The following is a 132530-nucleotide window of genomic DNA, read 5'->3' on the forward strand; positions in this document are numbered from 1 at the left end:
GTCACGACAGATTAAGCTATCTAACGCTTCATATTCAATGCACATTGATGCTCTCCATCTTTAATGATACAAATAACGTATCTCAAAAAAATGTCATGTAAGTTGTTACTATTACTATTAGGGCAGTGCTAACCGGTGCCCCCGGGCACCGGATAAAGAACAATAAATAGACAATAAATAAATGGATCTCACTTGGTTTACCTTAATTAAAGTGTAAAATATTTCAACTAATTAAAATTAATAAATGTTATATTCAATATCTCTCTCCCATCATCAATACCATATTCAATCTTTTTTTTCTTTTTATCTTTCAAAAAATAAAATATTCAATTTTTTTTTACGCTACATTCAATTTATTAGGTATTATTCAAAAAAAAATTGTTCTTTTTTTTACATCTTGTCTTTATGTTTTTTTTTTTTTTTTTATATTATCGTTTTTATTTGTAGATGATAAATAACATAATTGATGATGTTAGTGCTACAAAAACAAACAATAAATACAACTATATCTCATTTTAATTAGTTGATTTATATCTCACTTTAATTTAGGTAAACCAATTGAAATCCATTTATTTATTGCCTATTTATTATTTCTTATCTAGTGCCCCGAGGGCACTGATTAGCAGCACCCTTATTATTAATATAGATAGATTAGATGGACATAATAATAATTAATAAGAGTTTCAAGTAGGTCTGCAATTGTTATAATAAATGTGTGCATAAAACGAATAGTCGTTATTGTATTGAGATACACAAAGCACGTATATATCAGCAAGCAAGCATGCACTGCTTTTACATCTATAATTGTGTAGTACTTATGATATGAGCCGCAATTGTTATTGGGAGGACTCCACACGTGCGTGTGTGTGTGCACGCGCGCTTAACTGATGGACAACTAAACGACATTGCAAAAAATGAACCATTGACTTTGTTATCTAAAGCATAGAAGGAAAAAAACCAAACTGAGCACGAAATGGGCAACAAGTTTCACAAGAATCCCCTAAAGAGAATCATTGTATTCATATGAGACAAAAAAGCCGTAGTATAAGTTCGCGCACTCCTTTTTCCGATATCACTAATGGAAAGCAATAATAATATTATAAGTTATAATGAGCACAAAGAATTCTATTGCGACTATTGTCGAAATCACCTATCCAAGTATATTAGATAGCATGACTGATATAGCTTATTTTCAAGACAAGGCCATATTAACTACAAAGAATTCAATTGTCAAACAAATAAACGATTATATGTTTGGATTTGATTCCAGGCAAATAAATTGTGAAGGTATGACAACTATTCAAACCAGAATTCTTTGTGTAATAGCATTTATTTTCGTTTTACACAAATAAATATGTTTGCATGGGAGGAGGATCTTTTGTGGGAGTGTGTAACTAGAGTTCTCTATTAAGCTATTTATGACCTCTTTTTGATTTTAAATTCTTTAAGCTATAAAATATTACTTACATTGATTCGGTTATAACCAATTGACTTATTAATATAGGAAGAGACTAATAATCGTAACTTTAAACGCGTATGTGTAAACTGGTAGGACCCGGAGCACAGGTTGATGGTCTAGTTGAAAGAATGGTTATAAAGATTGACTAGGTAATGAAAAATACAACGAAGGATAAGTTCCAAAATTATATTTTATTGAATAAACACCAAATTTGCAAAACCATACAAAAATAAGCTTAGATCCATAATCAATTGAAAGAAAGAAGATTGTTGAATGGAGAGAGATATTGGTTTCCCCGAGTTGGCTAGAAAAACTTGTGAATAAGTGACTATATCTTTTTTTTAAAGGAAGTGATTATATCTCTAGAGGTGAATATATTAGTGTCATACATGAAATTCCAATTTTATCTTTGGGTAGTGATTGTCACGTCATCGAATTAGTGATGTGGCAGTGATTAAGTTGGTTAAATGACGAAATTTTAAATGATTAATGATTGCAAGACTAGTTTGCAAGGATTAACGAATACGGAGACCAATTTTTAAACGACCCCTAATTGCAAGAATAAAATACATATTTAAGCCACTGTTCTTTTGTGATACTTTTGAACTTACTTGGATGAGATTCATTTTTTTTCTTCCACAGGGATGGCTTCTTGTCCAAAGGATTTAAATTGAGATTGTAAGGGATGGAAGGACCTGTGATGTGTCAGCTGAAAGATGGATGCTAGAGTTGTTTCTTTGATGTAATTAGTCACCTTGGTTTGCAGGAAAGGTTGAATTGATAATGAATGGAACTGCACCCATTTCTATGGCTCATTTTGAATTGTTGAGATCACACTTATCACTGAAGAATTTGATGAATCCTCTCTCCCTCTGGCCTTTCTAAAAGGATCTTCTGCCTTTATCTTTTACTTCTAGACTCTAGTACTGTTGAGAAAATATGGAAGCACAATGAGGATGATTATTGTATAAAAAGTATCTTTTATTTCGATTATCTCTAAATTCCAAACACAGCATGCTTATGAAAGCACAATGAGGTTGGTTATAGTATGAAAAGTATTGCTCCTTTCGTGCACATTTGTTTGTGTGTGACGTTGTGTCTCCTCTTTAGTTTTTTATATTGCTGGTAATAGGGAAAAGTATTGCTGGTAATTATGATCTTGACCAATCTAAGAATGGGGAAAAGGTACCAGATTCAAAGAAAATTTATCCTTTGTTATCTTGACTGTCAGAAATTGCAATTATATTTTGAATTTGGCGGCAATTTCTTGAATCATGACTACATGGAAGATCTTGCCGCCTGCAGATCCATAGTTGGTGCACTGTTGCATGTGACCATAACTAGACTAGAAATTGTATATGCTGCCGGTTTGTAGCTCAACCCCTGCAGAATTATTATATTGCCGTATAGTGAATTTCAAGATGTCTTAAAAGGAAAGACTCTGGATCTTGGTTTAGTTCTGCAGGATGTTTACCCTATTTTCTCCCCCATGTTTGCAGGCCTATTGTGATGTTGATTTGACCTCTGATGTAGATAACATGAGGTCTGCTTTCAGGGCATTGTTATGCCTTGGTCCTAACTTATGATTCATAGCCTTAGCTACTTTTAAGGTGTTAACCTTATTTCATGAGCAGCGCGTTCCCATCTCCACACCAATACTTTATTGCAACAATCAAATCACTTTTGTTGTGAGTCATAATTTGATTTTGCATTCCAGAACCGAATCTTTAGTTATGACTTATGTCGTGCTCGTTCTTAGATTGCTAACATTCTCACAAAGTCATTGACCAATGTTCAGTTTTATAATCTCGGAGACAAACTCAGCGGTCTTGAAAAAAGACTGCTCAGTTCTACATTCAAACTTCTTCACTCTTTAATCCTATGCACCTCAGAATAGCAAAGACTGCACTGTTCCATAGAATCTTGATAAATATGGTTGTTATGCTATATTTTTTAATCTACTAACAAAGAATACTGTTGGGCTATTTTAACAGCATCACCTTGTGGCATTGGCTTTCAAATTGAAGAAGCGTGGTCGTAAAACATATCTAAGGTACCACAACCTTTACATGTGGTTAAATCCTATTTCAAATTATCTGGATCCGTTGACACCAGTTGTTGAACTTAGTATACTTACATTTTCAACAACTCTTTGTAGAAGGTGAATTAAGTAAATCCAATTAATTGTTGAATCATCTTAAATATGGCACATGGCGTCAACGAATCCTGACTCGTAATATACACATCTACATATATGTATTGATTATTTTTAATTGCATGAAGAATATATGAGGGTGTCCTTCGGAAGGGAGATCTTATTACTGATGTTGACACTGGCAAGAAGCTTGAAGTAAGTTTAAGGCTCCTCTTTGTTCACCTCAATTTGTGCACTCATAAGATCATTTTCATGTCTCTGCTTTCATTTATTGCATTTTGTGTCTAGTGATTTTGTGGCTGAAGTCTTTCTATCTGGAATTGCAGATTCGTCGTTTGCTTGGGTTGTATAATATTAATGATGAGGTATATGTTAGTTTTTAGATTTTCACCATGACTTGGTGGATCTTCCCATTAAATGTCCTTCGGACAACTTTTGTATAAGTTTTCTGCATATATCTTTTTAAATTCTAATCGGGATTCTCGACAGGTGATTCTAGAGGCTCATGCTGGAGAAATAGTTGGTGTAATCCATTCAGGACCAGTTTCTACTTTTCTCTTCCCTCAAGCATAAGCCACATTTCTTGAATTCTACATTTTTTTTTTTGTAAGATTGAATTTTTCTTGAATATGTTTTTGGTGGGTGGTTTAAGTTATTTTTTGTAAGATTGAATTCTACATTGCTTTATTTAATAGAACATTCTACATTGCTTTATTTAATATAACATTATGACATCATATGATCCATGTAGCCGAGCCCACTTAGTGGGATTAGATTTGGTTGTCGTTGATGAAGTTATTTGAAAATGTGGACATTATATTTTTATTGGAGAGTAAATTTCATTTGAGGGCTTGAATATGAAAACTGCATATGATTAACCTAAAATGCGAGCAAAAATGGCTAAAATATACTAAACATTGAAGTTTTTGTGTGTCACTTCAGTAATTAATATTCACATTGCCTTGTAACAACTTTTATTCGGATCCATTTTATTTTATTTTTTGAAAAAACTGAGACTATACTTCTTGATCCCATTAAACTATACAATCCAATCTCATACGAAATTGTGGGCATTCATCTCCAACAAAATATGATAGCTTAAATAAATGTTAATGTGAAAGTCTTATTTTGTGTTCTTGATTTAATCAGATAAATTTAATTATACTTATGGGTGGAGACGATATACAACAACTTCTATTAATGTTTCTGAGTCATTCTCAAAAGATTTTGGAGTGCAAGTAAATAGTTTCTTTTATAGTATATCAATTTTATTTTCCTACCTTGCTTTAATGATTCAAAGGCTTGGAAGGACTTCCAAAGAAGTGACATAGAGATCAAGCAGGTTGTATTTTAGTCCTTTTACCTTTCTCATTTATGTGATATTCGATTTTCTTATCATGAATTATGTACACTTTCATGTTGATTCTTAAATGATTGCAGGAAAAGGTAAATTCAGAGAAGAATGCAAGGGTTTAAGGAAATTTTCTACAGGGCAGATTGCAAGGGTTTAAGGAAATTTTCTAGCATCCCACGATGCTTGAATTTATGTATGGGAAAAAGGGACACGTTTTTTCTAAAGATCTTTAGGTCTCTAAGCAAAAAATATTTACTATACTTAAATAATATTTCTTCCGCATCAAATTATATGTCATTCTAGCAAATGTATATGGAAAGTGTCAATATTTTTTCATTCTAACAAATTTACATGATAATAAATAATATTGACCAGTATTACCCCTCAGGTTTTGAGATGAAGTTGGAGAACAAATTCAAATATGTTTTATTCTTGTTTTACATTTTAGGGTTTGATCCTTGAGGAAATCCATTTTTTGTCCATGCACCTATGAAGGCAGATGCATTTTCTGATATGAAAACTAGTTGTTACTTCTCCCTCACCCACCCCCTCTCCAAAACCTTATTTTGTAAATAGTTTTCTTTTTGTTATTATTTTGTGTGTGTAGGAAGCAGTTCGTAGGGCCACCATAGCGGAGAAGTTTATACCAGTATTCATGGGAAGTGCTTACAAATATAAGGTAATTGTTGAATTACCTTGAATTAATTCTTTGTTTTATGGACTTGATCTTCATTCCTCCCCCCCTCTCCAAACCTTGAATAAAGACTGAGGGAGTTGCATTATGTTTTCTTTTTCAAAAACTTATCTTGTAGCATTCTTAGTATGATGGTGGCTACAATGGTCCATGAATGTAAGGTCACTCTACAATTTTTTGGGTATGGTCAAACATTATGTCATATTATAAATATTAAAAGAGCATTCTCTGTCATATGTTCTTTTTGGGTCTGTCATTGGAATTACTAGAGTTGAAGCTGGTTATCTTTGGCGTTCTTTTAGCGCAAAAGGTTTTCCTTGTTGGGAATCAACCTCCCTAGTTCTAGTTGCCAGTTGTTTGCCTATCAATATCAATCTCAAATAGCTAAATGAATTACATGCACCAAAAGAAGTGTTGTTTTCGTTCTCTCGAATACATTATTTGAGTGATTGATATGAAAAAGAAGTGTTATATTTATCACTAATGACCAAGTATTTTTGCGATTTATGTTAGGTTGAGTGATAACAGTAGGGATGATAGATTCCACATTGATGCTTTGACATACCAATTTTGGTTTTAAAAGAAGACAAATGTTGGGGGGAAATGGGGAGAAAGGAGAGAGATGTAAAGGCACACAACTAAGAGACAAGAAAGGAAAATCTTGAGAAATCTCATGTTATCGGGTAAGATTTTTTACGACTAAAGATTTAAAAATCACTACAATGTCCACCAATGTTAAAATGTTTTTAAACACTACAAGACTTTTTATATTTCATAAAAAATCTTGATTGAATACCACTAGATTTAGACACGACCGAAGCCCGGAAGAAAGGAGAACTACAACAAAACAATATGGTAAGTCGAGACTCCCAAAATATCAGCTTATAGAAGCTGCATAATATTGACAGGAGAATGATATATGCACACTTATTTATTTGCTTCCATATTTGCAAGACTATATGCACACTTATTTGCTTTGCGATAGGTGTGGCACACTTTCACTTCCGAATCAAGCTCAAGAAGGAAAAAAAAAACCTCCATTTTTAGCTGCTATTTATGCCATAAAACACCGTGGCGCTGCTATCCTTCCCTGCAATTTGCCATGGCCACTTTTGATAAGATTGATTTTGGCTTGAATTATTTATACCTACAGGCCAACTCCTAATATTGTGTTTTAAGAATCTTATATTTTTCATTTTATGCTGTTTCTGGTACAGGGGTTACAGCTTCTTTTGGATGGTGTACTTAATTATTTGCCGTGTCCAATTGAAGCAAGTAATTATGCGCTCGACCAATATAAGAGGGAGGAAAAGGTATCAGATTCAAAGAAACTTTATCCTTTTTAATCTTGGCTGTCAGAAACCTCAATTTGAGTTTTTAAATTGGCCCCAATTTCTTTAATCATGAACATAAATCACTTCTTATAATAATATGTTTTAGGCTTCTCTTTGTTCTAGTTTGATTTCATTGGTCTTCTGGACATGGTGTTTTGTGTTTTAGATCTGTTTTTTTTTTTTCCTTTCTGTTACCTAATCTTGTCTTTATTACTCAATTTATTAAAAAAAATTATAAACGTATGGCTCAATTCAAGATTGCATTTATGATAATCTACAATTGTAGTTGTTGTAATTAAATTATGTCATTGGAAAAATAAATAACAAAGATTATCCATTTTTTACCAGTCCATGGATTCAAATTCTTACTTGCTACTACTTCTTACTAGCAATTCCTATTAGCAATATTGACTATTTTATAAAGAAACTTCTCCTACATTGAAGTATATAATTAACCCTACTTCTAATATTAGCCTCTTGCATATTCAAGTCTTGTCACCTTATTTTGTACTTTAAAAAAAAATATTGGTACAACAAAGACCAGTAGCTTTTACTTGTCACCTCATTTAGTGCACTCATAAGATCATTTTCATGTCTCTAAAATGCAGGTTCGTCGTTTGCTTGGAAGACATAATGAAAGGGTTAGTTTTTGGATTTTCACCATAACTGTTGATCTTCCCATGAAATCGATTGTCTTTGGCGAAATTGTGTTATTGTTCTGCATATCTCTTTTTATATTCTAATCATGCGTGAATATTTAGATTCGCTATTAAGATGGTGAAAATTGCATAAAATCTGTCCTATGCAGTTTTAGACTTATTAATATCAATATTAGATTTATGAATACATGTGCAATAACATTATAAAATTTCTAGCCAATATAAGTGAATCGTGATAATGATAATAGGCAAATTACTTTAAAAGTTGAAAACATAAATAACATCTTATAGTATGTCTAAATATAAATCACAATAATGTTGTCTTTGCTCTAAAATAGATTGGTCATCTTGAATACTTAGTATGCCAGAGGTTACTCCAAAAAGAAGATATGTTCTCTACGAAAGGCATCTATACCTCCTTCCTAGGAATCCTAAGTTGGAAATGCTGCCGGTTTGTGGCTCAACCCCTGTAGAGTTACTCTATTGCAGTAAAGTGAATTTTGTGATATCTCAAAGGAAAGGCTCTGGATCATGGTTTAGTTCTGCAGGATGCTTACCCTTTGTCTCCCCCAAGTTTGTAGGCCTATTGTGATGTTGATTGGACGTCTGATATAGACAGCACGAGGTCTCCTTTCGGGGCATTCTTATGTCTTGGTCCTAACATATCATTCAAAGCCTTAGCTACTTCTAAGGTGGTATCCTTACTTCATGAGCTGCAATTTCCCATCTCCACACCAATCATTTATTGCGATGCACACATCACTTTCGCTTTGAGTCTCGTTTTGACTCGTAATCTGACCTTGGTTTGTTCTTTCTTTGAGAATTTTTTTTTGCCAAATCTCTACCCATGACTTATATTTTGTTCAGTCTTAGATTGCTAACATTGTCACAAAGCCATTGACCAATGTTCAGTCATTGTTCTTTGAGAAAAAAAGACTGCTACTCTACACTCAAACTTCTTCACTCTCTAATCCTCGTAATAGCAAGACTGACTGTTCCACAGAATCTTGATAAACATGTTTGTTATGCTATTTTACCAGCACACACTTGTGGCATCGGCTTTCACATTGAAGAAGTATAGTGGTCATATGACATATCTAAGGTACCGCAACCTTTACATGCGGTTAAATCCTATTTCAAATTATTTTGATCCGTTGACACCAGATGTTTAACTTAGCATACTGACATCTTCAATAACTCTTTGTAGAAGGTGAATTAATGAAATCCAATTGTTGAATCATCTTATATCATGCATACGAAATTTCAAACAATTTAGACATTCGCTGGTATAGGTTTTAACAACGGATATTTGCATATGTTTTAAATAGCGTATTTACGTTAAAAGAAGGTGATGTGATGGAATATAATATAGTTTTAAAATTCTATGAACTTTTATAGGTTTGTTCAATTCAAAGGTTGGATTGATTTAATTCGCCTTCTACAAAGAGATATTAAAGGTGTAAGTATGTTAAGTATGACAAAAGAAGTCAACGGATCCTGACTTGTAATATATGAGGGTGTATACAAATATTGATTCTTTTTTTTAATTGCGTGAAGAATATATGAGGGTGTCCTTCGGAAGGGAGATTTTATTACTGACGTTGACACTAGCAGGAAGTTCGAGGTAAGTTTAAGGCTCCTCTTTGTTCTTATTTGATTGCATTCTGCTTTTCTTTTCTTTATGTTTTTGTGGCTAAAGTCTTTCTACTCTCGAAATGCAGGTTCGTGGTTTGTTTGGGTTGTATAATGATGAGGTATATGTTAGTTTTTAGATTTTCACCATGATTTGGTGGGTGTTCCCATTAAGTGTTCTGCATTTCTCTTTTTAAGTTCTAATCGGGATTCTCGGCAGGTGATTCTAGAGGCTCATGTTGGAGAAATGGTTGGTGTAATCCATTCTGAACCAGGTTCTACTTTTCTCTTCTCTCAAGCATAAGCTGCATTTCTTGAATTCTACATTGCTCTATTTTTTGTAGGATTGAAATCTATTAATTGTGTGTCACTTCAGTAATGAATATTCACATTGCCTCGTAACAACCATTATTTGGCTCCAGTTTTATTTTATTTTTTTATTGAAAAACTGAGAATATGTTAATTATGGGCATTCCTCGCCAACAGAATATACTAGGTGAAACAAATGTTAATTTGAAAGTCTTATTTTGTGTTCTTGATTTAATCAGATAACTTTAAATATACTAATGGGTTAAGAAGATATACAACAACTTCTATTAATGTTTCTGAGTCGTTCTCAAAAGATTCTGGAGTGCAAGTAAGTAGTTTCTTTTATATGTCAATTTAATTTTCCTACCTTGCTTTAAATGAATTTATATCACATAATTGTCTTGTTTCATGTATCACTTTTATGATTCAAAGGCTATGAAGGACTTTCAAAGAAGTGATAGAGATCAAGCATTTTGTGTTTTATTTATTTTACCTTTCACATTTATATGACAAATTCGATTTTCTTGTCATGAATTCAGTACACTTTCATGGTGGTTCTTAAATAGCTGCAGGAAAAGGTGAATTCTCAGCAGAATGCAAGGGTTTAAGGAAATATACCAGCATCCCACGATGTTTGAATGTAACTATTGGAAAAGGGAATCTTGCATACACAAAGCTACGAGTTATGAATATAAAATTCGCTGATTTCATAATTTAAAGGAACATCTCACAAAAATCAAGGACTTCTTGATCTCTCTTTGGCAACCACAATTTTGATAAGGGCTAGGGTTCTTGTGAGCCTTCAAACACCACTAATCATAGTTTCATCTCATCTATTGATTTGCTACTTCATATCGTTTATTGAGTATTAGAAACCTTAACACATCCTTTGGATCTTGAGTTGAGTCTCTTTTCTCACGCAAGTGTCCATTGACAATTGATTAAAGTTTAACACGTTATTATTCTAATACTTTTTATCTGGTTGCTGGTAGAGTTAGTTGTTTCTAGTGTTGTGATCTTGCGTCCATGCTCTAAAACCATCCTAGTTGTAAAACTTCAATTTAAGATTAAGAGTGTGAGATTAATTTCGATTGAGTAATAATATGATAAGGTGTAGAGACAAACCAAAAATGTCTATCCCATGATGCTTGGAGTCCAACCAATTTTGGGACTCTATTGAGTGGTTTAAATTTGCTAACTGTCATATTTAGAAGGAAGGGTTAAAATATGGAATTAGTAACAATATATACTGTACATATGTTATGAGATGGATTGGTTTAGGCTTACCCTAAAAAATTAAAACACCAAGATATTTAAAGGGTAATTCACCTGCTACAAATCCCAAAGTTTTAGCAGTATCAGTTTTCTTGGATAATGGCCAAGAGCATGAGTAAAATTTAGAGAACTAATGTGCCCCCCAAATGTTTCACCATACTACCTTAACAGAACCATTATAGAGTTCAGATACTTCTTGTTTCCTTGACAAAATATCATTATATCATCATCATTGAGAGAATGAGTAGGAATGGTGCACCCTAAGACTAAACATTGGCTTGATAAACCCCTGATTAGCTCTTACAAATAAAAAACTGATTAATTAGCTTTCATTGTCAAAGCTCTACCAAGCACTTCCTCAACCAAACAAAATCAGAGAAACAATTATATGGGAACAACCACAAATAAAATACATTTAGGTGCACAAACATAAAAGTACTTATCAATTTAATTATTTAAAATAACATAGTATTAAAGTGTTTCTTCTTTTACCTTTTCCCCATTTGCGTGTCTGTGCGCCCAAATGAAATTATTTGTAGTTGTGACCAAGCAAATGTCTGTCACAAAATAAAAGAGGTGAAAGAAAGTCTCTTTGTCTAACACCTCTTTTGCAACAAAACAAATCCTACAGTTCTTCCCATTTATAAAAAAAAAATACAACTTAACCTATTGAAGAATAACATGAATCCAAGTGCAAAACTTGTTAAAACCAAACTACTTCAAAATATCAAAAACTTTAGATATTTCAATTTGTAGAACAATAATACCTTCAAAAGACTTCCTATACACCATGTTGTTCATATCCTTAACAAATCTTGTTTGATTATCATATATGAGATTGGCTGCTAGCCTGCTACAACAAGAAGTTTGTCTTCCAAAAAATTAAAAATTATTTTGTATTGGAAGTTTGCCAAGGCAATGGTTCCAGAAAATTTAGGAATTAAAACTACTAAATTAGAATTAAGATTAGGAAGAATCCAACCTTTCCTTAGTTGCATTATACACATCATTTCCAATAATATCTTCAAAATTATGATGAAAAAGTGCCACCAAATCCATATATAAAGACCAATATCACTCTTCTGCTTTAAAGAAAAAACTGCATCTTTGATTTCTACAAATGAAGGCTTAGGTAAGTTTAGCATTTTTCATTTTAGTCACCATAGTTGGAATAGAATCTACCACTATTATTCATAGCCCTGACATTAGGGGTAGCAAAAATGTCAGATAAATGCTATGGACATGTCTCAATGTCTTCAGGATGCTGCAAGATGTTATCAGCATGTCTAAGCATATATAGTCATTTGTTTAGAAGTGTACCATTCTTTGGTGATAAGCTGTATTCTTACCCCCCTCTTGGAATCAACTCAATGTGGATTTTTCTTTGCAATATTATTGATCCTTAAAATGTAAAGCTTGTTGTAACAAATCATGAGCTATACTATGTGCATTAACCGCTCATTTTCGCCAAATTTATCAATGAGCTCCTAAACACAATCAACCTCTCTGATAGCCTTAATATCTTCAAAAAAAGTCCTTAATCCAAATTTTCAAAGCCACATTTCGGAGCTGTAACTTCTTATGAAGCACAAGCATAAGATTGCATTAGTCATATACAATAGAATAGGATGATGATCAGACTTAGACTTTGTTAACCTGCAATATGTAAAATTATTCCAACCTTCCATGGCTCAGCCGAAAAATAAATTTTGGTTTATAATAGACACACAGATTATGGAGGACAAACCTTGGGTCAAAGTTGACAATCCCCCCTAACATTTCATAATACAATATTCATCTCAGAGAACTGGATGATCCAACACCTTTAACAAGAGATTTCTAATTTCTATGTTCTTTCTTAATTATGACCTTTCTTAGCAGATTAAATCCTTCTTTATCCGGCAAGTGTTTTATAAGTGGTTGTTGTGAATGTGTGTTTAATGTTTTTTTACTATGGCTTTGCTCGGGAGTTTGGAGGGGAGGGGAAGAAAATATTTTGATGGGAGAGAAATATGGGGAAAATTTGATAAATCTGTCACATTTTTTCAAAGAGAGCATCTTTTTAAAGAGTGATAAATTAATGCTTATGATTAATATATTTTTAATTTTAATAATATTATGACAACATATATTAAATTTGAAGAATTCATATAAACTCTCCCAAACCCCCCAAAATCCTCCTCCGATACAATTTTTCAGTTCCCCAAATGAGGAGGGTTTTATATTTTGAAGAAAATTAAGTCCCCAAAGGCCATCCTTCCAGTGTCATCTCACATTTTTTCAAAAAGTATTTTTTTAAAGAGTGATAAATTAATGTTTATGATTAATATATTTTTAATTTTAATAATATTATGACAATATATATTAAATTTGAATAATTCATATAAACTCTCCCAAACCCCCCAAAACCATCCTCCGATACAATTTTTAGTTCCCTCAAATGAGGAGGGTTTTATATTTTGAAAAAAATTAAGTCTCCAAAGCCCATCCTTCCAATATCATCTATTTCTTTCACTTACTCCTTCCTTTTTTTTTCCAAGCTTTTCCTTTCCTTCCCTCCAAACTCTGAAGTGTTTAGGAAAAAAACATGTGTCGCCGTTTTTCTACTAATATTTAAACAAATAACCGTTGTCGTGGATTTGAGAGCTTTGGGATGTGATAATATAGAAGATACAAATTGTAGCATCCGTCGAAACGCGCGTTTACAACACATTTAACGCCAATACAAACAACCACTACTCCCACCGAAATTGACATCAGAGGAAATCGAATTTGAGATCTTGAGAGGAGCAAACTCATTTTAGGTGTTTCATTTGAATTTTATACATTTTTTAAAATAATGATTAATTATTTTAATTTCAATGATCTAAATAGTTTGCAAAAGAAATATTTCCTCCATCCAAAATGATTGACCTAATTTGACTATGTACATTATTCATATAACATACATTTGCATGTTTTTCTATTAATATTTAAACAAATAATAACATATAAGATGTTTGTTGGATTTATTTCGATAAATATTTTTTAGATGTTAAATTTTTTATGATTTTTATTGATAAATAATTAAATATATTAAAGATCAGAATTATACATTGATATATTTTTTTATAGTGTTACTTTTTTGTAGTGTTATGCATTGACATATGTGAATCAAATAACTAAAACGCTCATTTTATCAAATAATGAGGTGAATTGGAATACAATAAGTTAAGTATAACATGAGAAAACAATATTATAGATTTTGATTGGAAGAATGTGGAAACATGATTTGCCGTGCATATCCTTTAATTCCTATAATAATAATGAGGTGAATTGTTTTAGAGAATTGTTGTTGACACATTACATAAGGCTGCACCACATTAGTAATTTATCGAAATGTCCTTCAGCAGTTAACTGTCGAATTATGGAACCGGCTGCAGTTAACTACCGAGGAAAATTTCGGCAGTAAACTACCGAGAAAAACTGAAAACTTCGGCAGTTAATTGTTGAGGAAACTCAAACCTGATTTTTTTTTGACAAAAACTATAAATTGTTATTAATAATATTTATTGATTTTGAATGTTTCAATCATTATTTTGTACGTTTCAAACAATTGCAAGTATTATACTTATGCATATATATATATATATATATATAAAAGAGTATAATTTAAATCTTGACCAAAAAAATAAAGAGCATTTAAGTCCTCAAAAAACATTTCAATAAGTGTAAAAATTAAGCATTTGAATATTGTTTTGCAAATTACTTAAATAAAAAAAAAATCTTTGTGCACAATTATTTTAATGTAGAAAATATAACAACATATTATACCTTCAAAAAAATCGTTGTGCACAATTATTTAAACGATTTTTATTATTATTATTTGTATTTAAGTAATGTGCAAAACAATATTCAAATGCTTAATTTTTACACTGATTTAAATGCTATTCTTATTAAGCTATATACGCATAAGTATAATACTGCAATTGTTTGAAACGTACAAAATAATGATTAAAACATTCAAAATCAATAAATATTATTAATGACAATTTATAGTTTTTGTCAAAAAAAAAAATAAGGTTTGAGTTTCCTCAGCAATTAACTGCCGAAGTTTTCAGTTTTCCTCGATAGTTTACTGCCGAAGTTTTCCTCGATAATTAACTACAGCCGATTCCATAATTCAGCAGTTACCGAGAAACATTTTGATAAATTAATATGACACAATCAATGGATATGTGTCAATTCTCGTTGTTTTATCTTAGCGCGTCTTTTTCATTGTCTTAAATATCATTATCTATGATCTTATTTTTTCTGATTTCCTACCTAAAGTCACTACACTCCAAAAAGGCAGATCATCCTTGTCCGTCAAAATAAAGTATGTTGACCTGGTATATATCCACGTGTCGCAAATTAATTTGCTGATATGGAGGAAGTTCCTATCCTTCCGAAGATAGATGATTGAAATCTTTTTGACAATAGTAAAATATAAAATAGTATAAATCACAAGTGGTGGCAGAAGAAGCTTTATTCCAAAACCAATTTGGTTTCAATCGAAGAGAAGAAGAAGAAGAAGAAGAAGAAGAAGAAGAATTCATTTCATGGTGTCTTCAAAGCTCCAAGCCTTTTGGAATCATCCAATTGGCCCCAAAACCAGTGAGTTACTTCGCTTTTTCCTTTTATTCAAATGCCTGATGCATGCTTTATGAAACTTGGACGTACTTATTATTACCAAAGATCACAAAAAGAAATTGTTGGATTTTGATGTGTGAGTGAAAGTAGCATAATGTATTAAGCTAACACGTGAAAATTATATGAGTTAGACATGGCAATATAATTCATACCTATGGATTTGAGTTTGACGAGGAAACCCCGAACCTTAAAATTGACTGGAATTGAGTTTAGTTTTCCCTGGTTTCAAAAGACAGGAGCAGGACAGGTAACTGGGACATTGATACCCGTCTCCCTTGTATCAAAATTATATTTACCTCTAGTAAATTAGTAACACTTAAACAAACCCTTAAAAAAAAACATCGGGGTGAGGAAGGCAAAAATCAACCCTGTTTTGGTGTCCTGCCTATTTTAAATTATAATAAACCATACTTTATTTTTTGGATAACACTTGATGTAAATGTTCTGCACACACTAATACACATGTATGTGTGTATGTTATGTCGGAATTGGATTCCCTAATGTAACAGCGTCACACAACTCCCAGCCGTTTGATCTGGATCTTTGACTGATATCATTTTACCGCATGACACTAACTGTGTGATTATGTTGAATTAACGGCCGTGATTAACTATTGCTTTAAGTTCAAATACCAAATAGATTACATTCTTTTTACCTGATTCAAATTGTTGTTTCGTATTTGTTTCCAGTCACCAGTGTTGTTGTCAAGTGTTAGCATTGTTATTGTCAAACCTGTATCAATCCATTAATTGACCACTTTTGTTGTGCAGTTCACTTTTGGGCACCTGCATTTAAGTGGGGTATCACCGTTGCCAATGTTGCTGATTTTACAAAACCAACTGAGAAGATTTCCTATCCTCACCAAATAAGTATGTGCATGCATATAGAACTGCACGTAGTGTTATCTATTGCGAACTTCTCTCTGTCACACACACCTGCACACCTTTTTGCTCGTTATTAGAGATGTAAAAGTTAGTTAAATATTAGTTAGGAGTTAGTTAGTCCAATTGGCTATATGATGGATATTCATCACTGAAAGGGATTGAAATTGGGAAGTACATAGCGTCAGAGATATTCACGTTGGGTACAATTGGACCAACTAATCTAACTAATATAGTAATATGTAACTAACTTATACATCTCTAATACTCTTCATTCACCCTTGTGAAAAATGTGTATTTGTGGATTCTCTGAAAGGAACAGACATGTGCAAGTGAATGAATTTACGGAATGCTGAGTATTCAAGTTGCAAGCAGCTTTTAACATATATTCTCTTGTATTGGGTTTTATTTCGATCTATGCGTTGCTGATTCCTTTTGTTTTCAACACAGCTGTCATGGGTAGCGGATTTATTTGGGCGCGTTACAGCACTCAAATCATTCCGGTAAGTTTTATATTTTCAAAGACAGATTACTTTTAAATAGTTCGTGAAATATTGAAAATTTAGTGGATTGAGGATCATCTACAGAGTATGTGTGCATGATTCTGATTTATCGTTGCATTATCTCTCTTGCAAGAGTATGACATACTCAACTTGTAAGATTTTATAACATCAATTAGACTATAACACGGTACGTGTAATATACAATGCAGTAAATAATTTTTGGCTTTATCTTTTTCTTGATAATCTTTGGTTTTTCTTAGACTTAATCCTTACTTTTGTTTACATTATCTGATTTTCGATCGTTACTAATCAGCTCTCTCATTGTATACATGTTTGCCTGCCAAAAAATTAAAACCTTATGTTGAAGTTAGTGTTAAAATAGAGTATTATTTTGTTGCAAAACTATTACTAAATGAACTTTTGTTTACGCGATATAATTTCCCATGTTCCTGATATGTTAGTGGCAACTACTTCCAATTTTGCAGAAAAATTGGAACCTTGTTTGCGTAAACCTTACAATGGCAGGAACTGCCTTATACCAAATCTCGCGCAAGTATCAGTAAGTGATACTTATCAATATTTCTGTTAAATTTTTGTGAGATTGCTTTTTGCTACTTTGTTATTCGATGTTCATGGGCTGAAAAATATGTTGTTGATGAGGTTAGGTTGGCCTTTACTAGGCCAACAAATATTTGGAACATCAAAACACTATTTTTAATCAGTAATTATAAAGTTTATTTTCTTTGAGAGGATTGGATTGAATTTATCATAAAATCATATTTTGACATTTTTCCTGACAATATACAATTACAATGTCAAGTGAGAAACTTCCTTCTTTTGTAGATTAACCTTGTGTGTAGCCATTGATATATTTTTGTGTTATGGATTTTGGCACTGTTTTGTACCTCCATGGTGGTGATACGTATATTAACTTGTGATCTACTTCTCAGGCATGATCATTCCTCAAAGGAAATCGTAGCAAAAGAATGACGACGAAGAATTTGAAAATAAATTATTTGGAGTATGATGCCCCAATTAAGTGGGACACATACAATTCATACATTGAACGAATGTGTTGTCGTATGATTCAACTAATAAGTGGTTAGAAGTAGTTATTAGTTAGTAACTAGTAACTACTATGTTTGTTAAGAGTTAGTTAGTTGGCTTGTTATACAAGTTACAAATCAAGGATATAAATACTTATATCAATGTATTATGTGAATTACTCTGTTCACAAATCACAAGTAAATCGCTGCCTTAACATCTAGAGATATCCCCAAATAAAATGATAGCTAATCGAGGAGGAGTAGTTGTCCTTGAATCCTCTTACACGATATCATAAAACATATTTTTAGTAAATGAGATTAAATATAGGGTTTGTTTGTTATGGATTAAAAAAGAAGTAATATTGACATTCAATTTTGTTTTCTCAACAAACAAAAAAATTCAATAATTTTGAGATTATTTTTCAGAGAATTATAAAAAAAATACATAATCAATTTTGTGTTTATCGTAATAAAAATACTTCTTAAAAAACCAATTATGTTTGTTTGGATAAATAAAAGGAATTTTTTTTATTACAAAATTACATCCATCTTTTGATTCTTATTTTCTCTCTTCTCTAAAAAAATCTATAAATTGGAAAACTACTCTTAATAGTTTTTCATTTCAAATTGTTTTTAGATTTTGATTTATTTTTTTTAAAGTTGTAACAAAAGGATTAGATACTTTTTAAACTGATTTTTTTTTATTTTAAAAATATATATTTTCTTATAAAAGTTTTATAAATGATATATTTTTCATATAAAAGTTATAATAAACGGTCTAATTATGTTCGTTTGTTACATATTACGATAAAAATGACTTAAGCATTTGATAATTTGACGATTATTTTTTAGTTATTTAAAAATAATCTAAACTATTTCGTGTTTGTTCAACGAAATAAAAACTACTTTTTAAAAAAAGAAGTTATTTGTTTGTTTATATACAATTATATAAAAGAGATTTTTTATTATAAAACTACTTTAATCTCTTCGCAATTCTTTTATTTCTCCTCTAAAAAGGATTTCTTGATAAAAAAAACTATCAAATAATAAAAATGAGATGTCAAATGATTAGAATGAACATGCTACTATTTTCCTTGTATTCTCTTTTTTTTTTTTTGTGATAGATAGATGAAATGGCAAAACCATTATAAACTCGCCTAAATAAGAATTGTGCCTAAAAAAAATTAAGAAAACAATTGTATTGTCCTAAATAATAGTAATAAATAAATAAGAATTGTACCTAAAAAAATTACGAAAACAAATAATATTTTTTACGGAAAAAAAAAGCAAATAATATAATTTGTAAGTGGTGGTAGACTGGTAGCTGAACCCAAATCGAATTCCCCTTTCAATCGAAGAGAAGAAGAACGATTCATTTCATGGCGACTTCAAAGCTTCAAGCTTTTTGGAATCATCCAGCTGGTCCCAAAACCAGTGAGTTACTTCGTTTTTTCATTCTTTTCTTATCCTTTCATGTTTTTGTTAATCAATTCGTCGTTTTCCCTTTGTTACGCCACTTCCGATCTTATATATGTATAACAGTTATTGGATTTAGATCTCTGATTATTTATTTATTTTGCACAAGTAGATCTCTGATTATTGATTCATTACAAGTCAATTTTTAATTCGTAAGCTAAGATTTTTTTTTTCAGTTAACTTAATTTGACTTTTGATTGCTTTGTAAAAAATGGGTCTTTTTTAGGGTTGCAAAAATGGTTCATTCTTCAATTTTACAGTTATTTTGCTTGTTATGTGTATTGTGATGGCCTGTGATATAAGTTAATAATAAACCAATAAGTTAGTCTCTGACTTTGTAGGACGCTCTCAAAGAGGTCCTAAGATTATGGCATATTATAGAAATACAGTAAATGTGTACTTTGTATGAACATTCAGCGCTATTGAGCTATCATGAGAGAAGCCATGAGAGACAAACTAGGGTTGAGAGCTCTGACCTAATGGGACAGTCAGGATATATAATCTCCTCTCTCTTTGGTGCTTATATATATTGACTATCCCATTAGGTCAGATTACACTCATACACTTTGATCGTATCAGGAAGGGAGAGAAGAGCTCTCAACCCTTGTTTGTCTCTCATGGCTTCTCTCATGATAGCTCAGTAGCCTTGAATGATCCATCGATCATACAAGTACACATTTATTGTATTTCTATAATATGCCATAACTTTGTATCTATGAGATTGGTCATCTTTGTTTGATATTCCAACATTTGATTCTATTAAAATGCCAAGTTGGTCCCTATATTTAACCATTTTTACCAATTAAATCCCTATGTTTTACCCACGTTTTAGCAATTTGGTCTCTATATTTAACCACGAACTATCAATTTGGTTCCTAACATTACTATTGAATTTGGATCCTGACTATAAAGACTACTATGAGTTAAATTTGACAGATGCGGAGACATTTTTGAAATAATCATAATCTCGAGGACCTATTTGAGAACACACTACAAAGTTAGGGACGGATTTGGTGGTTTACTCAAAAAGTTGATGAAGATGTATATATGTTCTTCACACATATTACTTTAAGTACAAGTACCAAATAGATTACATTTTCACCTGATTCAAACTGTTGTCTCTTTCCAGTCACCAATGTTGTTTTCAAGTGTTAATATTGACATTGTGAAGCTGTAATCGATGTATAAATTGACCACTTATTTTGTGCAGTTCACTTTTGGGCCCCTACATTTAAGTGGGGTATCAGCATTGCCAATATTGCTGATTTTGCAAAACCACCTGAGAAGCTTTCCTATCCTCAACAAATAGGTATGCGCATGCATGTACTGATTTCGCTCATCCTTTTGAAAATGTGTATTTCTGAATTCTTTGAAAGGAGCAGGCATGCCCAAGTGAATGAATAATGGAATGCTGAGCATTCAAGTTGCAAGCAGTTTTAGTATATATTCTCATCTATTGGGTTTTATTTACAGATATGCATTGCTGATTCCTTTTCTTTTTGACACAGCTGTTACAGCTACTGGACTTATCTGGTCACGTTACAGCACAGTAATCACTCCAGTAAGTTTTGTTTTGTTTTTTTCAAAGGCAGATTACCTTTAACTTGTTCATGAAATATTGAAATACTAGTGGTCTGAAGATCATTTGTGGACCTTCTGTGCAAGCAAAGTTTTATATAGTTTCACTTTATTACCTTCATCACTATAAGTGATGTGTGCATAATTCGGGATTGTAGTTGCATTATCTCTCTTGCAAGAGTATCACATACTCAACTTGTAAGATTCTGTAACATCAATTAGACTATAACATGGTACATGTAATATGCAATGCGGAATCAAAACTTGGATTCCTGTTTTTTTGTTGCTTAGTTAAGCCATGTGATAAATAATAGTTTTCTTTAATCCCTATTGTTGTTTGCATTATCTGAATTTTTATCGTACACCAATCAGCTCTCTCAGTATATATGTGTGCCTGCCAAGAAATAAAAACCTTAAAACCTTATGCTATGGTGGTGTTAAAATAGAGTATACAAGAATTTTAACCTCGGTTAACACAGCAACATTTTGTTACTACTTTGTTACAAGACAATTAACTAAATGAACTTTGGTTCACTGATCATAATGGCTGGAGAAAATAAGAGTAGGAAAATTGAGAACTACTAAATGGATTACTTTCTGCATATTATTGAAAGTGTAATTTTCTTAGTTTCTGTGGCTATACAATTTTCCATAATCCTGACATGTTAGTTGCAACTACTTACGATGTTGCAGAAAAATTGGAACCTTTTTGCCGTGAACGTTGCAATGGCAGGAACTGGCCTATACCAACTGTCACGCAAATTGCGGTAAGTGATATTTATCAATGTTTATATTAAGTCTTTGTGAGATTGCCATTTGCTACTTTATGATTCAATGTTCATGGGCCCAAAAGTACGTTGTTGATGATATGTTAGTTTGGCCCTTCCCGGGCCCAAAAATGGGAAACTCAAAACACTATTTTTAATCAAGTTTATTTTCTTTAGTGGGTTTGATTAAATTTATCATAAAATCAGGGTTTGATTGAATTTATCATAAAATCAAATTTTGACATTTTTCTTGAAAATCCTAAAGAGCAGCGTAGAAGGACAAAATACACAATTACAATGTCAATTGAAAAGCTCTCTTTTATGTAGTTTAACCTTGTGTGATAGCCATGATATATTTTGGTGATGTTGCAAAGATTGATTTTGACACTATTTTGTATCTCCATGCTGATATGTATCTTACTCATTATCTACTTCCCAGGCAAGATTATTCGTCGGAGAAGGCTGTAGAAAAAGAATGATGACGGAGAATTTGAAAATATCAAGTTATTGTGTACTTGGAGCTTGATACCTGGATTGTAATTTTCATGTTGAACATATATTTGAAATATCATTTTGGGAAAAAATAATGAATAGATTTTAAAACCTCCCTTTTGCCGTAACTCAACCCTTTTTTATTATTATTATTATTATTATTTAACAGCAGTAACTCATCCCTTGTTGTAAGTCTTTGCAATAATTATCAAGTTAAGACCTGTGCTTTTGAAGGAATGTCACACCTCCAAACATTTTTCAATACTTGGATCCAAATGGTGATTACTCTTAAGAGAAAGAGAAAGAGAAAGCAAATGATTATTCACCGTAAAACACTCATCAATACTAACTTGAAAACAATCTGAGCAAAACCACCTATCATCGTACCACAATTACCAACTCCCCACATACACAAAATTAGAGCTTTTTTTATCAACCCCATTTATTCAAATCCCCATCCCCATACTTAAAAGAACGCATGTCATGCCAAATAGCATCTTTATCACGTAAACATCGCCAAATCCAATTGGGTAAAAGAAATTATTAAATACTATCAAATTCTTCACACCAAACCCACCTTAAAACTTTGCTAAACAAACGAAGTCCCACCTACCTCCCTTCACTATTTTCACCACACTAAAATAGAAATGGAGCAAGAGAATCTCTTCGTTTAAACCCTAAATAAAATCAGTGGATGATGAAACATTACAGTGTGGATTACCGAAACAAGTCAAAACCAGTAATTGTGTAAAGTGCCTGTTACATTTCAATGCTTAAGTAGTATACAGATACCATTAGATCTCTAACACAATGTAATCTTGGTAGAAGGTTCAACTATAATATGGTTATAAGGCACCAATAGCACAATTTCATAAGTTAGGTTGTTTGATTTTCTTTTAAAAAAACAATCAATTTCAGCTACGCATGATTGTAGCTTCCAAGTCCCATAATATTCTGTCGAAATAAGTATCTGGGAAAAAATTCTGCTCAATGATTGGAAAATGTATATCATATGTTCCTGCATTACATATTCTAATCAGACCAGCAAGGACATTGAAGAATAATAAAACATACAATGGGCATATGCCAATATGCCACTACAACAATCCAACCTAAAACAGCTAGGGAGTCAATATCTAGCCAGAGTGAAAATTCACTTCTGCAGGCCAATATAAAGACTGAATCACTTAGAATCATGAGGCCACCCTGTTCATGTCTCAGTACCACTTGAGTTCGCCTTGAGTTACTGACCATCTGTAGGTTGATTAGTTTTTGAATCAGAATCTTGATCTTCATCATGTGATGTCAAACCCAAACTCAAATCCAAACTTTCATTGAGATCTTGGCGTACTACCTGATTTTTGTCCTGAGGCTGAAATATAAAGTCCTCATTATAAATAATAAAGGTAATAAAAGGAAATTAGAACAAATAGCTCGCTAGTGACTGCTGTGAACTTCAATTGAGTTGGTCACAGGTGCGACAAATTTGAGACATGTAGATTACTATTTACATGAAAATAATTTCAAAACTACAATTTTCAAATTGTGTAATGCTTGTGTGAACCATAAAACTTGTCCAAAGTCTAAAATGACAGACGAGCCATTTAATTTTTTTATTGAGCAAGTTGAAACAATAACAGAGAAAAAGGAAAAACTATGCCCTGATTACTTTTGGAAAACATTTCCTGTTTCAATTTTCTAAAATTTATGTTTATTTTAAATTGCTAACAAGGAGATGGAAGAATTATGTATTATTGTATTAAACAATTGTGATAGAGAGAAGATGGAAGGCAAGCTAGGAAGACTGCATTGAAAACAATATTTTGACATTTCGAAAAAAAAAAACTGAAAATGCTAGATCTAGATCTATTTTCAAATATCGTAAAAGAAAATGGTGTGAAAAATGTTGGATCTATATTCTCTTATATTGATTAGTTGAAGTGATATTAAAAACAGAAACACGATAAATAAATGGGCCCTAACGTCTCAGTATGATGGCCCCTAATGCATCAGACAGAATACAGTAAGAAAGTTGAGGAGGACAATCACTATTCCCTCCAATCTTCAAACAGTCGTCAAAAGAAGATGTGCTGTGATGATTACTGACAAAAGTTTTTTTAGGAATGACAGCATAAATTTTCTTAAGAACCGTTTAGTTTAAGAAAACATATGTTGTCATTAATAAACACAAGAATATCTCCTTATCTTTAATTTATTCTTGATTTTAAATGTGTCCAAGAAATGGTGAAAGCAACATTTTAGTGTCTTTTCATCATTTCCCACCATTCAAACTTTTAAAAAGAAACAAATGATTATTTCCATGGAAAAGATAGAAACTTCTCTCAAAATAAGCATGTCCTGATTCTAACTACAAAAATAGTTCCCTTTTATCAATCTAAGTCGCCATTGAGTTGGATGTGAGCTGCAGTTATTACATTCTACAAAAATTCATGGTATTGGTATGTAGATAAACATGAAGTAAATGAAGAGGCAAGCAAGGGTTTACCTCGCTTTCTTCCATTGGGACATCATTTATATCAGGTTTTTCATCCAAAGTCTCATTCTTGCTGGTTGGTTCTGCTGCACTTGAATCAGCCTCTATTGGATTAGATTCATCTTCAACCTTTTCGGCAACCTCATCTTCGGTAGCCTCGTTTTTCTGCTCCTCTAGTACAGCAACCTACATCATCAGATAGTCCAGATTACAACCATGTCATTGCCTTCCCAATCCCCATACTATTGAACATGATATATTAATTTATGATCATCCACCCAGATTATCAGCATCAAAACGAGAAATTATGAAATGATTTATCGTGGTGAAAATGTGAAAGTGTAACGAAGTTGACTTCAAGTTCCAGGCATAACAGAATAGATCAGAGACCAAATAGATCACGGAGTACAAAATTACTGAAGAGTGAAGGATGGTGGGACTGGGCCCCCTCGTTGGAGCTGGATAAAGCTCATCAGAGTTGGGTTCACTTACCTTGTAGACCTGTTGGATTCATTGCAGCCTTGCAAAGATATGCTGGGAGCTGTCAGGTTCAGACTCAGTACAACACCGCCCCTTGTTTATAGATGAGTTCATATGTTGAGATGCTAGATCCATCTATGGAGACAAGTGCTACAACTGTGAGGTTAATGATTGGGTTTTTTAAAAAACACTACCACTGTCATTGTATTGTACTCATACTTGTGACTCTATACGAGCCTATCCAAGTCTACCACAGAAGCAACTTTTTGAGTTAACTCAATTAAGATACCTAGTATTGTAAAGTTATATGATTCAAAAATTGACAACTATGGATGACTATAGCTCTGATCAACAAATGTGTTTGAGGGGTACATAAAAAAAGACCGTTGAAGGTTGCACAAGACATTTCCAACATAAGTGTTATTTTCCCAAGGGAACACTGAGGTAGTGTTTGATAAGTGTGTTAAACAAGGATGGGACATATATGTTTTTTCTTGGTAGATGGAAGGAAGACATGGAAACATATATGTTTGACGCTTTACACGTAAATTAGAATGGGAAATGAAGTTTAAAAGTGGTACGTTTTGATTCCACTAAATGGATTACTGAGGAGTTGACCAAAGAGAACAAAACAGAATATTCCATTATGTTCGGTCTTGGTATATGCCGAGCACTGTCGAAAAAGGTAAAAATCAACAACAGTACTGCACAACAATTCCAAAGGGTTAGGTATATGGTCATTGTCCGACTATTTTTTAGAAAACAAAATTATGACAGCATCATTGTGTCAATAACTCAATTTTAAATCCTATCAGAGATGCAAAGGCAAACCACTATATTTAGATCTAACAAACGCAAGTGCATCGGGACAATTAAAAGTAGACAGAACACCCTCAAGACTTTTAGAACATCAATTGGTCCTCGATTACTGCCATTTAACATTAAAATAGCCAAAAAATTATTGTTTACCAATCAAATTCATGACATTTGAAGACTTAATTGATATTGCTAATTGACTAAATTGAGGGTTTACAGTTAATTGTACGGTTATGTTTGTCTTATCACTACAATACAATATTGCCTGATATAACAACAGAACAGACAAAAAAAGTTTACCCAAGATGGTCAGCAATCCATGCTAAAGATGTATTAAACAAATAACCATATACCAACACAACGGAGAGATCAGTATCTCCACACAAAATAAAGACAATAACAAATTATTGAAAAATAATTTGGCAGATATCAGTATCTGAATAGATCCTCTTTTTCCATTAGACTCTGTCTACAGCCACAAATCACTATGTAAAGATATCCTTCCTTTCCATTTCCACCAAAATAATCCTTGTCTCCCTCCAACACTCTCTGATTCTCATTCTTTGGTACTTTTTTGTAGAGTTCTTATTCTGATATTTGAATCATGTCACTTTCAGCATTACAGTTGTTATCTTATTCATCAAAAAAGTTTCAAACCTGCATTTTTTGTAGATGTTTTTCCAAATCCTATCCTCACAAAAACTACCACCATTTTTTGTATGAGTTCTCATTAGTTAACTTTATTTCGTAACCACAGCACTCAACACCTTTCACCACATGGCATCTATATTTTCATTTTGGTACATTCATGCTATCGTGAATTCCATTTCTTAAACAAAAAATCATAAATCTTGTTCCTGATTCTAGTTTCATCAAAACTTAGACCAACTTATAGCCCAAGTAGTACCACAAAGTTAACCAAAAACTAATTTGTACCTATACTTCTGCCATTCACAAAGCCGACAAAAAGGCATTTTTGTATCTTAACGAACACTAATAAAAAATTCTCAAAATAAAATTAAGATTCATCACACTTCTTATCTTCATTTTTGCCACTCTTTTTAATCACTAATAGATAAAACACATTCTATGAGGTAAATCTACGGGAATCATAACTGAAAATACCAGGTACAACAATCTTGGTCAGTTAATTATCAATTTCATTAAAAGATAATTAAAGTGTTAGGGCTAGGTATATGATCATCATCCGTCCATTGTTTAAAAACAAAATCATTTGACAGCACCATCGTGCCTATACCTCAATTTGAAATCCTATCAGTGATGCAGCGGCTAACCACTATTTTTAGATCTAACTAACTCACATGCATCAGGACAATTAAAAGTATCCAGAACCCCCATTCTGATCCTCAAGATTTTGCGAACATCAGTTTGTTCCCTGAGAGGCATTAAATAGCCCAGAACTTATTGTTTACCAATCAACTTCGTGACATTTGAGGACTAAATTGAGGGTTTACGGTTAATTGTACAATTATGTTGTCTATACTATAAAGCAATATTTCCTAATATAAAAATATAACCGACAAAAAAAGCTTTTCCCGGATGATCAGTAATCCATCCAAAAGATGTATTAATAAATAACCATATACCGACACAATGGAGAAATTGGTATCTACGCGCGAATATAGGCAATAACAAATTACTGTAAAATAATTTGGCAGATATCAGTATCTTTGCCAAATAGATCCTCTTTTTCCATAAGACTCTGACTACGGCCACAAACGATTGTGTAATGTTATGTTTCCTTTCCATTTCTACAAAAAAGAATCCCTATCTCCTTCCGATACTCTTGGATTCTCATTCTGTGGTACTTTTTCATAGAGTTCTTATTCTGATATCTGAATCATGTAACTATCAGCACTAAAGTTGTTCTTTTATTCATCATACAAGTTGCCAACTTACATTTATCATATTTACAGATTATTTTCCAAATCCAATCCTCACGTAAGATACCACAATTTTTTATAGGAATTCTCATCAGTTACTATTATCTCAACACCATGACACTCGACAGACACCGCTCGCTCACCACAAGGCATCCATATTTCCGTCTCCTACATTCATGCTAGAGTGAATTTCATTTCTTAAGCAAAGAATCAGAAATCTTGTTCTGATTCTAGTTTCATCTAACTAAAAACCAACTTATAACCCTAGTTCCGCAAAGTTAACCAAAAACTAATTTGAGCCTTTACTTTTGTCATTTGGAAAACCGCCAAAAAGACATTTTAGTATCTTACCGAACACTTGAAATAAAAAATAATCTAAATCTAAACAGAATTAAGTTTCCTCACACTATGTATCTTCCTTTTCACCATTTTTTTAATCATTATTAGAAATGAAAAAATAAATAATTCTATGAAGTAAATCTACAAGAATCATCACTAATAAATACCATGAACAACAATCTTGGTCAGTTAATTATCAATTCCATAAAAATGCAAACAATTAACATAAACACAAACAAGTCAATGTCAATTTTACAACTCCAGAATCAATTCTTGCTGCTCCAAACGTGGAACCAAACATATATATTAATATTAGCATCCATAAAATATCAATTCCAATTCCCATTCTCAACACTAAAACCCTATGAATTCATCCTATAGAACCCTAAACTAAACTAAACTCGTAAAACCCGAACAAAAACAGCCACGCTTTAACCCACTAGCTACCTCGGCTACATGAATCAAACTACGCCATAATATCCAAATCCAATAAAAAGATAAATAACGAAAAGGAGTGCATTGTAATTGAAAATTACCGGAACATATTTAAACTTGCGCCGCGGTGGCTCTTCCACCGGCTCCACCGCCGCATCCTTAACACTTCCATTTCCATTACCGTTGGCGTTGTTCTGGCTTTGAGTAATAGGAGTCCACTTAAAAAGAAGAAGATGAGAACCGTTATTACCGTTACTACCGTTAGCGTGATTTTGATTCGCGTTGTTGTTGTTGGAATTAGATGAAGAAGATGAAGGTAAAACATGAACCCATTTCTTCTTCCATTTTCTAACCGGTCCGGTGAAAACCGTTGCCGGTCCGTAACGGGTCGAGGACCGCCCCAGTCGGGCCCCAACTCCTTCCATCTTAACTAACTAAACAGATCTGCCTTCCGATTACTGCGATCCACCTCTAACAATGACAAAAATTTTGGTTTTGTCTTTTAAACAAAAAAAAAAAATTGATATTTCGTTTTTGAGTTCTCTATGCAAAAACGCTTTTATTTCTCTCTCTATAAATTATAGTGTGTTTTGCTTGTTTTTATAGTTTAGTTTCCAGGTTTTATGATGAGTTATCCAATGGCTCGCATTAGCTATTGGTTATGTTGTATCCAATCAGCGCCGTCCACAAGTTGTTTGTTACTCCACTCTCTTAGAGTGTGTTTGGATTAGAAGAGAAAGGGAAAGGAAAGAAAGTAATAGGAAAGAATGTAAAAGGAATGAAATTGGATAGAAAGTGGGTAGAAAGTGAGATGATTTGTGTAGTTGTTTGGTTTGAGTGATAGTAAGAAGAAAATGAAAGGAAAAGATAATTATATAGTTAGTAAATTGACATAAAAATCCCTACATAATAGATATAATATTTAAAGTATATATATATATATATATATATATATATATATATATATAAGTACCGTCTTAAAATTTAAAACAAGTAATTTATAAATACTTTTTTTTTGGTGGAAGTAATTTATAAGTATATTATATTATATTATAAATTAAAGAAAAGCATATTAATTAAAGAAAAAAATAACGTTGATAATAATTTGTTTCAATGCAATGGTTATTTTGTAATTTATGCATTCCCTCATGTTTCTGCACTTTGTGGGAAAGAAAAGTTTTAGATCGTGGGTTCTACCAAAATCACACTTTCTTTCCTTTGTGACATTGAACCAAACCATGGAAACACTGTGAAAACACGTTTATTGAGAAACTTTCTTTTCCTTGTGCGTGCTTTCCTTAACCTATTTGTTGATCCAAACACACCCTTAGAGCACCTACATCCATCTCACTCATATGGGTGGTATAAATGGGTCTCATCTAATATTTTATATTATTTCACAATTCTCAATTATTTAAACCACTCAACTACATTTTTTAAATATCTATACCACTCTTCTAAAATTTTAAAATGGGTTCCATTAATCTTACAATATACACCAACTTTGTGTTTTAAATTAATAAAATATAGTTAAAAGGTGAAAAGTTGGGAGTTTTAATATAAAAACATTGATGTTGGCATTGCAAAAAGTGAAAGGCACCTCCCTCAAAAAAAAAAAGTGAAAGGCACTGTTGCATTGCAGTACCACCGTGGTATAGCATAGGGTGTCTTTGTTTCTCAAATATCAGTAAACCACGGTAGTAAAGTTCTTGAGAGAAGTAAAGACATCATCTAAGTCAACTGATATTTATGCTCTTAAGACTCTTTGTATTATTGTAAATTTACACCCCTCTAGCCACTTTATATAAGATTTGTTTTTAAAATATGAGATCTATATTGATTTCGTCCAATAAAAAAATGTTTATAGCGTTTCTCGTTGTTGTATATTCAAAGATTAACGTGAAATATGCATGATTTAAGAAGACTATCAAAAAGTATATTAGTTTGTCTCAAATTAAACTTCGCATGAAAGATTTTGTAAACAAAATGAATGTGTATATTGCACTCTTAACTAAGTAACCAAACTCGATAATAACATTTAGGGTGGAATCAAATTATATGATATCATATGATTAACCTACATTATATAATCAGGATATGGTCGTATAATTGGCAAGGCGGACAAGGCCCTGACTTTAGACTCCATATAAGATTGTTTAGTATGCCCCCCTTTATAACTCTTTTGTTATCATTTTTCAAAACATATGAGAAACTTTTGAGAAGGTCATCCAATTTATAGGCATTATATGTCTGACACACTAAACTGTAAATTTCTCATGTTATGCTCCAAGAAGATCGTGCATATTATTGACGTAACTTGCATCAATCAATTCATTTTTGGTCTTCAATTATAAAGGTGAATATAAGCCGCTTAAATGTGTAAAAAGCCACTTATTAAATGTGTCTTATGCATCGATACAATTTCATGTCGACCAACTCCCACTTAGTTTGTCTTTGTACCATATTGTATTAGGAGAAGTTCAGTATGATATAATTGTTTAAAGTTTGAGAGTGATTATCAAAGTGTGGACTATTCCCATAAACTATCATGTGTATTTATGACATGTTGAAGGATCTAAAGCAAATAATTTGATCTTTTACGAAAACCATAATACATAATTCAATTTTTAACTACAAGAGCTCCAAAAAAATTAACTTACGTGTTTGGTTCAGTGATAGTTGAGATTCTCTTGTGTGCAAATGAGACAGTGAAGTTTAAACCTAAAACATCAAGCATACTACTTAAACCTATATAAATTCTCCTTTTTTTTAAGGCAAATGAAATATATTACCAACAAAAAAGCATTATACCTAGCATGAGATCTATCGGAGAAGAATACCAATGTTTTACAAAAGGTTGCAAGTCGAAAATGAAAAGAGTGAAAAGGAAAGAGAACTATTAGCCAAAGCCCAAACAAAAAAAAAAACAAGGATGAAGCCACCATCTATGATAACCAAAAGCAATATTAATTTATTTTGCCTTTGGTCACCAACAAGAGAGTAACGTAGTTTTGTCCAAGAGACGATGAATCGAGTCTTTATTATTTTCAAAAATTATATCATTCCACTATTTCCAAATTACTCAGACATAAAGAACCAAATTACGTGCATTATAGATCGTTGAACTCCAAAAATGCACGACAAAATTGAACAAAGTGATCTGAAATACATAAAGGATCAACCGAAGATATCTCAATCCAATTACAAACAAGGTATCAAATAACGCTGAAAAGATTACATTCCAAAAACAAATGATTTTCCAATTCAAGGACACCACAACCACTCAAACAAAGTTGTGATTCATGATTTTTTTTAATAATTTAAACTAGCCCACCAAATTTGAGGAAGAACCAAACTCGTGACCTTGAGGAGTTGCACGTTTCAAGGTCTTAGCCAACACCACCATGTCAATCTAAGTGGGTTTTTGTGATTCATGACTAGTGATGCCTCGTCTAAAGCTACCCTAAGTAGAAAGTCGACTGTGAAGAAACGCCAAACAAATATAGATACCTATAGAGAAACATCCTTATACCAAATTAAATCCGAAACAAATGAATGAAATTGAGGTGCAGGATTAGCTAGCAAATGATACGCGCTGCTAATCATATAATCAACAACATGATCTAATTGCAGTTATCACGGATCCTCTTTGCCAAAAATATTGTGAAGTAAAACTTTACTCTCTCCTACCAACTTTTCATCTCACGCATACAACTTTCATTGCGAAAATCCTAAGGGCTTAGCTCAAAAGTCGAAAGATAATTCACTTTTTGTTATATTATTTTTAACTACAACTTATTCATATTCTTTTCATATCCTTTTAAAAAAAATCACTTTTATTTATTTCTATCGTAGAACCAAAACACAATAAAAGGATCTTGTTAAAAAATTGAAATATCAATCACTGAATAAAATAATAAGACATCTAACGGTGATAAATAAGGGCACATGATAGACCACATTATACAACACTGGAGCGTATAATTACCAAATTAACAATTTGATTAAGTTTTATTTCTACACCTCCTTTATATCCATCGGTTCAGTAAAAAATAAGTGGCCATGATACGTTTCCTAGGCCCAGCCCTGCATTTCGATTATAAATACGCACCAGCCCTCACTTCAGACTCATATCTTCCTTAGGTTTAGGGTTTTACGGCTGATAGCTAACACAGATCTGAAGTCGCAGCAAATTTTTCATTTTCGTTACTTTCAATTTTCCAAATTTCTCAATAGCAACTTCGCTTTCTTATGAATCTAATCCTATAATTCTGTATTGTGTGTTCAGTTTCTCTGTTTTTTATTTATGTTAATTTGTAACTATGCTACATTGTACCGAGAGAAGGGTGGTAACAAAAAAACCAATACCCTTAATCTTGAATGTGCCATTGTGGCTGTAGCTATATTAAATCGAAGAATCTTACTGGCCGGTTATTGTGACTCTGTCGATAAATCTGCTTACCGAGTTTCTCACATTTTTTTTAAGTTTCTTTCAATTTTATTTTCTGTTCGATCCATTTTTTTGGTTTTAATTTGAGAAAGGAAGAAGAAAGAAATAAGCATGCGATTGGCTTATTTCGAAGACCTTTCTCTTATACTGAACACTTTTGTTTTTTCAAAAGGGTAGCTTTCCAAGTAATTTGCTTTGATTTTCCAGCATCTTGCGTCTAACGTTGCCAACAGATAAATACACGTTATTGTGGATTGTTTTTATGCTTTATCAATCGATTGCATTTAGAAAAGATATATATATATATATGAGGATATGAGTGGTTAAGTTTGTTGTCTTAATTTTGGAGCCAGACTTCCATTAGATACTTACAGACTTCTATTTCACATCTCTCATTAATGATCTTGAGAGGCGGATGAGAGTATTGGTGAATCAACATTGTTGTGGTGAATTGCGATGCGTTTTTTTTGGATAACCAACATCTCTCTTTATGAAAAATTACCGTAAACTTACACAATCTCCTTCTAACTCTTGCTTTTCACTAGCATCAAAAGAGTTGAAAATTTGTACAGGCTTGTGATTTATATATATTTAGTAGAGGCTGTTGTTTGCCTGCTAATGCACTGTTGGTCCTTCAAAAAGATTGCGTTTGTTAGTTGCAAAAACAGTTAATTAATAAAAATAAATCTTACACAAATGCAAATAAACTTTAGCTGAACGCCATTTATGATAGTATTACAGTGAACATAAATAACAGTATAATTTTGTGGATCTAAATTCCCAATAGAAAAGCACATATTTGATGCAATCACACAATCTGGACATTTATATTTGGAATGGATGGAGTCGCAATTTTTGACTTTGAATTGAGTTCTTTTCCTAAACTATCCTCCATGCCTCTCATCTCCTACGAAAATATGAAAATACCTCTCGATTTTAGAATATCAAAATACACCATTGTTTCAATGTGAATTCTCTCTTGTCTCTATTCTGATGTATCACGTTCTTCTCTGGTTCTTTTATTTTTTAAAGGGTCTTGTTAACTTGCCTGAGGCACTAGTTAACATTTTTCAAAACGGATGTGAGGCTTATTAATAATGATGAGTTGATATACAACATAAGATTATTAATAATAATTTATTTTATTTTTAATGAATTATAGACCCCAAGAAAATCAACATTATTTTTCCGTATATTCATTATGTTTCTTTAAAGTTCAAACCCCTAAAAATCAAGAATCTTCATCTTCTCAGAGAATTGAAGTTGATTATGATTAATGTTGCTTTTTCCTGGGTTTTTTGATAAAAGAAGTTATTTAAGAATATTATTATTATTAATAGAGTTTAAATATGTAAATTGTCCTTGTAAGTTAGCGTATTTTTTTGTTTTCGTCTTTATATCTTTTTTTGTTTTAAAACAACGTCGTATGTTATAAACTTTTTGTTTTTGGTCCTTGCTGTCATCATTGTTACAAAAATGCATATTTGTTAACGATGGCTGACATGATGCCTCTTATAGAGGGAAGAAATTCAAAAACAAGGATTAACAAAATTTCAAATTAAAAACCTTGTTTTCATTTCTTCTTCTTCCTTCCACTTCTTCATCATTTTCAACCTCAACTTCATCAACCATAGAAGGCACCCTCTAGGAGTTTGCTCTTGAAGGTAGAGTGAGAGAGCTTACGACTTTGTTGATTGGGATTATTTGGAGTTCGTGCTAAAAAAAAAAAGGTTTTTGAGATAAATGGATGAATAGAGTGGATGTGATATTGTATTTTAGTTAGGAATTTGTCAATGTTAGTGAACGGGTGTCCACTAGGAGACTTTAAAGTAGAAAAAGGTACTAATAGACAAGAAGATTCACCAACTTCGTTCCTCTTTCATGGAGGACATCAGGCGGGTTCGGGCTGAAAACCCAATTCCGCCTCAACCCGCGGGTTACATATACAGACCCAATGCTGCCCATTTTCCCTTGCGGATTAGACGGGTCACGGGTCAATCAGGTTGCGGGTTTTACGGGCGGGTTAAAACGGATACAATGTCAAACTTAAAAAAAAAAAAAAAAAACTGATCTAGTGAAGCAAGCAACAAGAGAAGAAAATAACTTGTATACAACTTAAAAAAACATGAAACAAATGAATAAAAAAATATGAAAAAGAAGACGAGAAGAAGGAAAGAAGAAGGAGAAGGTTGAATAAATAATCCAGATCTATTTGTTGTTGTATAACTTCCATTGGTACAAGGGAACAAGATCTCAAACAAAGCAATTCGGTAGGAAAAAAAGACAAATCCAGTTCCATTTTGTGATTTAGCTTGTTTGTTAGCGGCGCATTTCATGAAGCAAGAAGAGAATGTGATGCTTGTTGTACTGTGACTCTCAAAGCCAAAAATAAATTCAAAGGAAATAATAAATGTAAATAAAAGAGAGAGAGAGATATTAAGGGGTTCAGTTTTGCTTTTTAGTTTTTTAAAACTGTTTTATAAATCTGTTTTTGAAAACTGGTTTTCAGAAGTAAATAAAAAAATTCTGTTTGGTAGTTCTACTTTTAAAAACTATTTTTGAGAAGAAAAATTTAAAAACTTGTTTGGTGGGTTTTTACAATAGTGAAGGAAAGGTTTCAAATATTTACAATAGTGCCATTAATAAAAGGTCTTGCTTTTCCGTATGTTTTTTAAAACAGAAAATCCAGAAGCAAAACATCTTTTAGATGTTTTCGTTTTCAGCTATTTATAAAAACTGAATTCTGAAACAGTTTTTCAAAGCCGGTGACAAAAAAAATAAAGCAAATCAAACAGGCCAGTGGTTTTTTTTGGCATTTCCTTTTTACTAATTTTTTTTTAATGGCAATAACTTGTATCATCAAATCAATCGAGAAAAAGTTTACGGTTTTGAACATTACTGCCAGTGGTTTACATTTTTCAAGGAAACTATTTAATACTATCATATTTAATTATTATAGTCCCTGCATATTGTGTACTACTTCCTCCGTCCCAAATTGTATGTCGCTTTGGAAAGAAAAAAAATTGTCTCAAATTATATGTCGCTTTACAATACCAATGAAATATTAATGTTATTTTTCCTATTATATTCTTAACTATTAATTACTCTCTCTTCTTTCAATTATTTCATTTATCTTTTCCGATAATTTTGTAAAACAACTCATAATTTCTCTTCCCCACACAATATTAATTACATTTCTTAATACGTGTGAAATGGCCAAAACGTCATACAATTTGGGACGGAGGGAGTACCAACCATATACTGTACACTGTATGTCTGTCATATGTTAGGTACTGGTTATACGGCTCCGTTTATGGTGGGCAACCTTAATAGGTCACCTAACATAGGAGACTTAGTGTTTTTTTTGTTTTGTTTTCAAATGAATATAAACCATAGGATGAAGGTTAATCAACCCTTGGATCAAGATGTTTATTATACACATCCAACACCCAATTACTTTCAACTATTAGTTCTCTCCCACGCCACTGATCCCTCTTGCTCTTTCTCGTTGATGGATATTGGATAATCACATGAGAATAATTGTTGGGAAAAAACTCCAGAACGTGATGATTTAAATTTTGGGTTAATTATGTTTAAAGTTCTTATAAATAAACGAGCTTCCAACATTGATCCCTATTTAAATTTTATTAAATTTTTCATCCTCAACGTTTTTTTTTTCGTTTACAAGTTGTCCTTGCCGTCAAATTGTGCTGACTAAGCTAACAGAATGCTGACTCAGACATGCCACATGGACATTTCAAGTGACATGGCTGCCATGTGGTAAATGACATCATATGTTTTTTGTCCCTATAAAATTGGGACCTTTTAAGTTTAGTCCTTACTTAATTATAATAGTGTTTTTAGTCCATATAAAAAAATTATGCACTCAGTTTTAGTCCTTAGTAAATTTAAATTTGTTTAATTATGCTTAAACTTTTAAGATTTAGAACAACTTTTTGCACAAGTGTTAAGAACATTACGAAAAGTTCATCTACAAAAAATTATCTCAAAATTTTATTTTTGCATCCCGAATTTTGTTACTTTTATTTTGAACTTTTGTCTATTAAAAAAATCCATATTTAATTTATTTCATATTAAAAAATTCTAAATTTATTAAACGAGCCGTTTGTAATGATCTAAACTTGTATAAAAAAAATCATTGAAAAATTTAAGAGTTTAAGGATAGTTACAAAAAATTTTGAGATAATTTTTTGCAGATAAACTTTTCGTGATGTTCTTAATACTTGTGCAAAAACTTGTTAAAAGTCTTAAAAGTTTAAGCATAATTAAACAAATTTAGATTTAGCAGAGACTAAAACTGAGTGCATAATTGTTTTATATGGACTAAAAACACTATTATAATTAAGTAAGGACTAAACTTAAAAGGTCTCAATTTTATAGGGACCTAAAACATATGATGTCATTTATCACATGGCAACCATGTCACTTGAAATGTCCACGTGGCATGTCTGAGTCAGCATTCTGTTAGCCTAGTCAACACAGTTTGACGGCAAGGACCAAACTTACAAACCGAAAAAAACGTTGGGGATGAAAAATTTAATAAAATTTAAATAGGAACCAATGTTGAAAGCTCGCTTATTTATAGAGACCTTAAACATAATTAACCCTTAAATTTTTTATGCAAAGTTGGAAAATAAAAATTAAACTCAATTGTTCATTATACAATTGGTAGTACGGTATCCTTCCTATGAATTTTTTTGGTTCCCAAACTACCCTCATTCACCAGGTCACTCTAGGTTTCTCACATCACCGTACACTCACCATCCTTCAAACCATCTTCCTTACTGGAAGTAGTTCTTTGGCACCCATAATTTTCAGAGAGCTCACATGCATTGAAAACAAATGAAGAGAGAAAGCCGTGAAGGAAAAATCCCCATTGAAGAGTTTGAGTGGAAGTGAAAAAGGAAGAAGAAGTAGTTTGGGGAAGAAAGATATAAAGTAGATGACTATGTACATATTGAAAATATAAATCTCTATGAGTGGTAGCCATTGATGATTGTGTTTGAAGCTTATGGGCTTAATTTTATGGGGATTATTTTGATTAAAATGTATTAATATTATTAATTCTCACTTTAAATCCGAAATTAAATTCTGGAAAAATTATTATTTTATGATGTTGAATTTAATCTTTAAATGCTCACCCAAAAATGCAGTGATGAGCTTGAATCATGTTTTATTTTTATTATTTTTAATTCAGTCAAAATAATCAACTGTCCAAAATTCTTGTCCATATTGTGATTTGTTGCTGTAGAATTGGGTTAAAGGTTGCTGCAAATCTCAGTTGTTTGTGAGGAAGAAGGCTCCGTACCAAGAATGAGAGGAGAGGAGGGGGAAAAAGGAAGAAAATAAAAATATATTAGGTGTTTGTTGGTTTATGCTAACTATCATAGAGGTTCATAATCCAACGGCTGACTTCTATTTATTTTGCAAAAAAAAAATAAAAATTCAAGTCTCCTACGGTAGGACTAAAGAGGTCTCCCACCGTAGCCTTAGTCCTGGTTATACTGTATTATAGCTTCTCCAATATAATACGCATCTTCGGGCGGGTTCGGGTACCCGCGGGTGAAATTCCTTCACCCGTCTCCGCCCATATATACCCTTGTATACCCGTAGTTCTGATCCGTTTGACCCGAGGACCCGCTTTAACCCACTCAGATCGTTTTTTTTTTTTTTTGGGTTGGGCCGGGCCACGGGTTCTTGTCCAGCCCTACATATACTTGTTGGAGGTTTATCCGGTTTGACTCCCAGACTCATTGAAATTGGTGCGTGCTAAACCAAGAAGACACTATACGTAGGTTCTAATGGTGGAAGCAATAAAGAAGAAACTTTCTTGGTGAAATGAACAATATTTGACGGTGGATGACAAAGTTGTGTTAAGTTTTTTAAACGGCTAAATTTATTGAAATAGCACAAACGGAAGTATAAGTTATAGGTTTTGAAGTTCTATACTTTAAAATTGATTAGATACAGATATCCGATACTTATTATGTATTGATACATGTTGATACGCTCCGATACGGACTAGGATAGTATATGGTGATTAAATTTTATTAAAAAAAAATTATCTGATACATTTCAGATACTTTTGGGATGTGCAAGGGATACAACAGTGGGAACCGATAGTCGCGAGATACTGGATATTTTATTTTGTTATTTTGTTTTTCAGTTTAGAAAAAAAGGGAAACATGATTTTTCTAATTTTTTTTAAATAAAAAAAATTATAATATATTTCCTTCGGTCACATTTATAAACAAAAAACAATTTTTTTAGGTTCAATGAATGATTAATGTACATGGTCTATAAATGTGACTAGATACATTAATTATTCAATGAATCTAAAAAATATAGTTTTTTGCTTATAAATGTGACATGAGGGGAGTATACATTAGGTAATGGTGTTCTTTTTGTGATATAGTTTAACAACAATGATGTTCTATTTTTAGGATATACTCCATCGAGAATGAAATATAAACAAAAGTGATAGTTGAAAAGTCAACGTGGTTAGAAAATTAGTCGCTTTTCACCTACCTTTTTTGTTTATATTTCATTCGAGAGGGTATGTAACTGATATTTTCTTTATCATTAAAATTTCTTATATTTATATATTGTGCTTTTAAATATTTATTAAAATATCTCGGCCGCATCATATATTTAGGATTCATAGGTTATATAAAAAAAAAAGGTATACGCAAGTTAGAGGGCATAATTACAACACAATTTTTTTTTGTGGTGTTCGGAATTCGAACCCTGAACATTACATATATTATGCATTATCCTGAGCTATGCTCACATCGATATAGTTACAACACAACTGCATTAAGAAGGAGAGTTAAGAATTGAAAATATAAATCAGATAAAAATAGGAGTCAAACTAACAATAAGAATGACTAAATTAAGACTAGGTTGAGCCCCTACCATAAATATTGATAGTTGTTTTATAGACTCCTCGCTCAAACGTCATTTGAATTTATAGGATCATAACTTCGGATTGCATCAAATTTATCGAGAGTTACAACCCATTCTTTATTTTTAGATCGCATCGTTATTCCCAATCAACTTATTTTAGAGGTTGAGGAATCTGAGAGACTTATCGAAGAATCACCTAAAATAACACATCACATAGCACAAATGATAAATAAATAATATTCATGTTAAAATATAGCACATTGTTCCTTTTTTTCTCCCCAAAATATAACTCTTACTTGATATATTTATGCGGACTAAACATTTATTTAAATCTAATTTAAATTATTCTTTTTTTTTTTTAAGTGAACATTAAAGTGCAAAAACAACACACGACAGCAATATGACATCCCAATGGCAAAGTATAGTTTGGACCATCAAATTCATTACTCCAACTTACACCACCTCAATATAAACCATTGATATATTATAAATTTATTTTAAAGGACCGAATCTTATGATGAAAAAGATGTTACAAGGGTGTTATTTTAGTGGTGTAAGTTGGAACAATCTAATCCTAAAAACTCAATAAATATGGTGTTGCACCTAAAAACTACCATCAATCCCTTGCAGCAACTCAATAAAGGACTAGGCCAATATGTCACGTATTATTAGACAGTAGACACAATTAATCATTCAAATGTGTACTTCATGTGCCATAAAATATAGTAAGTGCTAGGTAACAATTGGATATTTGACATTGATCTTTGGCCAAGAAACCAATCATGTACTGTACAATATTTTTTCCACAATATTTATCTCAAACGAACAAACAAAAATTGCTAACAATGAATCTCAATTGTTTGCTATATCTACCCAAAACTGACAAGAATTTCCATGGCTATGCATGAGAGAAATTTGTTCTCTAGTACCTAACACAACCACTTAACTAAAGCACTTTTATACAAAATAGAACAAATGCAACTATAATTACAATCCAAAGTTATCAGAATTTAAAGCAGCAGCCAAATGACCAACCCTAAACCCATTATTAATCCCCACATAATCATCCCTACAATTATATGCTTTCACATGTCGAGCTTCAAATCCCATAAACTTTTTAGGACAAAAAGACTCAACTGAAAAATGTGAAGATGCTTTTATAGTTGCAACTGCATTGGTTGTTCTTTTGTAAGAACTAAACCATTTGGTTTGCATGTACAAATTTCTCCTCCATGGTGGTATGTGTAGGTCCATTTTTTTCATTGAGCCTTTGATTGCAGAGCACATTAGCCTCACAATTCTCTTGAGTTCTTCCATTTTACCAACAAAAATCTTTGGAAAAATATTTAGCAAAGAAGAATATTGGTTTGTTGGTCGAGCTATTTCGAATTCAGCAGCAAGGGAAACTTCGATTATGTAACGTTTTCCTGAAAGATTGACATCAATGTACTCATAGTCCCCAGCTGTTAATTTCCCCTTTTTTTCCCATTTGGTTTTGCATAACCCTGCACAAAGAGTAACAATGTCAATATTTTGCTTGAATTTAAATGCAATAATATATCACTCCTTGTACTTTATATCTCTAGCTTAGAGATAAAGGTGCTCCAAGTCAATATTATATAAAGGGGATCACTTTATGCATTCACGTGATACTTCATTTTGACTGTTTGATTGAGATCAAATGACTCAAACTAGCTTTATATTTTGGATACAATTTATAGGCAATTTAAAATCTTATGACGGCGTGTATTCACATTATTTTCACTCAAACATGAGAGGTGGAGGCACTGGTTAAGAAAACTAAAAAAATGAAGTTTTAAAATAAAAGTAACACTTTGTATACTTTTCAAAAGTTGACAGCACAAGTTCCAATGCAATATTTACCACATTTGACTCCTATGTTTATAATTTTTAAGTTGTTATAAACCAAATAAATTTTACGTAATTGTGAGACAATAAATATAATTCTCTAATGTTTGGATCCAAACATTAGAGGATTCAAATCGGTATGACCGCATCAAATGTATGATTTCTTGATATTAGTGATCTAAATCCAATCCGAAATGACTTCAATGTAGTATTAAGTAGAGAGAATTTTCTTTTCCCAAAAGTATAAGTATTTGAAAACATCTAATCAATTAAAGCAAATGAACATGGGGAATCATTTTTCCCATATAACGATATTTTCAAATGTTCGAATTAACTAAAATGAATCCAACTCATAGTAGCTAATTAGCTTTGGAGCAAATCAAGAGGTATTAATATAACAAGTTATAAATAATCAAGAGATAATTAGTACTCACCAGCATCAAAACCTTTCTCCCTTAAGCAAGACATCAAGGAACGTTTGAATCCAGGAAATGAATCACTGCCAAGAAGTCCAATTGCAAGCTCAACCTCTCTTCTAATCCTTTCTTTAGCATCTTTTTCATCCTCATCAACAACATCTTCATTCCCACCAAACAATCCCTTCAAAATTTCATTCTTCTCACTATCACACCATTCACCAATTTCTTCAACATCTTCAGCACCCTTTCCATCACAATCTTTGCTGCGAGCAACAACATCTTTTTCTTCCCCTGATCTTTCGCTGTCTTCCATGAAAGACAACACGAGATCAGACAAATCAGGTGAACTCTCCGGAGAGTGCTCGCTTCCACTGCTCTCGCTGCAGAGCTTCCCACGTGATAGTGCCACATCAGCATCAAATGCTTCCATCACTCTCTGAAACCTCATAGGAACATTAGCCATATTTAAAAAGCTAGCACCACTAAGAATATGCAAACAAATATATGTTATGGTGCTAATGTGATAGGTCTAAATTAATTAATATATCGTTGTTGAAATGTTGATATGGTGTTTACATATGATAGGTAGATGGAAATGTTGTCATATTTATACATAATTGTTGAATAGTACTATAGTACATGTGCTTTTACTTAAAAAGATAAGGAACGGTGGAGGGTTTTTCACTTCTAGTCTAGTGTAACATGAATGTAGGCTTAATCATACACTTTTTGAATGAACCTGGCCTCCAAATGCGTCCGGGTTCAATTTGTAAAATGTTGTGTCCAAAACCAACATTGGATTATTATTACAATCATTCATTCACCTTCCAAACTACCTTATCATCATCATCATTATTATTATACTCAAAAAGAAAATTTTCATGCTTTTCTTAGACCATTTATAATGGTAAAACAAATTCAACAACTCTCAACACCCACTTTTTCAATTTTCAACACTCCATTTCATTTTCTCTCTCTTAATTCAACACTCATTCAATTTTTACCTCTCCAATGGTTTTTTCATTCAACATTCTACCCCACCACCTTTTATTTCTTATTCTTATTTAATTTTATATTTTTGTTTTTATAATTACACAAAATTACAATTATCGATTATAATTAAATTAAAATGAAGAAACACTTAAGAATTTTTTATTTTTTTTGTAAAAACAAAATTTATTTAAATAATTTATTTATATTTTCTTAACTTAAATTTGGGGTGTTGAATTGATTGTTAGTGGGATCCATTTCACTAAAACTTTAAAATAAAAGCTAATAGAAAGATAATAATAATATTAAGAGAGTGAAAAACTTGGTTTTTTTTTCTGTGTCCAAATCAAATGATCCAAGTCTCTATTTATAGAGAAAAAAATCACGAATTTTAGTAAAAAAAATAAAATAAAATTATTTGCAATGAAATAATTGAGTCTAAAATATTAAGATGATAAAAATCCAAGCAGCCAATCGAAATCAGACACGTGTCCTCACTTTATCCATTTAATTTTCTCTCTCCGGTTCCATCTTAGGCCCACACGCCCTGTCGGCGCGTGTACCACACGCGCCTGCTTCAGCCAGCAGCAACGCGCCACGTGTCCCCCCGCGTCAGAATTCAACATGTTTAATATATTCATCTACTCTCACCTCCACATCATTTTTCCCCCATTTTCAACACCCCTCTTGCAATGGATTCAACATGTTGAAGGTTGGATTCAACACCCCATTGCACATAGTCTTACTCTCTTTTGCTTTCTTTATTTTACAATTTCTATTTTTTGACGGCTAAAGCTAATTCTTTATTTTACGGTATTTAGTTATTGACTAAGTCAAATCTTACTATTTTACAAATTTGGTTATGTTATTTCCTAAAAAAAATGGCTATGTTACTTTTATTTTTGACATTATCCGATCGTGTTATTTACATCAACTCTCCACTCTCCGTGAATATAGCTCAGTTGATAGGAACATTGTAATACGGTAAGATTGAGGATTGAACTCTTGATTTCCAACTTATTTATCTTAAGCGGTGAATTTCTAACAATGAAATTACATGATTAAAAAACGTACAAACAATGATATAATAGCGAAAGTATAGAAATGCATTAAAATGGAGTATTCGTGGTGTGTTTTGTATCCATTTTAACGCAAAAACTCATCTAATTTAAAGATAATATTATATGTGGTTCAATTTTGGATAACTAATTTAAAAAATCTAATCCGATCCAATTTAATGTAGTTTAATTTGAATCGATTCTTAGATATTAAATAATAAATTGTAATTTTTTTATTAATAATTATAAGGACATGGTTAAATAACAAATTTTATGCAAAATAATATATATGATTTATAAAAAAAAATAGTATCATGGAATGACAATGACGATTAAGTTTGATACATAAAAAAATAGATCAAATAAAACTAGTAAGTAGTATTTTTTTTTTAAAAAATGAAAACCAATAAATAATAGACTAAAGCAATATATTAATAAAAAAAAATACTACATCTGGTCCTTATTATAAGAAAAACTTTATTTTTTTAAGTTATGAATAACGGATGTATCCGATCTATACTAGATATAATTATTCATTGAACCTAAAAAGTAAATGTTTGCTTATAATAAGAAGCGAAGGTGGTAAGTATTAAAAAATATGAATGTGGTTTTGTTCCATTTTTAAAATCAATCCAAAATTCGTTTTAATCCGAGTTATTTTCACAAAAGTGCATACAAACACATCTAATGATTTTCGATTTTGTGCGGTTTTAAATTTTTTCAGATCGGTTTGAGATTTTAATTTGTATCGGCTTATATTTCAACACCTCTAATTCAGATACGGATAGTACTTAGATGACATAGAATTGGTGACATTGGTGAACACATGCCCATCCACACATCCCCTAATATAACAATCCTTTAAGCAGTTTACTTTTCTGTTTTTTTTTTTTTTTTTTTTTTTTTTTTTATAGAGACAAAAAAGTAAACTACTTTACTTAGGATGAATTTGCTCTTGACTTCATTCACTTTATTGTTTTCTCTTCCATCTCAAACGGGTTTGTTATTTAATATTTTCTTAAGAATAAAATATAATTTAAATTAACATCCTTATAAAAAAATGTAACAAAAAAAACATCCTTTTCAAAAAAAGAAGTTGAATTGGTACATTATTTTTGAAATTAAGGGGGTGTATTGGATCATGATTCTAAGGGATTTTAAAAGACTTTTTTATCATGAAAAAATCATGTGGTATTCAATCAAGACTCTTTCCAATTTTAAAAAAGTCTTGTGTTATTCAATCAAGATTCTTAATCACTTAAAAAAAATCTAGTGATATTCAAAATCATTCAGATTTTAAAGGATTGTTTAATAAATTAGATTTTGATGGATTTTGTGGGATTTTCTAGTGAAATTTTAGTATGGAAAAATCTTTCATGAAAACATGAGATTTCTTAGGATTGTTTTTTTCTTTTAAGATTTTACTATCTCTCTCTCTGCTCCCTTCTCTCTTACTCTCTCTTTTCCTCTCTCTCTCTCTCTCTCTCTCTCTCTCTCTCTCTCTCTCTCTCTCTCCCTCTCTCCTTCCTCTCTATCTCTCTCTCTCTCTCTCTCTCTAGCTCTCTCATAAAAAATAAAGTAAAATAAATAAAAGAGTCTTTATTGAGATTTTGTGAAAGAGAGTGTGTTGTGATATTTTTTCAATTATTTCTTAAAATTCACAAAACCTGTTGAAATCTCTTGAAATCCATACAATTATTTCAAATCCTTTAAAATCTTATGAATTAAATCCATTGAAATCCTTAATAGTCTTTTAAAATTATCAAAATCATCAAAATCTTTAAAAGTCTTTTAAAATCCTCAAGACTTTTTTAAACAAAAATTATCCTTTAAAATCCTAATCTAATACACCCTCCTAAATATAAACAAATCTTAACAACTTGTCATAGTATTTTTGAAATATATCTCATTTAATTTAATTTTTATATCTTCAATTACCAAATATATTAGTTATGAAGGATAACTTAGACAATAAATTTAATTTGTTATTGGGATAACATGGATTCAATGTGATCAATTATTTTTTTAATATGTATAATTTGATCGATCCTTAGCTTAACTGGATAAATTATTGAAATTGTTATCAAACTTTTTGATTGAAGTTTGAAACTGGACTCCTCCACCTATATGTAACCTATATGTATGAGTTTATATTGGCTATTCAATTAAGAAACTAGCAATAAAAAAATGCTCATTCATTAATTTATACATCTTTATGTTTTTAAATGGATGTTAATTAGCGCTCTCCGCGTGCCCTCCGATTTTATTTATAAGAAAAAATTGATTTTTTAAATTTATCGAATAATTAATTGATGCATCTGGATTATAATATAGACTAAATATATCAATTATTTTATGAATCTAAAAAATTAATTGTTTATTATAAATAAAATGGGAAGGAGCATATATGTAAAATTTGAATTTCAACTTTGACTTTCAAAGACAAATAATAGTTGGTGAATAGTGAGATGCGCAGCCTTTAATCCAAAATTAAACTTGAAGTTCCACCTGACATTATGTCATGTAGTGCGTTCAATGGAGTCAATTGTATGGATGCCTTGTATTGGCCTATTGGGTTTGTTCTTGTTCATAAATTGAACATGTGCTTTATTTTTCATCATTGACACCTCTCGTGCTTGCTAAGACTCCCGTTTATCTTGTCAAAAAAAAAAAAGACTCCCGTTTATCTTGTAAAAAAAAAAAAAAAAAAAGAGTCCCATTTATGTTAAACACAATACTTTCTTTTTGTTGGTTAAAGAGACACAATGCAATTTCGACTTTAGAAGTTTTTCCCACTTGACATAGGGTGATGAGTACACTTTTAAAATCTACACAGAGGGGCTGAGCACGATCCATCTCACTATCTGGATCCTCTTGTCTTATTTTATTCGCAGAATAATTTAGACATGTAGGTATGTCTGGGAGGTTGAAGGGAAGATATAGAAAAAAGTTTATACTCTTTTAAGAGAGTTAAGTTTAGAGAGAATGATAAATGAATTTTTTTTTGGATTAAGAGAATGATAAGAGAGTTAAGTATATTTTAATTTTAAGAGTAACATAAAAACATAGACTTAATTTCAAGAATGTAACAAAAACCCTATAAAATCTAACTCTAAAATGAAAAAAATACAATTTCATTTTACATAAATAAAAAATAAAAACATTTATTCAAATTAACCAAAGTAAGTCCTTTGATTAAAAAGAAAAACCATGTTATATTGGGAACTTCTACGGTACACTCACAAAATAAGGTGTACCGGTACTTCTGCTTCTTAATTTTATAAATGAACGATCATTTTTTATGTAATAAATAACTATTTGTCAATATTTATATTTTATAGAACAACATTTCATAAGAAAAAACATCATTTAATTGTTTATAAGAATCATAGGAATTTTTTTTTACATATTATCGTAAAAAATAATGAATGTTCTCAATTATGAGTGATAAAAATTTAAAAAAATAAAAAATTATTTCCTGTTAACACTTTTGATGAATAAGATTTAGTTATTATAATATATGATAAAAAATAATATTTTTCTTCAAAAAATAACTCATTTAACTATAAATTTAAAGAGTGAATGTATCGGTACACTTAAATATAATGGATGTACCATAAAATTTGTATGTGTTATGTTATATTTCAAGTTATAATTATAATGGGATGTGGAAATTGGGAGGTGTTGTGTTTGTTTGGGCAGGTGATTTATGTTCAACCAGACCAGGTTCAATGAACCTCAATTAAATGTCTTCATTCAATGAATTCTAATCATTATCTTCTCCAATCTCCCATGCCATTTCTGGTAGAGCTTGCGACATCTATTTTTGTCTTTTTCTGCAGATAAATGTTGATGACAAACCATGAAATTATTTTTTTTCTTATTTTCAAAATCGGCATCTTTCTTGTTTTGGAAATGACCAATAATGTCACTTCTTACAAAAGACACTTGAATCATTATTTTCTTTTCTTTTTCTTTTTTTGCTAATAGACATTTCAGTACTCTATCCGTCTCAAAATAGATGTCTTTTTTTCTTTTGTATCAAATTATTTATCTATTTTATAATATCAATAAAAAAATTATTATTTTTTTTCACCAACATATCCTTATTTATTACATTTTAATTATTTAATTACGTCACTAACTATAATTAATAATGATATTTTAATAAATTAATCATATTTTTTTTTATTAAAATCTACGCAACTATTCCTTTTCAGAATATTACAATTGTTTGTGAGTTTTATGTAGTACTTGTCACTTTTGTCATTGACAAAAACATGTATAGTCTCATTATTGAGAACCGAGTCAAAAATGTTTTCTTCGATCTTAATCCTTTGGTTTTTAAAGGGAATGATTCTATTAATTTGAGTTTGGGCGAGGTATAAGTAATGTCTCTTTAAAAATTGTTTAAGTGAGAATTTGAACTCAAATTCTAAAAAATAATTGTTTCAACTTTAAAAAGTTTTAAAAAAGAAACTATTACTTGTTGTTTCAAGAGTAACTAAGGTATGCTTGGATGCAAGATTTTGGAGGGTAGGGGTTGATTTTTATATTTTTTTTCTTTTTCTAAAAGAGGGAATTTATGAAATATTTTTAATTAAATGTGACTAAATGTTATAGGACATTTATTGTGTTAATATTCTTTTAATTTTTTTTAAAATCTCATATGTATAAAATATGCTAATTTACGCACCATATAAAGACATATAGGATAATTTCATTTCGATGAAGAAAACCTTTTATCACTATTTTAAATTTGAATTGTGTTGATTTTTTAAGAATCTTTTTTAAGTGTTTATCAAAAATAGTTCAGAGACTGATCAGAAGGAGAGTTTTTATCAGAGTCTGAAAGAGAGTTATGGAGCGGAATAAAATTACAAACATAGAGAGAAGAGAGAAAGAGATGACACGGGCAGATTATATTGGTTTCTCTCACAAGCCAAGAGTAGTCCATTTTCCTTGCACTTCCAAAGGTTCTTCACTATAATTACACAAAATTACAACTTGCTCAAACACATAGTAAGAGACTTCCTTTGCTCAATTACACAAGAAATAAACTTCTATAATATAAGTTTAATTAAATAAAAGATATTGTGTTTCACACTTGATATACAATCAGAGGTGTAAGAAGATTAAGTTCAAATGATATTTGATGCAGAAATTCTAAGATATAAAATTTGTGAGAATTTTTCTAAGTGTTTGTGTGCTATGTAATTTGACAGAGTAATGACACTTGTAAACTGATAGAAGTCCTTTTTTTGCTTCTTCAAATGGATAACGTCGTTGAGTACTCATTCGAATTCCTTTGCTTATAATATAATGATATGTTACATTCTCTTTGTCCTTAAATTTCTTTGTTTGTATATACACGTGAACAAAAGAAGACAAATTGTACTACTCTGATTCTAATATTGACATTCCTTCAGAAGACGACAAGTTGGGTCAAAGTCTTCAGCTGCTGACATCACCTTCAGAGTTTTCATTCCTTCAGATGTTTATTAGAGAAAAATATCTTATGATCTAAGTGTTGACTTTCTAATTGACCTTTATTCAGATTTTGATCAAAGTCATATAAGTTTCTCTTTTGCTTCAGATTATTTCTTATGCGTTCAGAGTCTTGATGTTTCAAAACTAAAATTTGCATTCGAGAGTCGGAATTTAACTCTGTAGTTTTGAAAACTTGAACACACATTAACACATTCAATTGTTCTTTTATACATTGGTATCGTCAAAACTTTAGAGCCATTGTTTAAAACTCATTTTAGTTCAACAAAATCAGTTTCAGTTAGAGGATAATTTGGTAAAAAAAAAAATACTATACAAGTAAATTTCATTTATTTCATATTTTGAAAAAGAAAAAACCATGAAACATCGACAAATAGTCCAGAAAAGAGCAAAGACTTATTAATAAATGTGCGGATTAACCTAACCAACCAATCATGATCATAGTATTATTTTCGCTGCTGTAAACATGAGAGCACTTTTTTTTTTCGGAAAGAAAACATGACAGCACTTGAAAGTAAAAGATTTATAAAAAATGATATATAAATATCCTTTATTTTTCAAACATCTCACTTGCTCTTCATCTCTATCTTTTTATCACATCATCAATATATCACATTTATTACATCATTCTATCTATTTCTTTATATCTCAAGGTGTCAAAAAGTGGCTTGGGTATCTACAAAGTATCTCTCTAAAATAGTGAATTGAAGTCGGTTGATCCAAGCATTCTAATACTCCAGGGAACCATATCAATTTAAAACACTTAAAACTATAAGTGAATTTTTACTATCGAAAATCTAAAACTAAAAGAGATAATTTGATGTTTTACTATGTGTTGGTGTAACAAGAATTTAGTTGATGTTCGATTGAATGTCCTCAACTATGATTCCTTTACTTCAAAGTGATTGGGATTAATTAAGAAACTTTTTTCATCAGTTGTGTATTCTCTAACTTCTACAGTAGAGCGATAAGTACAATTATTTGGGGTTTTTGAGCTACACTCTGAAATGTGTAAAGTAAAATTAAAGATAAGAAGGTGAAAAGATAAAAAAAAAAAAAAGTGAAATCAGTGTGTTTGGTTGATATTGGATTTTTTAATAACAATGTATGTATTGAGTATTTATAGTAAAACTATTGCTTATTAGCCAAATGACGTGACTTACAGTGTTAAATTTCTGCTCGACTAATTTTGCGGGTAGTGCATCAGTTTTCTCCGTTTAGGAGGTTGTAGCGCCCTATCTTCCACTCTAAATATCCTCATTCACGACATTTTGTGTGTTATTATCAAGTCCCACTTTTTCTTGACTTAGTATGAGGCCATTATAACGAATGAACTTGATTAGCAGGCTTGTGAAATAATCAATTTCCCTCGCTCGGGGTGCTCCAAGACCGCCTTACCTTCCATCGGCTAGGGGTTTCATCACCTAAAATCCAATCACTTATATGTCGAGGTTGGTTAACATGATAATTATTCTTAGGTGTGTACAAATGCCTCATACATTGTATTATCAGATTCCCTTTGAGAGACGAGAAGATGCAATGCAAATATCAAAGTTGAGCGTGAACATTGTCATTATTACATTGTAAGGTATAAACGAACTGTCAAGTAACCTTGCCACAACATGCAATTGTCATCGTTGTTTTTATTTCAATATAGACGATTTCTTTTCCCGGTTAAATCTTTCATTTTTCTTTATCTACCTCGGAGAAAACTTCATGCTTGATATTCAAGCACTTTATTAATAAATCAACATTTGACATCCTTACTTCCTCTGATCAAACATGAGCCTCGCTCCTCCTTCAAATTTTAATATTTTAGACTTCGTAGTAAATACATCAAGCCTCAAGTTACTTAAAAATTCTTTCTATTGGACATCATTTTCTCAATCATAACACTTCAATGTGGATAAGAGGCGAGACTTTACATTCCTATTCATGTCGAGTTAAATCATCATCCATTTCATTCTTTCTTTCACACTTTGACTTTCTCGACCAACAATAAGTCTTTCAGGGAAAACAGGCTAATCCTCGGTATCTGTCTCACTGCTCCTTTGCCTCATCCAAACCCTAGTGAAGATGTATTATCATTATGAGGTTTTCTCTTCATGTAGATCTTCAAAGAAGGATCCACATACAATTTTATTTCTTTTTCTCGTAAAATTAACTAGATAGCTGACCTTGTGGTTATCCATTTTAATTTGAACATAATGGAACTTTTTGTTTTGATGCACAATGTTTTGTTTTCAGCTTATGCTCATTTTGCATTCGCTAGTTGGTATGTTCTTTTATCATGAAACATGTAACACAGGTGAGCCAATGTAGATAGAAAAGTTTATATAGTTACTTAGAACTTTTATACCCCCACTTATCCTATGAAAACTTGGTCCCACATGCATGATGATCAAATGGTCGCCCCTTTGATTAATATGTGAATAGATTTCAATCTAAATACAAAAGGAAATCACTAACAGATCTTCAAGAAAACAAAAGACAACTAATATTTCATTTGTCTAATAAAATATATCTTTTGTCAAAGTCATCAGAGTCTTTGTCACTCGTCTCTGCCTCTTCGCCTATAATTTAGCATTGTTTACTCTTGATATGACTATGCAAACATTAGCCGATTTGGCAAACTTGGCAGGGACGGATGCACATAGTGAGAAATGGGGGCAGCTGACCCCACTTGATTTATTTTAAATGAACTAGTAATGAGTTATTTCAATATTTTCGTGAAAAATAATGAGTAGTTTTGATAGGTTGACCCCACATGAAGTAGACTAAAGTCCCCATAATATGACAATTTCCATTCGCCCAAATGAATATTCCTTCATCTACGACAATATGAAAAACTTCATTAGTATGTTAGTATGGAAGTGTATACCTCCTTCTATGTGTCTCCCTGTTTCTAAATCTCTCTTCTTTTCTCTTTTTTCAAAAATATAAGTTTCTCCCTACATTCCTATTTTCGTCTTGTATTGTGTTATTGTTATTTGACATTTGCGGTCTCAATTTTTATAAAGTTTTAAATTTTGTGCTTGTATTAGAATCAAATGCACAATAATACTAGGGATATTATTATTCTGAATGATTGTTTGATCTCTCACATACACACATAATATCATTTACAACACTTTTAAAACTTAAAAGACAGTGTGTTGAGCAATTACATAAAAGCATTAAGTTGTCTTTAATTTATAAGTATACAATAGTATAATTATCGTAATCTCTAACTTTTTCAATATACACTGTCATTATTTTATCACTTATGTCTTAATTTATTTTTTATAAGTATTTATAATATGAGAAATGCTATTTCTAGTGAGAGAATGTCAAGCAAATACACATCGACAATGCTAATTTTAATTGGAGGTTTATTTCTTGACTTCTGTTTTTTCCGTAAACACCTCCTTGTATTTTGCCAAACAACAAATTGTGATTGGTTAGTTTTGATTCGGGATGCTTTCGCTATGTTTTCTTTCACACTATATAGCATCGCTCTTATATTATTTGACCCCACTTATTTAAATTTCTGGATCCGTCACTGAAACTTGGAAGTTCTATAGGAATAACTATTCATCAAGGACCTCGTCAAAAGCTCATAGGTTGCCTGAGCCTTTAGTTGGAAACCTTGGTTAGTGATATGATCCAATGCTCGACGAGAATGACACAGTATGAAAACTTGCCGTCCGTAAGAAAGGAAATAGATCTCACTTCCTTTTTTTAGAGGAAAAGAATACGCTATATTTGAAGTTAACATCTAAAAGTATGATATACCGGAAACAATTAATGTTTTAAAAATTAATATTTTTAATTAACTAAAAATAAAGTAAAGAGAATGCGACACATATGTTTGAAATTAATATGTCTGAGTCAAATGCCGAATGTCACTTGCAGGTAGGAAAAATCGTGTGCGTATATATAGACAAATATTTATTAAGTGTATTCATATGCGTTGACACACCACTTTGTTGGGGTTTGCGCGATATCATCATTGTTTTAGTGTATAGTTCATACCTAATTTGTTTCCACATGAATTTCATCGTTTGTGTATTCATATGCGTTGACACCACTTTGTTAGGGTTTGCATGATATCGTCAATGATTGAGCGTATAGTTCATACTTAATTTGTTCCCACGTGAATTTCATCAATTTCAATTGTTGTTGATGAGAATCATATGTTCAAATCTCGACCCCTGCATATTGTTCTGCTCATGGGAATATGTACATTGCCCTTTTGCTCCCCGCAAAAAATAAATATATTTTTATATTGCCCTTTTGTAAAATCTATAAGAACAACAACAATCAAACTTTATTTCACCAAACGAAGTCGACATAGATTAAATTGTGTTGAAATGTTCTATTGTAAACCATATTTATAAATTTTACTATATTAAAAAAAGAAAAAACTTATCGAGTTTTAAAGGGCTTCATACTAAAAAAAAAAATTACAAGAATCAAAAGTTTGTTAAATTTAGATAAAAAAATCTAATTAACCTTTGTACCCAAAAAAACCTAATTAACCCAAAATTAATGTCGTTTAAGATCACTCACGCCGTACGAGGAAAAGAGATCATCCGACCCATCTTTTGTTCTGTTAATCTGACCGAATATTAAATTTTTCAACACACAAACAAAAACAAACGCAGAAGTGAACCCAACCCAGGATGCGATCTACTTGTTTCTTCTTCAATCTCCTCAAGTATGCATCTTTTCCACAATCTCATTGCTTTTATTATTGCCTTATATATTTTCACCATCTGGGTCGTTGTTTTTTGTGTGTTTTTTTTCCTAAGCATGAAGCGTTTTTTTTTCTTATTTGGCACGAACTCATAAGAAAATTGTTGACAATGCTATAAATTTTTGTTTTTTCACTGACCCTTTTGTTTAATTTGAACGGAAAACGATTCAGATTGGATCTTCTCTGCAAATTTTGGCAGAATTGGACTGCATTATTTTGAGGATTTTTTTTTTTTTTTTTTTTTTTTTTACCTTTTAGATTTTAATCCATGTGGGATCTGATTATATCTATCTTCGCTTATGATGAATTTAGTCAAATATTATGTTTTTGAAACCAAATTACAATGTTTTTTGTTTTGTGGTTGTTATTTGGCAGTGACTTATTGTGGTTGATATAAGTTTACCTTTTATTTTTATTTTCATGTATGTGTAATAAGGTGTATTAGAAATTGCAGAATTCACAGTTTGAACATTGTTGGTCATTTTGAATTTCATAAGTAGGTAATTTACAGCTTCAATTGTTAGGATTTTTTAAGTTTGTGTCTTGCGTATGTATGGACATTGTTATTCTTTTAAGGTAATGAATCAAGTGTAAATCCTTATAGGTTCTCTTTCAATAGCTTACTTATCTTGCCCTTTGAACCCGTATTTTAAATAGAGGTCCGCAACTGCGATCTAGGATGTGAGATGTCGGTTTTTGATATTGCTTAAACTGACCATGATTGTGATTGCGTCCTCTGCATCTGACTGTGGTTTTCCGCAATATCAAGAACTGCAATGCCACCACAACCCTTACCACTATCTAAAACCGTGCTTGGGACTAGAATGAATTGTCAATTTTTCTGTTGTTTTTTCATGTTGTGTTGTTTTAGCATAGCTGCCATGATTTCCTTGTGAATTAACATCAGTGTTGTTAAATATCCGGCATATCAGCGCTATACTGCTCTTCCGTATCGGAAGTTAGGGTAGACGATACAAAATCCGATACGATTTAGCAACTTCGGTATTTCCAAAATATCGTCGAGATTGCACAAATATGGTATATCAGTCATGGCATGCATATTGAAATTCCACAATTTTTAGCTTGTATCTTTTAATGTATTTTTTTTATAAAGCCCAATATTATAATATTTTATTGGAAACCGATGGGTCGGTCAAATAGGTAGGCCCAATATAATAATATAAAAGAATTGCTACTTCTTATGAAAAAATTCCCAAACGAAAGCGAAGAATGTGTAGTGGCTCTTTTAATAAAAAGTCAAAGAGTATTTAACTTGTTATTTTATAGAAAACAAGGAGGGGCAGTGGATGTAGCTGGTCATAAAAAAAACACGCTCATATGTTTCGTGTGAGCAACATTCGTAAAATCCAGTATTTCCCATGATATAATACCAAAAACCTATGATGACCCTGTCTTGGTAGAATCAGAAGCAGAGTTTAAGGAAATTGATTCAGACAATTCAATTGAAGAAGTTGACGGAAATGCCTCACTATCTGAAAATGAGGACAATTATTATGTTGGGGAAGAGGAGAATAATTAGATCTTTTATTGTTCATAAAAAAAAAGATCTTTTATCACTATTAGAACTACCAATTATTAGTTGATTTGAACTATTTAGATTTTGGATTTCAAGTCACTTTTAATTTCTGCTTATGGCTTTCTGCAATAATGTGTGCAACTATGCACCAGGTTCTACTAGTTGTTTGAACTATTGAGATTTTAAGTTGTATATCAATTCATTTTTAATTTCTGTTTGGTTAGCTTTTATTTGTTTGTAGCATGCTTTATTTTATATATAATTATTTATTTGAACCGTTTTGTGGCTTACGCTATGTATCATATCGAATTTTTGGCGATCTGATATTTTCCGCGATACGATATTAATAATAATACTGATTAACATGCTGATGTGCTTGATCTACGAAAACTTCCTGCCTTATTGTTTCCATCCCTATAAACAAGTTGCAGGACTGATTGAATTTTGGCATGTTGCCACGTGATTTGCAGGAATTATTGATATCTGCAGCTTTAAATACAAATATCTAGATAAGCAAATCATCTGGCTGTAGAGGAGAATGGCAGAAACAATATCTAGCTTCTGGGGTCCAGTTACATCAACGATTGAGTGTTGTGAAAAAAATTATGCATACTCTTCTTATATTGCAGAATTTTACAACACAATATCCAACATTCCGACCATTCTCTTGGCTTTCATTGGTCTTATAAATGCTTTTAGACAACGGTTTGAGAAAAGATTTAGTGTTCTTCATGTATCAAATATGACGCTTGCCTTTGGAAGCATGTTATACCATGCTACCTTACAACATGTGTAAGTATTGATCTCTCTCTTCTTTTGCACTATCTAAACTTTTAGTTGTTTCCTTTCATTTTGTTTTTGAGTTGCTTTGCATCGTATAAAATGTTTGTACAACATACATCATGCATTAGCCTTGTTTTGTAACGAAAATATTAAGGGTCATGCAAACAAGTTCCCTAAGGGCATTGTTTAAGGAACCCGTAAAAGAAAATTTTGTTTGGAAATACAAGTCAAACACTTGTGGAAGTAATAAATACATCATTTTCTATACAAAAGTTACCTCTTTTGATTCTTTAAACAATGCCCTAAGGGAACTTGTTAGCATTTTTCAAATAAACCAGAAATATTAATTGGGTTTTGGTATGGTCATGCAGCCATACATCAATAGCAATTTATAGATATGTTAGTTTAGTTGTTTTCCACCGGCATAGCTGTCTTACTAATGAACATGACTGTATCTGATGCACACGAGACATTTGTGCATTTGAGTTAGGGGGCTAATTTTTTTGTGACTACATCCCTTTTCTCCCCTTGTATTTCTTTATTTCCATATGTTAGACAAACTTATTTTTGCTACTAAGAGGAAGGGTTTTATTTCGATTGGGTTAGAAAGATTGATCAATAAAATATTTTGACTAAACAATAGCTGTTTGATTATGCTTGAGGGTTGATTATTGAACAATTTTGGTACTATAAGAGCTAACTTTTTACAATCATTGGGAATTTTCTTTGTATATGCATAATATTGTATGAGAAAGGCTAGGGACACTCTTTCTAACACTCACTCTCTTATTGGGTGAAACCCAAGTGGGTCTCACCATTTTATGTGGAACCAATTTCCAAAGAGTGGTACCCACATAGATTTCACCCAATGTGAGTGAGTATTAGAGTGTTCCTAGCACTCCTCATATTGCACTCATATTACAGTGCTTCAAAATGCATGACTGCTCACTTGCATATAATCCTTTTTAGTTACATTTTTCTTCTGCTGAAGCTCTTAGGAAATTAGGCGTTTGTTCACTATCGTAATGCGTAGGCTATTAAGTTTGTCAAAGCTTATAAGAACGTGAAGTTTTTCAATCAATATCTATTGTTTTTGGGTAACTATTTATTCTTCATTTGTTGCGCTTGAATTTAGGCAACAGCAGAGCGATGAAACACCTATGGTGTGGGAGATTCTGCTGTACATGTACATTCTCTACTCTCCAGATTGGCACTACCGTAGTACAATGCCCATCTTCCTATTTTTCTATGGTGCTGCTTTTGCCGTTGTCCATTCATTTGTCCGTTTCGACATTGGCTTCAAAGTCCATTATGTCATTCTCTGTCTCCTCTGCATTCCAAGAATGTACAAGTATTACATCTATACCGCAGATGTGTGCGCCAAGTGGATAGCAAAGCTATACGTAGCCACTCTTCTATTAGGAAGTTTGTTTTGGTTATGTGATCGAGTTTTCTGCAAGGAGATATCCCAATGGCCGGTTAATCCACAGGGTCATGCTTTATGGCATGTTTTCATGGGACTCAATTCCTACTTTGCAAACACATTCCTGATGTTTTGCCGTGCTCAACAACGTGGCTGGTCTCCGAAATTCGTTCGTTTATTCGGTGTTTTGCCATATGTGAAGATTGAGAAACCAAAAAGCCAATAAGGGAAGATAGTAGAAGATGATGAAGGTTTTCTTTAATGATACATTTTGGAAGAGTTATCAGTGTTTCGTTCTTGGTTCTCAGTTTTGTTTTTCTGATTTAGATTGGTGTAAGTGGCGATGATTTTTTATATACTTTGTTGCAGTTTTAGGACATGTACCATATTTATGCCATATGGATGCTTTCTTGGCCTTAGACTGTTAACATTACTTTTGACAACCAAAGGTTTTGCAGTACTGGTTGTTTGATTCTAAGTTTCATACCAGTACCTCATTTTTACTTGTAACATGTTGTGTAACCCTTTCTAGGTGAGTTTTGAGTATGTTATTATTAACTTATGGAACTTCAAAATTGCTTTCACTGGGAAATTTCAAAATGAAAGTTTCCAGGCTAGTTGGGAATTTGATGTTTTGCAACTGAAAAAGTGCAGTTGTGGTTCATATAAACTGAATAGCAGCTTTTCTTGGTGCTTGATTCTGTTAGTTTACTTTGTGTTTGATCAAAAGCACTTTTTCTGAAATTTGTGAACCCACTTTGGTTGGTTTGATGGTGTTCACTTCGGACCTTTGAATGTGTTCATATTAAGGTATCATGTTTGATTATTCCGGGTGTCAATTTTGTTAGACTAGTTTGACTAAAAAAATCACAAATTTCGCTTGTATAAGTTAAATAGTGTCACTATTTATAAACATTTTTTAATATCTTAATTTTTTATTTTTAATGTGAGATAATATGGTTGGTGAAATGATGGTAGACATTGATATTATTTTAGAATATAGGTTGAGTCTAATTTAATATCACAAAATTGGCTTGGATAGTGAGATATGTTTCTCGCTTGCAAACACATATAAATATTATATTTCATTCGTTACTCTTCAAGATTGTTTTATGCTTCCCTCTTTTATCTAGAGAGCATTAACGCTATTAGGGTTGAGCCCTAATTTTTTAAAAACAAGTTTTATGAAAAAGTGCAGTTGTGGTTCAATATCTATTTTGCTATATGTCGTGTGATCTCTATGAAAGTGTAGTTGAAATTTTGGTTTATTAAAAACTATTTTATATCAAGGTTTTAAAGGGGAAAAAAACTATCGATCCTGTTATAAATTAGTTATAAATCATCAAAGGAAACGTTTATGTAGGGGAAGAAATAGTCCTCCTTGGTACTAAAAAAAGTTTGTGTACACAATTACAATATCTGAAAACTAAAATCGTTATAATTTGTAATAATAACATGGAACATAGGGTTCGAAATTGACTACATTGGCAAAATTGGATCGACTACAGTTGCAGTATCATATTATTGCATATGGAGAGAATCAAGTCCCTATATTGGTTGAGTATGGTTTGTTAACTCACGCAGCGTGAATTGTCCAACGTGATTTAACTCACGTTGATGATATCGACTGTGACTTAAGTCACGTTACGTTAAAGATATTTTCGTTAGTTTGTATGGGAGTGAGCAATTTTGTGTGGGAGATAAGCAATTTTCCTTGTTCATACCTGCCCTTTTCTAATAACTCAATCTTTTCAAAAGTATGACATAACATGAAACTATTTCAAAAACTATTGCAATAAGCCAATTAAGTGGCCGAAATTACACAAGCTAACACAAATCCCTTTTCTCAAAAGGTTATGGTTTTAACATATTTTCAAAAGAAACTAAGTTAACAGTGATAGTAGTAAAAAATAATTTTCAACATACTGTAATTGGTTTTAGGCAAAATTTATCCCGAGATCCCTAAATTTAAAGCTTTAAATCTGTCCTTTATTTGTTTTTAAAGTCGGTCCTTTATAATTTCAAAGGTTAACATTGTTATACTTTTCTGAATTTCCGTCTAATTCTTCCCCCTATATCCATGAGTGACAAGACAACTAACACAAAATAAGGTTCATCCCTTTCTCTTAGTTTGTAATCCTTGTGCTCGTGCTCATGCTATCTTAAGAACCCAAGGCATATATATTGATTGGTTGGGAGAATGAGTTGGGGTTCTCTCCATTTTGAAAAAATGGCTTTAGCCAACATGTTGTGTTCGAAATTCTGCATTTCTAGCGTATTCCAAATCTCCTTTTCACTTGGGAATAACCAACTTTGTTTTGTGGAGTTATCAGCAAAAAAGACAACAATTCGAGACAACATAATCTTCGATAAACGGAGCTCTAAATCCAAATCAAGGTGAAATCAAAGCTTAACAGGGTATTTGAACTAAAAATCACAGCAACCATTTGAACAAAAAAGTATCACAGGTAGAAAAGCAATTAGCATCCTTTTTTTTTAATCCAAACGTGACAGCCTGCGTTTCGATTCACAATATTGGCAACATGCAATAGTAACTAGAACAAGATTTATTGTTTATTGCGGTAGAATATGTTATCCAACTACATTCAAATTACAGTTAATTGAAAAATGTTAATACTCCCCTCAAGGAACTGAAAAACAATACAGGCGTTCTTCTTGAGCTGCCATTGGCTATTTGAATATTCCAAGATATTGAGTGACCAATGGCTGTTCAAGTAAAGCCGTCAATAAAAAATTCAAGAACAGTAGTGAGAGAAACAGAATGGGATATTTTAACTGTCAAGATACACGCTGTACACATCTTGACAGGTTCCAAGTCTTTGATTCGTTTCACTCAAAACCTACATTTACAAAGTATCCTTTACCCTAACCCTTGTAAATGAAGGAATCAAATAGAAGGAGAAAGGACAAATACACCTTGCAACGGATCTAATACATCCTTTGAATTCCTTGTTGCAACACTTCTCCAAGCCTCCTATACAGAGCTTCTTGTTCCTCGAATGACAGGCTCATCAATATCTGAAGCAAACAGTGCAAACACCATAAAGACAACATTTTTCAAAATGATATTTAAAAGTGCGTTGCTCGCATTTTTGTAAATAAAATACCTGGTCCAAAATCATTTCAACCGATAAACTTTGCGGCACAACAAATGACTGATGGTATATATATGCAAATACTGCCATAACCATCTACACAAGGACAAATTGGTCAAATATTGCTTGACTTGTACATCAAAGAAGGGTACTAGGATGGTTTTCACTTCCATTCCCCCATACTTATAATGAACTGAAAAGAACTAAAGGACAAATAGTAAAGGCAGCAGCATGTAAAGGAGGGGTTAAGTTAAAATGTAGTGAGAGAGGAGGAGCAAAAGTAGGTCAGTATATAACTGGACACAATAAACGCAAAATCCCTGAAACTACGTTCACAACAATATTAAATCATTTTATTGATTGCATATCTTTATTAGCCATTGAAGATATTTTCAGTAAGTTCATTGAAGATCCTACGAGATCTACATGTTTTCAATAACTAGAACTAAGTGAATTTAGAATTTCCCTTCTATTTATATAAATAATGTGCAAGATCTCCTTTAATGTTTCCTCATTTTTTTCCTCGGAAGTTCCTCATATCTCCTTTTTTTACAACTTTTTTTGGGAGCAGGGTAGAGATGTGAGAGAGAGAACTGCGGTTTTGATTCTTTCTAATATAGTTTAGGTATTATGATATTTCCAAGCAGTCCAATATTACCAAATTAGAAAATTTATAGATTGAAACATCAAAAGTCTACCTGGCAGTCCATTCTGTCGGTAAGTCCACCGTGTCCTGGAATACTATCGCCAAAATCCTGCAAAAAATGGAAACACCCATCAAATCTATTTATACCTCCGACCTAAATGGGTGATATTTGCTCGCATGATCACATCTGGATCAGAAAAATGGAAGTGGCAAGAGCATACCTTTATCTTAAAAGCCCTTTTGAAACCACTTGCAAAGAAACCTCCGAAAGGTGCAATAATTGAAGCAAACAAGCCAAGACATAAAGCATGCCATTGAACTGGTAGGATCGATATCTCTTTCCAAGGAAACTGCACAAGACAACATAAAGTGTGTGTGTCAAATGTTATGATTTTCCGACATTCCAGGTTTATGGACTGGCATTTCATTGTTACGGTCGGGTCCAGACATATTTTATAAGCTCAACCGCAATATGGAAACAGAACGTTTAACATTCAGTGGTTGGTAGAAATGTTCACCTTCAAATCCTATGTCGATACCTTTCTAATGGTAATTCTATTTAAAAATCGAACTTAGAATGAATGGTTCAGATTTGATGGTTTTACATTCATGATAATTTTGACCAAGTCAGTGATATGGTCGTTGGAGTAATTGATTGAGCTATACGAGTCTATAATCCAACTGTTTTCGAGCTAACCCGTATCCTTCTTTGTCCTGATTAGATTCACATTCCAATTTTATACGTTTTTCAAGTTCTTTGAGTCTACCAAGTCAAATTGGATGTTATGTTTGAGGTATCCAAAATGTGTTATTGGTAAATATGGATAAGTTATCTGGTGAATTTTAAACTACTATCCCACATAATCATACACTGCAAAGTAGATACTAGTAGGTTATAGAATTCAAACTTCAGCTGAATGTCAAGTGCTTACCCAGTGAGGAGTCCATCCCAACAATGAGTAAGATTCTGGCTTAAACAGAAAACCAGGATCACAGTCAAGCCAACCAGTTGACAAATCCTGCATTTAGTCCAACGGTGTCGATGATGTGAAATGAACACAAGTTAGCTGGTTGTTGAATAAAAGACCTATTAATATGTGATGTGTTAGAGAGCTACCTTTCTTGGACATGTCAGCCACTGAGAACGACCCATGATGTTAGCAAGCTACAAAATAAGTTTTGTACAATGACATTAGCATCCAGTTCAGAATAACTTCATTGATACATTAAGAGTAAAAGCAAGAACTTAATTGCCATAAATATGATCAAGCTCTCACGGAGTTTTACTCGGCAGTTACTGTCATTGAATAATGTTACAATAATGAATATATAACATCACAAAAAACATGTTTAATCTTCATTAGCTAATTACAATTTGCTCACCATGAATGCAGATATGATGGTTGTAACAGATGCCCCAATAAAACCCTCCCAAGTTTTCTTTGGAGATAGTTTAATCAATGGGGTTTTTCCAAAGAAGAAACCAAAGATATAAGCAGCAATGTCATTAATGACAATAAGCGTTGCTGGAAGAAGAAACCTGTATTAAAAAAATCAGTGAAACAGTAACATCAATTCAAATAAAACGCAATAGAGCAGTGACATGTGTTGTTCACGTAATAGGATATTAAATATATGACCAAGTTATTCTAATGAGGCTACATAGTATATACACACAATTACTTTAAATCTTGGCAGTCAGATTATATCATTTTACAAGAAAGAAAATAATTTTTATTGAGAAAACGAATTAACATAATACCTTCAACAATAAAAAAATTTAAAAGTAAATTGGGAGGAATAATATAGGTGTGAATAGAGGTTAGGAATTAGGATTATATAAATAAGCAATTCTGCGCAGACAGTATATCCATTTAAACAGACAGATATTTAACCTCTGATTCCAATATACCGAGATCAATTCTTCAAACAAACTTATAACAATATTGTAAATACTACCATTTCATTTGTTTGATTGCTCCCATCAATACCTTAATTTATGCTTATGAATGTAATCGGAAGTTCAACAGCCAATTGAAGACTATTTGATTCAATATTTGCTTAATATAGTAATGCATTTTAAAACTCTATCCCTATGCTCTGAAAAGTCGGCAAGTAATCCTATTTTACAGCTTTATTGGTTTTCCGAGAAGTCATCCATGAGGAGAGTATAATTACTTGGTCACCTCCCATGCAGTAGAAATTTTTTCCTCATTGCTCAATCCCTAATCTTTTTTCCTATCTTAAGGCTTCAGTCAGTTCTACGGTTTGGGCAAGAATTCAAAACAACCGAAGTGATCTAGCTTACAAGCTCACCAATTATGAAATTCACTTATCCATCCTTTCAGGTGATTATTATGGATCAATACCTATCAGATACCATTCAGTCAATCTAACTGAAAAAGTTGTTTACATGGATCAGGAACAGCACCACAAAGTAAATATCAAGCAATGCAAATAGTTAAGAAGTTTTTTGGGTATAATTGTTAAACAATCATTATTTCCTTTTATTGATTAAATTACCAGAAAATCCCTTCAAAAATGCTTGGCACGGTGAAAGAGGACTGCCCAAATACAACGATTAGAATCATGTGTGTCCAAGCATACTGTCCAAATTGGTACTTGTACATCTTCTTCTTCAATGTGAGAATGAACCATATAAATCCTGAGCCCAATCAATAAAAGGGAAGACAATCAAAGTATAAGAGTCCTTACAATGGTGTAAAATAATCAGTAAAATTGCAATTCTAAAAAACTAGAAACCAAATTTGCCAGGCATCTGGCAGAGACATTGCACAAGAACTAGCCAATGAACATTAAAACAATAAAAGTGATATGCACAATTACCTGTAATGTACAGGGAGTAGCAGACAACCATATGATACTTTATAAGACTGCTCACAAGCCGATATAAAACCTTGTCTGAATTTACCGTGTTAACCAGACGTTGACTCAGAATACGTCCATAAACAAATAGCATTGCAGTGAAGAAAAAGTGCCTGAAATGGTATATGCCAATTAAAACATTAACAAGTTATTACATGAATTTTATTTTTATTCTAAATCGGATGGTGGATTATGACGGTCAGCCAAAAACTCACCATATAAACATGGTGTTGCGGCTTATGGCAAATATAATAGATGTTGCGGCCCTATGACAGATATAATAGATGTCATGGCCTATGGCAGCTGGCACAAAATCTGCCACGCTATGACGGCATGGCCATGGCACCTCCATGGCGGAAATTGACAACGCTAACTCGAAAATAATAAATTGCCTTGATGAAAGGTTAATGAGTTTGTAATACATACCAATTCAATAGCCTAAATCCAGGAAGCTGCTTATCTTCATGAGCTCGACGGAGTAGATTGAACAATTCTCTTGCCATAAAGATTTGGATAACAACAATCATCGCAGTAATGTAGAGGTGACCCATATAGATGATCAACACAAAGCTCCCAATCATCCAAACGGACGAATACGCACGAATTAACATGGACTTGTATTTGCTTTTGTCATTAACAAGTAATTGGCCGCTGCCGTTCGCTTTACTAACTTCTGGAATAACCTGATATAAAGACATTCAGAAAAGTTATTTTGATGCATCAATTGACACCCGGCAACGTATATTAATACAATTTTGATTTCTTTATTGCAATTTTCTCTCTCCTCGGATCAATGCAAAGTTTAACTCGGGGGTGTATTTTATACGGTAACTGTCAAAGACTTTATACAATAAATTGTCTTGAAATAGTATACAGATACTTTTCCAAATAGATACGGCAGAAATTCAGTTCCTAAATCATTTTACATATTAATTGCACGTCCGGAAGAATTTGAAAAATTACCCACGCTTTTGTTTAATCCCCAAATATATATTTTTTTCTAAAATCACAATGACACACTGTCATTCTGGCAACAACATCAAGAAGTAACATAATACAAATGATAAAAGTACAAGGGCCCGTTTGGATTGACTTATTTTTGAGCTTATGCATATAAATAAACTTTTATGTTAATTTATGAGTTTTCATCAACGAAAAGTACATCTTCATAAACTGTTTTTACATAAACTACATTGACAAGTTTATGATAATACATAAAAGGTTATTTATTTGCATACGATGTTTTGTATAAGCTCAAAATAAGCCTGATCCAAACGGTCCCTAAAACCTATATTTATTCTTAAAAAAAATTGACTTTTCTTCCAAATTCCAATCATGTCTCCCTATTTAGACACATTTGACAAATTTTTGAACTATCTAACATGAAAAAAAACTACTAATACAGAATACATTTGTTTATAAATAAAAACAATGAGCAATTAAAAGCGAGAAAAACAAAGTGATTAAAGAAGTAAATTAAGCACCTCATTAGAACGTTTTCGGTGCCTAATTCGTCCTCCTCCTGAGGAAGAAGTAGAAGTAGGACTAGTATCCTTTTGCATAGCTCTTGAATCAAATTTCACCAAATCAATGTAAAAAAATGAATATATAACCTGCAAAGTAAATGTGAAACGATAATATCGAAGTTTGAGATTCAAAAACCAAAATCAAATAGTTCCATAAAGTGAAATTAAAAATAAAAGAGATTAATTAATTGGAAAGTAAAATCGAATAAAGTAAATCCAAAGAGAAAAGAGTTGAAAAATTAAAATACCCGAGTGAACTGGAAGTGGAGCTGCGAGAGCGGTTGGCGGCGGAAGAAGACGGGTGTTGGGAATGAAATGCGAACTCTACTGAACGAAGAAGAAGAAGAAGAAGAAGAAAAGAATATTAATAAGCCAAACGGTGGTGAAGCTTTTTATGTTAATATGTTCTCAAATTCTCAAAATAAAAAAATAAAAAAAATGAATTGTTCTTTCTTCTTAACTGAATAAACAGCGCACGAAGATTCCTTTATTTATTTTTTAGTTGTTTTTATAATTTAAATTGAATTTTGAAGAGAGAAAAAAAAGGCTAATTTATAACAATAAATAAGCACCTCTAAAAAAAAAGAGATTTTTTTAAACACACCCCCGTATAATTTTCTAGTTACACCCAAATTAACTTAAAATTTTGCATTAATACCAAAATTGTCCCTTGCCTCTACTCCCACAAAACCCCCACGCAGAAACATCATACCAAATTGACAGCGAAAGTTGGTCACAGGACCAACACATTGCATTTGGTCTTCAACATCTTCGTCGCCACCGTCATCACCGTCGTCGTGTCCGGCGAGACCACAGATGCACTCTTCTTCACTGGCATGGCATATGATCCCTTTTCTGATTTTTTTTTCACTGTTATTAGATTTTCTCTCTCTTGATTGAATGTGACCAAATGCAATGTGTTTGGTCCTGTGACCAACCAAGAACAGCATAAATAGAATGCAGAACACACAATCAAAATCATCATGAATTGAAATGAGGGAAAAAACATAAATGAATCAAGAACACAATTTTCTAACCTTCCTTGTTTCAAAATTGCTTTCAAATCTTGCAAACTTGCTGTTATGTGGAGAGAAGAACTATTTTGAAAGAGGAGATGATTGATAATGAAGGAAAGGGTTTTTGGTTGGAAGAAGAAGAGAGAGATTGCAAAGGTTTTGGATGAAATTGGAAATTAAATTTTATTTAAGGGTGTTTTTGTCATTTATGGTTGTAACTAGAAAGCTAAAAAATCTCGGTAAAAGAGCACGAAATTGGAAGCCAGTTTAGGAAATTTCCTAATATATGATATATTTGGTAAGCTAAATGATATTTTTTTTTTGGTACAATAAGCTAAATGATTTGTCAAGGTGTGCAAAGACCTGAATTTCTACAATCAAGATTGTTCATTTCTAGCAAAGACATAAAAAGGACAATTTTATAGCATTTTTATTATTACATAGTGTCTACTTTCTTTCGAGTACTAGTATTTAGAAATGTTAACTATCTGTTTGGGAGTGGAAGATTATTCGAATATGAAAAAGCAAAAGTTCTTTTCTTCCATCATGATAAAGTTGCATTTTTAATGTTGCGCAAGGAATATAGATAGATAGATTCTTCATCTTAAGATGCCGTGCTCACCATTTGTGCCATTATAAAAATAAAATAAAAAATGGTTCAATTCATTATCAAAATGCTTCAGATCTGTTACTATTAGACTGCAGTATTGTAGTTCTGGTCTTAATAACAAAACTCGCTCACAATAAAATAAATGTTGGAAAAGGAGGTATTGTCAACTTGTGTCTCAAGATAAGTGTATGTTTGATTCCAACTTTTAAATCGATCAAAATTGATTCTGGAGATATAGAACTCATTCTAACATGTTTAGAATTGATTTAGAATTTATAGCTTTAAATTCTATAATTAATTTTCACACACATATTCATAATTCAACTCACATTTACATGAATGTATTCAAACAAAAACCATTTTTAGTCAAAATTACATTTAACTAAAATCAATTCTACATAATCAATTTTATTAAAATCAATTTTTTCCAATGCACAGCCAAACATACATAGGCTTTATGAGACAATTTTTATAATTCTTTCTTCTAAATATATTACTATATGTATTGATATCACATCTCATCTGCTGTCGAGTGTGGATTGGTTTTTGATGAAGTGTTTCAATTATTTTATGTATATAAAATAAAATAATATAGTTTTCCTTTTACGGAAAAAATAATAATATACTAGTTGACAAGGGCAACATTAACATGTGCTTTGTGCAAGAGAGTATATTATACAATCTGGATTACATTTAATAATGTTTTAAAAGATGTTTGACTAAAAAAAATTCATAGGACTGAAACTACAAAAATTAGTTGGACAAATTTTGTCAATGAATTAGGGTGAATAGTATTTTTGCACAAAGTCACGGTGATAAAAATACTAATTGAATTGTCAATGATCTGTCATTTTTCCGGTGGCAAAAGTTATGGTGCATAAGTTATTTCCTTATGCACCGTGCATAAACACATCACAATCATCAGATTTCTTTTATTTTGAACAAAAATGGTTTTGACTCACTTTGGGGGTGTAGGAAGCAATTATGTTGGAATTTATGCACCATAACCACTCCCCTTTTCCGGTATATTTTTCAGAATTTTTTTTTTTTTAAGGAAGAAAATTGAAATCGTCCTTTTTCGTATTAAATCCGGAAAACAACCATAAAGAATTTCGGTAATGTTTAAATTCCAGTTTTGCTTTGCCTATATTAATGGCCAAATATTTGAAATAGATCATTTACGTTTCTAAGGTTTCAGATAAGATTTTAGATAGGTTTTAAGTTTCGAGTTTTGTTTCGGATAGGTGTTTTAAGTTTCGAGTTTATTTTAGATAGGTTCTTTCTATCAACCTCCGTTAAGCCAAAGTTGATTTGGTTGGGGAAAAATTGATGTCAAGTGTCAGAGAGAACCACATCACCCACTTAACGGACATATCAGCTTTTGCTTAACGGACAAAATAACTTTGGCTTAACGGAGGTTGACAAAAAGGATTTATCCGAAACAAACTCGAAACTTAGAGGACCTATCTGAAACCATAGAAACTTAAAAGACCTATTTGAAACTTAAAGGATCCAGAGAGATATTTGACCTATATTAATGTATATGCACGTAAGAAGCAACGTGTTTTTTATGGCAAACACTGTGAAGCAAACATGAATTTTTTTAATTTGCTGTTCAACTCCATTGTCCAAAGACATATATATAGATCCTTAGAATTCACAATAGTATGACTATACCCCAGGTAACGGAACTCGAGAGATATTGAAAGATTATATGTAAATTAGATGAGAAGGAACGGACATGACTATGTCCAGGGATCAACGTTACATGAAAAATGTCGATATGAGAAGGCTCCTGCAGGTATCACTACTTCCCTTGAATCTATTTCTTTTTTATTTTTTTTTTATTTTTTTTGTGATGGAATTAGGAAAATATCTTTGATGAAATAGGACACTATTTATCTCAAACAGGAGGAGGGAGGCTTGGGGTCAGGAGGATTAAAGAGTTCAATTTGTCATTACTTTGAAAATGGTGTTGGAGTTTGAGAGAAGAAAAAGCCAGTTTGTGGTCTAGAGTTTTAGCTACGAGGTATGATGAGGAAGGAGGAACTATAGGAAACCGGGGGGGGGGGGGGAATAATTTACTTAACATTCAGAGGGTTGCTGGAGTGGGGGATGGTAGTTGGGTCACTGATCATTTACGGCGTGAGGTAGGGGATGACAAATGAACTTTATTTTGGTGGGATCCTTGGTTAGAGGGAGGAATTTTGAAAGATAGATTCAGTCGTCTTTTTTATCTCTCCGGTAACAAATTGTGGCACACATGGTTTCATTAGGTTGGGGGAGGGCGGTGAGGCGTGGAAATGGCGCAGTTATTTGCTTGGGAGGAAGAATTGGAGAGTGATTGTTGTGCGCTTTTACTACCAATTGTTTTGCAGGCTGATGTGAGTGAGGTGGACTTGACAACTTCACGCCTCTCTAAGATACAATGTTGCTATTGTTTACAATTATTTGACATCAAGAGACCAATCTCTACATAATAATCAATCATACTTCCATCTTTTGGCACAAGGATGTTCCTTTAAAAGTCAACATTTTCGCTTGGCATTTATTATGTAACAGCCTTCTAACAACCAACAACTTACTCAGGAGAAGGGTAATCCAACAAAATGCATTATTGTGCTCAGGTGGCTGTGGCTATGCAGAGGATATCGACCATCTATTCTTGCACCGCGAATTTTTTGGTCAAATTTGATACGGTGTTTATACTTGGCTCGGGTTTGTCTTAGTCAAGCCAGCTAATGTTCATGACCACATCATTACTCGGATCGTTGGGTAGCTTCTCTAAATCCATTTCTTCTGCTCTCTACTTGATATGGCTCTCTTGTGTTTGAATTGTTTGGCGTGACAAGAATTCCAGAGTCTTCCAACAAACGGGGAATTCTATTAATCAGCTTCTAGATAAAATTAAGCTCCAATCTTTTTGGTGGTTGAAGGCAAATCACCCTAATTTTGCTTTTAATTAGCACAAATGGTGGCTTAATCCTCTTTTATGTTTGGGAGTTGTTACTTAGTTTCAATTTGTTTCAGTCTCTTTTATGTGTTCTAAGCGTCCCTGTTTTTTGGCTATAACGCTTGGCTTATTTTGGTAAACTTGATGTAAAAGATACTTTGTTTCCTTAGTTCTCCTCTGACACTCCTTGTGCTTGAGAAATTAAATGTTTAGTTATTTAATCCATTTTATCTTTAAAAAAATCTGAAAAATAAAAACATTGGGAAAGTGATTGAAAGTTTTCGGAAAAAAATGCTTACCAGAAATGTAAGTTAAAGTTTTTCGGAAATTTTAAAAGTGAGGGTGGAAAATTTAGGTGTCAAAAGTTAAATAGTAAAATAGATCAAATTAATTTTTTTTAGCGAAATGTAGGTTGAAGATATAACCGTAGAGGTATAGCGTAAAATTTCCTAATAATGGATGTTGAATTCATAACATCTCATCTCATTTTATCACCCACTTTCTTGTCCTCCACCCATAGTGTAAAATTTATATATAGTAGCGTGGGGTTTATAAGAGTAAAAGCCCCTTAAATACCTTCTTTTATCTTTACTTTTTTAGTCTTCCATTAAAATTATGAGAATATAGAACACATATGGTCCTTATAACGAGTTTAGTGACAAAATTCAGACACACTGAGTTTAAAGAAATAGAAAATTACGGACTTAAACTCGTTTTCCAGCAAGACAGCAAGTCAAATATTCATGCAGCTTTTACCATAAAAAAAGATATGTAAATTAATTCTTATAACGTCAAAAATCATATTAGTCATTTTGATTTTATATTTATATTGTGGTTGCAAAGTGAACTATAATGACAGTATCATGATTGGATATTTGGATGTTCCCTAATAAAAATTATGATTGGATGTTGATGTAAAACTATTTTACAACTACATTGCATCTCCACTAAACTCTAAAAATCTAATACATTTGTCAAAAATAAAATAAATGTGATTCATAAAGAATATTAATTTCAAATTGAGACTGATATTTCTCACAAAGATATTATAATCTCATTGAAAGAAAGAAAGAAAAATCGAAAAAAAAGTTAACGAATGTGACCCCATAAAAGGGGTAAAGTTGTAGAGGAATAGTGAGGGGCATGTAAGCCATTCAATTTATTGTGGTAGTTAGAATTGAACAATAAGGGGATTAAAAGGAATATACGTATAACCAAGATACACTTTATTGTAAGCATGTGGTGAATGTGTAAAGAGAGATGCACATTGCACAAATACCTTATACCTACCAGTCCTATTTTGCTTCATGTGACTTTTTTTGGGAGAGGAAGGAAAGAAAAGTGGTTGTTGGTTGCTTCCATTCTCAGCAAAAAAAAATATAAATAGAACTAAAACTTAGAAAGCTCTTTCCGTTACTTCTATTAACTCTACTTTCAACATTCTATATACACGTACTACCCACCACCATCTTCATTAGTATAGAAAAATGATGAAAATGGGAGGGATTATTGTTGTGATGGCGGTGGCTATGATGAGCATGGATGTGGCAACAAGTGAGGTGCATCATGTGGTGGGAGGAGATCATGGGTGGGATCCAAACTCAGATATCTTATCTTGGTCTTCTGGCAGGGTCTTTAGGGTTGGAGACCAAATATGTATGTCTCTTTCTTTACCAATTTTTATTTTTATTTTGTTAATTCTTCTTCTATTTTCATGAGTCCTTTCATAAAATATGCTCTTTTATTTATTGTTATTTTTCTCACAAGAGCTAGATTCAAAATGGAATGGTTGGGGGAAAATGATATATTTGTTTTATAGAAAAAATTTAGGATGAGAAATGGTTTAAGGCTAGGCAGAGAGAACCTTAGAGCACCTCCAAAGTTTTTTTTTTTTTTTTGAAACGGCAAATATTATTTAAACCGAAACTCTCGCAAGATGCAGAGAGGTGGAGAAAAAATACAAGGATGCCACCTATAGGTGTAACATCACAAAAACTCCACAAGAACCTTAACCAAGGGGGAAAAAAAACAAACCAGATGAAACTATGATAGAGCTATGACGCTGAAATCTGGTTAAAACCACTAGAATTCAACCCCATAGCCCCCACAGCCCCCAAAAACAGCACAATCAGATGATGACAACTCCCCCAAAACCAGCAGGAGCACGCTGTCAGACACACAGGCAGCAAGTGAAAGCTGCTACAACCCAAAGAACAACCAGCAGGCAGACTCATTCATTTTATTTTTTAGTAATGACAAACATTTTATTTATGGGCAGGGTTTGCGTACTCAGCAGCACAAGGATTAGTTGCAGAGTTAAAAAGCAGAGAAGAATATGAATCTTGCAATATGAGCAACCCTATCAAGATGTACACTGAAGGTTTACATACAATCCCACTTGAGAAGGAAGGAATAAGATACTTTGTGAGTAGTGACTCTGAGAATTGCAAGAATGGTCTCAAACTCAATGTTGAGGTTCAACCTAAGGACTCACCTTTACATGCCTTACCCATCACTCAAACTGCTGTGGCTGATGGCCCCACTTCTCCTTCTGGTTCGACCCGTTATGGTCACAATGTAATTCTTTCATTATTGTTATGTGCCATTATGGTCCTTGCTTATTGATATAAGACTAAATTTAAGGAGGATAATTAGTTCTATACTTCTATCATTTATGTATGACATATTTGAAGACGAAATATTGATGAGTTCTTTAGATAAGGTGTTGTAAGCAAAGCATGTTTAAGTGTAGATTTGGTTTTACTCTGGCCAGTTTGTGTTGTTGCGTTTGATTTGAAGTATTTTGCATTTGGGTTAGTTTTCTTTTTTAGCACTTCAACCATAGACAACAGAACAAAAAAAAATTGGTGTTTTGGAATTTTGGATATTGATATGTTATGAAGCTATTACTTATGTCAAATATATTTTGTTTAAGGAAGTTTCCTGTGTAGTCTTAGACTGTTGTGATATTGTGCGGCTTACAACCCATCTTTAGGGGTGTTGTTTGACATGCATGGTGCATTTTTTCATATTGGTACCATTCAAACAAAATTAGTTTTTCTAACACCACTTTCAATATATCATTTTTAAAACAAAAACCAGTTTCACTAAAATCAATTATTTCAAAGTCAATTTATTTTAAAAATATTGTTTAAAAATTAATAATTTTTATTTGCTATGTCACGAAATTTTTATCAACTAACATTTGTCTAGAAAATTGTTATCGTTATACAACATGAAAAGTAATGATAAATATGCATATGCATTACTACTCTTGTACAATTTGAATCTATCATATCATTATTTAGTATAAACTTTTTTTCAAGGAATTAACTGGTATAAGTTGTCTATGCAATGGATTAGTGTAACACCATCTCCGTGTCTAATACAACACTCTGAAATCTGTTTTTTCAAGAATAACAAAACTCGCACGCGTAATGGTCATCAAGTTGCTAAAATAAAATCAAACTTCTTTTGGCATCTCGAAGATAATGCACACTGAAAGTTATCTGATATTAACCGGTATAAGCTGTCAATGGTGTATTAGCATATCTTCCAACACAATCAATTACTGGAGATTGCAAAGTTACTTCTCTCTCAGGATAACATAACTGGATCCATTGGTTTTCTGTATCTTAGAGATTCTCTTCAGGATATTAGCAAAAGCTTCCTTATCCTGCACATAACAAACAAGCACGTGCAATGTTCAGCCATGTTTTAAAAAAATAAACTGATGAGAGTTCCTGGTCAATGTTCTGACCAATTACTATCAATCCAACCAGATAACATGAAAAAGAGAAAGTAAATAGTTATGCAGTATACGAACAAGAGAAGGCAATTATACTAGCTGGGAAGTGGGAACAAGTCTCGCATCGCGCTAGAAAAGGGGAGGAAGAATATGTTCCACCCTTATTTTAAACTTAATGCTGCCACTAATACTATTTGATTTTGAGCAAATCAACCGTGGGCTTTTTCTCCCTTATCTTAAACTATTTAGTTTTTCTGTTAATCCATCAAATGGGTTTATATTAGGTCAGAGACTGAAATTTTAACCAAAAGTTCTAAATTTTAGACGATTAGAACAGTTCACTGATTTTGATCAACTCATTCTGGTTCAACAAGGAAAATGTGTTTTCCTTTTTCTGGACAGTTATTTATATCAGCAAATTGGTCTAGTCGGTATTTGAAATTGGCTACAAATCATGAGTAAAACTATTTTTAAATGTTACATATTAATACATGACTGCCTCGGGCTAAGAAAAGGTGTCATAAGGATTCTTACGTTTATACTTCATGTATCCAATCATCCATCCAAAACAAAGGAACACATCAACAGTTCATCATAATATTATTAGTTAGATTGCATCATTTTAATCCAACATTGACAAATATCAGTCAGAAATTCATTCTAATGATTAAAGTAATCATAATAAAATTTAGATGTGAGATAAGTGTGAAACTGAAACCAATTTATAGTTTTATATTCTTTCCGTCCCCTAATAGCCTTCACATTTGCAACAAACAAAAAATTGTCACTTTTTGTATTCAATGTAATCTTGATTATTTTTTTGTCAATTGTATATCTAATTAATACTATGTGCATCACTCCCAAATTATTATTCTGCACTTAATAGTAATGATAATGAAAATACACCAATGGTTAATAAAGTTAATTTGGTAAAACTGATATTCTCTTTCATTCATTTATAATTTTCTCTTTAATTTGTGTGAAATGACATAATATGAAAATTACTGTGGGGTGGAGGAACCATATCTAAATTTTGACCAAATGTTGATCAAGAATTAGCCTTGGGTTTCCGGGAGGAGGGAGCAAGAAAAGGAAGGATTGGATGGACTGTGTAAAGATAATGAAATTTAGAATGGCTAAGCAAACATATTCAGTTTAAACAAGGAGAAAGAAAAATTAGAACATACCTCTTTACATCTTAATCTTGCCCTAAATTTAGCTACAAGCTCCTGTGTGGTTAACGGAGTCCTCTGCAGTAGAACAGCCTTAATTTCTTCCTCGGTTACAGGTCCAGAAGCTGCATTAGAAGACCCAGAGTTTGATGACGGTGGTGGTGTACCTCTTGGAGGTGCATTACTTTTGGACGAAGATCCATTGACATCTTTTGCAGAAGATTTTGGTTCCTGATTCAATAAAATAATGAAGAATTTTAACAACAGCAATAGGAAAACGCTCTAAAAATTAAGTTATTTATAAAATAAAAAGTTATCCGACAAGTTTTTTCAAAATATATTGTATGATGTGTTGGAATATATTAAATATCTCATAATATTTTTAATTTTATATTAGAGTATCTTAGTTTATCTTTTAGAATCATACTATACAGGATGATTAAAAAAAAAAAATTATACTATACAGGATGTTACAATATTTAGTTGTCCAAACCATTTCAAAAAACAGTTACCCAACAAACTCGCTTTGCCTTTGGTTTTAAAAATATCCGGTTTCCAAGGATCCATTTACTTTGTGAAAACATTTTCTGTTATCATTTCCTAAAATTTGTTAGTTTTACTTATTAACAATGAGAGAAGAGATTCTTAAAGTGAGTCATTGTGACAGAAAGAAGATCAAGTGCTAGCTAGGAATGATGTGTTTCAGGAAATAATGGACATAGTTCTTTTGAATTTTCATCGTTTCCAGAAATGCAAGACAATTGTTCACTTCAAGAGTCTTTTCTCTTTATTACCATGTAGGAATAACACAAATTTTAGGAAACGAAAATAAAAAATATTCAGAGAAAATGTACCCTAAATAAGCTACAGTCCAACTTAATTGTTCAATTCTGTATTTTACAATGTGCTCATAACAGCACGTTAATGAAAAGGTAAACCAAAGCAACAATTATAATAAAAGGAGCCCTCATTATTAAGCTAGCCGACAAAAAGCAATGACTTACATTTTCTGTCTTCACCTTCTTAGGTGGTACACTAATAGATGGCTTTGCTTCCTCGTTTGCTTTTCTTTTCGCCTTTGAAGACTTTGAAGTAGGTGTTCCACGAGCAGGTCCTGTTGCTGTAGGTTTTGAAGGACTGTTATCAACAGGTTCTTCCTTAGGTTCCTTCTGCTTAGTAGCAGTCACAGCAGGAACACCGTCTTCGTCGTCAATCTAGAAAAATAAAATTGATCCGCTGATTAACAAGATATGCTGAAATCCAATCCAAACTATAGGCAAGGATTTAAAAATGGCAGTAAAGTTGGAACAAATCAGCCACTTCCTCGACATAGTTACAGAAAATGTAAAGCTATCTGTAGCACACCATAAAGGGAGTATAATTTGCACTGAGCTATGCTTATCTTTCATCTTATAAGTGGAACAAAGAACAACAAAAATTATAGTAAATAGAAAGTAAGTAAAAGGAAAGGGAGAAGTGAAAAGAGAAAGAAGGAATAAAACCCATACATCGTCGTCATCGTCGTCATCATCATCATCAGATTCACTTAGACCACCAGTTCGCCCAAGCAGCTTCTTCAGCTCTTTCCCAGATTTACTCAGACCTCCCCCTTCTTCATTATCTTCATCCTCCTCCTCCTCCTCATCGTCCTGCAATTATGATTAAAAGAGTAACTTAACAAGGAATGCTTGAATCAACAAAACCAAAGAAACCAAATATGGAATTTTCCTCATCCACTCCATGTTATATTAGATATGCATATGTCCCCAAAGATGTAAATACTCCCTCCGGTCCTATTTACAAGAAACATTTGACTTTTTTGAGTCATTAAATAATTGATGTATTTGGTCTATATTTTAGACTAGATACATCAATTACTCAATGAATCTAAAAAGTCAATTGTTTCTTGTAAATAAGACCGGAGGGAGTATAAAGGATGCCTGTCATCAGTCTCTAGTTAGGTTCCTAAAACTTGATCAAAATGTAACCCAACTCACATACAAACAAGAGTAACTGACAGGAGTTTGCACCTATCTAGCAAGGGAATGTATTTTATAGATGAAAAAAGGGAAATAACAAATGAAAAAGAGCATGATGCATTGCGTGTATCCCCTTGTAGAACAGATGAACAAACCCATTTTTTGTTAGGTCAAGGTATAGCCCACAAACAAAGATTACACGAGACTTCTTAGTTCAGAACACATTTTCTCTCTCCTTAAATCATTTCCTCTATTTTCTGCCTTGTGTTGAGCATACAAAAATAGACCTGTAGACTTGTGTTTGTATTTGGGAAACCCATCAATATAGGCACCCATAAGCAATTAACTAGTCCTCAAGGTAGAAATCATGAGACTACCCTAGAAGGTGCATTTAATCTACTAAAAACATCTATCATTGTATCTAAACTCAATTTACTTGTGGGTATTGTAAAAAGTAAAATCAAGATTTAGATTAATGAAGAAGAATTATATGATGGTAGGAATGGATAAAGCTAATATGAAAAATGAGAATGAAGTAGAAGGAAGAAGAAAATGAGGGTAGGAAGAAAAAGACAAAAAAAAACGGTGACTTGTAGGTGTAATTGTAAAGAGGAATGAACATGGGCAAAGTGTTGTTTCTTTTATTTCGTTTTTGAAAAACGGCTCAACCCAGCATCTTAGATTCTCAGTTAACTCACTGATTAAGTGAGAAAAGCTAAGCTAACTTGGATTTTTAGTTAATTATAATTTTTCACCACCAACCCACTAAGTGGAACAAGGCTTGGTGGTTGTTGTTGTATAATTTTAACAACCCAACCCACCAGTGAACTTGATTGGCTTTGCATATGATACAAAACAAATATGGGAAATGCTAACGAGTGCCCCCGGGGCACACTTTAAGGACCTAAATAGTAAGTTTTATAAAAATTTGTGTATTCAATGCATTGGAAATTGAAGTGTTTGCCTTTTTTAAAGAATAATTTCTTAATTTGGAATCCTTAAAGGGTACCTGGAGGCACTCGTTAGCAAGATCCAACAAATATATACAAGTTGTACATAAAAGGAAAAAAAAATTAGGGACTGAGAGAGATCACAGCTGCGAATCTCCTCTATCTAAGGAAACTAGCTGTATCAAGGAATAAGAATGAAACTAATAAATAGTAAGAGAAATACAAAAAGTTATCAATATAATCAACCAGATCAAATAAATCCATCTAGAGAGTGACAAAGATATGGGGATTCTTAGAAATTGTGATTGGGCCCAACACAACCCCACATAACCGGCTTGTGAGGATTATCCCCACTTATAAACACGTCGTTAGGCCATCTTTTATCCGATTTGCAATTCTTTAACAGGGATAAAATGTTTTAGCTACTTTATTCGACAACAATTTTCACAACAACGACAAAACCATGCCATGTAATCGGTATTAAGGTCCACCGATAGACCGTTTACCTCCAATTCTCGCTCATTACCTCTATGGTTTGGCCTATAGTTTCCATCGTCTCTCTTTACCTCTAACAATTAAATTACTCCCTCCGTCCCTATATGTAACCACCCTTTTCCGTCCCTATATGTAACCACCCTTTTCCTCTAATAAAAGGGTGCTTAGATATAGGGACGGAGGGAGTACCTTTCATTTAGTTAAATCCCTCTTATGAAGGATAAAAGTCCATAAATAAATACATACTTCAATAAATAACCAATTGTAGAATAAGCCATGACATAGAACGGGCAATATATAACTGACGTATCACAAGTAAAAGAATTTGTGGACTGGAAACTGACCTGTTTGATCTCAGGAGGAGCGGGGACTTCGGGAGCCAAATCTTCCCTTTCCTCGGGATCATTACCAACAGCTTCATCATCATCAGTGAAAATCTCTTCATGCTCCCAATCATCACCTGTAACAGGTGTACAAGCACAACTATACTCAGAAAGAATAAGCACTAACTCATTAAAGTGTTTAGAAAGATTTCAATCCATGCCGAGTCAACTTTTAAGAAGCAATCAATTTTATTTCTTTATTACTCTCTAAGCTATCGTCCTCTAGGTGAATAGATAACAGCACTGGACATTGTAATTTATGACATAATGTATACAGTAAAATAATTGTTCACTACATAAAACTAACTAGAAGTAAACTGATAACCTTCAACATGGATTCATGAAAAAATATAAAACAAACAAGGCAAAATACTCACCCTTTTCAACATCATAATCATCCTCATCATGGTCCCCTCCCCTTGGACCTTCTTCATCATCATCAAAGGTGTTTTTTTTATTCGGTCTTTTCTTCCTATCTACTTCCTCGTCTTCATCTTCCTCTCCTTTATCAGAGGAAGGACCTTCATCTTCATCATCACCAGTCTTTTTACGGCCTCTCCCACCCCCTGCGTTGCTCTCCTTGTCATCTAACTTCCCATGTTCACCAAATGCAGCAGGCCCATTGTTTGCTGCTTTCATCATCCATCTTTGATATCCATCAGCAGTTTTTTTCCTATTTTTCATCTTCTCTTCTGCTTCCTCTAAAGTCAATTGCTTATATTGTGCAACCTTGTTAAAGTTGTACCTACAAAAAAGCATGCCAAACTTTGCATCATCCTACTGTCTTTGAGCAGTAACAAACACAGATAAGAAAAGGAAGATAAAACCATCCACTAACACAATCCTTAACAAGCATACCAGGAACCAGCAGGAATGGCAACAAACTCCTTCTTTTCCTTCATTAGCAGGTAATACGTAGCTGATTGTGAACCTTCAAGATGACCCTGAAACTGGGACTGACCTGTTTCATCCTCCAAGAGCCAAGGCCTGTTCTTGTACTTCTCCTATGCAATGCAACACCAAATCACACATGAACAAAAAAGAAAAACAAAATTGACCTATTACAACCCAGAGGCAATAATTCACTTTCTTCATGACAAACACATAATCCTCTTTTCATGTCCACAACAATCATCAATTAAACAACTCAATATTTTGACCCAACATTACCATGACATGATGGCTTCGGTATTCATCATACTATTAATAAAATACAATTCGCTTAAATGCAATTCTTTCATTTATATATAGGAATTAATGAACCCCCCCCATAAAAGCCAGTTTTCTCGCACTCAGGCTGAAAACATGTTCGATATGCTAGTTGGTGTAATAAAGAAATAGTAAACTACCAAATTTGCCTTTGACTTTGTAAGGCACTCTCAAATAATATGAGTAAAATTTGACAGAGTCAGGGACCTCTTTGAAATTTAATGCTTACTCTAAAAAATACATCGAGTATTCCAATTTCATAACTTCTCAGGGAGCATACACAGTGTTTTTAGGCAGTTATTCTCTATTTAGCATAGACACTTCTGATTGAAGATATGTCTCTGGTATCTGACACATCTCAGTGTCCGACACCGACACGTGATTTACATTCAATTTTCTTATTTTCTTAAATTACTACTAATGTCGATGTGCCGGTGTGTTTCCGTCGTCGTGTATGTGCTTCATAGATTCTTCAATATTAATACAAGAAAACCACGAAGACAAAGCAATAATCCAAAAACAAATTAGAATACCCTTGTAGCATCAGTAACTTGACGACCCTTCAATCCATCTTTCTGCAAAGACCATTTATTCTCAGCACTTTTCTTCTTTGAAAAATCAGGCAACCCAGTCATAAACCTTCCAATGAAATAATTCTTATCATTTGCCGAACTCGCACGAACATTATACTCCTGTAAAAAAAATCATCAAAAAAATCGCCCAATTTCAAAATCTAATTCAAAAAATTGAATAAACACAATCATACTCGAATCAAACGAGTGAGCAACGCGCCACAGGTGGAGCATTTAGAGCGATTTTCCGCCATGGTTTTGCCACAGGGGGCGCAAATAGTCAAGTGCTTGCAATTGCTTCCGTAGAGACCGGTGGTTTCACCGCATCCGCTACAACTGGATTTCAATTGAAGATCCATTATCGTTGTTGTGAATCTTTTCGCTGGAGATTGAGATTTATGATACGATAAACGTAGGAATTATCGTTCTAGGGTTTCGTGAATGGGATTTCGCTCAGTTCATGGTTTGGTCTTTGGGATTCGTTTGCTCAGTTTCTGAGGGTAAGAACTCCGACACAATGTTCAATTGGTTAATTGCTTCGTTCCTTTCTCAAAACTCTCACATAAATAAATGGAAAGTGTTTTTGGTTACAGTAATTAAGTTTTTGGTTACAGTAATTAAGGTTGCAATAATTAAGGTTTCACCACATTGGTTGTATGCTTTCTTTTATTAAAAATAAAAGATATTTATTAATTTAAATTGATAGTATTTGTATTTTATTTTTTTGAATCAGCTAAATTTATTCTCGTCGAGATTGTGCAAGACGCACAACAACTCACGGATTGAAACAAAGTACAATACAAGGCGCTAAAACAGGACTGTCAAAGAGGTGGATTCTAGGGCGAGGGTTCTATTAAATCCCTCACCGGTGAACCACTTTGAACAACAAACAAAAGTTATTAGATTAATCGAGCTTAAAGATTCTATTATGCACCGCACATACCAGATCACATCTCTCTTCTTTTTCCTCCTACCTTTTTTACTCCCAAACTCCATGCTGCCCGCTGTCTCGTAAATCCCTTCAACTTATCCTTATATCAACATCTCCGATCAATTTCACTACCACCATTTGAGATGCATTTTATGGCTATGATAGTTATCTCAAATAAGACAGTAGAAAATTGAAAATCTGTTTCTTTTATTAAGATGTGAATATGATAACTATAGGAAGTGAAGGAACAAGGTTTAATATGTTAGTTTTAAAGAATCTTTTTTATTTTCTCTTTTGAGATGTACGAGCAACCGAATCATTTTAAATTGAAAGCAAGGTTTTTTATTGTGCAAAATATATGTTTCATGAAATTAGATATGGAATTAAGGGTTTTGAGTGCCAAAACGAAGAGTGTTAAGGTTTCTTTTGTCACTGTAGATTAGACAATGGAGGCAGTGGGTGGATGAATATCTGTCAAAGGGCAGCAGTTGAACGAAATGCAGAGATAGAGGGTGGGGTAGGGATTGTGTGAGGAAATACATATGTGTTCTCATTTTTTATCTCTAACTCATCCAGATCTTTTAAATTAATCTGACGGTATTTAAAAGTGGTTCACCGGTGAACCACTTATTTGATGGTTCATCCTAAACACCACCCTGCCAAAGATAGTATTTTTATATACCACAATTTTTTTTTTTTTTTTTATATAAAGTATATTGATGCTACACAAATTTAAAGTTTTTTTTATGTTGAAGCAACTGATTTTTTATGGTACAACATAGATTTAAAGTATCAACAAAAATGATCCTCTCAAAAAAAATCAACAAAAAAGATAAATATATGAACAACGCATACTCCCTCCGTTTCTAAATATAAGCAAATTTTACTTTTTAGATTCTTTCAATTAATGATGTATGTGGTTCATAATATGGACTATATACATCGTTAATTGAATGAACTTTTTTTTATTTTTTTGACAAGTAAAATTTACTTATATTTAAAAACGAAGGGAGTATCATTTAGATTAATAACATAAACAACAAAATATATAAGTCAATATATATATATATATATATATATATACACAACTGTTTGAAATACTCGTGACTCAAAACTAATTTTTTTTGTGACTGCAATCTTTATCTTTTTATGTGTAAAGCAAGACCGTTCTAAATATTATAGTGGAATTTAATTGATTCTTTTGAATAAATAATTTAAATTTTATTATCAAGTTGATAAAATTATAAATACTATAATTTAAATAAATGGTAAAAATGGAGAAAAATGTACTACACCAACTTATGTATCACATTCATACATAGGTATAAAGATTCAATATTAGATGTATTTTTTTTTTCTTTTTTAAATAGAACATGCAATCCTTTAAGTTAGATGTTTATAACAAGTTAGTCAATTTAAGTGTTTTTTTTTGTTTTTTGTTACAAATTGGTTTCTTAAGTCATAAAATTCATTCACTATTTTTCTACTTTCCTCAAACCCGGTTAAAAAGTGTTTATTTGGAAGTTTGATGTTAAGTTGGTATGTCCAAACTCACCACTCTCAAAACTATTGTTTATAGGTGTATTATTCAATCTTGATTTGAAAAAAATAATTGATCAATTTATTTATTTATTTTTGAATAATTGATCAATTTATTGATTTGTAATATTGTTGATGAAATATTTATTTATAAAATTATGCTTAAATTAAAAAAAAATTATGTTATAAGCACTTTTGAACCTACTCCATTAATGTTTTTTTTAAACACCTACTACATCAATGTTAAATAGTTCATAAATACTTTTTAACAAACTTGACCGAAAAAATAGGTAACAATGTAAATATTATATAACCGAAATGCCCAATTAACTAACAAAAATTGAAAGGATGAATTTATAATAAAAAAAACTTTAAAATTACTTGTTATAAATATTTAACTTAAAAACCACGGGAGGTATTTGACCTTTTATTTATTTTTATTTTTTAACTTTTTTATTTAAAACAATTTTTCTAACCGATTTTATATTCAACCCATTTTTTTATTCAATGTTTTTTTTTTTTTAAGAAATCAAAATGAGATATATTATAGACACCGGTGACTCACCTCGCACAAGGTGTGGGAGGGAGAGATGCTTGCAAAGTTTACAACAATTTACAAAGTCAAGGTGTTAAAACAGAGCACCATAGAAACAAACAAGCTAAATTACACAATAATACCCATACAAGAGAGAGAATGTTTCCACCAGTCATGATAATTGTAGCTGAAGGACAAATGCTTTGATTTTAACCATAAAAATGAATTTAGCTTGACCTTTTCAATAAGCATAAAAGAGGTAGCAACCGTCTCTTGGAAGACACGATTATTCCTCTCTTTCCAAATAACCCAAGCAGCAACAAACCAAATGATCGTTTGAAATAAATGAGAGGACCTTGGCATACGTGCCATTTTTGTGAATTGTTGAAAATGTTGTCGAAGGTCACCTGGAGAGACCGCATAAATACCTAACCAATGCTGCACATCAAACCAAAGACCGCTGGAAAAGTCACAATGGAGAAATATATGCAATGTCGTTTCAGACGCACCGCACCCTGTTGCACACGTTGAAGCATCAAAATGAATAACTCTGGTGGCCTTTCACCGAGGCAGGTGGCTCTGTTTCAACTCCTCACATTCTCCCATTCTTCCGGTCTTCTGGATCTAGGAGAACATGGATTTCTTGAAACCCTTCAAGGGTTGGTCCTTCGTCGTATACCGACTTATGCAGCTGCCGCCATATTTGAGGTGGTGGGTGGTTGTATTTCCTAAAACGTTGGTTGTGATGGTTGATATCATGTTAATTTTTCATCATCGACGTTTGGTTTGAAGACCCTTTCACGGGTTTGGTTATGTGTTACACACGTTGTTCCAAAATTTGTTGTTGTTGTGGTAGTTGCTGCGAGATGCTCCGCCGTTCACATCTCCAGCATCATCCTTAGTGTGTTGTTGCAGGCTATGTTTCGTAACATATTTCTTTGGCTAGAAATAGCCATTTTCTATTTTGTTGCGCAAGTTGTGGGTTCGGGAAATTGTCACCGTGTTGGTGGTTAAGTTCGGTTGTCATTCCTCCAAGACAAAGACACGAGTTCAATTTTGTCTTTGACTTCCACTCCGGTATACCGGTATAAGGGCCAGAAGTGGCTGTTAATTTGCCGCCATTCTTCGGAGTAAACAGTTGGTGATCGTGGATTCATTAGTTGCCGTGTTGGCGGTCGGATCCACTTCCCGCATTGATTCAAATTGCTTCCGTGGTTATCTATCCCAGTCATCCTGTTGATTGACATGAGACTGTATGGACTCGAAAGAGTCCTTAATGCTTGTTGCCGTTGTAGGAGGGTTGATGGCACGTGATCCGGTTTCGTGTTGACAATCAATTCGTTCGCCAAACTTTAGACATGCGCTTAATTGTTAGATTTGTTTAGAGTTGGTTGTGGATTTTTTATTTTTTGCCCATTAGGGTTGTTGATCGGGTCAGGTTTTATGTCTCCTCAGTTTTATGTAATTTTTCCTTTTTTATAATAATATTTATATGAGCAACTTACAACATATTAGAGTAGGGTTCCAACTTAGTTGGACACCATTCTTTTTGATGTCATTTTACTCTTGGCTTATCAAAAAAACTCAATAAAAAATAATTATGTTTTTTAAGGGAGAAATAACTATGTTATGTCCCTACAAAAAATTAATTATGTTAGACCAAATTGAATAATACCATTCATTAAACAAATCTCAACACGAATCCATCAACATTAAAATAAATCCAAAACATGAGTTTATAATGGCTTTGCCATTTCGTCTATCTACAAAAAAAAAAAAAAAATCCAAAGCATGAGTTAAGTCTCAAAATCAATTCACCACCACAAAACAAGTCTCAAAATAAAACAAATATAATTTGTTCAACAAGTCAAACAATTAACTAGATCAGCCTCATTATACTGACCTGTAAATAACATAAAACATAGAAAAGCAAATGATCTCAATCTGAATTACAAACAAATATTTAGTGAAATTAAAGAGGAAGAATCAAAATTTCTAGGATAAGTTAATTGACAGGATATTTCTGGTATAGTCTTTCAATGGTAAAGGAAATTAACAAAGGTACAACTATTGCAGTTACATGCAAAATTAACAAGCTTTTTAAGACAAGCAAATCAAAACAAATGCAGTGACCCCAAAAACAGAGCAAACAAATGCCCAAATACTTCTAACTCCATTTGATGCTGCCATTTTAGTTATAATCTCTACAGATTTAACAAAATCATTAATGATGTATAATTTAATATTATATTGCTTTTAAGAAAACCACATGTGATGACAACAAGATACATTATATCCCCTCATGCAAGATTAGATAGAGCAACTGTAACCGATTTTTAATATCAATTTGGCAATTAAAGAACAGACATGTCCTTCCGCCTTGTCATTGAAGAACAGATATTTGCTTCTTTAAATTGTAAAATCTCGTTAAATGAACACACATAGAACTAGTTGCATTATCATACTTCATTTTCCATCACAATAGTTGCATGCAGATTTCTTTTCTATGTCTATTGTGAAATGATTCCATGACTCTGAGCAGTTCTTATGCTTCTTAAAGCGAGGAGGTTTGCACTATTAGAGACTGTGGGTATAGGGGTAGAAACTGCATGCTTTTTTTCAAGAAATTAACTGGTTTAAGCTGTTTATGCAAATGCATTAGTGTAACACCATCTCCATCTCCAATAAAACACTCTGAATCTCTTTTGTCGAGAATGGCAAACTCAAATGGTCAACAACTCACCATAATTGATACCAAACTCATCATGGCATCTTCCAACACAATCAATCACTGGGTATTACATATTACCAAAAGCTTTCTTATCCTGCACATAACAGAAAAGCACGTGCGATGTTCAGCCAGGTTTTTAAATTAAACTGTTGAGAGTTCCTGGTCAATGTTCTGACCAATTTAACTATCAATCCAACCAGATAATATGAAAAAGAGCAGTAAATACTTATGCCAGTATACACGAACAAGAGAAGGCAATTATACTAGCTAGAAAGTGGGAACAAGCCTCGCATCCACTATCAAAGGGGAGAAGTATACGTTCCTCACTTGTCTTAATGCTGCCACTTGTACTTTTTGATTTTGAGCAAATCAATTTTTTCTCCCTTATCTTAAACGACAATTTAGTTTGCTGTTTATCTATCGAATGGGTTTATATTAGATCAAAGACTGAAATCTCGGCCAAAAGTTCTAAATTTTAGATGATTAGACCTGTTGACTAGTTTTGGCCAATTCATTCTGGTTCAGCAAGGAATATGTTTTTCTTTTTTTTGGACAGTATCTATGTCTAACTCCAATCTATAGTTGAAACGGTCTAGTCTGGTTTTCAAAATTGGCTACAAATCAGCAAATCATGGTTAAAAGTATTTTTAAATGTTATGTATTAATACATGACCACCTCAGGCTAAGGATTCGTATATCCAATTATCCATCCAAAACAAAATAACACCACAATAGTTTACCATAATTGCATTAGTTAGATAGATTGCATCATTATAATCCAACATTGACAAAAAATATCAGTCACAGATTCATTCTAAAGATTAAAGTAATCTTCATAAAATTTTAATGTGACATAAGTGTGAAACTAAAGCCAATTTATAGTTTTATACTCTTTTAGTCCCATAATAATTGTCACATTTGCAAAAGAAAAACTGTCCCAAAAAATTTGTCAATTTTGATTTTCAATGTAATTTTTAATTGTTTTTTTTCTTTCAATTGAACATCTAATTAATATTATGTGCATTACCCCCAAATTATTATTCTACATTTCACATTTATGATAATGGAAATACACCAATGGTTAACAAAGTTAATTTGGTAAAACTGATACTCTCTTTCTTTCACGTATAAATAACTTTTATATGACAATTAATGTGGGGTGGAGGACTGGAGGGAGTCCTTTTCACTATATATAAATTTGACCAAATGTTGATTAATAATTAGCCTTCGGCCTCAGTGGAGGAGGGAGCAAGAAAAGGCCGGACGGATGGACTATTTAAAGATGATGAAATTTAGAGTGGTTAAGCAAACATATTCGGTATAAAGCAAAACTAGAGCTTACCTCTTCACATTTTAATCTTGCCTTAAATTTAGCTGCAAGCTCCTTTATGGTTAATGGAGTGCTTTGCATTAGAACAGCCCTAATTTCTTCCTCAGTTACAGGTCCAGAAGCTGCGTTTGATGACTGGGGTGGTGTACCTCTTGGAGGTCCATTACTTTTGGACGTAGATCCATTTACATCTTTTCCAGATGATTTTGGTGCCTGATCCAATAAAATAATGAAAAATTTCAACAACGGCACTAGGAAAACAGTCTAAAAATTAAGTTATTTGTAAAAAAAAAAAGTTTCCAGACAAGTTTTGTTTAAAATATGTTGAATGATAATTTTTTTTGCTGGGGGGGGGGGGGGGACAGTAATCCAGAGTTCAGTTAGCAGGTAAGTAAAGTCTGGCTAAGCATTGTTCCGACCATGAATTAACTCGGGTTCCTGGGGGAGCTTATTAACCACTTAAGTCTAATCACTTGGTTAAAAATATATTGTATGGTGTTAAAATATACTAAATATCTCATAAATATTTTTAATATTATTTTAGAGTATCTTAGTTTATCCTTTGGAATCATAATATGAAGGATGTCACAATATTTGGTTCTCAAGACTGGAAAGTGCTACCATGTTAAATCAGGAGAATTGTTGTCCAAATCATTTCAAAAAACAATATCCCAACAAAGCAGCATGGCCTTTGGTTTTAAAGAAATCTGCTTTCTAAGGAAGGGTCCGTTTACTTTGTGAAAACATTTTCTATTTTCACTTCCTAAAATTTGTGTTAGTTTTACTTATTAACAAGGAGAAAAGAGATTTTTAAATTAAGTCATATAGATCGTGAGAAGATAAAGTGCTAGCTAGGAATTATGCGTTTCATGAAATAATGAACCTAGCTCTTTTGACATTTTACTTGTTTCTAGAAATGCTAGATAGCTGTTCACTTCAAGAGACTCTTTTCTCCTAATTACCAAGTAAGACCAGCACAAATTTTAGGAAATGAAAATAAAAAATATAGTAAACGGACCCTAAATAAGCTACAGATCAACTTAGTTCGCCAGTTCTGTATTTTACAATGTTCTCCAAGCAGCTAAATTAATGAAAATGTAAAGCAAAGAAACAATTATATAAAAAAAATGGTGCCCTCATGATTAAGCTAGCCAACAAAAGCGATGACTTACATTTTCTGTCTTCAACTTCTTAGTTGGTACACTAATAGATGACTTTGCTTCCTCATTTTCTTTTCTTTTCCCCTTTGAAGTAGGTGTTCCACGAGCAGGTCCTGTTGCTGTAGGTTTTGAAGGACTGCTGTCAATAGGTTCTTCCTTAGGTTCCTTCTGCTTTGTAGCAGTTATAGCAGGAACACCATCCTCGTCATCAACCTGGACAAATAAAATTGATCCACTGATTAATGAAAGATGCTGAAGTCTAGTTCAAGCCATATTCAAGTATTTAAAAATGCCAATAAAATTGAAACTAATCAATCAGCCACTTCCTCGATAGAGTAGTTACAGGAAATGTAAAAGCTATCTGTGGCACATCATAAAGGGAGTGTAGTTTGCACTAAGCTATGCTCATCTTTCATCTTATAAGTGGAACGAAGAACAATAAACAATTGTAGTAAATCGACATTAAGTAAAAGGAAAGGAAAGGGAGAAGTTAAAAGTGAAAGGAAGAATAAAACCCATACATCGTCATCATCAGCATCCTCTTCATCAGATTCACTCGGACCACCAGTTCGCCCAAGCAACTTCTTCAGCTCTTTCCCAGGTTTACTCAGACCTCCCCCTTCGTCATTATCTTCATCCTCCTCCTCATCATCATCATCATCCTGCAATTATGATTAAAAGAGTAACTTAACAAGGAATGCTTGAATCAACAAGACCAAAGAAACCAAATATGGAATTGTCCACATCCACTCCATGTTATACTCTATATGTACAATTTTCCAAAAGATATAAATATCAAGGACGCCTGTCACCAGTCTCATGGGTTAGGTTCCTAAAGCTGGGTCAAATCGTAACTCAACTAACAGATAAACAAGGGTAACTGATAAGAGTTTGCTCAGATAGACCATTTACCTCCAAATCTCTCCCAATGGTTTGGCCTATAGTTTCCTTTGTCTATCTTTTACTATTAAATTATCTTTCATCTAGTCAACCCTCCTTATGGAGGATAAAAGTCCAAAAATACATATTTCCATAAATAAATCCATACCTAATTACCTAATGTATAACCAATTGTATAATTAGCTATGACACGGAAATGGCAATATATGATTGACATGTCACACTCACAAGTATAAGAATTTGCGGATTGGAAACTAACCTGCTTGATTTCGATAAGAATTTGTGCACTGGAAACTAACCTGCTTGATTTCAAGAGGAGCGGGGATTTCAGGATCCAAATCTTCCCTTTCCTCAGGATCATTACCAGGAGCTTCATCATCATCAGTGAAAATCTCTTCATGCTCCCAATCATCACCTGTAACAGATATACAGGTACAACTATACTTACAGAAAGAATAAATACAAACTCTGATTTGAAAGTTTTCAATTTATACCGAGTTAACTCTCTCTCTCTCTCCACACACACACACACACACACATATATGGAGAGAGAGAGAGAGAGAGAGAGAGAATCAACGGTATAGTCAAGCTAATTAGTTGTGCTACGAAATCAGCACATTGTACTTAGATGCTATAACTCACGGGTTATCCTTATCCAAGCTCTACTCAAGTCTTGCGAGCTTATCGGTCTTTCACTTTTAACAGATTTTTGTGTTAGATAACTTTTAAACAATATGTTCTCAGATTGTCCTATTAGCAGTTTTATGATGTATATGGTAAAAAAATTGTTCCCTGCATGAAACTAACCAAAAGTAAATTGGTAACCTTCAACATGGATTCATAAATATAAAACAAACAAGGCAAGATACTCACCCTTTTCAACATCATAATCATCATCATCATCATCATCAAGGTCCCCTCCCCTTGGACCTTCATCGTCATCATAGCCACTTTTTTTATTCAGTCCATGTCTATTCTTCTTATCTACTTCCTCATCTTCATCTTCCTCTCCTTTATCAGAGGAAGGACCTTCATCATCATCATCACCAGTTTTTTTACGGCTTCTCCCACCACCTGCGTTGCTTTCTTTGTCATCTAACTTCCAATGTTCACCAAATGCAGCAGGACCATTATTTGCTGCTTTCATCATCCATCTTTGATATCCATCAGCAGTCTTTTTCCTATTATTCATCTTCTCTTCTGCTTCCTCCAAAGTTAATTGCTTATACTGCGCAACTTTGTTAAAGTTGTACCTAAATAACAGCATGCGGAACTTTGTATCATCCTACTGTCATTGAACAGTAATAAACACAGATAAGAAAATAAAGAGCAAAGTTATTTCCACGAACACAATCCTTAACAAGCATACCAGGATCCAACAGGAATGGCAATAAACTACTTCTTTCCCTTCATAAGCAGGTAATATGTAGCTGATTGTGAACCTTCTAGATGACCCTGAAATTGGGACTGACCTGTTTCATCTTCCAAGAACCAAGGCCTGTTCTTGTACTTCTCCTATGTAATGCAACAACAAATCACACATGAACAAAAAAGAAAAGAATCGACCTATTACAACCCACATGCAAATATTCACTTTGTTCATGACAAATATTATCATCTTTTCATGTCCACAGCAATCATCAACTAAACAACTCAGTATTTTGACCTAACCTTACCAAGACACGGTGTATTCAGTATCGTACTATGAATAAAATACAATGCACTTATCCACATGGCACCATTGTCATATATCTTTTATTTATACATATGAACATACGAAATAAGAAAGTATTAAAGGTTCACAACTTCAATGAGAGCATATTTTTAATTAAAATGTTGTGTTTTCAAGCAGTTCTTTTCTCTGTAGCACAAACGCTTATAATCGAAGGCGTGCCTAACAAGTGTACTAGGGGTGTTCATGGGTTTGGCAGTGAGCGGGTTGGTTTGGGTTGGTCATTAAACTCTTAACTTTTTAAAAATAATTTTAAAAAAATACTAATTAAATGACATTGAATTTCATGAAAATTCTAACATTTACACTAAATTTTAGAATTTAAAATGTCAACACTTGAAACACTTCAAGATTAACACATAAAAGTCTTAAAATGTATTACAAAAAATGAAAAAATTAACATTTTTTTCCGAGCAGGTTGGATTCGCGGGTTCGCATGTTTGAAATCATAAACGAGTTACCCAATCCGAACTACTTCCGATTTGAATGAGTTAGTTCGATTTGGACCCGACTTGAACTGGCTCGGGTAAAATGCAGGTTTGAATGGGTCATCTAGACCTATGAACACCCCTAAACACGACATTGACACATTTTATTACATTGAATTATGTCCTTTTCTCAGATTAGTATTGGTGTCTACTTGTCCCTTCGCGTCCATGTTTATGCTTTCATAATAATAGGTTCTTCTAAATATAGTTCAGGAAAGCCACAAAGACAAAGCAATAATCCAAGATCAAAATTCAATACCCTTGTGGAATCAGTAACTTGACGACCCTTCAATCCATCCTTCTTCAAAGACCACTTATTTTTAGCACTTTTCTTCTTTGAAAAATCAGGCAACCCATTCATAAACCTCCCAAGAAAGTATTTCTTATCAGTGGCCGAACTTGCATGAACATTGTACTCCTGTCACAAAAAATCCATCAAAAAATGCACCTCGCAAACCTTAACAGAAAAAAGATATTGAAAAATTCAATGAACGTGATCGTACTCGAATCAAACGAGTGAGGGTGGTGCCACAGGTGGAGCATTTAGAGCGATTTTTCGCCATGGTTTTGCCGCAGGTTGAACAAAGAGTCATGTGCTTGCAATTGCTTCCGTAGAGACCGGTGGTTACACCGCATCCGCAACAGGATGATTTCAATTGCAGGTTCATCGTTGTTGTTGTTGAATCTTTACGACGGAGAATGAGATTTATGATTCGATTAACGAAGGAATTTTGTTTCTAGGGTTTCGCGATTGGGATTTCGCTCAGTTCGTAGTTTTGAGGCGGAAACTCAAACGCAATGCCAATGTTCGATTGTTTAATTTTGAATTTTGATCCTTTTCTTCGGTATATATTTGCCTTTTTGTTTCTTGAGCGGCAAGAAGTAAGTATTTGTTTGCCTTTTAATTTGCTTTCAAAAGGGTTTTATGGTAAAAGAAATGCTAGGGTCACACCCCCTAACATACTCCAATAAAAACTAGCCACATCATCCTTTCTTTTTGTTTTTTTTAACCTGCAACCGCTACAAACAACAAAGTACTTTAACCTTAAAAAAAAAAACATTTTTTTGGTTCACCATCTTCCTCCAGAATTTTTTTTGTGCCAATGGCCATAGTGCTAGAGACAACAACAAGATCCTCCTCCTTCAAAAGTAACGGCACCATACCAAGAGGATCCATTTCTGATTTGCTTCAATTTGTGGTCCCTTGTACATCCCTTTTCAAGAAGTCGTGATGATATTTCCTTCATTGAAGATCCATGAAAAATGTCATCATTGTCAATTTGGTACCGATGATTCCAATATACATGTTTCAATGCTCACCTTCACACCAGATTCATCTTTTTCTTTCATTTTGCAATTTCAAAAATTGATAAGAGGAGTTGTTGTTAGAAATTGAAAACAAATTGAATTAAAATCGGAGAAGGAGGGTATTGAAACTGAGAGCGAGAATGGGAGAGAAATGGAAATGGAACGATCAAAGGAATTAGAAAATATCAGAAAATGAAATGATGAATTAGAAATACAAAACGATATTCGTTCATTCAAATCGATTGAGTGCATCAGATAAAAACATCACTAAAAACGTAAAGGGTTGAATCTGTGAACAAACTCACAGCATCCAAGTTAATAGCATACAACGGCAAAATGCCTACAAATAATATGATAAGACTTAAGTCACCGAAATACCCATGCTTCCGGATCTGCAACGTTGACGTCCAAATCATTCGTTGAATTTGTAATTCACTGATGTAGATCTTTCAAGAGGAACCGAACAAACATCGCGGCAAAACGTGAAATCAAACGACGCACAAGACAACGAACAACACAACGCCGCACTTAGACGACGAAATCACAAAAACACAAAAGGAAAAACTTGATAGATGTGAAAACCACTTATTTAGATTGAAAGAAAAGGGAAAAAAAAATGTAGAGGGGTGATTCTAGGTCAAAAATGACCTAAAACCACCCCTCCTCGATAAACGAATGAGAAAGAAAGTTTAGAGAGAAGTTGGAGTTTCTCCCACTAGAAAATATGAAGAAAAAAATAAGATATCTTACTATATGAAAACAACTCCCTTTAGATTTCAAGTGACTTTTTCTTTCCATAAAAGCCTTCAATTTTCAATATAAATAACACATAATAAATAGATAAGGATAAATTTAAATATTAAAAAAAATTGTAACAAACACGACTGTTTTTTTTATCCTTTATCATTTAAAAAATGTAACAAACTAAATGAGTATATTTATACTTAGATTTTCATTATTCCAATTATACCCTTATACAACTTTTTCTGCAATAAAGATTGTGTTTTTTTTAAGGAATAAAGATTGTCGTTGGTGTCAGTAATTCCAACAAACATTTGTATTTTTTGTTTTAATCAAAATCAAAATTTCATAAAAAAAAAACTACGTTCATAATTTTTAAACGTTAGCGCAATAAAAAGAGTGGAAAGACAGTCACGTGATTGCCCGTCTTTTCGCTAGTATATATAAGGAAACATGTTATATTCATTTCATTTATAAATCTTAGACCCATATTCATGACGTTACATTAATCTCAGACCCGTCTTTTCGCTAGTTTATGAGTGACATTATTAGTTTTTCTCTGACTAAATTCGATACGAGAGTTTTAAAAATTATTTTGAAACAACGACTTACAGACATATATAATACAACCAAACTCAATGACATTATCTATACATGTTCTAAAAGAGTCAACAATCTTATAATCTAACAAAAAATCTACATTATCAAACCAAGCTTTGCCACCCAATCAAATGTCTTATATGGACTCATCACTTCACTCACACCGACGTCATGAAGCTGGGAGAAATAGATAGTTTTTGCAAGCATTAAATTACCATCCTCGTCTCTAAGACACATTCCAAGTCATACCTTATGGGGCCGGTTTGACCTATCGATTCGAAGCCGTAAGTGTTGACCTATGTGGGTCAGAATTCTGGGGGGGAGGGGGGGTGGGGGGTTGCATAACATGAACGGGTGACTTGCGAACGTCTTTCCATCAACTACTTTGCACGCTCTATAACTTGCACATTAGTGCAGCTAGTTTGTTGCCAAAGTTTTAGGTTTCTACGTTTCCATAGGCTCCATAGTATTGCTACAAAATGGTCACTCTGCATTGGAGTAAGCTTGTTGCAACAAAGTAAAAATAACATAATTCATATTATAATCCCAACTAAGCGCTTTATCATTCTTGTCCTATAAATTCACTACACGCTAAACTTGCAAGGCACTTGAGTATTCAAATAAAACATGAATGTCATCCTCGTAATTATTTCCACAAATTACACATGCATTAGGACAAGACACGCATTTACTACTAAGTCGTGCTTGAGTTAGAATGCATCCCTTACACACATGCCATGAGGGTTTTTTTTTTTTATCTTGGGGGAAACTTTAATGTTCCAAATTAAATCCCAACAACCCGATTTATGCAAGTGAGTATTGTCAACAATTTCTTTCATACATATTATGTAAGCATTACGAACGGAATACATACCATTTTTCCCAACCTTTCAAATCAATCTATCCTATGTGACGAAAGGATGAAGGGGGTATTCACAGTCAAATCGGTAGTATGTTGATCAAATGAGTTAGAAATTAAAGGAGCATTTATACCTTGTTTGCTTGGTCTAGGTCAAAGGTGCATGTATAAGGCTATCAATTGAGAGGAACAAACCGTTTTTTATCCACGATTCACTAATGGTCTGTTTGGTTCGGGAGTTTTAGAGGGGAGCAAATTTTATTGCACGGCCAAATTTTTTCTTAGATTAATTTAAAATTTCAATGTTATCCTTATAACAACATTTATTATTATTAAGTTATATTATCCTTGAAACAACTTTTATTATTATTATTATTATTATTATTATTAGGTTATCGGTTGGTTGTATTATCTTGTACCAGCTTTTATCAGGTTATATTATCGTTGTAACAACTTTTATTCCATATTATTAACAACTTTTCCTTTTAACAACCCTATTACTAATTCATTATTTCATTGTTTACGTTGTTATCCATTACATCGTTATTGTTTCGTTACTTTATTATCCTTATTTAATTAAGTTTAAGGGTAAAACAGTAAAATAATTTTAAAATCCCCCCCTCCTAATTCTCGAGCCAAATGGACCCTAAAGAGGGGTATGTTTGCACCAGTACCAATACGCCATCTTACACCCCTTTTCACTACCATTTATTGGGTCAAGAATTGAAAATGTTATTACCTCTAAATTTATTTTGAAAATGTTATTTATTTTGGGGGTTCAACCAGTGGCATAGATTGCGTAAGTTATTATATAAAAAATAATTAAATTGATAATATTGTGAAATTTTTAAAATATTAAATAAAAATGATCATCACTTGTTTCTATTAGATATTTTTTAAATGTAAAATCCGTTAAATATTTGCATTGTGTTCATTGTGAATTTTATTTGCTTATATGTGCGAAATCAATTTTTTATGAGTTGATACGTGAAAGTCGATATGATAAATTTTTGAATATTCGTGACGATTTTTAAAATATAAAAATTAATGTAGGGTTTTTAATAAATATTTTGTTATTTTATACGCAAAACATTGTTAAATATTACTCACTCCATTTCAAAATACATGTCCAAGTCAACCACTTCACACATGCCAATGTACAATTTTGACCGTTAATATCTTTAATTATCTAAAGTAAAAAATTATAAAAGTTTAATATTTTGAAAATATTTATCGAGGCAAATCAAACAACATCTTACATGCTAACTTTTGTATTTATACATTAGTTAAAAAATATGGTCAAAGTAAGTGAAGTGTATGCGAACTCATTGTGAATTTTACGTGCTTTCGATTACAAATTATTATTTTTTAGGGAAAAAAAACTAATTATTATATATCGATATGATGAAGTTGATATGATAAAAGCATGAGTTTTGAAAGAAGCTATAAATTGACTCGACCATATACTCATTATTGACATGGGATTCCATCAACAAGAGACAAAAACACGGGCTTTAAAAGAAACAATAAATTGGCTTTATTTTTTTTATTTTTTTCGCGCATTACCAAACATGTTTTGTTCATTACTAATGAATTTTGCAGATGCTCATTCAAGGATAATAGTAAATCAATTTGTAACAAAAAGAACTTAAAGATCGATTTAAACAAAACTACTTAAAAGATTATAAACATAGAAGACATATTTTATCTATCTATATAATAAAATGAATTGAGTTTGTTACCGTAAAAAACAAAAAATGAAATAAATGTGAAATTTGACAAGATCATAATCACATATCATAATTTAACTGTGAAAATACTCGTTGATTTGGTGCCATCTAAACATGTAAGTGGACAAGTAAGGTATCTGTACAGTGCACGGGTGAGATGCAAAAACCCAGTACGGCAGCACACACAAGTGTGTCACTATTTATAACGGGTAATACTTGGGTGACATAGAGTTGGGTGACATTGGTTCATCAGAATGCCATAATGCTTATAAAAGAAAGAGAAATACAAGCATTGTGGCATTGTGATTGGCCAATATCACCAATGTCACCCAACTCTATGTCACCTAAATATTTTCCATTTATAACTTAGAAGGGTAGGTGGCTGTGCTCTCCACGTATCTAACCTCTTCATCCACTCTCCCAACCAACAACCACACTATATTCAAACCATGATTGAATTAACAAATGCTCTAAATCATACAAGAAAAATAAAATAACTTCAAAAAATATATTTTCTCAATCATATAAAGATACTACTTTCTTTAAATTAGTCGACCAAACTCACAAATTAAACATTTTTTTACTCAAATAAACTTCAAACTTTCTATACAAATTTTATAGTTCTTGCATGTCCAAACTCATATTTATATATATAATGCGGTTAAACTATAAGTGACACATGCCATTATTTAAAAAAACTGTACCAAGACACATCAATATAGGATAATATTCTCATTATTTGTTTAAAATAAATGAAAAATGTCATTTACTACGAAATAGATACACAAAAAATAGATTGTGAGTTCTACCATTAAATATGAATACTACCAAAATTTATTTTTTTAAATTTCATTATGTTTCAATCTCTTCGAATGAAAAAAATGAAAAGTATTAATAATGAAGATTTTAACGATTGTCTCTAAACACTCTTTAAACACTTTAATTAGCAAGTTTTTTATGAAAAATTGTGTATTTGATTGTATTGAAAATTGTAATAGTTGATTTTTTAAAAAAATAATTGCTAAATTTAGTATGCACTCGTTAACAAGACCATTACGATAAATGGAATGTTTAGTGTGACAAATTAAAAAAGAGTTTCCATTTCCTAGTATTCCTCTAGCAAACTCTTTATATACACTTCACATACCTTCAAAATTCACTGTCTTGTTCTCTGTACAAATCATTCTTGACTTCACCACCATCATCTCCACAACAACAATGGCTCTTCTTCAATCATTCATCCAAGTTAACCCAGATTCTCACTTCCCCATACAAAATCTCCCTTACGGAATCTTCAAGCCACAACCATCTTCTTCTCCTCGTCCCGGCGTAGCCATCGGTGAATTTGTTCTTGACCTCTCTGAGATCTCTTCTGCTGGTCTCTTCAATGGCCCTCTTCTCAATAACTCCGATTGCTTCCTCCAGGTTCCTCAACTTAACCCTTCCTCTGTTTTTTTTTTTCATTATCTTTTTCTTTCCATTTTCGTTGCTTCAAAATCTTAACTTTAAGCTTTGAGCTTATTCATCTGATTAATCAATTTGGGTTACTTCAAAGTTTTTTTTATTGCCTGAGATTTCGTGATTTTAGTTTCTACTTTTTAGTTTTCACACTCTTTTTCTTTTCACTAAGAAACCGGAATGAAGTTAAAATAATAAACTTTATTGTTAGGATGAAGAGTAAAACACTGTACAATTATACCCTTTTTAGTAATTTGCAACATTGTAGTTTTTTATTTTTTAATCTTTTCTTTTCAGGCATGTAACAAAATTTACACACTAAAATATCACAATAATCATGTGTACGAATTTAGAAGTAATTGTAATTAATGTAAAAAGTTTCCAGTGATCTACATGAACAATGCAAAAACTCTTTAATGACGGTGTATACTGTATACCAATTATATCCATATGAATTATGGCTCTGTTTGGATAAACAACTTATTTGCAGCTTATGAGATTAGCATTTATCATGATAAACACTTATGTATAAGCTATTTCTATAGCACAAGAAAAAAATATAGTTAAATAGCTTTCATATTTACTATAAGCTGTTTTCATAAGCTATCTTACAGAGCTTATGAAAATAAGCTGAAAATAGCTTATGAACAATGTCATAAGTTGTTTTAACAAGCCCCCTCAAACAGTCTCACATAACTTATGCCAATAGATAAGCTCAAATAAGTAAATCCAAATAGGCCATATTATCATTTTTAACAGCCTTTATTATCCATGATCTTATTATGATGTTGCCTTTATTATCATTTTTAACAGCTTAATCTAAATAAGTTTGTATCACTCGGAAGACCAGCATGGAAGGAAGCTCGTGCCACTCTTCAAAAGCTCTTATCATGTACAATACAACTATACTTTGTTTTATTTATTTCTGTAAATCTTTATTATGATCATGCCTTTTTCATGCATGTTCAATACTTCAATTTTGTATGAGCTAAAATGGCTGGTTTTCATGCAATTAAATTATTATTATTATTTATTTTATTTTATTTTTATAAAATGCAGCATCTGAGCCAACTTTGAGGGACAATGCAGTTCTGAGGCAGAAATCACTTGTGCCTTTGGTATTACACTTTGTAGTTAATATTTACAAATTGTTGTGTTGTGTTTGTCACTTTCTTAATAATTTTGATGTGTACATTTTCAGAGCCAAGTAGAAATGCTTCTTCCTGTTGTAGTTGGGGACTATACAGACTTCTTTTCGTCACTGCATCACACTAAAAATTGTGGACTCATTTTTCGCGGGCCGCAGACTCCTGTTCTAGAAAATTGGTGTGTAGGTTTTTTAAAGGCTTTTCAAATAAACCAAGAGTAAATTTTTTTGTGTGTATTGAAAAATGAGTAAAACTTGTTTCGTAGGTATCACTTGCCTGTTGCTTATCATGGAAGAGCATCTTCTGTTGTTGTTTCCGGAACAGATGTTGTTCGACCAAGGTCAGATTTTTTTTACTAATTGAAATGTTTTCTAGTCATAAGTTCATGTGCTTAGGCGGATTTCTAAATTATCTGTTTTCATGTGTTCTAATATTAATGGAAATCGAAATCTTTAGCTCCTTTTTGTAGACGTGTTTATTTAATTGATCTGTACACTATGTGACAATATTGTGCTACTTTGTGTGTTTGTTAAGAGGTCAAGCTCATCCTGCCGGAAACCCTTCACCCTACTTCGGACCCACATTGAAGCTTGACTTTGAGTTGGAAATGGTTAGCTTTTTTCTCTACATAGATTTTCTTATGCCACATTTCTCACTACAATGCACATGTAATTTTTTATTTCAAAATATGAAAATCAAGGTTATTTAATCTTTCATTTACTTCTTTTAGTTGCTCCCAATTAGTTGTTATGGCAATTTATTGCTTTTCATTTGTTTTATTACGAATTAAAATCTTGCTTACAGGCTTCGATTGTTGGACCTGGAAATGAACTGGGAAAACCTGTGGATGTAAACAATGCTGAAGATCATATCTTTGGACTTGTTCTACTGAACGATTGGAGTGGTAATTGTCCAATTCAATATTTATTTTTGATGTTCCTGCGCCCTATAATTGATGCTTCACTGAATTGTAATTTGCAGCTCGAGATATTCAGGCATGGGAATATGTTCCTCTTGGTCCTTTTCTTGGCAAAAATTTTGGTAAGATGCTTCAATTAATTACTTCAAATGTTGTGTCCCATTAAAAAACTCCGAGCATTTTGACTTGTGCAGAATGCCTGACATAGATCGCAAGTACTGTTTGTTTTAGATGGATGGATGTTATCACCTTAATTTTACATGCTATTATAGTGTTAATCTTGCTTTATGTTGTGTGTCAAAAATTATATAGCCACAACGATATCACCGTGGATTGTAACGTTGGATGCATTAGAACCTTTTGCTTGTGAAGCACCAAAACAGGTAACCGGTTTCTTACTTTTGAGATTGACATTTTAGAAACTTAGTAATTACGCTGCTTGTATATGGAGTTCATAATAAACACGTTGATCAATAAAATGCAGGATCCTCCTCCACTACCTTACTTGGCTGAAAAAGTATCCAAAAACTATGATCTTTCACTAGAGGTATTTCAAAGAACCTTCATATGCATGTAGGTAGATGGTATTTCCTATTCCTTCTTTTGTATGTCAATGACAATGTTTCTTCACGATCTTCGTAGACAACCAACTTTCTGATTATATTCATAAAACTTGTTTTTTGATGCAAGGTTCACATTAAACCTGTCAATCACAAAGATTCAAGCATTGTGACGCGTAGTAACCTCAAGCACTTGTAAGGACTTTATCTTCAAGTAATATTGATTTAATCAGCTCCTTCCCCGGTTCTTCTTTTTATCAGTCATGTCCCCTTTGAAACTGTTATATGTAAATAATATGCATCCGCTTATTCTAGCCTTCTTGCTATGTAGATATTGGACATTGACTCAACAACTTGCTCACCATACAATCAACGGTTGCAACTTGAGGCCCGGGGATGTCCTTGGAACCGGGACAATTAGTGGCCCAGTAAGATTCAATCTAGTTGTCTAACATCCCAATACATTTCTGTCTTTAAGAAATTGTTACTTATCAATCTAGTTGACGAATTTCAGTTATATTATAAATAATGCTTGGTTTTCATTGTAGGAGCCAGAGTCTCGTGGATGCTTACTAGAATTAACCTGGAATGGACAAAATTCATTGTCGTTGAATGGCTTAGACAGGAAATTTCTTGAAGATGGAGATGAAGTCACCTTAACAGGATATTCCAAGGTTACAATCAATTAACATCTTCATTGTCTTATTTTTTCAAAGTTCTGTTATCTTTTCTTCAAATTTTCTTGAGAAATTTTAGTTCTTCAATTTTTTTTCTTCCATTATTATCAAGTTTTTACGCTTTACATGTTTGAATTAAATGGGTTCCAAACCCAAAATGGAAACCTTTAACAAAATCACACGTGAGTGTTTAATTACTAATTGCATTGTCATATTTCCTTGGGAGACATATCATCTTCAACATTCTTTCATTTGCAAGTTTTTGTTCTCCCTTTTCACAACTATATATGCATTTCATTACACCAGTACTGAATTATCAACTTTGCTTTTATTAATGTTATTTTAACACCAACTTCTTGAATAATAGTATTTTCTAACAGTTTTTTTTTTTTTTTTTTTTATACAAAATAATTGTAAGATGAATAAACACAGAGCTAAGTTCTGCAGGATACTAGATAAATAGTTGTCTTCAAATCATTGGCGAGGTTTTGGTAAAAATTGTAGTAGCAATTATCGAAATTAAAATATCTACTAGCATGTATTTCAATTTGCTAAGAATCGAGAGGAGGAAACTGTCTTGATTATATTGTATAAATCACATTGGTTTCTACCTATGATTTAAAACTGTTTGTATATATAATTAAGTATATATTTGACTTGAATGATGATCTAAATCTTGCTTTGCAGGGAGATGGTTACACTATTGGATTTGGTACATGCACGGGCAAGATTGTTCCACCAGCTCCCTGAGGGAAGTATTTTCCACGCCCTTTTCCAATGGTGGTATGGTGGAGGTTGTTGAAGCTGTAAAATCTTTTTTTTTTCTTTTTTTTTTTTAAGGTGTTGAAGCTGTATAATCAGGAAGCCCTTCTCCTTTATACATCTGAAATTCTGAATTAATAAGTGTTTTTCTGCTGTAATTTACTCAATACTTGACTTCAGAAAGAGACTTGAATAAAACTGGCTTTTATAAGAGGATTTTCATGTAGTGTGAGAGTGAGTTTTGTGTCCCCATTGATTGATAATAAATTGGTATTAGGGTCTATTTTTTCTTGTATATTTAGCAGCCAACCTTGTACTAAAGCTATCGATTTCACCATTGACTCATTGAGTTTATACTTTGTCCTGCACATCCACTTTACTCTTAGAAGTTTTTTGTCTGCGGGTAAGTTTATCATCTTCTAAGTTTTATTTTTCTCAGTAGCATTTGTACCATAGGCATTTGTTTTTCTTTCAACATGCATCTCATCATGTCTATGATTGCTCCACTCTTTAGTTCAACAACTCTATTATGTTGAGGTGTATGTCTAGTTGTTAATTGATGCTTAATTCAATGTTGTCACCAATGAGGTAATCTTGGCCTTTGTTCTGGCCACTTTGATTCTCTGACCACTTTGTTTCTTCAAACGTTTAAAGGTTGACTTATAGCTGGTAAGACACTGACTCTCGTTGTCGGCGTGAGAAGCTTTTTAGTAGGTGATCCGTAAGTATCGTCCATTGAACCTTGAAGTCTATTATGAGTCAGTTGAGCTTCGATTCTAACTCACTTGAACTTTCATTTTTCATAACCTTAACATTGGATTTAAAGTAGCAAATCCAATCATATGTTCTCTAAAACAAGTCTAACATTCATCTTTTACAAAGGCTCTACAAATTCAAAATGGGAGTAATAACATATTGCACCCAGCAAAGTAAAGCACCATAAAGGAAACGAGAGACATGTGAAAAGAAAAACGTGTTTACCTTCATTGGGCATATCTTTGTCTTAAAATATGAATTGGAGCAAACTCAATCTGATAATTGAAAAATTAATACTTATTAGAACATCCACAATCCAAACATCCATTTTTAGGTACTTAAATGAGTATCACGTGTACACATAATTCATTTATAATTTTTAAATGAAGAAGAAGGGAAGGTCTGAGTAAATCTGGGAAAGAGATGAAGAAGCTGCTTGGTGAGCTGGTGGTCTAAGTGAATCCGATGCAGATGACGATGACGACGTATGAGTTTTATTCCTTCTTTCTCTTTTCATTTCTCCCTTTCTTTTTACTTACTTTCGATTTACTACAATATTTTGTTGTTCTTTGTTCCACTAATAAAATGAACGATAAGCATAGCTCAATGCAAATTACACTTCCTGTGCTACTGTTGGAATATTGATGTGATGGTGGATGAAAAATTGGAAGATTAAACACCAAGTAATTATACTTTGATCTAATGTTGTGTGAATTGAAAAAAAATAGAGTGTGGGGGTCCCACATAAAATAGAACACACACATTAGTAGTGTTTAAATTGTGGTATTTAATTTAAATACTTGATAATGATAAAAATAATAGTAATTATTATTTTATTCGAGAATATCACTTTCGATAAATTTAGCTTATGGTGGTTGTGATAAGAATAATAATTTAATTATTATTATATTTCCTTCATTCAAATCCAATAGTTTGTTTCCTCCATTTTGTGGATTTGTTTCTTTTGATCCTATCCACAAGTGTTGTTGAACTTATTAATGGATAAACTCCATTTTAATCTTATCCATTAGAGTAATTGTTGTCGCAATTTTTGCTAAAACAGTTACAGAATCTCTATATAAATAGAGGACTCCACTAAGTTCAAAAACACACCAAAGAGTTTCATTGAGATGTCGGGAACTCTTTCTCTCTTCTCCCTTTCTTGACTTGTGTTGACGAGTCTTTCTTCTCTTCATCTCCTTTTTTCTGCCCCTTCGGAATTAAGAGTGTTCTTAAGACCATAGTCGCTTTTCGGTTTAATGTCCCTTCGGAATTAAGAATGGTCTTAAAAAAATAGTCCCTTCGATAAATGTCCCTTCAGGATAAAGAGTACTTTTAAGATCATAGTTCCTATTTGGAATAACAATGTCCCGTCGGAATTAAGAATGATCTTAACGGTATATATAAAAAGTATTTCAATATTTTTCTATTTGAGGAGAAATGGTGGTATCACCATATTTGAGTGGTCGTAGTGCTATATTGATGTTTTGGAGAAATTAAAGTTAGAATGGTGGCAACACCATATTTGAGTGGTCTCAACACCATAACAGAGTGGTTACAATACCATAGGTGGTTTCAGTATTAAAGAGTGGTCTTAGTACCATATTTGAGGGTGTAATTCTCGAACGATTTTCTACAGTGCAGTAGTTAATCAAACAGTTGTAGCTGGGCTTGTTTTATCCTGGAGGCGGCGTGGTTGATAGTCTGCCTTGCACAATTTTGGACAGTGCCACGAAACGTCTTAAAGAGAGCGACCTGGTCGTGACTCAACCTAGTAACAACTTCGGTAGATAATAGAATTTGAAAATCCAAATACAACAGTTTGGAAATTCAAAAACAACAATTTTAAGACGTTTCTATCTGCTATGTCTACCGAAGAAGTTACTTGTTGAGATTCAATTGTCCCTAAATACATTAACGATAAATCAAGCTATAGAAATACATCTAATGACTGAACACGACGGAGTGCTTGTTATAAAAACAACAACACTATGAAATTCAAATATCTTTTTTTTTGGTAAAGTGTGGAGTTAATTGCAAGTAGCCATAACTGTACACATCGACATGGTGCAATCCCAAAATTTTCATAAGTGTTTTACGACGCTGCTGTTTTTTGAGTTAAAGGAATGATAATTGGAATAAGCTTACGGTTTTAACTCATACGTGCTGTTTTAGAAATTGTCATCACACTTCACTTGAAAAACAGTATTGAGAAAAATTATGCTTATAATGATATTGATAGATCAAGGCTCTAAGATTAAGCGCAACAACATTGTTATAATATTGAGCAGCAGATATGAACTAAGCCACTAAAGCTTCGAACTTATAACTCTGCAATAAAGGAAAATAAATGGAGTTGTGGAATTGTACTTTATGTTCAAAAAGAATCTGAATTTCAGATTTTTATTGAATAAGACTGAGTTTACTCAGACTTATAAAGAGATTTGTGTACCATGCATTTTTATGGAAAAAGATTACGACTTTGATGGTATGTTCAAAATTAAAATTCTCCTTCTATTTTATTAGTTGTGTGATTTTAATATTTGACATGTGAACAAGCGTTTAATTTTAAACTCGAGTAACTTGGACTTAATTCCAACGTTATATGATTAGACAATTTTATTTATTGCAGTCAAGATATATGAACCAAAAGTTCATATAAATCAGAATTTAGAGAATATGAATCTCTAAATATAATAGATTATGATATGTGTGAACTTGATGGCACATAAATTAGAAATGATAAAATGATATTTTATCATATTTATTGATGACTGCGAATTTTGAAAAATAAAAATTGATATGCTCAATTTCTTTAACGAAAATTGAAATTTATGTTGGATAGAGTACCCAAGCCTATGAACAAAAAATTCTAATTAAGAATTTTTTGAAGAAAAGACAATCCAACTTGTCTTATTTTTTGAACTTGGGATTGTCTGACATAAGTTCGAATTTCGAACCCAAGAGAGATAAACTCACCAATAGAGCCTATGAATGTGTATTCATTAGGTATGTTATAAATAATGAAGCATGTAGGTTTTATGACCTAAATGTTAAAGTGATCATAGAATTAAAAGATGTTGATTTCTATGAAGTAAGTACCCCCGTAAATTAAAGAATAGTGGGGGCACTAGTGGGGGAAAACTAAATTCCTCTTGTATATTAAGAACTAGTGGGGGCACTATATCTGATCACATTCATGTAATCAGAAATAGTTATGAAAATATCATACCAGATGTTATAGAACCTCGAGGAGGTAGGAAAGCTAGAATAGCTAAAGAGTATGAACTCGGTTTATACATTGGAAGAATATCCATTAAGCCTTAAAGAAGCTATATCCTTATTGGATGCTGAACTATGGCAAGAAGCAATAAACGATGAAATGGATTTTCTAGAGTCTAACAAAACAAGACACTTGGTTGACTTGTCTCATAGTTGCAAACTAATCGGATGTATTTGGATTTTAGGAAAAAGAACTAAAACCTGATGGTACGGTTGATGAATACAAGGCTCTCCTTGTAGTCAAAGGTTTTAGACAGAGAAAAATATAGTCTTCTTTGACACTTATTCACCAGTCTCTAGAATCATATCCATAAGAGTACTAGTCCCTTTAGCCGTCGTTCATAACTCGATAGTACTCCAAATGGATGTGAAAGTTGCCTTCTTTATGGTGAACTAGAAGAAGAAGTCTATATTAAACAACCTGAAGGTTTTGTGATTCATGGACTAGAAAACAATTTCTGTAAGTTAGATAATTCTTTGTGAGGTCAAAAATAAACTCTTAAGCAATGACATGAAAAATTTGACATTCTAATGCTATCGAATGAGTATAAAGTGAATGAAAGTGACAAATAAATTTGCACGATCATATGTCTCTATGAAGACGACTTGCTCATATTTGGTTTAAAGATTCATGTTATGAATTATATGAAATCATTGTTTATCAACAACATTGATAAGAAAGACCTAGACAAAGTTGAAGTAATTCTTGGTTTCAAGATTACTAGATCAGAAAAGAGAACTTTTCTGATGAATCTCACAAAGTTGAGAATATCTTAAGGAAATGTAATTCTTTGACTGTAAACTTGCAAGTGTAAAACTTTTCAAGAACACTTGAGTGTGAGCATCATTGGCAGTCTTTAGATATGCCACTGAATGTATTAGACTCGACGTTGGCCACGTCGTAAGACTTTTGTTCAAGTTTACTAGTAGACAGATGAGAAGCATTGTCATGCTATTGAAAGAGTCATGATGTGCCTTAAGAAGATTATGACTCTAGGATTACATTATGAGAAGTATCATATTGTACTTGAATGGTACATGATACAAATGAGAAGTATCATATTGTACATGAGTGGTATAAGATACAAAATTGAACATCCTTCAGATGAGTCTTAAAGCGACCAGTGACTGCCCATTGAGCATCACTGGAGGAGTTATTTGTTGAAACAAATGATATTATGGAATTAATCTGAGATGAGAACACTAGAGAAAACTAGTGAAGAAGCAAGTTGATAAGATGCTTGCTAGCTAAGAACCCTCAGTGGGTGAAACCGTTGTCCGAAGTGTTAATTTATTGTGATAGTCTGCAGCTATTACAAAATTGAGATTCGTTACCACAATGGTGAGAGACGATAATTAAGGCACGAACACAGAATGATTAGAGAGCTCTAAAAGGAACGGTTAAAGTATATCGTGCACGTACTGATAAAGAATTAGTCAATCCTTTGACGAAAGGAATTACTAGAAAGAAAGTCCTAAACACATCCAAGAGGATGGGACTAATGCCCAAAGATCACAAGTGATAGTAACCCGACCTACATGATTGGAGATCCCAAGAAATAGGTTCAATGGGTAATAACAAGTCATGAGTGATAGAACATGCTATGAGAAAAGTAAGAAAACATGATTCCTGTAGTGACAGAAGGATGAGATAATAGAAACTCTTAATGAGATCTATACTCTATGTGGAGTGGAGTACCTAGCTACAGGAGTACTCTTGATAGACTCACCTATACGAATGTGGAACTTAGGCCAATTCTTATGGTATTCGGGGCAGAATACCTAGAACGTTCGTTAAAACCGGGATAGACGTGCAGAGCCATAAAACGCACGAGCTTTTAGAATACACCTTAGGAAAAGGTTTGTGTGTGGGTTCTATGTCTGAGATAGAGTTCAATGCTGTAAGCAACTCTTGTTAAATCAGAATATTATCCGCTATGCAAAGGTTCAAGTTGTAGGCGACACCTTTGTTTATTAGCAACCTTATAGAAACGTTTTGACGTTATTATTGAAACCATTTTTTAAATTCAAGTGGGGGATTGTTGGAACATTGATGTGATGTTGGATGAAAAATTGGAAGATTAAACACCAAATAATTAAACTTTGATCTAATGTTGTGTGAATTGAAAAAAAATAGAGTGTGGGGGTCCCACATAAAATAGAACACACACATTAGTAGTGTTTAAATTGTGGTATTTAATTTAAATACTTGATAATGATAAAAATAATAGTAATTATTATTTTATTCGAGAATACCACTTTCGATAAATTTAGCTTATGGTGGTTGTGATAAGAATAATAATTTAATTATTATTATATTTCCTTCATTCAAATCCAATAGTTTGTTTCCTCCATTTTGTGGATTTGTTTCTTTTGATCCTATCCACAAGTGTTGTTGAACTTATTAATGGATAAACTCCATTTTAATCTTATCCATTAGAGTAATTGTTGTCGCAATTTTTGCTAAAACAGTTACAGAATCTCTATATAAATAGAGGACTCCACTAAGTTCAAAAACACACCAAAGAGTTTCATTGAGTTGTCGGGAACTCTTTCTCTCTTCTCCCTTTCTTGACTTGTGTTGACGAGCCTTTCTTCTCTTCATCTCCTTTTTTTTGTCCCTTCGGAAATAAGAGTGTTCTTAAGACCATAGTCGCTTTTCGGTTTAATGTCCCTTCGGAATTAAGAATGGTCTTAAAAACATAGTCCCTTCGATAAATGTCCCTTCAGGATAAAGAGTACTTTTAAGATCATAGTCCCTATTTGGAATAACAATGTCCCGTCGGAATTAAGAATGATCTTAACGGTATATATAAAAAGTATTTCAATATTTTTCTATTTGAGGAGAAATGGTGGTGATAGATTTTTTTTGGCAAGTGTACCAAATACTATCGAAGTAGTAAAAATATTGTTCCCACGAGGACTGTGTTAATCTCAATTCAGCAATAAAGTTAATATTTAGGATGTGTAAATTATTTTAGTGCCTGAGGCAGTAGTTTTGGTTTGCATAAAATTAAATAAACAGAATATAAAGATAGTTTTGGAAAGAATAAGAGAGAGATGAGATCAGGTCTTTCGAATCATCTATGTTCCCCTAATTGGTATACTGCACATATTCTTATGAATGATTTTCTAGTTCCACGATAGTTAACAAAATAGTCCTAATCAATCCCTTGAGTTAGGACCCTCTTCTCAAACTACAGTCTCTAATTCCTTAGGTGGTCTAATAATCTTTGAAGGTTTTAAGAACGTTAACCTAATATCACTAATAAAGGATTATTCATTCCTAGACTAACCATGATTATTAGAACAATTCAATTCTGTCTAAGTAGAAAGCTATGGTCAGTAGTCATTCATTCTCACTAAATCATGTTTATATTTGATCAGGATATAAAAAGCATTAAGAACAATTGAATTGAATAAAAACTAGATTGTCATTCACAATAAATAGAGTTTCACAGCAACATGGTTCAATAAGGGTTACAAAGATCATCTCAGACCTAATCTCTAAGAGATTTAGCTACTCATAATTGAGTTTACAAATAGCATAATCAATAGTGGAATCAAAACATACATGAACTGATAGAAGGTTGAAGAAATCGCCCTCCTAGCCATCTTTAGGTCTCAAAATTGCACTTTGCTCTCTCCAAATCGTAACCCTTGTCTTTAGAATAGACTTCAGCTTAAATAGGCACAGAATTTCGCCTAAAATCGTGCCACGATTTAAGTAAATCGTGCCGCGATTCTCCTTGAATCGCAAATCACTGAATTAGGGTTTCCTCAGATCGTGCCACGATTATGCCATCGTGACACGATTTCTTCAATGTCGAAGCTTGATTTTGGTCTTCTAAAATCGTGTCACATTTTTACCAAATCGTGACACGATTCTCTTCTTTGTATTTTCTTCAGTTTTCTACTCTTTGGCTGCATAAGTTGCCTTGTGAACTCCAATTTGTGATCAAAATACATATAAAAAGACTCTAAAAATAGCGAATGACTAACTGTCATCACAACCCCAAACTTGAACTATTCCTTGTCCTCAAGGAATTTACTTGTAATATTGACAATCGACAGCAAAATAACAATTACCTGATCAAGCGATAGTACCCAAAAGTTCAACACCTTACTAGCTAAAGATGAGCTAGTTTGACTTGTTAGCAACCACCAATTCACAACTCCACGCAACAATATGAAAGGGTTCACACACAGTCGACATGCAATCTACATATTACCATACGCTTGGAAAGTTTCTAAACGTCAATCAAAATCAATGTCAATGCAGCTTTGAGGTCTTTAAGGGTTATAACGGGGCTTAGGTGAAGGCGGGATAATATTTGGATAAGTAGGCTACACAAAATTTGAGTTAGGCATTCCTACGGAAGTTAAGCACAAAATTCAATTCATCATTCATTCACCTTTTGGAACAACAATTCTTGCAAGGGTACTAGAGATTATTTATAACAATTGGGACAATCGTGTTTAAAGTTACTCGGTTTTTCAATATCTTGTCCCTTTTTCATTCTATTCTTTTTTTTTTTTTTTTTTCCGAATACACCATTTGGCATATTGTTTTCATGAGAATGTTTTTTTTTTCTTTTTCTTTTGTTCTCTAGTACCCCCACCCCAAACTTAGTTGGTTGCAAATTCCAATAGCAACCCCAAACTTAATATTTAGCAACATTCTACAAAGCCTAACTCAGAAAAACAATAAGGGATAAATCCTAAAAGTCTCTAAGCTTGTAATGTAGTTCGTCACCGAACAAAAAGATCTAAACCTACCAGCTCAAATTGACTAAAAAAAAGGATAATATTTCAAATAATAACAGGGTAGGCTTCAAAAAGGCTTACAGGACCAAGCACTTTTGCCTCAGTGTGCTAATGACAAAGATCAATCGACTAGTAGTGAAAAATTGCAAGTTCTAGAAATGTAAATGCATGGAACACTCTTTATAAGTAAATTGGAAAAATAAAATTTGGTCATGAACCTTACGGTTATGATATCTTTAACTGTCGTACATTTCGCCTTTGAAACACAAGTCACTCCTCCTTTTGAACTTTTGGAATACCACTTGAACAAACATTTGTTACTAAATTGGAAAAAGTCAACAAACAAGCAAATTCATCAATAATAAACAAGTTCAGATTCAATCACATAACAGTGGGATACAACCAAAATAAAAATTAAAGACAAATTGTTTGACTCAACAATAGAAATAAATTACTGAAAATAAAGACATAATAAAAAGGATGGGTTGCCTCCCACCAAGCGCTTTCTTTTACGTCATTGAGCTTGACGCTTCAACCACTGTTAGGGTGGAAAAAATGATAGAATGAATATATCACCCTTCTTCTTCCTCCTGTTTGGTAGGAATTCCATGAATTTGGCATAAAGAATCAGATACTCCCATTCACTCACTGTTGATCTTTTGGAATTTAAGCTCTCCCACCTTAGAGAATGACGTGCATCCATTTGCACACGAGTTATTTCCTTAACCTCCGTTGATCCAGACTTCGGAAAAATATCCACACTCCTCACTTTGAGATTTTCTTCCACAACAACCTCGTGACACTCAGTCTCCATCTGAACCAGCTTCCTCTGAGACTCATGTTCTTTCTCAACAAGATCACCAATTGAACATCAAACTTCTCAAATGAAACTTGATTTGACACCAAGAAATCATCTAAAATATTTTGAAGTTGAGTATTGTAATCGATGTTGATCACCTCTTTCTTCTCTTCACAATTACTACCTGGTTGATCCCCCTCATAACGACCACATCTATCATTAATCTTGAGATTTTATTGTCCAAATATCCTATCTTCAAAGATAGCATATATTTTTCATACTTCAACATACCAATCTCTTTTGTGTCATGGAGGTATAACCTGTCTATCATAGCTGCAACACTTGAATAAACTTTTTAGTAGCACAGTACAATGAGAAGAAAAAGAAGAGCATAAATCATATTTTTTTTATAATTTTTTTTATATAGAAACAAAAATATAAATGACAGAAATCCTAAATAAAAATAAAATTACCAAATTGAAATGACTCAACAGTCCCCGGCAGCGGCGCCAAAAACTTGATAGAATTTTTTTGGCAAGTGTACCAAATACTATCGAAGTAGTAAAAATATCGTTCCCACGAGTACTGTGTTAATCTCAATTCAGCAATAAGGTTAATATTTAGGATGTGTAAATTATTTTAGTGCCTGAGGCAGTAGTTTTGGTTTGCATAAAATTAAATAAACAGAATGTAAAGATAGTTTTGGAAAGAATAAGAGAGAGATGAGATCAGGTCTTTCGAATCATCTATGTTCCCCTAATTGGTATACTGCACCTATTCTTATGAATGATTTTCTAGTTCCACGATAGTCAACAAAATAGTCCTAATCAATCCCTTGAGTTAGGACCCTCTTCTCAAACTACAACCCCTAATTACTTAGGTGGTCTAATAATCTTTGAAGGTTTTAAGAACGTTAACCTAATATCACTAATAAAGGATTATCCATTCCTAGACTAACCATGATTATTAGAACAATTCAATTCTGTCTAAGTAGAAATCTATGGTCAGTAGTCATTCATTCTCACTAAATCATGTTTATATTTGATCAGGATATAAAAAGCATTAAGAACAATTGAATTGAATAAAAACTAGATTGTCATTCATAATAAATAGAGTTTCACAACATCATGGTTCAATAAGGGTTACAAAGAATCATCTCAGACCTAATCTCTAAGAGATTTAGCTACTCATAATTGAGTTTACAAATAGCATAATCAATAGTGGAATCAAAACATACATGAACTGATAGAAGGTTGAAGAAATCGCCCTCCTAGCCGTCTTTAGGTCTCAAAATCGCACTTTGCTCTCTCCAAATCGTAACCCTTGTCTTTAGAATAGACTTCAGCTTAAATAGGCACAGAATTTCGCCTAAAATCATGCCACGATTTAAGTAAATCGTGACACGATTCTCCTTGAATTGCAAATCACTGAATTAGGGTTTCCTCAGATCGTGCCACGATTATGCCATCGTGACACGATTTCTTCAATGTCGAAGCTTGATTTTGGTCTTTTAAAATCGTGTCACGTTTTTACCAAATCTCGACATGATTCTCTTCTTTGTATTTTCTTCAGTTTTCTACTCTTTGGCTGCATAAGTTGCCTTGTGAACTCCAATTTGTGATCAAAATACATATAAAAAGACTCTAAAAATAGCGAATGACTGACTGTCATCAGGTGGTATCACCATATTTGAGTGGTCGTAGTGCCATATTGATGTTTTGGAGAAATTAAAGTTAGAATGGTGGCAACACCATATTTGAGTGGTCTCAACACCATAACAGAGTGGTTACAATACCATAGGTGGTTTCAGTATTAAAGAGTGGTCTTAGTACCATATTTGAGGGTGTAATTCTCGAACGATTTTCTACAGTGCAGTAGTTAATCAAACAGTTGTAGCTGGGCTTGTTTTATCCTGGAGGCGGCGTGGTTGATAGTCTGCCTTGCACAATTTTGGACAGTGCCACGAAACGTCTTAAAGAGAGCAACCTGGTCGTGACTCAACCTAGTAACAACTTCGGTAGATAATAGAATTTGGAAATCCAAATACAACAGTTTGGAAATCCAAAAACAACATCTACAGATAGCTTTACATTTTCTGTAACTTCTCTACGAGGAAGTGGCTGATTAGTTCCAACTTTATTGCTATTTTTAAATGAGTTAATTATGTTTAAGGTCTCTGTAAATAGTCTCGTTTCTAACATTAGTCCATACTTAAATTTTAATAAACTTTTGGTCCCCAATGTTTTTTTTGTTAGCGAAATTGGTCCTCGCCGTTACTTTCTTGCTGACTGAGCAAACAGAATTGCCAACTAGATGAACACATGGGCTGCCACATAGACAGCGGTGAAGCTAGCAATAATTCTATGAGGTGGCCACATATAAATTTGAAGTTCGACCGGAAGTTAAATAAAGATAGTAAAAATTATTTCACTTAAAATTAAACTTGGGGTAGCCAAATAAATATTATTAGGGGTAGCTAAATATAAAAATATACCTACTCGCTCAAAAAAAAAAATTATTTTGGGGTAGCAAGGGCTACCCCTGCCTACTACTACCATCCGCCCCTGCACATAGACACATAAAATGATGTGGCATGCCATGTGGAAAATTTTATTTGTCTAAAGAAGAACCTAAAGAAGATTGTGTTATGTGTTCCTACACCCGGGCTTGAGTGAAATATAAGATAGGACAGGGTTCCTGATGTGAGAAAAAGAGGCATTCATTTATTACAGAGATGGTGCGATTTGATTCTTTTTTTTTTGACCGATCTCAGTCTAGAGAAAGAAAAAAATTTTGAAAAAAAAAACCCTACGCTGCTAGAAAGCAGAAGGAACCTAAAGAAGAACCTGTTGAAAGTAGTCCTTCAAAACCTACGGCAACATGACCTACTCGTGGAACACCTGCTTCAAAGGCGAAAAGAAAAGCAAACAAGGAAGCAAAGAAGTTGAAGACAGAAAATGCAAGCCATTGCTCTTTGTTGGCTAGGGCGGCTTGGAGAACATTAAAAAATACAGAACTGAACAATTAAGTTGGACCGTAGCTCATTTGGATTGTAGCTTGTAGCATCTCCATATTATGATTATAAACAATAAATTGGTTCCAATTTCACACTTATCTCGCATCTAAATTTTATGAATACTTTAATCTTTAGAACAAATTTTATGAGCAATATTTAGTATTATGATAAAGTGTTGATGTAGCCAATTTCCTGATTCGTAAAAATAGTTATAGCCAGATAACTTTCACGTTGCTTTGCATAAACAGTCAATTGCAAGATAAACTCTATCATGATATCATAATCATGAAAGAAGAAGATTCCAATAAAAGTATGAAAAAAAAAAAAATGATTTAGAAATAATGACAATACCATTGTCAATGATTTAGTACAATAGATAAATAAAATTACATCCAATACCAGAACATATTTTGTCATTCCTCTGCTAAAGATTGAGAATGTTTCTTAATGAAAACAACTCTAATAGGTACAAAAAATATTGAATATTGGATGTTAGGAAGATGGAACCATATATTGGTGTTGGAATTACAAAGAGATACCTACCGCAAGTCAGAACTTTTTCTCGGCTAGATCGTAGATACAACGTATCATCAGAAACTTGTGACATCTTGTTCATTCATACCAAAATAGTGAAATCAGATTATGACCGATTAGGCATCGTTGTCAAGAGTAGGGTACATTAGTGAAGATGTGGACGAAGATAATCTCATCTCCCCGTTGAATATGTACGTTAGTACCCTACAACAACCTATTAATGTGTAGGTAGTTGTTACAGAATTGCCGCCGATGGGTGGGAATAGCGATTTGATGGCGAGTGCTCGTGGTGGGAGCTTTTAAATAGTAAAAAGAATTGTGCAAACAGAAGACATTGTTCAGCGAAATCGAGTTGTGGAGACAGAAAGTTGTAAAATCTCTAGGATTAAGTCAAAAATATAAGAATTTGTTATATTATTTTAAAAGATACTATATTTGTTATTTTGTTGATAGTTTAAAAAGATAAGTATAGTTTCTTACAATATGAAATGAAAAATATCTAATATCTATACCTACTAGCGAAAAGACGGCCACTCACGTGCCCGTCTTTTGGCTCATTTTATTGCGCTAACGTTTGAAAATTATGAACGGTGTTTTTTTATGAACTTTTGATTTTGATTAAAACTAAAAATATAAATATCATACTAATCATGATTCTATTTCAATGACACCAACAATATAACAAAAAAATATAATTTAAATTCTTTTTTGTAATGACATCAACAACAATCTTTATTATATAAGACGTTGTTTAAAGGTATAATTGCAATAATGAAAAAGTAGTATAAATATATTTGTTTAGTTTGTTACACTTTTTAAATGATAAAGAAAAAAATCAGACATATATATTAATATCGTGTTTGTTACATTTTTTTAATATTTAAATTTATTCTTATCTATTTGTTACATGTGTTATTTGTATTGAAAATTGAGAGCATTTTTAGAAAGAGAAAAAATTAGTCCAAAAGAGTTGAAAATGTTATTTTCTTTATATATAGTATATATAATATTAATCAAAATAATTTTAATAAAAATTTCATAAGAACTAGTGTTCGTAATTCATACGCATTAGCGTAATAAGAAGATGAGATAGATGAGCACAGAGACATCATATCATATTCCAACAATGCGAGAGTTTGAACAACTCCAATTTCTCTTTAAAATACAAATTTTGAAAACGACATTCAAAGAGTTCAAAAGTGGATAATGCTCACAAAAAAAAGGGAGAATATGTATATATTTTTTACAAGATATATTGGTAGTTTATGCATGTAGTTGATGGTGGTGTTTGTAATTAAAATGCATGATTTCAAGAGTCATATTCAATACGTGAATAATGAGATAAATATGTATTTATTTTCATGAATATTGGTGGTTCTAGCATTTAGTTAGTAGCATTGTTTATGATTAAAATACATGATTCCAACAATAATTTTTAATTTATGATAATTGGAGAAAATCAATTTTAAGTGATTTATCTAATATTCAACTTTTTAAATTTAAACTTAATGATATATTAATTACATTTTTTTTTTATCTTTTCTTTAATTAATAAAACATGCATTCACCATTGGTTTCTAAAATACTTCTCTTTATCAATTGATCCAAATAAAATGTGAATCAATTCACAACAAAGCAAGATTTAATTTGTTTACCTTTTAAATTATTTCATATCAACAAAAAGAATAAATTTAATTTTATTGAAACAAGGACTTGATCAGTTTTAAGAAATATAGTTCGCGTTTTTTTATTTTGGTACAAAAGTTCGCGTTATTTTATATCGTTTGTTTGTGACGTTTCTTAAATTTATTTGTTCTTTCTTTATTTTAATTCATTATATATGTAGCTCTAATAATGTTATTATGCATTAATGAAATTGTCTTTTTATTTAGTTCTTTAATATATGTTGTTGCGAATTTGCAATTTAAATCTTGAGTATCGATATTTCAACAATCATTTTAAACAACTTTTATGACAATTTTTTTTTACTCTCTTTTCATTTATAAAAAACAATAGAAAGAGAGAAAAAAGAAAAAAGAAAAAAAAAAGGATAAAACCATAATGTAAAGAGAGAGTTGCCAAAAACTACCACAAAGCAATTGTACAAATATAATTTCTCTTAAATCTTTTATATTCATTTATCTAGCGCCATTTTTTTTTTAAGATGAACACCATTAATTTAGTTGGTCCATGGAAAAATATGAATGCCAACGATGTCAATTGAAAACTATTCTTCTCCCATACACTTTTGTGCATTCTCATCTCAAACTGCCTACAATAACTTCAATTTGAGTTAACTCACGTTCGCTATTTAACAATTTCTAACTCTAAACTACCACATTTGAGTCAAACTTACTCTAATCAACATCTAAACTACAATTTCTAACTTATTTCGTCAGTAACAATCCAAAAATCAAACATGCAAAATTACCCTAAAACCTAAAATTGTGAAATTTCATAAAAAAAAAAAAAATCTAAGATTTAAACAAACAAAAAAAAGCCAATGTTAAATAATCAAAATCACTTAATTGTCCTGTTTCTAAAACAAACGCAACGTGCCGAGCGTGACTTAAGTCACGTTCACGTTGATCCAACGTGACTTAATTCACATTGATACATACAGAACGTGACTTAAGTCACGTTGAAGTTATTTTAAACAGTTTATGTGAAAATGAGCAATTTTGTTTGTGAGAAAAGCAATATTCATGTTAATTTGCATTTGCTGACCGTGTAATGTCAGGGTGGTACACAACAGTCAACACTCATACGCAGTCAATCAAATATTTAAGAAGATAAATGATATTTGGACAACTATTTTTTACAATTTTTGTGACATCTTTCTCTCTCATACTCACATTATCTTTTTACTTTCTCTCTCTATTGTTTTGGTTTTTGTGCCATTACCTCATTTCTTTTGTAAAATTTTGGTTGTCACAAAAATTGTTACATATATGAATGTTCAAATAACACAACTCTTTTGAAAAATGATATTTGAACATCCATTTTGTGACAACTTTTATGACAACTTTCTCTCTCATACTCACATTATATTTTCATTTTCTCTCTCCATTGCTTTGGTTTTTGTGCCTAGACCTCACAATTCTTTGTATATTTTGGTTGTATTCATTTTAAAATTGTTTTTCCAAAAGGACATGGTGGAGGGAGTCAGCTCTTTCAAGGTAAATTTGAATCCCTTTCGACCTTCTTTCAACTTGTCTTTTCCTTTTAAAAATATTACCAAAGACCTCTTGATTGAAAATGATAGAATGCTCTCTAACCTTGTTTAAAGCAACAGTCGGATTGTGGTTAGAAGAGTTCCAAGCATTGACAACCAAATCAGAGTAGGATTCATGATCAATCCAAGCAGCCTCAAAGTGGAAAGGTCTAGGCCCTCTAGTTAGGGGGAGACCACCAAAACGGAGGAGGATAAGGTTATGATCAGAGTCTACATAAAACTTCAACAAAGGCTTCCGGGAAGGCTAGGCGCCAATCAACATTTGCTAGGCCCTGTCAAGTTATTTAGATAAAATGCGGTGACCATTGTTATTACGGTGCCATGTGTAACGACCCCCTGTTGTAGAAAGATCAAGCATATTACAATTATGGCTAAAATATGGTTTTAGTCCCTGCAAATATGTCTCGTTTTGGTTTTAGTTCCTGTACAAAAAAATTTGCAAGGACCAAAAACAAATTTTTTTTTACAGGGACTAAAACCAAAACGAGGCATATTTGCAGGGTCTAAAACCATATTTTAGCCTACAATTATCCATGAAATTGGCAAAGATAGCGGCTCTAGAGTGTTGGAATATGCCTCCCCGTTGATCACAAGTTTTTTTTTTCTTCTTCTTTCAATTTTAAGATAGTATTTGAAAACAGCTTATAACATAATAAAACTATTAGCATATTTTAAAACAATTAAACTTTATTTTATCTTTTGCTTTATAAATAACTTATATAAACTTTTTTTTGAGCATGATAAACTTTATTTTATGATAAATAACTTACATAAACTTTGAGTTTTGAGCATGCTCAAAACTTATAAACTTACACAAAACACTTGTTATGACAAACACGATAATGTCTATCATGGTAAGTAAGCGCATTTGTGATATAAGCTGATTGTTTATCCAAACAGAGCCTTAAGCCTATTACTGGCGCCAACACCATTCAAGGAAAGATCCAAAACAAAAGCACTTTTCTATTTTCCTACAAACTCTACTGTCTCAAAACTGAGATTTCATCTGCCACTATCTGCAATCTCTGACTCCAAAATCACCCTTTCTGTTTTTATTCCATTCCATGAAATGAAACCTTCTTCCAATTCCACCGTCACATACACCACCTACCACAATGACCAAACTACCCCTCCCAAACCCCGTAATTCCACCCATCTCCCTCCCCAATCCCAATCCAACGCCGCACTCACCATCCAATCAACCTACCGATCCCACCGCATCCGCACTCTCTACCGCAAAATCTCCACCGTCGATTCCGAAGCCGATCAAATCCAACGTCTAATCCAGCTCCAAGACACCGTAGACTCAATCCGCACCAACCACTTAGAAAAGCTGAAAATGAACGAAGCACTCATGAAACTTCTTCTGAAACTCGATTCAATTCCAGGGATCGATCCAACGGTTAGGGAAGCAAGGAGAAAGGTGACACGTCGGATTGTGGGTTTGCAGGAGATACTTGATTCTGTTTCGGAAGTGAAAGTTGATCAATGGTGGGAGATGAATAATTGGTATCAAGTTGTTGAAGAAATGGAAGAAAGTGTTTGTAGAGAAAGAGGTGGTGATGAAATGGAACAGTTTTGTGCCCAGAATTTGGGATTTCGTTGCTTACAAAGGTTTCTTCATGAACCCTGATTTACACTTATAGAATATAAATATGTATACTTACTGTTTCACAAAAGGTCTGCAACCGCGATCTAGATCGCCATGCCGAGGTTTTCTATGTCTATACAAGTGTAACACATCACATGTAATTGAGAATGTATCATTCAGGATTCTATGCAATATCAAGAATTGTGATAGGAGTGTGATTCAAAACTTTGTTTGGTTCAATTGCGGTCTGCAATTACCGTTGTGGTCGTTTAAAAGTTTAAACAACAATATCGTAGCTGTAATTATGGCCGCATTTTGCTGCAATATCAAGTTGATATTATTATGTAGGCAAATGCGGCTGTAATTGCATGTGACATTATTGTTTAGACATCTGAACGACCACAATTGTAGTTGTAGACTGCAAATTAGAACTATGCTTAGTATAGTATATTATGTGTTGTATAATATTAATACTATCTCTTAACTGTAAGTAGTTATGTACTTAGTTACCTATCTTAAAAGCTTTGATTGTACTTTAGCTTGTTATTATGGCATACAAGGCAATGAAATTGATGTAGCCTAAATGAATGAAATTAAATAAGTTTAGTGTGTGTTTGGTTTGGCATTTGAGCCTCCAAACCCAGGTTCAGTGTTGTTGTTGTTGCGGTTTCTTAAAAGCTACAAATTAGAGCTGAGCTTGTAAAACTTGCCGTGATTTCAAGCCAACACGGAAAACTTGTCGCAAAATCAAACAAATGCTTGGTTAAATTCCAATTATATGATAAAGTCGGAACAAATTGCATGATCCGTCAACTGTCTTGGATTAGCTTGATACATTTGGTACATAATATAATAGGAGCTTAGGAGTTTATTTTTTTAGACCCAAAACAAGTAGTAAAGGTAATAGAAGAAAGTACTGTGATTTCTAAGTAGTAAATTGCACTTGAATTTGGACATGTATCCAGTGGCGGATCTTGAAAAATTTTCTTGGGGGTGCCAGTATTGTATGAAATATATTTTAAACTATGTGAAGAAAGTATCATAATTGTTAACTTGTCCGGTGCTTTATTTTGCTTGATTGCAGGGTAGGGGGTGCGGGTTCGAATCTGTGTAAGGGCTTTTTTTTAACAAAATAGAAAAAATATAACAGAAAAATAAAGAAAAAGGGGATGGCAGTGTCGATCACACGACCTCCATATGAAAACCATACTTCATTTCCGCTGCACCAACTGAATATTAGCGTTAAGACTATGCCTAATCTAATATATATAGAAAACTTGGGGGTACCATGGAACAGGAAGATCCGCCCCTGCATGTATCTCTTGCAGTCAGAGTGTTGGGTAGTTTTGTACCTAGTTACTTACTTACCTTGGAAGCTTTAATTGTACTTACGCTTTCTATACCATATACAAGGCAGTGAAATTGATGTTTACTAAATGAATTCCATTAAAACAAACCTTAGTCAAATTTCATATCATATGATAAAACCGGAACAAGTGCAAGATCCATCAACTGTTTTGGATTTGCATATCTACTTTGATACATAATAATAGGAGCTTAGTAGTTTATTTTTTAGAACCAAAACAAGTAGTTAAGGTAAAAGAAAGTACTATGATGGTTGACACAATAAAAGGTACTGTCATAATTCTGAGGAGCTAGTTGGTGCAGCTGCACTTGCATTTGGTCATGCATCTCTTGCAATCATAGAGTGTAGGATAGCAACTGTAGCAATTACATTTGTTGATGCAATTTGTTTTGAAACCACCATCCCATAAGCAACGAGCCATGCAGTGAAGGACTGGATAGCAGGTTGGACAACTCTTTTTCATCTGGTTTACAATGCAGTCTTTGCACCATCTTCTATTTGTGCGTGGACAACCCCAACCCATAATAGGTGAAGCCATCAGTAACATAATCAGTGACAGTGCTTGGATTTGGATTGCCATTTTCTGCTTCTTTGCCTCCATGTTGTTTTTGTCTTGTGCAAGTGTTGCAGTGCTCTTCACAAAATGCAGTGAAGGATTACAAGTAGTATTTCTAATTTCTTAGTATTAGATCTATATTGGAAGTGAGGAAGCATTTAATTTTGGCCGACGTTGAAATTGAATACCACATTTAATCTGGGAAGGTTTGGCAGCAGAGCTCTCTTGGTTTGCACAATACTCTATCTCATTAGTGTCACAAGTCAAACTATAATAGTCAAATGGAATGCAATGCAAGTGTCAAAGGCAAATACATATAAAATTCTAAATACTACTTAGTGGGATTTGGACTTCAAGCAATCCGAAATACCATGGACGAACAATCTAGGCCATTTGTGTTGTGAGGAGTGCTAGCAATATGTACTCTCTAACATAATCATCTCACCACACTTAATTTATTGTTCTAAATGCACATTAGTCCCACTAAATTATGTAGATCTCGTCTAAATCTCTTGTTTTGGGATGATAGTAGTTTATTATCTAAAGTTGAATGGTTATTATAGTCATTTTTCCAAATTTAAATTACCATTTTAAAGGTTTTATACTCATCTTCACGTAGCAAGAGACTATTTATGTGAACATATAATAAGTCTTTCATTAATATTAAGCATATTTTTTATTTTTCTTTTAGACAATAAATTGATTGATGTTTTTTTTTTTGGTCAAGTAGCCTCGTGGCTAAATTCACACATTATGTGTGGAGAAGTGGGAAATTCGAGGTTCGAACCCCAGCCCGCTGCACAAATTATCTCTGGTAGCTACCAACTGAGCTACACTTACGGGACAATTGATTGATGTTCTTCAATTTAAAAGGTTGTTAATTTGCTATTTCGTATAAATTTTAGATACTAAATTGTACTTTTAAAATTTGGAGGATCAAAATAATGATTTGCTCTATTCAAAAAGGGTTTTCATGATTAGTTTATGTCATGAGTACCAATGTGAGGGATAATAACAGAGACCATGTATGGAAGAGACCGGAGATGGAAGAGCTAAATTAAATGTAACGTTGATGTAAGGTTATTTTTTCAACAAAGATGCTACGGCATTGGTATTAGTGTTCATGATAAGAATGGTGAATATAGGAGAGCAAAGACAATGTATATTGATATAATTTTAGCTCCCCAAGGGAATGAAGCTGCTGGTTTACTACATGCTTTAACAAACTTTGTTAAAACTTTGTTGCTCATGTCCTTTTGTGATGGCGTCAAGGTTTTTTGCTAGCTCCCAGTTTTTATTTTGTTTAAATCTACCCTATATAAATTCTTTTTAGAGGAAACTATCATATATATGTTGGATAATATAAGTTTGTTTTTCTTAGACAGAATATTTGTCGCCTTTAGTAGAAAAAAATTAGGGTTAAATATGTTCTTGGTCTTTATAAATATATCAATTTTTTCATTTTAGTCTCTCTAAAATTTTCCTTCAACTTTTAGTCCTTATAAAATTTTCAATCACTACTTTTGATCCCTATTTTTAAGTTAATTTTTGTATTATTTTGATGAAATTTTGAAATGTGTAAATATGGTAAAAGCAATACCAAAAAAAATATATAATTTTTTAATAAAACATAAATTAAATGTGAATTTTTAACCGTCAAAAATATAAAAATTCATATTAAATTTATGTTTTGTTAAAAAATTAAAAGAAAAATTGGGAGAGATTCTTATAATATTATGTATTTTTCTGCAAACTTTTATTCTAAAATATGAATTCTACATATAAGTTAATTTAAAAAAGGGACCAAAAGTAAAGATGAAATTTTTTTGAGGGACTAAAAGTTGAAGAATCTTTTTAGAAGGACAAAAACGAAAAGTTGACATATTTATAAGGAGAAAAAAATTATTTGTCTTTGCTTGATGTTTTTAAAATTCAATAAAATATTTATTTTTTGTTGGACTAATTTTTTTTTTTAACGACGAAATAAATCCTCTTAAATATAATGTCCATATACCTAGGAGACATAATATTGTTATGCATGACGCTTTGAACTAGTTTTAGAAGGTCAACAACCTTTGGTGCTATGATGTCAAAATCAATCATCTTAAATACGACGTCTATAGACCTATAAGACACAACAATGCTATGCACCACCCATTGAACTCTTTGTAGAAGGTCAACAACTTCTAGTTCTTTGAAGTCAAAGTGTCAAACACAAATACTACTATAAAATCATGTTAATTGTCAAAACACGCTTACTCGTGTTTGACCACTTTTCTTGAAGCTTCTTTAAGTGATGTTCGTCCCAAAGTAAAACCCCCCGATCCCCAATCCCCCAAGCGAGGAGACCTCAGTCAAGTACACATATGCTTGTTTCCCTCACACCGACCCGTGCACTAGAACATATGTTAGCTTAAGCGCCGATCTTCCTTCTTGTAGGTCGATCAAGAAGTTCGCAAATGCCTTTTATTCACATATATTTTTGTCCACCTAAATAAATAAATAAAGACATCCCTTAAAGTTGGGAAGCTCCTTACAATAATATATGTGCTCTCTAAAGTTATCCAAACACGCTTTATGACAAACATGACACACCTGATCAATCAAAAATAATGAAATTGTGAGACAATATTTAAGAATAGTAGAATACTTTACTAATGAGATATGCTTGTCTAAATCATCAATAGGGATACAAAAGAAAATCAAAGATATATGTTACTTGCAAACGCCTAAAAATCATTTAAAAATAATTTTTTATCTTATAGTCATATCAAACATCATTTCCATATCTTAACACTTTTACCGAAAGGGTACTCACCAAAACATTCCGTTCAACTTTTTCTCAAATTGGTGACAAACTTCACTTAGATTTGACAAGGCGCACATTCTAAGTAATAAGTATCCTTTCACGTGACAGAGAGAGAGAGACATGCAAATAAAGAATATTCAGGAGAAAGGCTAAGCATGGAACAGGGCGGTGGATTTGAGAGCCTTATGACAAATGAGTCACCTTATGAGATGAACTCAAATAATGTTTTGACCATTAACCACTTGTCAAAAATGTAAAAGTAGAAAGGGAAAAATCATTAAAGAGATGGATGGTCCCATGACATCTCATGGGATTTTGTCTTTAGCAGCTTCTTCTGGCTAAACTTAGTTGGTTTGGAAGGAAATACATCTAACAGGGGCGACATGGTTATCTTTTAACTTTGAGTGGTAATTAATTATTGATTTTATACATGGCAGAGTGAATGATAACTAACTATTGTTAAAAGTGAAATGTTAGTCATTGTCCTTGAGACATTGGATAATGAGATAAAAATAGGAATATAATATTAAAAAATGGTGAAAAGTGATAAATTTAACTTTTTAAAAGTCAAAATGTTGTTGAACCAATACAAACATGTTACTTTTGACTTCTTTAACTATTGCCCTGAGGGCAATAGTTAGCAAGACTCATTGTTAAAATATCTTCTAAAATCATTGTAAAATTAACTCAATTAATAGAGACAATATATAATATATGCAAAGTACTTGGTCACCACAAAAACAAAATATCTTCAAAAGTTTAAATATTTTTAAATAATCGTCTAAAGAACAATTTTCAATACAATATTACACCATCAAAAAAGAAGAAAGTATGAAATTAACTAGACCCTAGACTAAACGGCCGAGGAGACCTAATAAACCAAAGAGCTAAAAATTGATTATTGACTTTTTTGTTTGTTTCTTTTTATAAAAGAAATTTCAAATTTTGACAAAAAGAAAAAGACAATCCAAAATTTGTAGTGTATTAATCATTTCTTTATCAATATGTCTAAATTGCGTTACATCTTTTCTTAAAGGACAACTTATAAAAATAATCAAATTGTGAACTTTTAATATTACAACAAACATTTTTAATTTTAGCGACTTATTCATGAATTTTTGTCTTTGGTACAAATTCATGAAATATTTTGAAAGACAATAATAAATCTAACAATTGTCTTCTACTAAAAGAAAAAAAAAAGTAACAATATGTCATTGTCACCCTCGATATAAACAAGAAAAATCTACTAAAAAAACTCGAGGTACACAAAATAGTTTATTTCCTCTAAAGGAAAAAAAAACATAGTTTCTTAACCAATTAAAAGAAATAAGTGTCTCCTATCATGAATCGATTTTTTTTGGAAGAAAAATCATTACAAATTGGGGAGAATATTAGATAAAGTAGTGATATTTGAACAACCATTTCATACAATTTTTTATGACAATTTTTTTTTCTCTCTTTCCATTGATTAAAAACTATGAAGAGAGAAAAAAGAAGAGATAAAATAAGAGGATAATGTGAATATGAAAGAGAAAGTTGTCAAAAAATTGTCATAAAATGGTTGTAGAAATATCATTTCTTATTACCTAATACCTACCCACTTTTTCTTTTTTCAAATAAAAGAAAGCAACCCTAGCAACATGGTACACGTCCCTCCCAAACTCAGTCAAAGCATTCAACTCTCTAGAAGCCTTTTCATACACCCGACACCTTACAAGCGCCGGAACGAACAACCACAACGCCGTACACCAAACAAACACCACCGTAAACAACCACGACACCACAGTCGGCAACCGCACCTTATCTCCAAACATCTTTTTAACACCAACTTGAACAACCAAACACACCCCATGCAAAATGAAAAAACACATTGCATCCCACGAGGGTTCCCATGCTTCCCACGAGCGTTTCTCTCTCTTGATGTAATAAAAAACAACCTCGTGCATCATAGCCGACATGGTGAATGTAGCAAGAATCCCGGGTAGTGGGGCCCACTTTCTTCCAATCCAACGGGTAGAAAAATTTACGACCGGTTCGTATATGGTTGGATGTAGGACACGATTCACAGATATGTTCCATCTTTTACCCCAGAAATCTTGAAGTGATGTACTTAGATATGGTTTGTTAAATTGTGGCTCTAAATCAATACTTAGAAGTTTTCTAATGAATGTTGATGCTAAAGCAAAGAAAAATTCAAGACCAATATACATGTGGAGTGAGTATAAGAATAAAACAAATTTTGGATGGAAATTTTCTTTTTTACTATAGAGTGGAATTAGTAAAGCTAATATGATAATCATTGTTGCAGATGCATAGGTAAGGGTTGATTTAGAATTTGATTTTGATTCGTGGTCTTTTTTGTAAATATTGGTTTTTGAGGGGTTATTGTTATTGTGATTTATATTGGGTTGGTTTTGGAATTTGATGGGAAGTAATGAAAGGGAAATGAAGTGAAGTAAAGAGAGACTCGGGTTAGTTGAGAGAGGACCTTTGTTGTAGGCAAAAAGGAAGAGTTTGAAAGTGGAAAGCCAACCAATGAAGAAAGATGAAGGACCTCCAAGATGGATTGAATTGAGTCTTAGAGGGAGGAGAAAGAGGATGATTATGGCAGGGATAAGGGCTATGAGTCTTGATGTGCCTTGAGAGATAAGTTTGCCAATTGTGTGGGAATAGGCCATTGTTGATGCAGCTATGGTCCATACCATGATGAAATTGTTGATTTCTCCATCCATGTTTGATCTTTGATTTGTCTACCTTTTTCTTTGTTTCTCTTTGTGATGGTTGGGCACTATTTGAGCTTCTTTTAAAGCCTAGTTAATTTCGATTCGCTTTTTTTGACCCCACAATTTAATATACTTAATTTTGGATGGTACTATAAATTATGTATTATAATATAATAACTTGAACACGCCAAAATAAAAAAAAATCTGAAGGTTACTTTATAAGCCCCCTCCATATCTCTTTAGACCCCCTAAAGTTACAAAAATACCCTCAAATAACACATCCTGTACATACCTACGGAAGGTGAATGTTTTTAATTTTATTTTTGCAGCTTCTGTACATGCCTCCCGGACAAATATCACTTTCATTTTTTTCGTTGCAGTTTCCCTATATCGTTTTTTGTGCAGTTTCACTTTCATTTTTATTATAACGTCAACCACAATTTCTGCATACAATTTCTATGTTTATATGTTTTGCATCATATTCTTGGTATTGCCCACAAATTCTGACTTTGCTGAGGCATTCAAAGTGGAAAATAGGAAAGGAAAATAGTGTAAATCCTAAATTATTAGGGAAGGCCAGAAGAACTTAATTCTTTTTTTGAGCTTGATATTTTTCCACATATTCTTTTAACATAATGTAGACTCATGTGTGTCATTGTTCCTTATAAATAACTCATGTACCATACCCCTTTTCTCAAGTTACTCTTTCTCTAAACTTATAAATAACTTATTTAATAGAGAAAGGTAGGCAGAGAAATAGAGATGGCAAATCACAGCATCTTAGACTCCTTTGTAAAGATTCCAACTATAAAGTTTAAAAAGCTTTTCATCAATGGAGAATTTGTGGACTCAGTTTCAGGCTTTTTTTCCTATTAGTTTCCTAAATATTTGCCTCAATTCTCTGTCCGGTAGGTATGTACAGAAGCTGCAAAAATAAAATTAAAAACATTCACCTTCCGTAGGTATGTACATGATGTGTTATTTGAGGGTATTTTTGTAACTTTAGAAGGCCTAAAGAGATATGAGGGGGCTTATAAAGTAACCTTCAAAAATTCTTCATAAAGCTTAGTAAGATTGGAGCTCAGCATTTTTGAGTTCAAACGTGAGCGAGTATTCACACTGCATAAAAAACAGAAGGAAGAATAACGATTTTCTAAATCGAAATATAGCACCAAAACAAGACACAATAATCCTTTTGTCAGAAAAGAAAAAAAAACTCAATAATCCAAACATGACCATATGCATGACACGAGCTGGGCGAGGCCATCGATTCCTTCTATCTACCCCACCCCCACTTGCATAATTACACGCAGACAACCCATTGTTTTGTCTTCAAATAGGGATGGCAATGGGTGCCCAATAGGTAGGGTACTGCAGTGCCCGTCTCCATAACCGCATTTATAAAAAATACTTGTACCCGTGTCCGTATCCTCGTGGGTAATAACTTTGGTCCCCTTCCCCATACCCTATGAGTACCTAAGTGCCCATACCCGCATCCATTATCCGCATTTTAACTATGAAAAAAAAAAACATCACAAATGAAATAAAACTACGATCCCAATTTTTTCAAACTAACTCATAAAATAATATGAATCGTGGTATTTAGTCAAATAGAAAACATCCAAAATATCCCTAAAAAATTATACACCAACATGATGGAGTTGTTATTGTATTAAGAAATTGTTTGGTTTAAGTTTAGGTTTAGGCTTAAATAGTTAAATAAATAAATTAATTATACATAAAAAATAAATAAGTAATTTATGATATTATATAAATATGTATATGCGGGGTTGCGGGTCTGAGCAGTATAGTACCCGTACTCGTGCCCAAACCTATAAAAGCGGGGTTTTACCCTACCTATTGTGGGTATTTTTTGCAGATACCCATTGGATCTGAGCCCAATTGCCATCCCTATCTTCAAATAAAACTACTGGCACGTTCATTTAAATTTTTTAATTATTTTCTTAAGTTATGTTTGTTTTTTAAAAATTATTTTATTAGATAATGCACTATTGACTAATAGGTTGATGTTCACCAGAATAAAAAAGTCTTATATGTTGATGTAGAACCAAAAGGACAAACATGTAATTTTGGGATAATAGAAAGTCATAACTCATATCCTAGTAGAAAACGACGCTTATTAGTTAGTTATTAGCATCATTTGAAATCCTTTTAATAAAAAGGAAAAAACATCATTTGATATGACGCGTATCAAGGCAAATGCTACGGTGGAAGACCTCTTTAGATCTCATATCGTAGGAGATTTAACCTTTTTTTTTTTTGCAAAATAAATAAAAGTCAGCCGTTGGATTATGAACCTCTATGATAGTTAACATAAACCGACAAACACCTAATATTTTTTTATTTCATTCCTTTTTTTCTGTCCTCTTCTCTTATTCTTGGTATGGAGCCTTTTTCCTCGCAAACAACTGAGATTTGCATCAACCTTTAACCCAATTATGCAACAACCAATGTTAATATGGACAAGAATTTTGGACAATTGATTATTTTGATTGAATTAAAAATAAGACAGCATGATTCAAGGTCATCACTACATTTTTGGCTGCCACTAATACACAATCCCCGTAAAATTAGGCCCAGAAGCTTCAAACACAATCATCAATGGCTGCCGATATATATTTTCTATATGTACACAACCTAATACATGAACCCCCATCTTCCTTCTCTTTCTTCCAACACCCAGTATTTGAGCAAGTTCTAACACCCAATTATTTTCTGGGTTTGTAAATTTCACTCAAAATCAAAATATAGAAAACAATAATAGATTTGTTGTTACTACTGTAGTCACTTATGTTGTATGCAGGTAAATTAAAGCTTAATCAAAATCTACCATTAATTTTTTTTAATCTACAATTTATGTCACAGATTCGCTTTAAAATTGAAATCTTCAAGCCTATAACAAACCCAAATTTGCTTTAAAATCACATATTGAAGGGTTATTTTATTGATTTTGCTCCATTAAAGTTGCATGTGTTGTTGCTGGAAAAAAAGAAGGAAGACGAGGGAGAGAGAAGAGAGAAGGGGTAATTTAGAATAAAAGATAGCAATTGGGTGTTGGAGGTGTATAGTAAGTATTTTGATCCAAAAATTAGTTAATCCTTATCCAATGGTTCATATTTATTTTTCTAAAAATAAAAATAAAAAAATACCATGTCTCCTACGGTTCAGGTCTCCCACCATAAACGGAGCCACGTATCAAGTCTCAATACGTTGGCAGATATGTGGTTTTGTTCCAAAATTATTCTCCAATC

General features: G+C 32.6%; 13 protein-coding genes and 1 non-coding gene across 19 annotated transcripts; 8 read left to right on the top strand and 6 right to left on the bottom strand.

The window, feature by feature from the left end:
• The first annotated feature begins 5817 nt into the window (after positions 1 to 5817).
• LOC112419031 (elongation factor G, mitochondrial-like) lies at positions 5818 to 10566 on the top strand. 3 transcript variants are annotated; one of them, XM_039830351.1, is made up of 8 exons: positions 5818 to 6345; positions 6648 to 6975; positions 7605 to 7637; positions 8696 to 8757; positions 9213 to 9279; positions 9377 to 9409; positions 9508 to 9562; positions 10163 to 10566. In XM_039830351.1, exons 2-8 carry the CDS (start codon positions 6862 to 6864, stop codon positions 10312 to 10314), a joined length of 516 nt encoding a protein of 171 aa, XP_039686285.1. In that variant the 5' UTR covers positions 5818 to 6345; positions 6648 to 6861; the 3' UTR covers positions 10315 to 10566. The 3 variants fall into 3 exon arrangements, with proteins under 3 accessions (XP_039686285.1, XP_039686284.1, XP_039686286.1); XM_039830350.1 differs by lacking the exon at positions 5818 to 6345 and having other exon boundaries at positions 6388 to 6975; XM_039830352.1 differs by lacking the exon at positions 5818 to 6345 and having other exon boundaries at positions 6388 to 6975; positions 10169 to 10566.
• Positions 10567 to 15343: 4777 nt separating this feature from the next.
• LOC11407976 (mitochondrial pyruvate carrier 3) lies at positions 15344 to 18193 on the top strand. Its single transcript, XM_003594146.4, has 5 exons — positions 15344 to 15506; positions 16313 to 16411; positions 16874 to 16926; positions 17412 to 17485; positions 17877 to 18193. The coding sequence occupies exons 1-5, from the start codon at positions 15452 to 15454 to the stop codon at positions 17914 to 17916; spliced, it is 321 nt and encodes a 106-aa protein (XP_003594194.1). The 5' UTR covers positions 15344 to 15451; the 3' UTR covers positions 17917 to 18193.
• A 1054-nt stretch (positions 18194 to 19247) lies between these two features.
• LOC11411047 (mitochondrial pyruvate carrier 4) lies at positions 19248 to 22431 on the top strand. The gene is made up of 5 exons (XM_003594147.4): positions 19248 to 19406; positions 20659 to 20757; positions 20957 to 21009; positions 21720 to 21793; positions 22233 to 22431. Exons 1-5 carry the CDS (start codon positions 19352 to 19354, stop codon positions 22270 to 22272), a joined length of 321 nt encoding a protein of 106 aa, XP_003594195.1. The 5' UTR covers positions 19248 to 19351; the 3' UTR covers positions 22273 to 22431.
• A 766-nt stretch (positions 22432 to 23197) lies between these two features.
• On the bottom strand, positions 23198 to 29339 carry LOC11407163 (gem-associated protein 2). The gene is made up of 3 exons (XM_003594148.4): positions 28855 to 29339; positions 24792 to 24965; positions 23198 to 23657 (listed from the first exon to the last, which is right to left on the bottom strand). Exons 1-3 carry the CDS (start codon positions 29176 to 29178, stop codon positions 23529 to 23531), a joined length of 627 nt encoding a protein of 208 aa, XP_003594196.1. The 5' UTR covers positions 29179 to 29339; the 3' UTR covers positions 23198 to 23528.
• A 3805-nt stretch (positions 29340 to 33144) lies between these two features.
• On the top strand, positions 33145 to 33231 carry LOC112419628 (small nucleolar RNA snoR109). The gene has a single exon (XR_003009753.1). It is a non-coding gene; the product is annotated as a small nucleolar RNA snoR109 (small nucleolar RNA).
• A 7634-nt stretch (positions 33232 to 40865) lies between these two features.
• On the bottom strand, positions 40866 to 43021 carry LOC11410731 (uncharacterized). Its single transcript, XM_003594151.3, has 2 exons — positions 42434 to 43021; positions 40866 to 41635 (listed from the first exon to the last, which is right to left on the bottom strand). The coding sequence occupies exons 1-2, from the start codon at positions 42879 to 42881 to the stop codon at positions 41118 to 41120; spliced, it is 966 nt and encodes a 321-aa protein (XP_003594199.1). The 5' UTR covers positions 42882 to 43021; the 3' UTR covers positions 40866 to 41117.
• Positions 43022 to 54476: 11455 nt separating this feature from the next.
• LOC11416645 (alkaline ceramidase) lies at positions 54477 to 59125 on the top strand. Its single transcript, XM_003594153.4, has 3 exons — positions 54477 to 54673; positions 56720 to 57041; positions 58168 to 59125. Exons 2-3 carry the CDS (start codon positions 56788 to 56790, stop codon positions 58679 to 58681), a joined length of 768 nt encoding a protein of 255 aa, XP_003594201.1. The 5' UTR covers positions 54477 to 54673; positions 56720 to 56787; the 3' UTR covers positions 58682 to 59125.
• Positions 59126 to 61007: 1882 nt separating this feature from the next.
• Positions 61008 to 67801, bottom strand: LOC11411048 (phosphatidate cytidylyltransferase 1). Of its 4 annotated transcripts, none has more exons than XM_024776735.2 (13): positions 67667 to 67801; positions 66878 to 66956; positions 66588 to 66716; positions 65530 to 65786; positions 65065 to 65216; positions 64741 to 64882; positions 63601 to 63757; positions 63335 to 63382; positions 63150 to 63236; positions 62439 to 62567; positions 62270 to 62326; positions 61584 to 61667; positions 61008 to 61494 (listed from the first exon to the last, which is right to left on the bottom strand). In XM_024776735.2, exons 3-13 carry the CDS (start codon positions 66663 to 66665, stop codon positions 61405 to 61407), a joined length of 1281 nt encoding a protein of 426 aa, XP_024632503.1. In that variant the 5' UTR covers positions 66666 to 66716; positions 66878 to 66956; positions 67667 to 67801; the 3' UTR covers positions 61008 to 61404. The 4 variants fall into 4 exon arrangements, with proteins under 4 accessions (XP_024632503.1, XP_039686287.1, XP_024632501.1 ...); XM_039830353.1 differs by lacking the exon at positions 67667 to 67801 and adding an exon at positions 67342 to 67360; XM_024776733.2 differs by lacking the exon at positions 67667 to 67801 and adding an exon at positions 67288 to 67305.
• Positions 67802 to 72444: 4643 nt separating this feature from the next.
• Positions 72445 to 74086, top strand: LOC11409519 (mavicyanin). Its single transcript, XM_003594157.4, has 2 exons — positions 72445 to 72864; positions 73487 to 74086. The coding sequence occupies exons 1-2, from the start codon at positions 72696 to 72698 to the stop codon at positions 73831 to 73833; spliced, it is 516 nt and encodes a 171-aa protein (XP_003594205.1). The 5' UTR covers positions 72445 to 72695; the 3' UTR covers positions 73834 to 74086.
• Positions 74087 to 74446: 360 nt separating this feature from the next.
• Positions 74447 to 82314, bottom strand: LOC11406415 (transcription initiation factor IIF subunit alpha). The gene is made up of 9 exons (XM_003594158.4): positions 81911 to 82314; positions 81678 to 81836; positions 80794 to 80939; positions 80313 to 80680; positions 79897 to 80012; positions 77637 to 77777; positions 77133 to 77342; positions 76144 to 76359; positions 74447 to 74884 (listed from the first exon to the last, which is right to left on the bottom strand). Exons 1-9 carry the CDS (start codon positions 82073 to 82075, stop codon positions 74795 to 74797), a joined length of 1611 nt encoding a protein of 536 aa, XP_003594206.1. The 5' UTR covers positions 82076 to 82314; the 3' UTR covers positions 74447 to 74794.
• A 4428-nt stretch (positions 82315 to 86742) lies between these two features.
• Positions 86743 to 93863, bottom strand: LOC11405916 (transcription initiation factor IIF subunit alpha). The gene is made up of 9 exons (XM_039830355.1): positions 93566 to 93863; positions 93322 to 93480; positions 92212 to 92357; positions 91716 to 92095; positions 91142 to 91257; positions 90464 to 90604; positions 89955 to 90155; positions 88795 to 88995; positions 86743 to 87546 (listed from the first exon to the last, which is right to left on the bottom strand). The coding sequence occupies exons 4-9, from the start codon at positions 92032 to 92034 to the stop codon at positions 87520 to 87522; spliced, it is 1005 nt and encodes a 334-aa protein (XP_039686289.1). The 5' UTR covers positions 92035 to 92095; positions 92212 to 92357; positions 93322 to 93480; positions 93566 to 93863; the 3' UTR covers positions 86743 to 87519.
• A 5552-nt stretch (positions 93864 to 99415) lies between these two features.
• On the top strand, positions 99416 to 104119 carry LOC11411049 (fumarylacetoacetase). The gene is made up of 14 exons (XM_003594163.4): positions 99416 to 99725; positions 100572 to 100650; positions 100818 to 100876; positions 100960 to 101084; positions 101172 to 101246; positions 101441 to 101516; positions 101711 to 101810; positions 101888 to 101947; positions 102138 to 102208; positions 102310 to 102372; positions 102516 to 102580; positions 102717 to 102813; positions 102934 to 103059; positions 103750 to 104119. Exons 1-14 carry the CDS (start codon positions 99519 to 99521, stop codon positions 103810 to 103812), a joined length of 1266 nt encoding a protein of 421 aa, XP_003594211.1. The 5' UTR covers positions 99416 to 99518; the 3' UTR covers positions 103813 to 104119.
• Positions 104120 to 121027: 16908 nt separating this feature from the next.
• LOC11410732 (BAG family molecular chaperone regulator 5, mitochondrial) lies at positions 121028 to 122453 on the top strand. Its single transcript, XM_003594168.4, has one exon. The coding sequence runs from the start codon at positions 121283 to 121285 to the stop codon at positions 121844 to 121846; it is 564 nt and encodes a 187-aa protein (XP_003594216.2). The 5' UTR covers positions 121028 to 121282; the 3' UTR covers positions 121847 to 122453.
• Positions 122454 to 127764: 5311 nt separating this feature from the next.
• On the bottom strand, positions 127765 to 129324 carry LOC11416646 (acyl-CoA--sterol O-acyltransferase 1). The gene is made up of 2 exons (XM_039830356.1): positions 128121 to 129324; positions 127765 to 127929 (listed from the first exon to the last, which is right to left on the bottom strand). Exon 1 carries the CDS (start codon positions 129265 to 129267, stop codon positions 128122 to 128124), a length of 1146 nt encoding a protein of 381 aa, XP_039686290.1. The 5' UTR covers positions 129268 to 129324; the 3' UTR covers positions 127765 to 127929; position 128121.
• Positions 129325 to 132530: the final 3206 nt, after the last annotated feature.

The sequence above is a fragment of the Medicago truncatula genome, chromosome 2 (assembly GCF_003473485.1).
Source record: "Medicago truncatula cultivar Jemalong A17 chromosome 2, MtrunA17r5.0-ANR, whole genome shotgun sequence".
In the NCBI taxonomy this organism is placed as follows: Eukaryota; Viridiplantae; Streptophyta; class Magnoliopsida; order Fabales; family Fabaceae; genus Medicago; species Medicago truncatula.

What these genes read in the sequence shown, in the direction of transcription:
- LOC112419031 (XM_039830351.1), top strand. Translation starts at nt 6,862, where the DNA reads ATGCTGTTTCTGGTACAGGGGTTACAGCTTCTTTTGGATGGTGTACTT. An exon ending in GGTCATATGACATATCTAAG is followed by an intron (nt 8,758 to 9,212) that starts GTACCGCAACCT and finishes AATTGCGTGAAG; the next exon opens with AATATATGAGGGTGTCCTTC. An exon ending in TTGGGTTGTATAATGATGAG is followed by an intron (nt 9,410 to 9,507) that starts GTATATGTTAGT and finishes GATTCTCGGCAG; the next exon opens with GTGATTCTAGAGGCTCATGT.
- LOC11407976 (XM_003594146.4), top strand. Translation starts at nt 15,452, where the DNA reads ATGGTGTCTTCAAAGCTCCAAGCCTTTTGGAATCATCCAATTGGCCCC. An exon ending in TCCAATTGGCCCCAAAACCA is followed by an intron (nt 15,507 to 16,312) that starts GTGAGTTACTTC and finishes TTTGTTGTGCAG; the next exon opens with TTCACTTTTGGGCACCTGCA. An exon ending in CAAATCTCGCGCAAGTATCA is followed by an intron (nt 17,486 to 17,876) that starts GTAAGTGATACT and finishes TCTACTTCTCAG; the next exon opens with GCATGATCATTCCTCAAAGG.
- LOC11411047 (XM_003594147.4), top strand. Translation starts at nt 19,352, where the DNA reads ATGGCGACTTCAAAGCTTCAAGCTTTTTGGAATCATCCAGCTGGTCCC. An exon ending in TCCAGCTGGTCCCAAAACCA is followed by an intron (nt 19,407 to 20,658) that starts GTGAGTTACTTC and finishes TATTTTGTGCAG; the next exon opens with TTCACTTTTGGGCCCCTACA. An exon ending in CAACTGTCACGCAAATTGCG is followed by an intron (nt 21,794 to 22,232) that starts GTAAGTGATATT and finishes TCTACTTCCCAG; the next exon opens with GCAAGATTATTCGTCGGAGA.
- LOC11407163 (XM_003594148.4), bottom strand. Translation starts at nt 29,178, where the DNA reads ATGGAAGGAGTTGGGGCCCGACTGGGGCGGTCCTCGACCCGTTACGGA. An exon ending in GCAAGTTTAAATATGTTCCG is followed by an intron (nt 24,966 to 28,854) that starts GTAATTTTCAAT and finishes CTGATGATGTAG; the next exon opens with GTTGCTGTACTAGAGGAGCA. An exon ending in TCCCAATGGAAGAAAGCGAG is followed by an intron (nt 23,658 to 24,791) that starts GTAAACCCTTGC and finishes TTTATATTTCAG; the next exon opens with CCTCAGGACAAAAATCAGGT.
- LOC11410731 (XM_003594151.3), bottom strand. Translation starts at nt 42,881, where the DNA reads ATGGCTAATGTTCCTATGAGGTTTCAGAGAGTGATGGAAGCATTTGAT. An exon ending in GGAGAAAGGTTTTGATGCTG is followed by an intron (nt 41,636 to 42,433) that starts GTGAGTACTAAT and finishes CTCTTTGTGCAG; the next exon opens with GGTTATGCAAAACCAAATGG.
- LOC11416645 (XM_003594153.4), top strand. Translation starts at nt 56,788, where the DNA reads ATGGCAGAAACAATATCTAGCTTCTGGGGTCCAGTTACATCAACGATT. An exon ending in CATGCTACCTTACAACATGT is followed by an intron (nt 57,042 to 58,167) that starts GTAAGTATTGAT and finishes GCTTGAATTTAG; the next exon opens with GCAACAGCAGAGCGATGAAA.
- LOC11411048 (XM_024776735.2), bottom strand. Translation starts at nt 66,665, where the DNA reads ATGCAAAAGGATACTAGTCCTACTTCTACTTCTTCCTCAGGAGGAGGA. An exon ending in CCATCATATCTGCATTCATG is followed by an intron (nt 63,383 to 63,600) that starts GTGAGCAAATTG and finishes CTTATTTTGTAG; the next exon opens with CTTGCTAACATCATGGGTCG. An exon ending in AAAGGGCTTTTAAGATAAAG is followed by an intron (nt 62,327 to 62,438) that starts GTATGCTCTTGC and finishes CATTTTTTGCAG; the next exon opens with GATTTTGGCGATAGTATTCC.
- LOC11409519 (XM_003594157.4), top strand. Translation starts at nt 72,696, where the DNA reads ATGATGAAAATGGGAGGGATTATTGTTGTGATGGCGGTGGCTATGATG. An exon ending in TAGGGTTGGAGACCAAATAT is followed by an intron (nt 72,865 to 73,486) that starts GTATGTCTCTTT and finishes ATTTATGGGCAG; the next exon opens with GGTTTGCGTACTCAGCAGCA.
- LOC11406415 (XM_003594158.4), bottom strand. Translation starts at nt 82,075, where the DNA reads ATGGATCTTCAATTGAAATCCAGTTGTAGCGGATGCGGTGAAACCACC. An exon ending in AAGTTACTGATGCTACAAGG is followed by an intron (nt 80,940 to 81,677) that starts GTATTCTAATTT and finishes TGCATTGCATAG; the next exon opens with GAGAAGTACAAGAACAGGCC. An exon ending in CTCCTCCTGAGATCAAACAG is followed by an intron (nt 77,778 to 79,896) that starts GTCAGTTTCCAG and finishes TCATAATTGCAG; the next exon opens with GACGATGAGGAGGAGGAGGA.
- LOC11405916 (XM_039830355.1), bottom strand. Translation starts at nt 92,034, where the DNA reads ATGAATAATAGGAAAAAGACTGCTGATGGATATCAAAGATGGATGATG. An exon ending in TGATTATGATGTTGAAAAGG is followed by an intron (nt 91,258 to 91,715) that starts GTGAGTATCTTG and finishes TATCTGTTACAG; the next exon opens with GTGATGATTGGGAGCATGAA. An exon ending in CTCCTCTTGAAATCAAGCAG is followed by an intron (nt 90,605 to 91,141) that starts GTTAGTTTCCAG and finishes TCATAATTGCAG; the next exon opens with GATGATGATGATGATGAGGA.
- LOC11411049 (XM_003594163.4), top strand. Translation starts at nt 99,519, where the DNA reads ATGGCTCTTCTTCAATCATTCATCCAAGTTAACCCAGATTCTCACTTC. An exon ending in TTGACTTTGAGTTGGAAATG is followed by an intron (nt 101,517 to 101,710) that starts GTTAGCTTTTTT and finishes TCTTGCTTACAG; the next exon opens with GCTTCGATTGTTGGACCTGG. An exon ending in CGTAGTAACCTCAAGCACTT is followed by an intron (nt 102,581 to 102,716) that starts GTAAGGACTTTA and finishes CTTGCTATGTAG; the next exon opens with ATATTGGACATTGACTCAAC.
- LOC11410732 (XM_003594168.4), top strand. Translation starts at nt 121,283, where the DNA reads ATGAAACCTTCTTCCAATTCCACCGTCACATACACCACCTACCACAAT.
- LOC11416646 (XM_039830356.1), bottom strand. Translation starts at nt 129,267, where the DNA reads ATGGATGGAGAAATCAACAATTTCATCATGGTATGGACCATAGCTGCA.